This window comes from Melitaea cinxia, chromosome Z (assembly GCF_905220565.1).
Source record: "Melitaea cinxia chromosome Z, ilMelCinx1.1, whole genome shotgun sequence".
Lineage (NCBI taxonomy): Eukaryota > Metazoa > Arthropoda > Insecta > Lepidoptera > Nymphalidae > Melitaea > Melitaea cinxia.
Window position 1 is genome coordinate 7,183,472 of NC_059424.1, and position 144,179 is coordinate 7,327,650.

Sequence of the window (144,179 nt, forward strand, 5' to 3'; positions counted from 1 at the left end):
GCAAAGAAAAATTTGCACAAAATCGATTTTACACTCTGAAGATTATCTACGCGTTTTACTGGTTTTATTAAGTGTAGCGTAGCAAAAACTTTTAATTTTATCAATTGTGTTTGTTATCAAACAAATAAATAACGTACTTCAATTTAAATTGACAAGTAATAAAATGATTACATTATCAACGTATTCGAAGGCACGCATTATTGGCGATAACTAATCTAAGGTTTAAGGTTTAAATTCACTCATACAAGACTCAATTATAGCCAAATACAACAGCTACTGACATTAAATTATAGTATATATTATCCATTCAACATAATCCTTTAGAAAAACGAGTCTGATTAGCAAATAGAAATCATAAACATACCTAAATATGTTATAATCTAAGATCCCAAGTAAACCTACACTCATGTGTTGTCAAATGAAAATCCTATTTTATCAAAAAAATATGTTTCTGAAGGTACACCAATAGGGTTTCCATTAAAAAATATGGTATGGTATGTAAAAAAAATGTATGGTAAATAAAAATTATTAAAAATTATGTTTTTAAAAATTTCACCTACTTGCTTACCAGTTGAACGAAATTTTAATGGGAAGCATACAACATACAAAATTAGTCACACCTAGGCTGCCTACCTTTTCTTGTTCCTGGTTGCTGTAAGCAAACAGGTAGGTTGAAATAAGTAACTTCACTCGTATTATTACCACTTGAAAAATACATCAAAATTAAGGCAATTTTATAACAAATGCAGGATTATAGGGTTGCTTTTCAAAATCCGTTCATAAATAACAGTTACCAGGCTTTTAAAGTAAAAAATTGAAGCAAGCAACGATATATGCCAGAGAAGCATTACAATACCTACATAGTCTAGTCGTATTACTGGTAAAAAATGCGCTTTACAGTCTGCGGGATTCTTTGCTATTGCTTGGGAGGAAACGTAAAAGTTTGTTGGCGAACAAAGATTCTGTAGAAAAAGAGGGACAGCGCGCGTCCTCTGGATCCTTTACAGGAGGTTCGTGAATGGGTAAATCGAGATACTTTTGGATTTATTGGGGCAAAATTGTTGTTACTATTCTCGACTTAAACAATTTGTCGGTAAGTAAACAAATGAAAAAAACAGACAGGTAAATATGTTACGATTAAGTAATTAGTTAGTAGTAGAAAATTAGTTTTCAAATTAGTTAAAATTATATTGTTCAGTATAAGATGGAAGAATATTTAATCATGTGTAATATAATTGATAACGAAACAATTGTATTTTATTAAATAAGTCGTAGCAATGGCAAAACCTAGGTTTTTATGTTTTAATTTAGGTGAAGATATTAAATATCATCAGAAACCAGAATGGATAAGTAGTATGTGAATGAAAATCTAAGTAGCAAACAATTTTAATAGGAATTGCACAATTATTTTTTTTTTTTTTTTGGTTAATCAACTTCAAATAATTCGGGAATTCACCCTGAGTGCCAATCAATGGTGACGAATAAAAGAAAAATATGCTATGTGGCATGAAAGTACCAGTAGATAGATTGCGAGAACTGGAATGAAAGAGTATTAGTAGCTACCCTTTTTCCTATACGCTTAAACCTCCTTAGCTTAGTTAAAAAAAAAATAAGAACAATAGGTGCGTATAATATATTTTTATATGCAGTGTATAAAAATGCAACTTTATATATTTTGCCGATATTTTTATGTAATTATACACACCTACGGTCTAATTTACCGTGCACGATATCGAAATAGTAAATAAGTATATAAATACAAATACAATATTTTTCTATACTATGTAGAGTTTATTGACGTCAGTTTCCTAAAACTCGTCTATTTATCTATAATATAAAAATGAGTCGCTGAATGTGTTGCTAAGCGCAAAACTCGAGAACGGTTGGACCGATTTCGCTAATTCTTTTTTTAAAATATTCCTTGAAGTACGAGGATGGTTCTTACGGAGAGAAAAATTCTAAAAAAAAAAAAAGAAATTTTTAAATTTCCTGAAAAAGTCTAAAAACAACACTTTTCTATACTCCCATACAAAAGATTTGTGATAATATTTAAAAGTCAATTTGAACTTTAATACCATACGATAAAGTTTGTGTTAGGCGATACGAAGTTCGCCGGGTCAGCTAGTTTAACAATAAATTTCAAATAACATAATAACATTAACTGTATATTTATTTAATTAGATTTTTACCCTGAATTTTGAACAAAACACGGAATATAATTAGTTTTATAAAATATTTCTCCACTCTATTTAATGGCGTGTTAAACCTATTAGTATTATTGTTTAACCTATTAGTAATTAATATTAATAATAATAATCATTTTTGATTTATTTTAAATTTTAATAGGGATATTTGCTTTTAGAATTTGTATTAATAAAGGAAAGAATCGCGAAACAAATAGATTAATGTTACTATGATATTATGTAAGTGGGGCTAAAAAATGCTTTATTTTGAATGTTTATACATCACTGTCGAGACAATCTATTCTACATAAATTAAAATGAATGTTGCTAAGCACATAACTCGAGAATGGCTCGACCAATTCGGCTAATTTTTTTTTCTATGTTCCTTTAGGCCCACGAAAGGGTTTAATACAAAAAATAATTTATACTATTAACTTTTGACAGAACAAAATCTGTCCGGGCAGCTAGTAATTAAATAAAATGTTAAAAAGCTGTAACGAATCACTTTTGTTACGGGCAGTATAACGATTTTATTTTTAAAACTGTGGAAACATATTTTTAATCTGTAACGCGGATTGGAAAATGGCAGGTTTGAAAATATTGTATATAGACATTCCCCAACAAACATTTACGACGTTGAGTAGACGTTTTGGTGACAACTTAATGTTATTTAGTATAATCGCATAAACGACATTAGAACGTTTACTCGACGGCATTAGGGCCCATTTTATTCAACTTAAGGCGCTAAGAGTTTCGTGTAACAGTCATATAAATACCTATATAGTCGCATAGGAGTCATATACACGTTGGCGATTTGACTACATGTCATGTAATGATAGCTGTCGCGGCGTGTATTCGACTTCGTGTCGAGTAATGGCACACAATATGACGTTTATCTAACGTATTCGTTGTATTATTGTCATTTAAAGATGATACTTTTATATTGAACGAATGAAAAATTGTAACAGATTATAAACATAACACACACTAATTGAATTTGGCAGTTTTTTTGACAGCTGAGTAAAATATTGTATTTTTTACTTTGTTGACGTGATAAAACCATTTCATCAGTTACAAACCATTGTGCAATCAAATTTACTGATTAATGTGAGGTAACTTTGTAACAAATTTTTCATGCGCTTTTAAAATTTTAATGTTTTCGTATATTTTTATTAATAATTTATTAAGTGACTGCGTTATATGACAACTATATAACTTCCCGACGTATATACTGCGTACATATTGTAAATGTGTACGCCATGACAGTTGATTTAGGGATCAATAATAAAATAATAAAACGCCTAGCTAACTTATTTCAAATAATTTATATTTTCTGAACAGAAGAATTTACGAGACATATAACTTAGTTAAGTCTGAATAATACTTTTTTTTAGATATACCCCACAATTATGATCCATATTTATGTGGATGTTGATAAGTTTTTATCGAAGATGGACTTCATCGAAATGATATGCGCACATTTGAAATGGCCGTGGTCATTATCATTTTTGTAATACTTTAGGATGTATACAAGTTACACTAGTACACTTATTCGACTTATATATAATGGTTACAAGTACTACGTGTAAACAATTACTATTCGTTTAGCAGATGTTTAAAAGGTAATTATATGACAAAATTAATAGTATTATGACGTTTACACTACGAAAACGTTTACACGACGAAAAGTTGTATATGTAAGTTTTATAGATGTCTTCATAGACGCTATTATATGACGATTGTAAAGAAATGTCGAAATAACGTCTATACGACAATGTTATACGACAAAAAATCTATACGTCTATTTGGACACATAATGCACCATAACATGACGTAGAGTTAAAAAAATACTGTAATATAACTTTAATAAGACTCAAAGTCATATAATTGTTTGATTATATGACAAAAATGTTTGTTGGGGATCATTAGATAAGGTTTTTTTTTATATAAAAGTACATAACTGTAAAAAGTTTAATATGAAGTTTTCTTAATAAATATATATATTTTTTGTGATTTTTAAAAATTTATAATATAGATGTATATTTTTTCATTTTCTTTAGCATTTAGCATTACAACACAATATCATTCACGTGTAAAAAGCGTGAAAATAAAATTTGCTTTGTTTTAAAAATAGATAAAGCCGTTAATACAATTACATGCGTTCCTAAGGTTTCTATTAGTTGAAAAGTCAGTACCATATCACATCTAGCAGAGTTTTAGACGTGCATTACGATAATGGCGCAAGGTAAGTAAGTACAAGATAAGATAAATAATTGTGCGAAAATAATGATAGCTAAGCGTAAGATCATAGTTCATATACATATTAAATTTTTCCTGTATGTAACTCGAATCGAAATCTTCAATTTTCTGTCTTATTATCATGTATTCAAATCCTATAACGAATAAATTGAAACAATATATTTGACTTTGCGAATTTAGATTACGATTTGAACTTATTTAACCGACTTGAGCGCCTGGTTGAGGAGTATAGTCATCACAAAATAATAGGCCCGTTTGGAATATGTCATCGGGACGTAAATAGCGAAGTAACCATACAACTCGGTATTCGATACTCACGATAAATCGATTCAAGTTTGTATGAGTATTTAAGAGATTTGATTATGTAACGTAAAGTACATTTGATTAAAATTTTGATCAGAAATTTAACTTAAACTTTAATATTGTAATTCGAAATAATACAATGGTACAAAAGGTCGATTTGTCTTTATTTTATATTTTTATATTGTATTCTATTGTTTATGTGAATTTTCATCATTATAATGAAACATTTTTTTCGGATTTTATCGCCTTTTATTAGCCAAATCAAAATTTTATTTACGACTGAGCGCCAAGCTCCTTTTTTCAGTAAAGATTACGACGACACAACATTTAATCACGATTAAAATCGAATGAAGCTGGTAAAATTCAGTAAGTAATTAGTTAGTTACAGCACTGGTGTTAAAAAAAAGATTTAGAACGTAACTGTTTTTGAGACGTTTCGTAATAATAAGAAATTGTATGCTACTAAAAAGTAAGTGCGAAAAGAATACTCCCAATATATTCTATCATATTATTTAGCGCGCCAAAAATGTACGCATGATTTAAAAACACTTTACGTTATTAATAATTATTTTATGATTTCTTACAGTTTCGTACCAAGTTACGTTCTAGGGTATTTGTCAAATTTCCAAACGGGCTTCTTATTTTGTGACGACTATAAATGCAGTATAATGCTCAGAGACCTTATGAAATAATAACTTTAATGATAATTTTTCATAGTTACCGCAATTCATACTTATGATTACATAATTTAATTTATATTTTACGAAACGTGGTTATAGTATGGGTTAACTGCTTTGTTAAAATAGTAACATGTGATATTAATTAACTAACTTAACATTTGATTTATAACACATAAAAAATTATAACTTTCATCTATTACAAATACTAACATGCTTACTTATATTAAAATAATCTATTGGAAAACAAACTGATGCAATCTAGCAATTAACTGTTTCGCTTGCTTTCTCCGTATGTGGCAAATAATATTTATTTAGACATACATATAGACCTCTTACCGGGCCTTTGTTCTCCATACTGGTTGAGAAAAAGTAAACATTACATTTGATTGCCATAACTGCCAGATTGTATATTGTCGATTCGATTTCATATAAAATGGTAATTTATCGAAAGCAATTAATTTAATTTTGTTATTTTTTCATCTTCACATTTCACAATATCATGAAACGTATAAAGGACAATTAACAAAGTTTTGTAAATTTTCCGCAGTCGTTTTGCGTAACATTTTTCCGTAATTCAAAGAAAACATTATTATAGGTCATAACAAATTATGTTAAACTCATAGATAATGACAAAATTGCTCTATTAAATTTATAACGAATGTTTAAAAACATATACAATTTTTTATGATTTCAAAAACAATTTATACAGGTCTAAATATCATTGCAAATCTTATTTCTATACTAATATTATAAAAACAAATCTTTTCTAGATTTGGGTTTTTGAATTTTTGTAATAAATAAACTCAAAAGGACTGCGAGGATTTCTAAAATTCTTTCACCGGGAGAATGCTAAGTTATCACTTCTCTCCGTGTAAACTGTGTGGCGAAGCCACGAGCGCAAAGATAATGAAAATTCTGTGATTTCAGACTTTTTTTGTAAAAAGTTGTACAGTAAGGATTACGTCTCAAGTTTTTGACTTTTTCATCAAGAAAGGCTCAATCGCCATCATCGAATCAAATCACTACACTACATAAGAAGTTTCGTAAAAAAAATATTGTGTAATTTTCGAGATGCGATTTGCATTTTTTATGCCATTTAACATTCAAAATATGTACATGTGTAACCAAATCAATATGTAATAAATATAGTATTGTTTACTTTAAATATCGTCCAGTTTTGTCGAATTTAATAATTATCTATTCTGATAGAATTTATTATCTACAGCTTGGGTTACAAGTTTTTTTTTTTAACTAGACTAGACCCAGTAAAGTTAATTGTTAGGAATAAAATGCGAGTGGGAACTAATGTAAATAGTTTAAAAAATCAAATTAAACGACAAATGAGAAAAATATTAATGAAGAGCTCTCGATTAAATTTTTAGTCATATAAATTATTTCTAAAAAATAGAATAAGAAATAAAATGTGACCTTCGGTGGATATTGTAAAGTTAAATTAGAACGTTCGTAACAACTAAAAGGCTAACTGGTAAATCTTAGTTGAGAATATCACATCAAAGAAATAATAAAATCGGGATTCGTACCGAGATGAAATAGTACTTGTCCTTCCTTTTTTCTAGAATTTTCCTTTTAAATAAAAATCAATCATTAACATGTATGTGGTATAAACTTTCGAACGAGCTCACCAAGAAGAAGATTCGTATAATATACATACACAGACACCACAACTCTTAAATTAACTTTTTTATTTAATTGATTGTAAACGTTTGACAGCGTGCAGCTTCGAAGCGATAGGTAGTTATTTTATATTTAAACATTTGTTTTTCTTTTAACCTGGGATCGGTGATGTAAAAGACTGAGAATTAAACAAGTCTTAAAGATTTTATATGGTATGAATCATCTATAACAATGTAACTATTAAGTAACTTGTAGTTTTACCATGTCAAGACTATAATAATAATTTATTTGCGTATGTAAGCAAAGAATAATTAATTTTTTTATGACGACGCGTTGGCACATATATCACAAGTACTGGCTGTTGCTTTTGTGGTCGCGGGTTCGATTTACGCTAATGAATATTTTGTATAAGCTATACAAGTGCTTGCCGTCTGGACGTTTATGCTTGTGTAATGTAAGTTTTCCTGACCACCGACACAGGAGAAAATCCTACTTGTTGCTTTTGAGTGTGCTGCGTTTAAATTACGCTCGAAAATTTTAAGAATATTTTAATAAGTTTCTTATAAAAACTTTTTATTTTTCATCACTATCTAAGGGCTACGATTCATAGACATGTTTTTACTTTGGTGATCAAAAATTCCACAAATAGGTCTCAGTTTTCCTTTTAAGTTACATGGCCGTTTTTACGGTAACATTGGTACATGGAGATAAATATTTTGTAAAATTCGAGAATATTCGCTAGGCTAAACAAATTAGGAAAATCTACAAGATATACTTCATGTATTGAAATATTTTAACTTTCAATTACTTAAAATAATTATTACAATTTATAATAGACATTTTTTGAATATCATATCGGGGATGGAACCTGCGTCTCCGACTGACCGTGTCGGCGCTCTAGCTAATTAAGCTATGGAACGATGTACGTTAGATCGAAATTTTTGATATGATGATTTTATTTTTCATCGTTCATCGTTCCATCCAGAGACCGTCAAGGGCGATAAAAATCTGAAAATTTTACTCGACATCCAGAAGGAGTTATATACTGTTTCCGAACATCTGGCACAGGTTCTGGATCAGGATTTATTGGGTCAGACAGTATAAATGCCAGCTTAATGCGGTGTATTGATACCGTGACCTCTTTGCCCTTTACCTTACAAAAGATCACAGCTAAATAATACTGCCTTCAAGCAGTGTTGTGTTCCTGTTGGTGAGTAAGATGACTAGAGCTCCTGGGGGAATTGGGGATAGGGTCGGCAACGCGCATGCGATGCTTCTGGTGTTGCAAACGCACGTTGTTGCAACAAACTATAAGCTACAGTGATCGCTTACCATCAGGTGAGCCATACTCTTATTGACGACGCGTTGGCGCAACGGTCACAGCACTGGTTTGTGGCTGTAGCGTTGGCGGTTGCGGGTTCGATCCCTGCACATGGCAAACATTTGTATTGGCCATACAGATGATTGCCGTGGTCTGAGCGCTTGCGCTTGTGTACTGTGTGTGTTTCCGGATCCCCGAAACAGGAGACAATCCTACGGGGGGCGGTTGAGTGTAAAGCATTTATTTAAGTATTTATTATTTGTTTGCCGACCTGGTTACATATATATATACTCGTTAGATCCCATAAAAATGATTAGGTGATTGAAAACCTACTCCTTTTTTGAAGTCGGTTAAAAGCAATAATAAAACTCGTTAAAGTAGTCTGTAGTAGTTCTTGCGTGAAGCTGCAACAAAAAACAATACACAAAAGGATATCAAATTTCTTTGTGTTACATAGATGTAAAAAATCCTAAGTGTTAATTCTTCGAAATCTAGTTAATTAATATAATGACATTAACGAGCTACAAATCTTGATTCAAAGTATTATCTACACTATATTTTTATTAAGTTGAAGAGTTTATTTAATTTTGTTTGTTTGAACGCCATAATCACAGGTAAGAATGGGAAAATTATTATAGGCTCTACAATGGCGTAGCGAGCTTAACTCGTGCCCGGGGTACAATAGTTACATAGCATTTTAAATACTTTATCATCCCTCGACAAAACCTTATGGGGGAATTAATGTGGAGGATTGAGAAAATCTCGCGATGAATCTTCGTGGAGAAAAATGCGATCGGGCGAGGCGAACGAAAGTTGAGAGGGAAATAGAAGTTAGTAAAGATAGAAAGAGAGAGAGTTACATTTCATATTAGTAGTTCGTTTGATTTTCGTTTAGACTAAATCACACTCGTTTTTTTTTTAATACTAGACTAGAATAGAGATGTTGCTATAATATAAATAACCAAAAGCTTTTTTATAGTTTCTTAATTTTAAAGTATTATGCATATATATGTTACAAACTAATTTGACTGAGATTATTGATAGGTATTATTAAGAAGAAGCTTGATATAACCATTTTGACCACATTATTTTATTTGATGAAAAAATGTATGTAAGGTCAAAAGAACAATAAAAAGTACCAGCCATGCTAGAATAATTAGATAGGTATACCTTTTTTATAATTACAATATACATTTTGTACAATATTATTTCATCAATAATACCCATAATATTTCTTATTAAAATATAACACTATCGATATATTATAATATCAGTAGGTACATCCCTCTAAGCAGAAATGTATCTAATATAAAACGTAATAAGCAAAACAAGACAAACGATGACTATTAAAAATCATTGACTGATTGTATTTTGTTAGGCTAACGATAAGTGGAAACGACCCAGAGATTGGAGAACGATGGGTTTACATATAAGAGTTGTGACTAAAACTTATAATAACTATTAATTGATGTATTAACAATCTTTACATAGGTAATTGTTAAGCTTCTTGCAGCTTCTTTTCAGCAAAGTTTTAATATTAAATTCATTAGATACACATTAATTCTATTATATATTCTACTACGTGAACATTGTTTTTATCCTATTATATTCTTTAATAAAAAAATCGGTTGAGATATAGACTATTTTATCATTATCTCCTCCGTTAAATAGCTCATTCGCTAAATTGGTGACCCCGGCGTGATATGAACACGCAAATTTATTGGGTACTAGCTGTACAATGCGCGCGTTGCTACGCTTTTTACCACGTTTTTATTAGTTTGGGTTGTATGTATGTAATGAAATCTTGATCTTTGAGCATGATTTTTACCAATTTTAAGAAGTTTGATTTATTTGCAACTTAGTAACAACAGTTTTCCAATATCCTTATTAGGCCCGCCAGGATTAATACATTCTTTTGTGGATCCTCTGTAAGGAAGTAAGAGAGATAAAGCTAGCGCGCGATCTGCCCATGCCTGCAGTTTCGGCCTCACTCTTTCGTTGGGGCACTCTGCACAGCACAACGGAGGCAGATACTTTTTCAGGCTACTTGCATTTTTACCGTGTTTATTCCTTGCTAGCTGTTTCCCGCCCGCTTCGCGTGGCGTAAGTTCGTGGCTTTTAATAGTTATTTTCTTTACCACGCTTTTATTAGCTTGGGTTATATGTATGTATTTATGTATGTATGAATATATATAATGGAATGTTTGAGCATAATTTTCACTAAAAAAAATAATAATTTTTACTCTTTTTACTCTGAATTGAATTATTCTCTTAATAACTTAAATTTTACTGTAATTTTATTTTGAAATAATTTATTATGATTGATTGTTTGATCTTCTACTATTGTAATATAACTATACTAACTTTTAGCCGCTACTTCGTTCGCATCGATTTTTTTTTAATAAGAAGTATCCCATGTTACTATAATATTTCCAAGAATATGTGTACAAAGCTTCATGATGATCGGTTAAGAGTTTTCACGTGAAAGCATAACAAGCAAACTTACATTCACATTTATAATATTTGTTATTTAGTTTTTTTATAGTAGGACCCACTCAGAAACCTTTGTGGACTCATGTACAACACTTTGCTGAAAATCATGACATGGTGACAAATGCATAGTTTACGATTCTATAAAGAACATAGAGACAAACATTAATTTATATATATATGATTATATATTATATATTATTATTATATATTATGCCTATATTATATTCTTACATCTCCACCACACTGGTGACCCCGTGGTCAAATTTCAAACAACCTTGCCGAGCTACCATCATAACTGAAGAGTTAATCTTCTTTTCGGCTAGTAAAGACGAAGACAACTGGCCGTGACGCTGAAATGTACTGCGACGTCACTACACCGACGCCCAGACCTTCACAGCGAAAAACTAGTGAACATTTGGGAATCCTTTAGCAGAAAAAGGGTGCTATATAAAATATTATATAGTTTATAAAATGAAATGAAATGAAAACATTTCTTTCGTCATAAGGTGATATATACACTTAATGAAAGTCAAAATAATGTAATTTACAAAAATACTCGTACTTCGTAATGTTTTAATGTTTAATCCGAAGATAATGACGTATTTTATTTACATTGATAGTTGTAAATTTTAACGATTGTATTTTATTAATATTGTATATTCCAATTTCGACATTTATAATTATTTTCTGTTGATGGAATTTTTGATCAGTGAATAAACTAAAACGAATGCAATAAGTTTAATTTTTTATTTAAGAATTTATCTTAAGTTTTACACATACATACTTATTACATACCTACATATCGTATTTATTTCGTTTGTTTTTTCATTTAATAATACTTACCGTCTTAACTCAGCGTAAATTATCACAACAGGTTTTATAAAGTTTTTGTTAAGGTATCTTCATTAATTCATAACATATTTAAAAACAATTTAATTTATTACCTATATTACTTAAAAGCGAAGAATGACGTATAATACGGTAACAATTTAGTATTTAAGTAAGCTGATACGTATAAGAAGCTAATGATTTGAACAGGTTTTAGAGGTGACTTTGAAATTTCCAAAATATAATGTGTGTCATGGACCGAAGCAAGATATGAAGTAAACACCTACTTAAATTTTCAAAGTTAAATAATAGGTTATTAGCATAATGTCGTACAAAGTTTTTGCGTTTTTAAGTAGAAAGCTTTAATTATTTTCAAACGACATTATGTATTTACAAATAACAATAATAATAATGATAAACTTATATAATATAAAAAATATAATAAATAATAAGAATGATAAAAATAATAGCCCTATCCTAATATTTATCAACGGTTTGATCCCGGTTAGCCACGCTCACCATCTGAGCCAACAAGGGATCCGGGACAGTTCGATAGCAGCTAAGATGCAAAAGGCGGTACTACTCGACTCAGCTAGGATTATTCGCCGGTGTCTCACCCTACATCCCTAACCCTGGCCATTTGATCTCCAGGTGGAGTGACATTTAGCACAATAATTATATTTATTTATTTAAGATACTTCACACAGTCTTCTTCACTTATTAATTTCATGGGCCACCAACAAAATCCTGAAACCATTATTATAGTGCACTCTCAGTGTGTTCTATGTTGTTTTTTTTTTTACTGTAACTAGCACACTTATAAAATGTGTGGCGTGCTTAAAGAGAGATTTGTCAGAAATAGTTCTGGTTTTATTCTTAATCAAAGAGATCACCGCTGTTTTCATTATTTCAACTGGTAGGTAAAAATGGGTTAAATATAAAGAATAAAACATTGCTAGCACACCATGAAAATAAATGTTTTATTCCACCCAAGAACCGGTTTTCTACTAGTATTTGGAGCCTCGATCGCAGCAGAATCGTCTAGTGTGCCCCTATGATCCCATACACAGATTCCTATGATCGACATTGCAACACATTCTATCCGCACAAGAGGTTATAGTTTTTCCATTTTATTAATAGTTTTTTGACAGCTTATGCCCATATAGTTTCGTATAACTTAAGTTAAAATTTCATACAAATAATATGTACTTCATGGACGGGTACTTAGTGATGTGCCATACATAATAATTACTACGCCAATTCTTGTGCCACAGATTACAAATAATTCATCATCATCATTTCAGCCTATCGCAGTCCACTGCTGGACATAGGCCTCCACATGTTCGCGCCAAAAATGACGTGAACTCATGTGTCTTGTCAGTGTAGTGTAACACGTTATTTAATCAGGAAGACAACAACATTTTGAGGTTGAAACCAATAAATTAAAATATTAACATTGTATAAAGTTTTACTTTCTTCTTAGTATAAAGCATACAAATAAAACAACTAAAATAGTATATTTCATTTTATTAACATGAGTCGTCAGTTCATCATTTATACTAGAATCGTAAAATTAAAAATATGAAAATAAAAAATAATTATTTTTTTAATAAAAAAAAAATTAACGATATCGATTATTACGTCCTTTAGAACATCACTATAAATTTCAATCGTCGAGCTGTCAAAAAACTATTAATAAAATGAACAAACTATAATGTATCCAAAAAATCTATATGTCTAAGCTGTTCAAGTCATATGATATTGACCAATCTGCGTATAAGACCTTGATTGCCACAAAATATTCTTACATTTACAGTTTTCCGGTTGTAATTTTGAAACCACTTTATCTAGACTACACTGTATTGTAAACGGGAAATGGTCAGATCAGTGTATATCACTATCAATAATAAGATTTCACAGATTTCCCCACTGTCTGCTCCACAATACTGTAATCTAGCCATCTCATACTACCATAAATATCAATAATAAATTTAATTTTGTTTGACGTAATTCCTAATTTTTCTGTATCAGCATACAACCACTTTTTATCAGAACAATATCTCTCCAGCTCTAACCAAAACTATTGGCCCGGGTGCGCGTTATAATCACCTAACATGCATATTGCTATGATAGAATGCAGAATGTAGATATCACTACTTTCTATAATGGCATCGATTTCCCCCAAACAGTTTACAAACTTGACACTATTACTAGGAGCACCTGTGGGCATATATACAGAGAATATAATAAATGAATTCGCGCGTATCGTTACCTTGATTGCAGCTAGACTAACACCACAATAGGTTATAACAGAGACTGTATCAAATACGCCATAACAGTGCCAACTCCCCGTATAGTCTCCCTTACACACGGTAGTGTCAATAGCTTTTTTAGATGTATATAGTTATCCTAAGTTGCTTTTAAAAATAATTATGATAACATTGTTACGTGTAACCACACAATTTTTCAAAGATATATTTTACATTTTTTCTTTAAATATGAAACATTATGATAGTATAAAATTGAAGAAAAAAGATTATAACGGAACTAAATTTATATAATATCGCTAATTGAACGAAACTGAGACATTTGTGCCAAATGGTGTGAGATGATAAGAATTAAAAAAACTGGTTAATTGCGGGAAAAAATCACGCATCAAAAATTCTCCGCTCCAAATATGATAACGTTATAAAGTTATTTATAAAGTGATTTGAGCTGTTACTAAAACATAATTGAAGTTTTGATTGGAAAATATGTTATGCGTGTTATACTGAGCAAATAATTATTGTTTTTGTACCCATTGGGTTTTTTTTTCTAATATTTACCTTTAGTATTTTAGAAGGTACCTACGAGTATATGATTTTATTTAAATTAATACTATATATATTATGTATGTTCAGGGATAACTTCAACTTAACAGAACTGATTTTTATAATTCTTTTTTTGTTGAAAAGTAGATATTCTAAGTGTGGTACTATGAGAAGAAAAGCAGGATTTAATAATGGAATCCCAGAAAAATCGAGGGAAACCCTCGAAAATCGTAGTGCTACTATTAGTGCGTTTGTTAATTTTTTCGTCTACTTACGTTGTATAATTACTTTTCGATGTAATTGTAGTCGGTTTTTTTTTTTACGAGCAAACACAATTGTGTAAAAAAATATAATTGAATCGACGTACCTCTTAGTAAATTAAAATTTAATGCGTAGTATTGTTGGTGTTACTTTACAAAAAATGAAATTACAAAATTCATTAGAAATGACATTTTATTAATTAATATTTAATTAAACTGATAAATTTAGTAACTGTACTAACATTAACATTGGTATTATTATTAGTGCTTTGTGTTACTATAATTAATTATCTTGAATAATGGTATTTTAATGTATTTGTTCGGGTTTAGATAAAGAAATGTTTTTTTGCATATTAATTGATTTTACGGTATGAAAGCTATAATGGAAATTTATCAAATTATTTCAATCGTAATCTTCTGTCAACTTAAATGTGTTACTTTATTTTTTTTTTTAAACTAGTCTTTATTTTTTTTTCTTAAATTATAAAACATAAACGACTTAAATTAAACAGTAATAAAAAAAACACCTTTTTTAAACCAAACTACAACGAAATCGCAGGATACGTTTAATTTTATTATTCTCGTATTTAAACAAGTTTTCAAAAAACGTGTTTGTTTTATGGGTATAATCGTAATAATTATTATTAATATGAATAAAGTGTTGGCCGAAATCGGTATTGATATTTGCAAAGTAAACTTTTAAGCACATACAATCAGCGTGTATACGTTAGTTGATGGATTTTTTTTATATAAATCGATATAAATGTGTCTAAAACACTCCACAATAATCTATAAATTATTTAATTAATTTATTAATATCTACAGATTATTTTATTTAAATAGGCTTTTTGTTTACCGTGTCCACGTAGCACCACAACAAGTAGTACAACGCCGAAGCAATTTGCATTATATCTATATTTTACAGTGATCTATTTTTATAAGTATACTAGCTGACCCCAGAAACGTTGTTTTGTCATAATTATATGTTATTAACCCCCTTACCCCCCCACCCCCTTATAACTTAGGGGTATAAAAATTGATGTTGTTCGATTCTCAGATCTACCCAATATGCACAAAAAATTTCATGAGAATCGGTCAAGCCGTTTCGGAGGAGTTTAACTACAAACACCGCGACACGAGAATTTTATATATTAAATACAATTAACACCAGGTTATTTCATCAATGCTTTCATATAGCTTCTTAGCGAAATCAGTCACGTATGAAAAACAGTATTCTAAAAACTAGTTTTATAGGTTTTTTTTTTGTTCGTAATTGTTTATGCTGATGAAATAAATATGACTGCGTTAATAGCAAATCGTTCTTATTATAGATGTATTTACACATTTATCTGTATCACACATAATAAAAATTGTTTGTTCGTCCGAGCGTTTTATTTTTTGATTCCAAACTTTATACACTAATTACTATCGACAATATTTACAGGAAAGTTTCTATGACAAAATTACGGCTTGACGCATAAAAATTTAGTTTTATCGAGGAATAATAACGTGTACAGCCGTGTAGGTCATCTATAAAGAATTAGTTACATTGACCGATATTCTCTTATCACAAAACCCTCTTATTTGTAACTGACTACAAACGTTGCGTTGTCATTAACGTCGATAAGAATTGTAGGTCGTATCTGAAATCTTCCTATTATGCGATCGGGACCGGTATAACTCGTATTTGATTGTGATAGTACATATATGAGCGAATTTTTAAAAGCATAATTTAATTATTGTTTTAATAAAATTAAATATAAATTATATTAATAACGAAATATCATATTGATACTTAAGTATGGCATTAGCTTAACTTAATGGTGACCATACTCATAAAATAATTTCATATTCTATTTTCATTTCCTAATTTATATTCTTTATTCAGACTGTATTCGCTTGAATGAGAAAAGGCATCAAATATTAACATTTTAGAATACAACTGCATACAGCACATATTCAAGACAAAACGTGGGTAATCTAAGAAAAAAATAGTTATACACTAGGCCGTTATAAAGTAATATCATTTTACAAACACGTGGACGTGAGATTCTTGTACACATACATATTAACGTGCTTGGTAGTCTCATACAATGTACGCTGTAAAACAGCATTTTTTACGGACGATTTCCGCGGCTCGCATCTTTCTTATATAGTAGTTGCTCCTTGCTTAGAGCACATAAGTGTTGTTCCAACAAACGTTTTCATACTGAATGGTTAAATAGCTTAGTGAAAATATGAGTGTTATAACGTTTACCACATTTTTATTAATATTTTCGGGTAAGAATTTGAACGAATTATTGCAAAAATAATTTATAAATTTTATGAAAAATTAAACGATTGAAAAATTATATGTGTTAATTAAAATGAAAAATATTAATTATGTCCACATAATTAATATTTTTATTGTTCTTTAATTTCAATTGTGTTTAAATATATATATGTATTTTTTTAATAATTAATATTCAGAACTATTATGTAATAATAAAACACTTGAAATAATAGGCAGGTTGATGCAAATTGGCATCTCTGACTTTTTAATTTTTTGCCTTTTAAATTCTTCTCATGTTTGATCGTAAAATAAAATCGTGAGGCAACTTGTATTTGAGAAAAGGTCTGGAACTTGTTTCGTGGCGTAGCGAAGTAGCATATACAAGTTTTTCAAATATAAAAAGTTGAATACCAAATCGAGTTCTGTTTTATTTACGTTTAGTTCTAGACTAATAGAACGATAGTATAATAAAAATAGAAATGATGTATACATAAAAATTACCACCTTTTTGCGAATTCTTTAATTAGATGTTTAAAAGGTGCGAATATCTTTATACTTGATAATATTACACATACAAAGTAATCAGTATGTTACATTTTTGGAAGGATTCAATAGGAAGGTAATGTGTAACGAGACACATTACCTAGGGTTTAGTGTTCCTTTTATATATATTATACAAAAATATCCATTATCGCAACCGTAAAAATACATGCTATATAATTATTATATTTTTGTAACTTAACCGATGTTTTAATACATATTTTTAAATTTTAAATTAATTTTCGCAACAAACCTCGATAAATCGATCGCATAAAATTGCCCCAAACAATACACGCACATTGTTCAGTCTAATTCAGAGAAATTATACATTCGTATTCTAATATAAATCACCTTTGTTAAATCGTATTATTCACTGAAGACATTTAGTAAGTATCTAACCGTGTAACTTTTGATAATGAACCTTAATAACTAAGTATTTTAATTTTTATGGTCTAGTCGAATGAGTACTCTTTGACGCAAAAGTACACAAGTGACAAAACACATCTTCGCAGTTACGTTAACTAACGATATATTTAATATATACTGAGAGAAGTTCAAAATTATTTGGGACAGCAGATGGTTATGAATTCGTACGACACAAAATACATTTATTGAAACTCGCGTACAATCCCGTTTTTCTTTAATTCATTTGATATTTTTTGAGAAACCTATCGTTAAATTGAGTCATTGATTTAATCACATAATTTTGCTTTTATAATATCGCTATGAATGACTATGAAGTTTTATAACTCGACCTTTAATCTCACTTACATTATCAAAGGCTATTAGGAACGTACAAACGTTTAAAGCATTCATCTATACTAAGTAGAATACAATAAATGATTAGTCATTATAACAAAATTAAGAGTTCATTTAATTACATGTTTCAGAGTGCAAATTTTAGGATTCACTGGTGCGGTTTGCCTTTTTTTGTTGTTGTCTGTGTGTATTTTTTTCGAGGGAAATCTATCCACTTTTAGCAATAAATATGCAAACTAAAAAGAATAAAAACAGAGTGGATGGTATTCAATAAAAGCTGCGTCTTTGAAAATATAAATCGTATTATAGCTACGAATAATGGAGTAACAAATCAAAAATGCTCTACAATTTTAGCTTATTTTACCACCTAATCGATATATAATATATTATTGTTATATTGATATTATATAACTATAAAGTTGTTGTAACAAGAAATAATGAATATATTACAAAGATATAAATTAAAGGAGAGATCTAACATGAAAGTAGGTACTTTTAAGAAACTAACTGGTCCCTGCGGTTTTGCCTGCGTTGATTTGAGAGAAAAAATTGCCTGAAATTGAAGAAACAATTTACCGACCGCTTATCATGTTGACGTTGTTTGAAAATTAAAGCCGTCATGTATATACTTTTAATAATTCATTAATTTACAAAAACAAAAGCAACAATTTTTTTTAATTTGTTTATGCCGGTAAAGCAAGCAATTATCTATAAAGTGATATATAATTAATGTGGAATAATTGTGAGGTTTTTTCTAAAAAGGAAGGCAAACATCTTAACCTTAGTGTATTAATATATACTAGTGGTCGCCCACTTGTCGAAATTCGACCATAATAAAAAATTTTAATTAAAAAAATATATATTAAGTATCTTTTTTAAAAAATTTCAATTTGACTCATCATTTCAGCCTATTGCAGTCCACTGCCACTTATAGGCATCCATAAGTTTACGCCAAAAGTAGCGCGAACTCATGTGTGTTGTCCATAATCACCACGCTGGGCAGGCGGGTTGGTGACCGCAGGGCTGGCTTTGTCACACCAAAGACGTTGCTGCCCGTCTTCGGCCTGTGTATTTCAAAGCCAGCAGTAGCTTGTGTATTTCAATTTGACTACAGACTGACAATCAACAAAATGACATGCGTGTGTGTGTCAAATATGTGGTAGTGTGTGTGATTTTTTTAATTATTTTAATATATTTTTTATGCATAATTTAAAAAAAAAGTATTAACCTTCTACACTCCTTCTCTATATAAACTATAAGTGTACGAAATTTCATACTCCTCCGTCCGCGCAATTTACGTAAAAAGGGGTACCTACAAAGTTTTTGCTTCACGTATTAATAATAGTACCCGGGTGACCGAGCTAAGCTCGGTATTTTTACGAATTACATATTGATAAAATATGAATAATATTTTTCGATTTTACCGACATAATAATAAAAAATAAGAACAGTCTATTTAAATAAAAAATAACGAGTGCAATTAGAAAAAGAAAAAGAAAAAATAATTGATCAGGGACATGAGGATTTGAACCATGATCCTCTCGGTTGATCCCGAGCGGCCGATTTCCCACCGAGCTAAAAACAGGGATAAAACAACATTTCCTGAAAATGAATCCTAGCTAGATAGATTTATCTCCCCCGAAACCCCCTAAATACTCAATTTTATGAAAATCGTTGGAGCCGTTTCCGAGATTCAGATTCTATATATATATACAAGAATTGCTCGTTTAAGATAATAAGTATCCGGGTGACCGAGCTAAGCTCGGTATTTTTAGTAAATCGTGTTTTTTGGAAATCATAAAGTATAAATACGAATTACATATTGATAAAATATGAATAATATTTTTCGATTTTACCGACATAGTAATAAAAAATAAGAACAGTCTATTTAAATAAAAAATAACGAGTGCAATTAGAAAAAGAAAAAGAAAAAATAATTGATCAGGGACATGTGGATTTGAACCATGATCTTCTCGGTTGATCCCGAGCGGCCGATTTCCCACCGAGCTATTTCAACTACATTGACTTATGCGAAATTTATCTTCGTATTCTAACGATATTTTTTTCAATTCCTAAAAACAGGGATAAAACGACATTTCCTGAAAATGAATCCTAGCTAGATAGATTTATCTCCCCCGAAACCCCCTAAATACTAAATTTTATGAAAATCGTTGGAGCCGTTTCCTAGATTCAGATTCTATATATATATACAAGAATTGCTCGTTTAATAGTATAAGATATATGGTATATCAGATCACATTATTAAACAGCTGTCATATTGTTTGTCAATCATCCAATGTTAAAGTTTTGTTAAATATAATATCATATTAATTTTAATCGTACATACGTAACAATAGACACCACAATTTCGTGGTTTTAAATCTGTTTTCAATTCCTATTGAAATTGTTGAGTGTTGTTCACGAGTCGAACGTGACCAACAAGTCTTTTGAACTTTCGACTTATCACTTTTCAATGATAAGTATATAAAATAGAAAAAGATAGTATATAAGAAGAACAAAATTTTGGTTTGAGAACTTCTTAAACAATTTATTACATATTCGAGGCTAGAGTGTCTACTTGCAGTTTATATTTAAAATAATTGCGCATAAAAATAAATAATTACATAAATTTAGTTAATTTACGCTGTTGTATTGTATATTTAATTTTGAATGCAGATAATATTTTTATCTTATTTCTTCCGCACAAAAATTCTACAAAATATACATGACAATATATTATCATGTATATTTAACTTTGTACACGCTTTTTATTAGCTTTATCTGTATGTTTGTATGTTTGTAACTGGCTCCTTTGGACTTCATTTTGACCCACTCACAACAACCACACTTACAACTTTTGGAGTAATCATTGATAATGCGTATTTACTTAACTATTTTTTCGTCTACCTACGTTGTATTACTTGTCGATATAATTGAGGTCGGTTTTTCTTCGTTTGCCTGCAAACACAATTATTTTATTTATTTAATGTTCAAACTTATAATTTAAAATAATAATGGTCGAATTTCGACCACTGGGCGACCACTAGTAAAATTAACGAAATCTTAACTTTGTATATGTTGCAGTCAGAACTCATAACCAGTCATTTTGTACTATTGACTAGCGAAATCAGTCAAAAGTACATTTGACTGGACAAGTTGGTTAAAAATGGTTTTGACTGAAAATTATTGGTTATTAGTACTTTTGACTGCAAATTCGCGGTTAAAAATACTTTTGACTGATGCTCTCCGTCAAAAGTATTTTTAACTGCAAAAAAGCGTCAGTCAAAAGCACTATTAACTCGTTAGATGTGAATAAATTTAGTCAAATGATCCTGATAAACCATAATAAATTTTTGCCCACGATCTTCTTGCGACTGCATGCCAATCAGATCGACTTGGCAGTGGCTGTTCATTTCAGTGTGCAGGATCGGTTTCTAAACCTGACCCATCCTTTTCTTGCTTTTCTTCCTTTGGCATACTTCGCACATTGATAAATATATAATAATCATTTCTTTTGTAACATTAGCGTACTTTTTTGCCGTTTCATTCTTAAGTCTATCGCGACCACCATGCCCTATTGAAATATGAGCAGCATCAATAATGTCGTAGATTTCCTCAGCCGGCAAAAATATTTGATAGGTTCTGTGTTTGTAATTAATTTTTTTATACCACAAACTTCAATGTGTTAAAGCGTAGTCTACTGTACTGTAAAAGTGTTTCCTTTTCATTAAATTTCGCGTCTTCCACATCCATTGCAAACTTTTTAAATTTTTCTTTTGTCATCACATTGAAATGACTATCTTTCATATCTTCCATCGCTAAAATTCTTTGCAAAAAGCCTTCTTTCTTTTCGTAGTCACTCATTTTTGTTCTAATATCAGCACGTTCTCCACTAATAATGAGTAATATAAAAGTTTATATTTGCGTTTGTCGTTATTTTTATCGACCACCTTAACTTTTTAAGAGTTTTGACTGATACAACCAGTCAAAACCACTTTTGACGGAATCATTTAGTCAAAAGTACTTTTAACCAGCTCCATTGGGCAAAAGTACTTTTAACTGTTATTTTAGTCAAAAGTATTATTGACTAAAGCAACTTTTGACTGGTTAAGAGTTTTGATTGCAACATATATATTATTCATAATAATACTTTAAGTGTTTTTATTTTTAACCGACGAAAAAACGGGGGAGGTTCTCAAGTCGACGCGTATATTTTTTTTATGTATGACTACGCATAACTTTTTACAGAGTAGTCCAATTTTGATAATTCTTTTTTTTTTTGGAAAAAGTATACCGCGAAATTGATCCCATATAAATTTGAAAATAACGATTCAACCCTAAGGGTAGGAAAAAGGGTAGGGATGATTGATGGTTCACTCACTGATTGTAAGGTATGGCCACGCATAACTTTTTACAGAATAGTCCGATTTTGATGATTTTCGTCTACTTACGTTGTAATACTTGTCGATGTAATTGAAGTCGGTTTTTTTCGAACAAACACAATTATGTGTTTTATGTTCCTATAAAGGTACCTCAATCGGTTCTATTGCTATTGCAGTTAATTTTTTAGAATTTTTCGATCATTTTATTGATTTAAATACGAACATTGAACGAAAATAAGTGTGATATGTGCATGATATGTATGTTAAAATTTTTATTCGAAAGAAATTTTACTGAATATATGAACTTCCGAGCTGTTAAAGAAATATATATATATATATATATATATATATATAAGCTGTATATTGTCACGGTTATTCGTAAAGTTACACTATGATTTTATATATTATCAAGGAAAACTTTAACGTATCGAGTTCATGACTTTTTTCAGTGGTTCTTAGGAAATAGTTATTACACTTTAAGGCAAGGTTTTATTGAAAATATATTTTATCGATGATATCATTGAAGTTTCTATTAGCGTTTAACGGCTGTTTAATAAAATAAATAGATAAATAAATTTCTGTGAAACAAATGATGAGACCTCAATAAAAATCTATGTGGTCTATATAAATATTTATCATGAGTATAAAACTGTTGATTGCCAGCGCTGCAGCTAGTTCTATTACCACTGCACCAAAGCGATATCTATGTATTTGAGTTGACTCATCGTTCAGTAATTGACTCATCACAAAATCTCAAAAACCGCTGGACACATAAATATAAAGTAGAGAGGTAGTTTATAATTAGTAGACGTCCGCTAAAAACAGATTCTGAGACAGGGCCGCACTAAAGTAGTAAGTAAAGGGCTTTAACTTAAAATTTGACAAAGTAGTAGTTGTTTATTAAAAACGAACAAATTTGATACCGGGCCGTACTAAAAAGGTCTAAAGGTCTAACGGTTTTCTAAAGATGATATAAATAAAAGTCCTTAGTTTTAAAACTAAAAATTTGAAAATCGTTATAACTAGTTAATGACCGCAAAGAAAGGATGTCGTAATAGGACCAATTTAAGGTGGTCTAAGGGCTCAATCAATTTTGTGTGAAAGTATTTAATTTTTTGTGGTACAAGCTCAGGATTTTTTTTTTAATTTAGTGTATTTTATTTGTACAAGTGACAACTACGAAATTTGGCTGTCACATATTTTTAGTCCGATTGTTAAAAATGATGCGCTTTGCAAAAGAACAACGCGCTATAATTGTGAAAATATATTACAAAAATTTGGAAAGTTATGACGAGACCACTCGCAAACTTCGAAAAATTTTCAGTCAAGAAAATGCACCTAATGTGTCAACCATTCGAAAAGTAGTCAAAAAATTTGAAGAAACTGGGTCAGTATGAACATATGGTTTTTTGAAAACATTGCTGTATTTGCAATTTACTCAGAAAATGCTAATGTAATCATGTAGTCACTGCCACACCGCGCATGAAACAATAAATTTATTGCAGCAACGATTTTCAGAAGATATAATTTAAAAAAAAAAACTAATGTCAACTGGCCACCAAAATCATGCGATTTAATGCCGCATTGTTTTTTGGGTTTTGTGAATTCCGGTTTTTTGCAAATAAATAAAAAAACAGTTCCTTACCTCAAACCCGAGATCTAACGCGCCATCGGTGAGATGAAGCCACATTTCTGTGAAAAAGTCATGGAAAATATGATGAAATTTGATATATATTTTATTCTATACCAAATCGGAACATTTTTAACTTTAGAATCCAATAAAAAAAAAACTAACTTAAAACATGTTTTTAATTTAAAATGTAAAATTTCATTCCTACTAGACACCCGTGTGCTACTAGATTGTAATTTGACAGAATGATACCTAATAGTTAGTAGACATACTTTAAGAACGACTTTTGTGAATAGCTTATTTTTTTACAAATGACTGTTTTGTACTACTCAGCTTGCGGTGGAGAGATAGTTGATGGTTAGTAGACGCACAGAGGTAGTTTATATTTAGTTAATATCCTTTACGAATGGATTTTGTGACAGAACTGGATAAACGTGTTCTAGAAGCTCTCACAAATGTTTATAAAAGCTTTTCATACCTCGTGGTACAAAGCCTATAATTTTGTATAGCCCTTTACCTTAGCCACCTTATTTATAGGTGTTAAAAATCCACTTTAACAAATTTTTTAAAAATTGTACTTCTAAGGAAGTGATATATGGTTGAAATTTATATGACAAGTCCACACTTTTTTAAATAAGTAGCACGAAACCTAATTTTGGAACTACTGATTTAAAATAATAAATACTTGGGTGAGCTGTTGTGAACATTCTAAGTTTAATTGGGTAAATAGCGGATGAAATTTGTATGGAAGTTCGTCATTTCTGGAGTTAGAAGCCTTAAACTTTTCCCTTAGGCTTTTGATAAACATAATAAAACAAATATATAAATATTGGAATTTATTTGGAATTTAACTGAGGTAGGGCACAGCAGGAATTTCCTGCTCAAAATATGGAGCAGCCCGACTGGGGTAGTACCTCGACCTTACAGAAGATCACAGCAAAATAATACTGTTTTCAAGCGGTATTGTGTTCCTGTTGGTGAGTAAGGTGACCAGAGCTCCTGGGGGGGTTGGGGATTGGGTCGGCAACGCGCTTGCGATGCTTCTGGTGTTGCAGGCGTCTATAAGCTACGGTAATCGCTTACCATCAGGTGAGCCGTAGGCTTGTTTGCCGACCTAGTAACATAAAAAAAAAAAAATTGGAACAAAGTTCCTTACGGCAGGCTTGACATTTGACTGGGCGCCCGAACTGAAAAAATTAAAAAAAAAACAACAAAATTAAAAAAAATAAGAATATATATAAAATTCAACATTTTTTTTCAAATCGTGTTGCTTCTATACTATCCGAAGGAACTTCGTTCCTACCTGGTGTCCCATTTATTTATTTATTTAATTGCATGTTTAAAAAGTTTACAATTAGATATATGCAAAGGTATTAAGTATATACATATAATTCCTCTTAAAGGTAGTTACAGCATGCGCTTTAGATAATTGAGTCATCAGCATCAAAAGATTTTAAACATATATGATTTAAATTTAAAAAAAATACATACAAAATAAAGAACTAAATATATAACTATTACTATTGTAAATTAAGATAACTTTATTTTAGTTAATATTAGTGCTACATAACTTTTGGTTTGAGGAATCAAATGACTTGTAGTTTATTTTAAAATATAGCTAAGTTATCTGCAAAGATGTCTAATGACTTGTTTTTAACTGTAAATTCTCTGTAGAGCCTACTCAGTCTAGGGATGAGGGAATATTAACCGAGGTTTGTTCTCTGGGTTTTATAAGCAAATAGTGAAAAGGGATATCGTGGTATGCGAGAGGGAATGTTAATTAAAATTTTGCTTAGGAGTTCTGAATTATCCACAGTTCCATTCACTAGTTTGTGTAAGAATACCATATCAAGTAGCTTGCGCCGGTTAGAGAGTGAGTTTAATCGAAACTTATTTAGCCGTGAGTAGTAGAGCATTCTTTTGTCCTGTCCAGTAGAATAAAATTGCGTAAACCGTCTCTGTATACTTTCCAATCTATCTTTATGGGTCTGGTAGTTAGGGTTCCAAATGAGCGTTCCATATTCTAGCTTGCTCCTTACTAATGTAGTGAATAAAATTTTTTTGTTTTTAAGTTTTTTAAATTGTTTAGAATTTCTAAAAATAAGCCCCAACATCTCGCGTGCCGACCTGCATATGTTATCAATGTGTACATTATAACGTAACTTACCATCAATAGTGATACCTTAATCGCGAACATACTCCAATTTCTGTAATTGGTGCGTACCAATAAAATATTTTCCCTCAACAAAAAATCGTTTACGTGTGAAAGTAATATATGAACATTTGGAAGGGTTAAGCTCCATTCCATTTAACTTACACCATTCGAAAACTCTATTGATATCTTCTTGTAAAAACTTAACGTCATGCTTATTTGTAATTTCTTTAGCAAGCTTTAAATCATCAGCATAAATTAAACATTTGGAATTATTGATGCAATTAGTAATGTCGTTAATGAAAATATTAAATAGTAATGGTCCTAAAATTGATCCTTGAGGAACACCAGACACTTTTATTTATAAAAATATTTATATATAATCAATATTATTTATTAAAAATTAAATATTACATTTTATTGAATTTTAGTGGCGTTATTAAGATCAGAATTGAGATTATCCGCGAGAGAACGAAAGTAATAAACAACCTTGGTTATTATTCCTTTGTACTAGTATCTAGACTGTGTAGGCTCTAGGTACAGAGATTTACTGCTAAAAACGAATCAATATACGTATTTGCAGATAACATAGCTATATTTAATGATAGCTTTCTAGTATTAGTATGAATTTATCTATTACGTGTTGTTTGTATTGTATTTTTTCTCACACTCTTTAATTTGAAACATTTTACAGTAATCGCACGACTCGCTTGTCTAAGGCGCATGCGGTAACTGTCCTTAGGAGGAATTGTATGTATGCTTAATACCTAAGTATATGAATTATTGTAATTTTATTAACATGTAAATCTGTTGGTAGTCCTAATCTATACAAATAAATAAAATTGGAGTGTCTGTTTGTAATATTAAAATTACCGTACCAAAATAACATTTTTTACAATTCTGTCTATCTGTCTGTCTGTTGTTCCGGCTAATCTCTCTATCGGCTGGATCGATTTTGACGGGACTTTCACTGGCAGATAGTTGATCTAATAAGGAGTAACTTAGCTATTTTTATTTTAGATTTTTTATTATTATTTTCTAACTGAACATTTTTTTTTTTAATTCCACGCAGATGAAGTCGCAGGCACAGCTAGTTAAATAAATAAAATAATACTTTTTTACTCTAAGTAGCAATAATGGCTACGTTCTTGAACTAGATGGCATAAACTAAATGTAAATCTATACTCTATACATAAAAGTAAAATTGAAGTGCCTGTCTGTGATTTCAAAATAACTGTGTTTTTGCAAGTGCGTATAGTTAACACTTCTAATAGGAAGACAATATATTACAACCAATGGCGTGGCTATGATATCGTATAATATCGATATATTGCATAGAACTAAATTAATATTCCGACATATCATATTGTCTTGGGCCTCCTTATAAATTATCTAGCAGTTGACGTGGCTTCGTTCGTGTAGAAATTGATAATATTTACAAAGAGGGGAAAAATTAGTGAACACACTAAGAATTCAATATAATAATGGTTTCAGCATTTTGTTGGTTTCCCATTGAATTATTAGGCGAAGAAGACAATTAGTGTCTTAAATAAATACAAATAAATAAAATTTGAATATCTGTTTATAATATTAAACTAACCTCTTTTTACTAAATGCACATGGATGTATGTGTACACATACAGTACATATGGTATATGTATACATACAAGTACATATACCAAAATATCATTTTATAAAATAAACCTTGATCGTGGGGAAAAATTAAAGCGCAACTGATTGCAACCGTTAACACAGAGCAGCTACCAAGTGCACAAGAGCTCGGGTGTAATGGTGAATCATTATTTAAATACTTTTTACTGTAAATTTCCTATTGCGAACAAACTAAGAAACTTCCTTTTCTAAAATAAAAATAAAAAACTTCACCGACAAAATAATCAAGATCTACATAGGTGCTAGTTACTGTATTCACTGTACGTACCTGAATCAAACTCAAGATTTGACTATCTTTCACGCACAGACTATATCATATTTACAAGTCAATGTACTTTCTGTACTTGCACTATTAGATTAATAAATTAGTTAGCGTGAAATTTCGATTTTTTCACAAGCTATGAGTTCTACAAATGTGCCAAATTTCATATAATTATGTAGATCAAATGGTTTACGATTTGTGAAGTAGTCAAAAGTAGTTCGAAATGGTACGTGTAGTAATAAACAGTTTCTTTTTTTTCTAAACTAGGCTGGAGATACTGCCAAGTATCTAGATTCAAAATGTATGTCATACCTCTGTGATTCGAAAGCAAAACTACCTCAAGATTCTGACGACGCATCAGTTTTCAGTTGCTTATTAAAAGAGTATATTTCATTATTATTAAATATTTGTATATTAATTGTAAACTCTCATAGGTTTAGTGCATTATTAGTAATTAGTATAAAAGCGACAAAGCGTATACTATAAAAAAATGTACATTGCACCATCCGTCCAAGTCGCTGTAGACAGTAAAAACTAATAAAATGCGCATAAACGTACCAAATGAGATGAAGAAATCCTTGACAATAACCGAACTGCTAGAGATTTTTAATGTGATTTTCGTAACAGCGTGTCTTTTCACATCAACTGCGTAACTTTAAAATAGTAAAAATTATATGTTTCCTTTTAAAAATACTATGATAAATTTATATGTCCCGGTATATTTTAGATATAATTTGGATGAATACAAGCGTTAGAAAATTTTACTATTGCATTAGCGCTAACGATGACATCTTATTAATGTTTATTTAAAATCAATTATGAATGTTATAAGTAAAAATAAATCATGATTTATATTATCTGTAAAAAAAAATCTATGTCTATCTGCATGATTGCGTACGTTTGTATTTGCTTGTGTGTGCATTGTTGTGTCTTTATGTGCCAATAGATCGAATGTATACTTCTATACCTTTACAAAATCTATCTAGCTACGGCGCTTATTCAACCATCCAAATATTCAGTATTGATTAACATATTCTAATCCTAAAATATGTAGGTCTACTTAATAAAATAATAAATAAGTGCGTGCGTACAAAGTACACATGTCAGAAGTGAAACTTCTTTGGCAAACTAATTTTTAAGTCTCGTTTATATTTATACAAATCTAGCTTTAGATTTCCGTTCTAGCGCCATCTAGTTAGTTTGCAATGTAATATTATCGATATTAATGTAACAACCTTTGTAGTTTCTATAATACACGCTAGGTGGGTTACATGGTATACACGCTGTTGTTCGACAAAAACGTTGCACATCTTCATGACGCTTATATTATTATTATTACGTTTCATCCGTAAAAAATTTACCCTCATGCGCCTAAAAAAGTTTCACTTCAAAAAATCCATACTCTATTATTACTCGGTTAAACTGATGTCATAAGATAGTAACGAAACGTCATCAAAAATTATTGGAAAATTTTAAAACAGTCAATGTGAAACAGGGGCTCGTGAGACCTTGACTAACGTGTCACGAGACGTAGATGGTCTGAACGTGATTTCAGGGTTAAAAATAACCAATTCAAAATAATATTTGTTTGCATATTAGAGTAATATTCAAATCTGAATTATATTTATTGTAGAAAGTGTTATAATTTGTAATTTTTTCTTCTAAAGTCACAACTAATATTTCGTAATTTATCTCGACCAAAACTGTTGGTAACGCTAGTCTAGTATTTTATAAATTCACCGTGCAATTTTCTTAAGTATTTTCATTTGTAACCATAAATAGTATCATGAAAAAAAATTATAAATATTATTACACATTTGACCTTTTTAGTTATTTTATAAAAAAAAATCAGTTCCTCAAAATGTGCATTTAAGGTGTTAAAAAGTAATTGTTTCAACAGTTAGCTATTACTAAACTACTTTCAAATTTGTTTGCGTTAACCGCACAAAGTATGACCTAGACCGAGAGCAATGTCGCGACTCAATGATTGCGGTGTGCCGCAAGTAACGAGTGGGAGCGTAGTTTTAACGATATATATTTAGTAGTTTACACTGGCTTAAGTTACTCGTATTGATATAATCCTCTATTGGCCATGTTTAGGCTTACATAATGTTATATCAGAACGCTGTTGGATTGCCTGATAAGAAATTAATTAAAATTTTAATTATAAATATAATTTTATAGTAAGAATATAAAATAAACAAATTATACATCGTATATATGTTGATTTTTTTATAGTTTAGGGGGCGTTCATAAAATTCGTGAGATTTTTAAGGGACCCCCTGGTCGAGTCAAATCTCATCTAATCTTACGTTGGAGAGAGGGGATTGAAACATAATTGTGTTTGCTTGCAAACGAAAAAAAATAGCGACTTCAATTACATCGACGAATAATACAACGTAGATCGACGAAAAAATAGTCAAGTAACTACGCGTTATCAAAGATTACTCAAAAAGTAGAAGAAGAAGAAGAAGAAGAAGAAATATACTTTATTGTTCATATTACAAGCTAACATAACATACATCTTTTAAAAATAAAATTTTTAAAACAATATTATGCACAAAGGCGGTCTTATCGCTAGGTAAGCAATTTCTTCCAGACAACCTTGGGGTAGAGGAGATTTTAAAATAAAAAGAGTAGGGTTATCAAAAGGCAAAACAGAAAATTAAGAACAAAGTAGATCCTACAATCTCATAATACAATCATATACACATACATATACATATATATATATATATATATATATATATATATATATATAAATAGATAGTATATATTAAAACATATAAAGAATTAAATACACAAATAAATACATACCCATTACATTATATATAATATATAAATAAATAGTATAGTAGTTATCAGATCTCAATAAAATTTAAATGTGACCACATGATAAACATCCGCTTTCGATTAAATTAAAAATTATCAAAATCGGTACACCCAGTAAACGGTTATTGCGGATTTTCGAGAGCTTCCCTCGATTTCTCTAGGATCCCATCATCAGATCCTGGTTTCCTTATCATGGTACCAAACTAGGGATATTTCCTTTCCAACAAAAAAAGAAATATCAAAATCGGTACATCCAGTAGAAAGTTATGCGGTATAATACAACGTAGGTCGACGAAAAAAACTCGAAAACTAGTTGTTAGATCTCAAATAAATTTAAATGGGACCAATTGGCACACACCACCTTTCGATTTAAAAAAAATTGTCGAAATCGGTCCACCCGGTCAAAAGTTCTGATGTAACATACATAAAAAAAATACAGTCGAATTGAGAACCTCCTCCTTTTTTGGAAGTCGGTTAAAAAGAAAATTATTCTATTTTGGTCCATTTAATTCAGATTGTACATGCTTAAGATTTAATCTTAAGCGTAATCGTAATACGATTAAGATCATTCACAAATTCGTTCGAAAGAAAATTATTTCATTCATACTTCGACGTTATACATCTACTGTCTGATTTGTTGATTGTGTTTGAATAGTCTTCACTAGTCGTAAATAAAAGCACGAAGCATTTTTTTTTCTCTTTACAATAACACTCCAACACGTTTACATAAGAAACCCACATTTTAAAAAATCTCACGTGAGATTGGGGGTTGGGGGAGAGGGGTTAAATAAAATTTCGCGACATCTCACCAGGGGCGGAGAGAGGGACAGAAAATTGCAAAAAAACACATCACGTAATTTATGGACGCCCAGTTATGAACATAAAATAACCGAAAAGGACATAGAGTACATTTTATCCTAGAAAAACCACATAGCCCCCTAGGGATTGTGAATAAACATTGCACTGATACCTTTTTTGCAAATGACGAGATTTCACTGAAAATGAACGAATGAACCAGCGAAATTCAAAACGAATAATTTTTTTACTTCAATGTACTTTACATGGAAATAATAACTCCTCATTTATTCTTAACAATTCTAAGAATTTAAATTAAATTTCGTAAAGCACTTTTTTATCTTATCTTGTATATAAAATTCTCGTGTCACAATGTTAGTTAAAATACTCCTCCGAAATGGTTGGACCGATTTTTATGAAATTTTGTGTGCACATCGGGTAGGTCTGAGAATCGGCCAACATCTATTTTTCATACCCCTAAGTTATAGTGGGGGGGAGCGGATTGAAGAGGTTAATAACATATATAGTGAAACAACGTTTTCGGGGTCAGCTAGTAATAACATATACATAAATGACATCTACATAATATATCAAATTAAGAAGATTTTAAAGAATAGGTTGATCCATTATTTGAAAAGTAAGTGACTATCGGATGCAAACCAGTATGGTTCTAGAAGAAGAACGTCAACTGAAGACGCTCTTGTTGATCTAACTGACTATTGTAAAAACTTTAAACCAACAAGTGAAACTTTATTTATTTTATTTTTTGGATCTTTCCAAGGCCTTTAATTCTGTTTCCTTCAATGCCGTGTGGTGTCGGCCGAATAGAATAGCACCACCCCCTTTTTTCCCGTGGGGGTCGTAAAAGGCGACCGAAGGATAAATCTGGCCCAAAATCATCAGGGCCCTGGAAAAGGAAAACTTCATTTGAAACCCGGAATGGGGTCTCTGTCAAGCATTCGTGGCATAGCTCTAAAATGCGAAAGACTCCTGCAGCTGAACTGGCTCCACACGTATCGACTCGTCGTTTCTGTGAGCCTAGCCAGTGAAGTCAAGAGGGTGGCGCAGAGCTTAGGTAACTTTGCGTTTTCCTGAAGAGTGACCTAGGCGACACAGTGTCTGTCTGACACTGTCTGAGTCGTCTGCAATAGACGGACTAAGGCCAATACTGTTTCCATTCCCATACTTCTCTCTAAGGTCAAGGTTTAGGTGTCAGAGGCCGGGCATTGGACGTTTTTAGAGACTATTTATCGGACCGCTATCAGCAATTAAAAATTGATAAGAATATCAGTGAAGAGGCTAAACTTACGTAACGTTGTCTGCTGTCTTATTAAGAAACGGAAATGTTTCTTATGGCAGATATAAATAAATTTTAGGTATATCATTATTACAGAGACCCTCATACACAATCTCTCTCGATAATCGATTTAAAAAAAAATCACATAAATATATTATAACATAATACCTCATAACTTTTGACTGGGACCGATTTTGATGACTTTGTTTAATCGACAGGCGGTGCGTATCATGTGTTCCCATTTAAATTTAATTGAGATATGACAAGTACTTATCTCGACGCCATCTATTAAATATAAAAAGTACTTTTTGAGTAATCTTTGATGACGCGTATTTATGAGACGTTGCATACTTTGTTGTAACGCCATCTATCAGATATCTAGTAAAACTACTTCGGTGAATATCGATCAAATAATGTTACTTGGCCACATCTACTAATACATAGTGAGCTGTATTATCAACCAGTGTAGCAGTTTATCCTTTATAAATAATTTTAATGATTCTTGTTTTAATCGAAACCTGATGCTTTTCTTGGTGTCCCATTTAAATTTGATCGAAATCTGATAACTACTTTTTGAGTAAACTTTAATAACGCGTATTTACTTGACTATTTTTTCGTCTACCTACGTTGTGTTACTTGACGATGCAATTGAAATCGATTTTTGTTCGTTTGCGAGCATACAAAATTATTCAATATTAAAGATGTGAATGATTTTCTTTTTTATCTACTGATCAAAAATGAGTAACTACTTGTTTCCACGTTTGTGGAAATTTTACCCTAAATGGGTTTAATAGAGGTTAACAATTCAATTCCCGAACGCCAACACCGTGGTGCTCGGTGACGACGAGTCCTGGAAGGCAATAGTCTCCTTCTGAGAGACAGTAATGTCCCAGAAGGAGAATGACGAGCGGATGAGAGAGGAGGCCGCCGACGAGGTCTCTGTACGCAGGCGACGAACGGGGTTGCGTACGAGGCGCTACTTCATGCACCTCAAATAACGCCCTTGTGCCCGTGTCGGACAGGGATCCTGCTAGACACGGCGTCGTCAGGATTGTTCAGAGGTGAGCCGAACAGTCCCCATGAAAGAGAAGTCTGGCCTTTTCGCCGAGGCCAGCCGGTCGCTGGAGGGGTCCTGTTGCCTACAGATCCGGGACCCTCCAATTAAAGCGGCTGAAGTCTCACGCAGGGGTTTAGGCGGTATTGCACCCCTAACTGCTGAAGCCGACATACGGTCTAGGAATGCCTACCTGGGCGTCCTGGAGATCACCCGTAAATGGGTTCCCCTGCGATACCAAAAAACAAAAGGTGAACAATTCAGTTAGTTAAATAAGTAACCTGTAGTTTGAAATTGCGTCATTTTTAGAGTAAGAAGCGTTAAAATTATAAATATATACTCGTATTTCAGTCTTTTTGACATTGAGGTTCACCTCCAGTAGTGATTAACATTTTGTAAATGAGTGCGTATTATTCTATATGAAACTTTATTTTTACAATTAAAAATGATTTGAAATTATAAATTTTAACCTTAACTCTTAGACACAGTTAAGTCTGTATAGATTAAGAGATTAAAATAAGTATATAAGTATTCCAGTCTTAATTGAATTTTTACTGATACTAGCTGCGCGGACTTCGTTCTGCTAAAATTTAATAGTAATTTTTTTTTAGTATCAAAACCTTCCGTTGGCCTTAAGGAACATACAAAAAATAAATAAGGGGAATTCGTTGATCCACTTTCGAGTTATGCGCTTAGCAACGTTCATTTTTATTTATATATATTTTATAAGTTCATCTGTAATATCAAAATTTATAAGCTGGCATTCTATTTTTAGTATTCAGCTTACATACTAAACAAACGAAAGTCGAACCATAAAGTTTTATACAAAGAGATAATAAATTATAATATAATAATGAGGTACTAGGTACTTTAGCACCTCTTCGTAAATATAATCAATTTCTACGCGAGCGAAGCAGCAGGCACAGCTGGTGTATTAATAGACTAATAGTTTAAAAAGTCATAAAATTATTTGACCTTTACCTCATACAAGGCCACGCAGCTATTACGTTACAACTTGGTATAAATTTACATAATGATAGAATAGCAATGTAAAATTTATATACGCATTACATATGTGAAGAAGTGACCGTGATGACTCGGTTTTGAGGCACTTATTAAGCGCTAGTAGGAATGCTACTTTTTTTTGACGAATTGAGTGAGTCTGTCTTACTTTGAGAAATAAAAAATAACGTATAACTAATTATGTACGTGTTTTGCTATGCTTTTACGATTATGATTTACAGTACACGCGGCAACGGCTTCGTTGATGTTAGTTACCGTGAAAATATAACCCTTACTTTTTTTTAACTTATAACTCAAACTACTTCTAATAACTAAGTTTATGTAAAAAAATAAAAATATTAATTACTTGACTTGCATATCAAACGTTTTTGCAGTTTGAAGGACGATGTCAACTTACTTAATGTATTCCGTAAACCTCGGTAAGTCGCAGAATTTAAATGTAAAATTAAACAAATACAAATAAAAAAAATATTTATTGTTAAAAAGGCTTGTTGGAGTGTAAATTTTCACTGACTGACTGACTGACTTACTTACTGAGAAGAGACGATAAGACACTAAATAGTTAATGTTTTAAAATGTCGTTTAGTGCATAAAAATTTATGTATTATATTATGATCATACTGAATCATAAACGTTATCATTTTTTTATTTTGACACAAACATGTTTTATTACATTTTCCGTTTCCTTTAAAAATAAGTTATAATAATGATTTTCGTATTAAGTTGTAAATGTATATTAATCGTTTGAAGTTCTTTGTGTTTTGAACAATTAGTCTGTTTATTTTTCTTTACTGTTTCATTGTTAGGTAAATAAAAAAAGTGAAAAATTAACTGGTAATTCATATGATTTGTGGCTAACATAAATATTGCTTCTTTATTGTGACTAATTACGAGTAAACTTTGAATATTTGATTTTTGTATCTCATATTGTTCTAACAATTTGTTAAGGCACTGTTGTCTTTTTCATCTATATTAATTCGAAATAAAGTATGTAAATCAGCCAATATGTTGTAGTAATATATACAGAAACGTTAAACGGGGCTAAACTTCATATTGCAAATCGTACTCAAGTTTAGTGCAAAGTTCGGTTCAAACTACCTGTGGCGGTCGGTGAAAGTCTGTCAAAGCTTTAAAATAGAATCTGATATAATATGGAGAGTTTACACTTTACAAAGGCTAAAGTTTCTATAATCTAAGAAAAGTGTTGTCGACTACAGTTTATAACTGACACCTGAGTTAAAGTTCACTAACAGTTTGGCGTAACGTTTGAGTTGAACGTCAAACATTAAAGGCTTGTGTAAGTTTCAAACGTGTACTGTGTACGTCACTGCTAAACCTGTTTTGTTTGTACATAAAAGTTGAAAAACGTTTTAATTGAAACCTGTTATATGTAGGTACATAGATCGTCAATTTCGTTTTAATATATTCTATAACAAGCACTGTTAACATTTTTGGATTTTGTAAAATTTGCACTATTAATGTTTTATTTCATTCTTATCGCAATAGACCCACGATATTTCAGTATGAAATTTTACATTAAATAAATTATATAATTCATTTTTATTTTACTGTATGTTTTTCGTTATTACCTAGTTCGTTCTAATAACTAGCTAGATTTTCTAATAAATTTTCATATAGAGTAATACAACCCCCCCCCCCTCCCCCTTGGAAAAAATCATGAAATATTACAACGGGAGGTGGGGTCTTTTGTGAGATATCACGTGTATTTACTTTTCGTTGAACACGCGATTTCTAGACAGTAAAAATTACCAACAAACTTGTATCACGATGCTCAATTTGATCTAAATCGTACCTTCCAATATGACTGATAAACTTTTAAGGCGTACAAATTCCATCAAAACAAGACTCTACTTACTTCCTTATTTATTTTTAATCATTACCTAACCGGGTCTAAGGTCTAATGTAGTAATTTCCAAAGAAGTCAAAAATAACGGCTTATACAAAAATAAGACGCATTTTCAAAGACATTGTCAATCATCAATGGAAGTGAACCCCATGCTTATTTTAATATTACAAACAGACACTCCAATTTTATTTATTTGTATAGGTGAAAATCTCATTTAATAGTCTAAGATCCGAACTAGACGTGATCACCTATCTGGCGAAGATTCTCTCTAGTTTGGATCTCCTAATTATCTAACTCGAGGAACGTGTGCACCGTTACACTCTCGGAAACATAGATTTTTCCCGTTGACAGCACATATTTTTAAAATGTAAGAGTTGATAGAGGAATTATTTTCTGAAACGAATATGAGTATTAACTTTAAGAAAACTTTTTTATAAATTCTACCAAAATCGTAGTTATGATAATTATAGCTGCGTTAATGGATAAATATTACAGTAGGTTTACTTTTTGAAGTGAAACTTCTTAAGTCGCATGAGGGTAAAATTTTACGAATGAAACGGCAACGTTTTGATGAAACGGCAACATTTTTGTCAGACATAAAAATTTGTTTGCCAAGGAAGTTTCACTTCTGACATGTGTATTTTGTACGCACGCACTTTTTGTATAAAAAAAAGCAACACAATATCTAAAAATATTTCTGAAAAAATATCCATGTAAAATAATATCAGCATGCAATTACAAGCTAACTCACAGTGGGAATGGTGTTTAATATTTCATTAGAAAATGACTATGTAAAAAATTATATTCAATATAGAATGAGATTTTATTAAATAAAAAAAATACATATCCAAAAATAATAATCATATACATATCTCCTCCTCAAGGATTGGTCTTAGCGTGATGATATATAGGCTATATATCATCACGCTCGGCATCAAAATCCTTTTTTTTTTCCTTTTGAGCTCCTCCTGCTTTCGCTGCGTGCGCTGCAGTTTCGCAAAAATCATGTATGACAGAATTGTTCTTATTCGACGTGGACGAAATTGCGGGCAGAAACTAGTTAATATCTAAAGTTTACGAAATTCCATACAACCTTTCATCCTCGATATTCTAAGTGTGGTACCATGATAAGGAAACCAGGATTTGATGATGTGATCCCAGAGTGATCGAGGGAAACCCTCGAAAAATCGCATAACTTTTTACTGGTTGTACCGATTTTGATGGTTTTTAACTTAATCAAAAGTCGATGTTTATCATGTAGTCACATTTAAATTGCATCGAGATCTGATTACAACTTTTGGAGTAATCTTTATTAATGCGTATTTACTTGACTATTTTTTCGTCTACCTACGTTGTATTACTTGTCGACGTAATTGAAGTCGGTTTTTTTCGTTTGCAAGCAAACACAATTATATATTATGAGTTGTTTATAGATATATTATATCCCATGATAGATTATAGATTATAGCCCACGTAATCGATTCGTAACAACATTACGGGATAGAATTTTCTTATTATCGACTAATCCGAACTACTTAAAATGGTCCGCACAGTTAAATACTCTATAAACTAATTGTTTTAAATATTATTTTAAACAATTATTGAAACCCGATGGGAACGCTACCAACCTGTTATAATTTTTAGCTTTATATACATACGTATTTATTATTAAATAGCTCTATCCCGAGTTTGCTCGTCATTACCACCCCTCTTATTGAAATCATAAAAGTATGTAAACCAGATTAAAATGTAAATACCAGAATTTAAAAAACTTAAATCTTAATTTTAACTACTTTTATAAACTGAATGTGTGACCTCGTTAAATTAAAAAAAAAATGAATTTTTATGTCTCCTTTCATTTTCAGTTTTGTTATATTTGAAATTTTTTAACTTTTCTGTCTGCATATTTTATTATCTTTAGCCTTCATCTATACTTATATTATAAAGAGGTAAAGTTTATAACTTTGTTTGTATGTAGGGGGTAATCTTCGCAAATACTGATCCGATCATGAAAATTCTTTCACTAACAGAAAGCTACACTATTCAGGACTTACATAGGCTATATTTTATTGTAATTGAACAATTAAAGTGAATATCAAAATGGTAAATAAACTACCACCATTTTATTAGTCTTTCGACGTTATTAATTAGTCTTATTCTATATTTTATTGTAATTGAACAATTAAAGTAGAATATCAAAATGGTAAATAAACTACCACCATTTTATTAGTCTTTCGACGTTATTAATTAGTCTTAATTTAGTCTATCAACCACGTTTTCTCGATTTTTGATAGATGGCGTTGGAGCAAGATATTATTTATTTAAGTGCAATAAAATTTGTTCTTTAAAGTATGTTTTTTGGTTCTGTAATTTAAAATAATACACGGGAGCAACATATTATTTATTTAAGTGCTATAAAATTTGTTCTTTAAAGTATGTTATTTGGTTAATATAATAATAATTAACGCCTAACGAAGTGGGCACGGGTCGGCTAGTGTCTATATAAATCAAAATAAATCTCCGAAATGTATGTATGATGTGGTAACTTCCGAGCAACTACCCCAAATTGGATGATTTTTTATTCTATTTTTTTTAATGTTCGTTATTACCAGGAAAAGGGCTGTAAGATAAACATTGTATGATGTTCGCTGGGTCAGCTAGTTTGTATATAATTAATTTACACATTTTTCTTCCTCCCACTAACTTATAGGAATTCTAGAGTATATCTACTTTTTTTTTCAATAAAGGCATGACGTTTCTGTCATTTTAGCCTTCAATCCCTAAAATAAACATTTAGAAAACAATAGACATGCAGATTTTACACATAATTTATAAGTTCTGCACGAAAACGAAACGTACATTTCAATGTTGAATAATAACAGGTAAAAAAATATCTACATATTACATTACACAGCATTATCACAATAACAAATATCGATTGCTAAATATGATATAACAAAAAACAAGTTGGAAGATTTTTTTTACTTATGGCTTAGCTAAGTTATGTTGATCTCATTTATTTACTGGACATACCATACGTGGATGTAAGATTAGTGTAACTCTTATTATATATATCTATGGTTTTCATATAAATGTGTTTACATTTTGGTCATGGTCACTGGGTTCATCATAGTTCACGCACTGGCTTAAAAGAAATTACTCATAAAAGGAATTAATGATTAAAATTATCTTTTAATTATATTACGATAATGTTTATAAAATTTGATTTTTGGAACGAAGTTTCTTATGGCAGGCTTGACATTTGGCTGGGTGTGCGAACTGAAAAAAATGTGATACTAAAACTGTAAGAAAAATATATAACGGAAATGACGTAATATCAGTCACACGACTGTATAAATATGACGTTTGTAAAACTAAAATATTACTAGTAAACTTTTTTTTAAATTATTTACATAATTTTATTCTGTCGACAAAAATAAATAAAACCATATGTTTTTTTATTTCACTTCATAGTTTGAATTATTATTATTATTATTATTTGGTTTGATTTATCTGGGGGCACGGTAGTGCCCCCGCCAAGACGAGCCAAAAAAAAAAAAAAAAAAAACGAAAAGCACTACCTATCTTTTCTCGAAGCGCTTCGTCGTTTTTTTGAACCCTCATAACTTGGGTTTGTATTATACCAGATAAACAAAATTCTGGGGATATGATGTCAATAGCGGACTTATTAAACATATAAAGTTTCAATTGCATAGCTCTTATACTTTAGATTTTATTGATATCTAAAAAACCCCGATTTCGTCACTCACTGATGATCATCAAAATTCATAGAGTACTTCCTGAAGTCCCAGAAAGCTGAAATTTGGTATGTAAGCTAGTATTAGTACACAAACAACAAAAAAATTCTAAAACTTGGAACTTTTACACCCCAACCCCTTAAACTAGGGGATGGAAGTTTGTATGAGACTTCCGCAAATTTTGATGCTAGAGGTCTGAAAATTGATATAGGGACTCCTTGTTATTAATAATAATAATAAAATACATAAAAAATAAAAATCGGTTATTAGTTTATGTCGAAAATTTACATTTTGTAATTTTGGTATTTAAGTTTTGGCGGAGATCACCGTTTGCATATCAGTTCAACATAAAATCAAAAACAGCGTGCTTAAACCGAATATGGTGAAGATTGGATAATATTTATGGTATAAAATGTGTCGGAGGTAAAATGCAACTATAATATTGTCTTATGCAACTTACAAAAAGAAGTGAAATCCCACCAAAAACATTTTCATGTAAAATGTTGCCAAGACGAGATCATATGGCTCGCACTGTCAAAAAGTTATCAGATCTCATGTAGAGCCAAGCTTCTAACTCTACACGCCCTAACTCTACAAGCCCTAACTTCACAAACCCTACACCTTAGTCAAAATATGTGGCTTGGCCGTTTCGTTACTACCGGCTGCCGATGTTGTAGATGACGACTTTCCTGTCTCATTTATATATATATATTCTCTTTATTTTTATTTGTATTATATGTATATCAATTATTCTTCTTCTTTTTATTTTTTCTTTAATAGAACTATTGTATAACAGAAAAGTAATAAACAGTGAATAAATTTTTCACCTTACGCCCACGTGACGGTAGACGGTAGCGTATAGGTAGCTTTGTTAGGTGGCTCAAAACAGATTGCGAAAGTTAATATTAATAGGTTGCCTTTAATTAAAATTAATAATACTGGCTTAGTGGTGGGAACCTCAATCTTGGTATTATTATTTACAGTACTATGTCATAGGTTCCACAGGTAAATGACATGAGCAGAAATTTTTTTTCGACTATTGGCTTAAGTTTGCGACGGTGGAAGCGTGTACTTCCTGTCAAGACCAAATTATCATTAGCAGATTAACTTCTTCTACCGCTTTTAGATTATGCAGACTCTTTTTATCCTGATCATTCAGAGGAATTGCTGAACAAACTTGAATGACTTTAAAACCTCTGCATACGTTTCATATATGGATTGCGTTAGTTGATCACATATCCGAATACCGAGCTAGACTCAAGTGGCTACCTATCAGACTGCGCCGCAATCTCCACATGCTCTCCCTTCTTTACTCCATTCTTTATAATCCCTTATCTCCTTCTTTTTTAAAAGAACGTTTTGTATTTCTTGGCTCAAATTCTGACCTTCACCTAAACCTTCGATCACGTAGAGACAATCGGCTGAAAATGTTTGTTTCGCAATCGCAAGTGTACAACTCTTTTACGATTAAGGCTGCGAAACTATGGAATAGCCTACCATTTATGTTCGTCATTCTGATTCGTTATTAATTTTTAAGAATCGCTTATACAAACATTATCTATCGCTTTAAATGTTTTTTTTAATATTATTTTGTGATATGCATTTGTGTACTTTACGTTGTATATGTATGTATGTATGCATGTATGTATGTGTGTGTATATGTATGTATTTTGTGTATGTTGTAAGTATTTAATATGTGTACCTATGTTCTTACTTATGGTTTACGTAAATTTATTTATTCTTATGATTTTATATGTTATTATGTGTTATATCTTATTCTTCTATACGTGTTTTATATATTATATGCTTTTATGTATTTATAAGTCTATGTATATTTATCTACTTTTGCACAATCCCGCACTTTGTTACTAATAATCTCCTTTTACCTGGGGTTGTCTGGAAGAGATTGCTTAAAGCAAAAGATCGCCTTTGCATGCTGGCATTGTAACAACTTTTTCTTTTTTTTATTTTTATTTCTGTACTGCTGTTTTTTTTTCCTTTTTTTACTACGTAAAAGTGTTTGATTATATTTATGCAAGAAGTAATAGTTGTCATAACTCAGGTGAGATTTCGGCTGGTCGGGATCGACCGAGAAGACAACGATTCAAATCCCATGTCTCCTTATTTTTTAATTTATCCTTTTTTTTCTAATTGCACTCATGATTTTTTATTTAAATAAACAGTTCATATTTTTTATTATAATGTCGGTAAAATTGAAAAATATTTTTCATATTTTATCAATATGTAATTCGTATTTAAATATGATTTTCAAAAAACACGATCTACTAAAAATACCGAGCTAAGCTCGGTCACCCAGGTACTAAATACTATATCATATATGTCAATCGACATACATACGCGGTCGTCAGTTTCTATGGTAAGCAAGTTAATGCTTATGTTATAGATTATAATAGCCTTCTGTTATAGCTTTTTATGATAAATATACTTATAAATAATACACGTATAAATAATACACGTATAAATAATACACATATAAATATATAAATTTGTGTTTACATTGTATACATATATTACATGATATTTTTTATTTTTCCCACTGAAACCCGCTCGTTGTTGCATGATCTTGAGTATTGTAAAGTGGCATCCGGTGCAATGCCGGATGTAGAAATTAGTTCTTTGGAGAAACTGTGGTGGTCAAACTGGTCGTCTCATCCTTCCAGTTCGAAGGAGACCGAGTACGGATAGTCTAACCCTGGTGGTTCCTGAGATATATCCCGCGAGAACGAGGTAACCCAAATAAGGGTGGGGGAAAGGTAACTTTAGTCTGGGAAGAGAGGGGTTTCACATTTGTATATCACACCCAAACTTGGGAGGAAATCGAACCCATAACCCGCGGAGCAGCAAGCAGGACCACTTCAAACTGCCAACGGACTAGTCAAAATGTTTTTTGATAGTGATATAGTAGAGATTTGATAGATAGATAGAAAACTTCAAGGTTTTTTTAATCTTTTAACGAGACCTTTTAAATCATTTTGCAGTTACTTAACATTTTTAATACTATGTATATTTTATAAACACAAAAAATACTTGATTTAACATATTATTCAAAATAATAAAAAATGAGTACAAGAAATAAAACAAAAAGATTAAATTTGGCACGCAAGATTAAAATTATTCACTTCGATACAGGTATTACTAAAAAGTAACAACTTTTTAAGTCAACTAGCATTTATAAATACAACAAAAATATGGACCGTAAACATAAAAAATGACATGTAATACTTTTCATATTGTCAAACTATAAACTACAACCTCCTTGTCCTCGTGTCTGCCTTTTACCGTAACATTCTCGAAGTTTAAAGGAACCTTTCGTTCAATAATCCATATTTTGGATTTTTATATCATATATATATAAGGATAATTTTGCAACAGGAATCCAATGTAACTAAACTATGTTAATTTGCTAGATATTATGTTATGAACTGCCAAACGCATGAAGATTTAATATTTTATTCATTTCATTTTCTGAAATTATCCACAAAAGATTAGAAAACTTTAGAAATATCTTTTTTATTTAAAACTAGCCGTGCCCTGCGAGAAGGGTACAGAGGTTGTAAATTATAACTTTCGTTATGTGAATCATACGAAGACCGACTCGTCGGGAGGACTCGTTTAGGGCGCCCAGTATTTTGCCTAGCTCTTTCAACGTCTCCGCAAAGATGAATATACTGTCGGTGAAACGAATGTGAGAGATGTATTCGCCGTTGACGTAGATGCCTAGTCCCCCGAATCCAAGGGCTTAAAGAAATCCTCCAATGCAGTGGTAAGCAGTATCGGTGATACTACATCCCACGCAACGAACATTCTTTCGACGAAATACTAAGCAAAGGAAAATATATGTAAGAAAGAGGTTTCATACATTTGATCAAACACGTATTATCTATACGTATATATTTGTATATTTAATTTATATATTTTTTTTTTGTGACAAACTCATATATCTACACGATAAATTCAATAAAGCTTTTACAACTTTTTACCCCTGCTGAAAGTTCCAGATATATCCAAATAAAAAATGATGATTGAGGGGAAATCTAACTGATTTAGTCTAGAAAAAGTAACTTAATAAAGATTAAATTTGAAAAACGTCTTCCTATGCAAACCTATACTACGTTTTTAAAATTATAGTCGCCCAGTGGGCGAAATTGGACCATAATTCATTTCAATTATAAATTGAACATATTATACTAGTTATTAGTTATTATGTTCCACATTCAGTAAAGACAAACAATGTTAATCTATAATCTATTCTCAATATGATTGACGCGTGTGTGTCAAATACATGGTAGTGTGTGTAATGTTTTTTATACCACGCTTTTATTAGCCAGGGTTGTATGTATGTAATGGAATCTTTGAGCATAATTTTCACCAATTTACAGAAGTTTGATTAATTTGAAACTTTGCCCACGTATTAAGAACCAATGACAATGCAACAATATTCTATTCGGATGAAAAACTTGATTGCTCTAAGTTAACAGGAAAACCCCAATGCAACAGTGAAGCTTTAGTCAAAATGACTAGATTAAGAAATAGTTCGTAAGGCATTTCAATACTATCACATGTCCGCAAATAATTAATTGAATAAATTATTTGAGGACATGTGATAGTATTGAAATGCTATACGATATTAAATATAACAATTATTCTACTTGCAAACTATCTATGTGCGGAGTGTTATAAAAACATACTAAAAAATTATGAAAATATAGTAAAATGCACCCCACGTTTTTTACTCTGAATTGAATTATTCTCTTAATAACTTAAATTTTATTATAATTTTATTTTGAAGTTATTGATTATGATTGATTATTCGGTCTTCTACTCTTGTAATATAAACTCTTTGTAATAAAAAATTATTTTCTGCTTTTTAGTTCGATTAGTTATAAAAGCGTGGTTTTTTAGTTTTTTTAAACTATAATTTTTTTATTGAAATAATGTATTTTGCATAGTTTTTAAAAAAGTGCGTACATAAAAAGTACACATGTCAGAAGTGAAACTTCTTTGGCATAAGGAATTTTTAAGTCTCGTTTATATTTATATAAATTTAAAGCTTTAGATTTCCGTTCTAGCGCCATCGTGTTAGTTTGCAATGTAATACTATCAATATTAATGTAACAAACTTTGTAGTTTCTATAGTACACGCTAGGCGGCTCTGTTGTTCAACAAAAACGTTGCACTTCTTCATGGCGCTAATATTACTACTATTCCCTCATACGCGTAAAGAAGTTTCACTTCCAAATATTAACATTCTTCACTCCTTTATATAGGTAAACTATAACTGTGCAAATTTTCATACACCTCTGTCTGCGAAATTTTTCGAAGTCATAGAATACTATTATTTGTAAGTGCTACTATTGATATAGATAGGTTTTAAGGCCTTCTAGAAATCATAGAAAAACACGAAATATTTGTCTTTATTTTAAATTTTCTATTCCACTGATTTAACTTTGATTTTTTTTTCATTAAGAAACATATTACAATGACACATGACACCATACTGGTATAGTGGTATACCTGAACACTGGTGGTTGTGAGTTCGATTATCGCTCGAAATAAATAATTTTAGTATCTTTCTGGTGTTGGCATCTGTCTTTATGGGTACACCTTATCAGGTGATCGTTATAGTAGGGAATATAGCCATCAACCAACCAAATGATGTTACTTTGTATTATATTAATGCGAAATTATATTAAATTAAAACAAAAAATTAAAAACGACTTTATAATTAGCGTTTTAATTATTTTTTTATATTCTTTTAAAACGAAAAAAGTGTTGGTTTGTTTATTAAGTAGTATAAATTTACTTTTAATTGAGAAGACTCATTATGATAATTAAATGCGATGTCTACCGCTCAGTGATATTGAATTAAATCACTATGCATATTTATTTAATTTTTTAATTATTATGAAACTAAAGTACTTGAAGAGTGAGCTTCGATTGGCCTCTATAGTTATAACAATAAATTAATGAATCTATAAGTTTAATAATCTAAATATACTAAAGTTTGTACATAAAATTAATATTTAGAATTTACTTTTAATTCTAAAGTTATGCAATTTTGTGCACGGAATTAAAAATTGATAAGGTTATTCTACCGTTATTAAAAAAAATACAGAAATCAGCATTTGAGTATAATGAATGAGCTAATTATGTAAAATACTTAAAATTATAATTATAATAAATAACACGAATTTCTGTTTTTTGTTTTATAATACAACAAACTAGTTTTGGTTTCAACTATAGCTATAGCTAAGCAACTTTAAATAAAAATCAAAATTCAAAAAATAAACATATTTACAATATGGCAAAGGACAAGCGCTATCAAGGAAAAATTACTTATACCGCAAAACACGACTATTATTACCACAGAGATTCCAAGCACGATATTTCAGCTTATCATCGGCTTAGTCAAAGCATACGGTATCGACTATATTATAGTCAGAGTATTATCAATAAGACGCAGTATTATCGTGCCTCTGTCTAGAGACGGTCTGTAGTGCGGATAAATAAAAAAATAAATAATTAAAAAGTCGTAATTCGACCGCGAACGTCAAATGAAGGAACTCAATGGTGAGTTATAAATTAATTATCCTAATTTTAATACATTTATCGATAAAAGACCTACTTCATATTTTTGTTTACTTACTTACACCCTAATTAAAGTAAATGCAACTGTCCATATATAATCTAAAATATATATAGTCAAATGATTTATTTCAAAGTTAGAATCATAAGATAATAATATAATATATATAATTCACATTAGTATTTTGTACTAATTGGCTTTATTTGTTTAGTCTAATTAAATTAGCCAGTATTATTTGGTATATTATTATTTATTTTAGCTTTACAATTACATAGACCACATACCATGTATAATCAAATATATCCAATGTATCATATAGGTAATTAAATGACTTATTAGAACGTTAAATTTTTTAGTTAAATGTGTATAATTTATATTATTATATATTATTTATATTATTGTATATTTTGACTAAAAGCATTATTAGGTATATTATTATTATTATTCTAATTCGCTATTAAGTAGTCCCTTTGAGTCACAAACCTTCACAATAACTTTTATTTAATGAAACAGTATACAACTTTAGTAAATTTGTATGTGCTCAATATCATTACTTGGAATGTTGTACGTGTGTCATGTTTTATTGTTTATCCATACCCTCATTGTAGATCAAATTTTATTTCGGATATAATTATGAATAACCTACAGCGTATTGAGAATTCTTTGACACGGTAATATAAAGAAAGAAAAAAACAAAAATTAAGAGTCTCGAGGAAACAAAAGTCATACTCTTTTATAACTTAATATTTAACTTTATTTTTATTTTTTGTGTTGTTATTATTACTCATCCTACAATTTTAAGACTGCACATAATTATTTTGAGACAAAAAAAATGGCCGTGATAAACGGATGAGCGAATGCATAGACAGCAAAACCTTTGTAATAATAGTTCATTGATACCGTTTAAAATTCCAGTCACGAAGGACAGGAATCACGAATAATCTACACAAACGTGTTATAAACAAACTGACTAATTCACCTACAAACATAATGGTCAAGTTTTAATATTTATGTTATATTAGCTTCCGCGGCTTTACTCGCGTGAGTTACACTACTTTGGCTGTCTCGTTTTCCCCCGTTAAATTAAGTCACTCAGTAATAACATAGCATTCTCAAAACTACTAGTTTTTGAGTTTATTCATTACAAATATTTTACTCTCTTTAATATTAGTAAAGATAATTATAATACAGAAATACTAGCTGATCCCGCAAACGCTGTTTTACCATACATGTTATTAACCCCCCTTAATCTCCCTCCCCCCTTATAACTTAGGGGTATGAAAAATAGATGTTGGCCGATTCTCAGACCTACCCGATATGCACACAAAATTTCATAAACATCGGTGCAGCCGTATCGGAGGAGTCTTGCAACTAACACTGTGACACGAAAATTGTATATGTAAGATAACAATTCTGCATTAAAACAAAGTGTACAATATTATGTTTGTTTCTGAACAGAGTTCACAATCTGTTTATCTAACAGTTTCTAATCTGTTTGACTTTATTACTCGAACATTTACTCGAATGGATCTAGCGTGACGTGCAGACCAAAACCATTAAACTCACAATAACATTTTAAACGTGTGTATTCGACGGCTCGTAAGGATGAAATGTGTATCTTCATTTTTCATTATTTGCGTTTAAAAAGAAACTGATATAACCACGAAACTTACTGTGTCAGATCATTATATTGATAGATGTTAACATGTTTGAGTGGCTCTGATAGCATTATTTCTGATATGTACCTAAGAACAAGACTTGGATACAGCAAAGGAACACTGAGACCTAAATAATTAATATATTTATAGAAGAAATAGATAAGCAAATTATAGACAATATTAATATAGGTCGGTGCATATAATATGTTGTGGGCTTAGATCAGGGATAGCACTGCTCCTGTCTTTTAAATTCATCTCATGCCTGATAATAAAAAATAAGTATGCATTAGACCAAACGACTGAAGTAAAATTTCTTTAGCTCCTACAGTAATATACGAAACGTAACTCTCTCTTTTTCTATCTTCACAATTTGTGTATCTCCCTCTCGATTTCCATTCGCCTCACCCGATCACACTTTTTGTAACGCTCTCGTCACGCATTCACCAGCTTACTCCGCAAGTCAAGCGTGCGTAAAGAAGTTTTACTACAAAAAGAAACTAATTTGGAGAAAATAAAAGTTATTACGTAACAATTGTAATTTAGTCACTATGTTTATAATTAACACAACGGAAGCTGGCTGACTACAAAGCTATTTCATTACGGTCCAATATGTTTATATAATATGAAATCTAATTCCCAAACAGCGCACTGAGATAAAATATGCACCACATTGAACATTGGGCTTACCTTATTGCAACTGCTTCTTACAATCGATTTTATTAGGTAGAGTTTGCTCGATGATAAAACAAACATCGTGTCTATCTGATGTTTGTTTTGTGATCAGATAAACACACATATAAAGTTCAAAATTTACTGTTTCAAACAGACACATCGACCGGTATTTTTTGCATATATTTTTAATAATCAGAAAAATTTACATAACCGGAAAAGTGAGATCTTGTTGCGTGTACAAATCACTAGTTTTAGTTTAAAATATAATAAAAAAAATATTTGAGATCAATTAAATGTACTTACATAAGCTTCTTGCTTCATGGTACATAGCTACAATAAATTATTTTTATTCATTTCCCTAGTTGTATTTTGAAATAATTAACGATAAAATATCACTAGATATTCGTGACTTTTTAAAAATTAAAAAACTATTTGAAGTAATTTTAAGAATAGTTACGAAAATAATAACGGAAAGGATAAATTTGTTCTATTTCAAGTTTCTTTATAATATATGGCATAATATTATATCAATATAATTGTAAATATTCAATTATATAAGAACTAGATTCCTAGGGAAAGGACACTTAATGCAAAATATTCTGAATTACTTTATCAACTACATTGAGGAAAATTTTATCCTGGTTACGACGATGACAATAATCAGAAGCAGAAAAAATAGATTGACTTGAAAAAATAAATTTTACGCTAGTCATTATATGTTAATAGTTAAGAAATAATCCAAATATATTTATTTTATCTATAATATAAAAATGAGTCGCTGAATGTGTTGCTAAGCGCAAAACTCGAGAACGGTTGGACCGATTTCGCTAATTCTTTTTTTTAAATATTCCTTGAAGTACGAGGATGGTTCTTACGGAGAGAAAAATTCTAAAAAAAAAAAATTTAAATTTCCTGAAAAAGTCTAGAAACAACACTTTTCTATACTCCCATACAAAAGATTTGTGATAATACTTAAAAGTCAATTTGAACTTTAATACCATACGATAAAGTTTGTGTTAGGCGATACGAAGTTGGCCGGGTCAGCTAGTTTAAGTATAAATAAGGTTATAAAACTGGCAAAAATCCCCCGCTATATGACACTCTCTCTCACGACCACTGGTTGATTGGAAGAGATCTCTTCTAGGGATAAGTCCACCTTTGCCATCAATTTTCCATCTGTATTTCTGTTTTTAAGTGCAATAAAGTATATATATAAATTATATTATTTTATAACAATATTCATTATTAATGACTTACGTGCCCGAGTTTGCATCTTCAAACATCTGCCTATGTCGTCCCAAAAGTTACTTTTATAATGAGTTTTTAATGTTTACTCCTTAAGAAAGGATGTAAGGCCAAAGGTGTGAAAAAATATGGAAAGTGAAATCTTATGAAGCAGTAACCTTAACATGTAACGCTGAGACCTGCCCTGAGAGTGGCTGAAAGTCCCTTGTGAGAAACAGTTAAATAGTAGTCTGGAGTCAATTCCAGTCTCGTGTCGAGCTGAGACATACATTTTTTTTCTTATTAGGTTTTTTTTTAAATTAGTAATAATGATAAATGTTTAATGTATCATTATTTATGCCGCTTTTAAGTAACGATTAAGTTAGAAATAATTATTTTATTATAACTTGTCCATAAGTAAAAGCCTCATAAAAATCCGTTCAGTGGTTTTTGTTTTAATCTCTAGCAGATAGATTTATCGAGATCGAGATAATTTTTTCTTCGGGAGTATCGATATATACAGTTTTATTATATGTATCGATACCAAAACAACATACAATTAAAATTACATTACCAACGAGTCAATAATAACAGACAGCCTAGATCACTTTGTATTCCAAGAGACGTTAGCACACTACACATTTTTCAAGGCAAGTAGCGCATTAGAAAATCGTATTAAATATTATGTTTATGCAAATGGTGACCACTGACTATCTAACTATCCGACTTTTTTGTTATAAACTTTTAATTTAGGTTGTGTAACGTCATCGGGTAATTGGCATTCCGAAAATTTTTACTGAGGAGGGTATGTCCTGCTCAAAATCTGGAGAAGCTCAACAGAAGAAGAAGCTCAGTAGGATTACCAACGCGCTTGCGATGCTTCTAGTATTGCAGGCGTTCCATAAGCTACGGTAATCGCTTACCATCGGTGAACCGTACGCTTGTTTGCCGACCTAGTTGTATAAAGAAAATTGTAAAGTAAAGAATAAATTTTATATCTATTATATAAAATGCTTACTTTACAAACAAAGTAAATAATAAAAATAGTAAAATATATAACAATATTACTTCAGACGTAGTTACGTTCTATACTACAATTATTTTATTATTGATAAAATAACTGACCCAACGAACGTTGTCCTATCTTGCGACGTGCGAAACGCTTAAAGTTGAAAAATAATATTTGCGTCTTCTGAAATAACGCAACGTTCGACGCAAATTTCTTTATTTTTTCATTCCGTTACAACCTTTGACAAACAATAAAAAAATATGTATTAAAAATAATTGAACTGATCCAGCCGTTTCGAATAATGCATTTTATTTACGACACATTAATATTTATAGACAGACAAGACCTACTGTATCTTGTGATATAATAGACTGTCAAAAATATTTAATAAAAGACCTTTCAATTGTAAACAGATGATACGGTGCAAGTGTTACGTCGGTATCTCATTATACTAACAATTACGTTTCTTTTCTTACAGGAACAGTGTTAGGTGAGGAGAAAATAGGCAGGCGACGTGCTGTTCCCGTGCTGTACCTTCAAGGTTCCCATTATGACGTTGGTTTTGACATCGTAAGTTTTATATATTAATTTCCTATTTAATATATAAGCCACGGCCAGGCACTGTGTGAAAATTAAGTACTTAACGAATTCTATGTGGAACCAAATTGTATTTTGCACTGTGTATAAAAAAGAAATGTAAATGTATGTGATGAACAGTTTCTAGAAAACAAACAATTTAGTTTTAATAATCGTAACGAAAAATTGTTTTAGATATATAGGCAACTTTAAAAGTGTCACTTGTTACTTAGTATTAGGTGCATAGAATTTGAAAAAGTGTATAATGGTGCATTTTGTAGATTTATAATAATCAAATACTTTTTATATTTACGTTAATTCAGATTATTTTTTTATAATTCTTAAAGTAATTTAGTAAACAACTTATAAAATACCTACGTTTATAATTACTGCTATTGCGAATGCTGGCTCAAGATATTAGCGAATATTATCGATATTTTCACTTAAAACTAGCTATCAAATCATCTATTAAAATTACCTCGAGAAGAGAGGCCACAAAAAAAATTTATATATCTGCAATTGAAAAAAATAATTTTGTACAATTAATAATTATCTGTTAAAGCGGCATTGCATACCAAAAATAAAAATCTGCTTTTGCGAACAGTAATGTCATATCGTTATCTCAACATTTTGATTTCTTTGAGATTTCTTTACTAATATTTATAACAGTTCTTCTAATTTGTTTTAAAAATGTTACATTTGGTGTGTATGAAATGCAACAATATGTTAATCTTTTTTGCACGACTAGGTCGGCCAACAAGCGTACGGCTCACCTGATTGTAAGCGATTACCATAGCTTAGTGACGCCTGCAACACTACATGAATTGCTAGCGCTTTGCCGATGCTACCCCCAATCCCCACCAGGAGCCCTGGTCACTGTACTCACCACAGGAACAATTTCAAGATGGAAGTCAGTAGGAGGATTCGATTGGGCTGGGTGGCATTTGATAGACTACTTCGAGTCTTCACTTCGAAAATTCCGCTATGATTGAAGCTAAAAATCTTCAAGCAACGCGTCCTGGCTGTTCCAACATACGGTGCTAAGACGTGGACACTGATGGAGGGACTATACCACAAGTTTAAAGTCTCTCAAAGTTCAACGGAACGGGCATGCTTGAGGTCTCTCTCAAAGATAGGATTAGAAATGAACTATCACGAGAAAACGAAACGTAACCGACATAACCCACAGAATAAGCAAATTGAAGTGGCAGTAGGCTGGTCACCTGTGTCGCAGAACTAATGGGCGTTGGAGCAGACAAATCCTGAAGTTGGGACCGCGTTTTTCTAAACGTAGGGTGAGACGTCCTCAATCTCGCTAGACCGACGATCTACGTAAGATTGCTGGTGGAGGCTAGATGAAAATTGCGGAAACTTGGGGAAGCGTATGTTCAGCAGTGGACTGCGATAGGCTGAACTGACTAAATTTATCTTTTAGGCTGTTAAAATGTCATAAACACCATTGTTTACACAAACGAAATAATAGAGTGCCATATCATTATTTAAAAATAATCAACTTATTATAATTAATTGACATTTAAGTAAATATAAATTATAAAGCAAAAACCAACAGGTCTAAGGCTGAGTTAAGGTGAATTCGATAACAATATTTCAAAGACATGTGTATCTACTGTCATTTTATACTAAGACCGGCGGTTAATTTGAGGTAAAACGTACTAAAATCTTATAAACCCTATAGCATTTCTCGGTTAATGGACTATCCAATATAAAAGATGTTTTCAATTAGTACCAGTAGCTACTAAGTTTAGCGCGATCAGACAATGAAACAAAAAACTCTTCGCTTTACAATATTAGTATAGATTTTTAATCCTTAACATTTTTTCTCAGGGACGTAACTTTGCATCCATCATCAAGAGTTTCCTGGCAACATACCAGAACCTTAGAGACTTCGAAAGAGAATACAAAACGGATATCGGCAGGGAAGCATACGATAAGACACTTGAAAACATGAAGAAACGGTTCCCATATTACGTAAAGGAAATGCAAGGTGTCGCAGACGGAGCTAATGTGCCGTTCCATCAGGTTTATAATCTTATTAATAATCTAACTTTAGTTTTAACTATAACTAAAATAATGTTTCACGATTCACGATCACGAAATAATATTTAGTATAAACTAAAACAGTCTGTACATCCCACAGTCGAGCAAAGTCTAAATGCTCGCGCTGCTGTACAGCAGGTTTGCATATAATAGCCATATAATGAGTAATGGTAGTAATCACGTGGTTTTTGATAACGAGCAGAAACGACGGCTTTACCTCCATAAAGACAAACATATATTTCAGCTGTATCAAAAGCATAAATATATGTATCACATTTAAAAACTTTCATTTGCCACATTCGATACTGTTAACACGATTTGATACTCTTCTCAGGAAGCAAAAAATATAGTAAAACATTGATGTAAAATATTTTTATTTTAATCACAATTGTAAAAATTTCTCAATCTTCATGTATTATTTTCAGCTTTTCCTATTGCAAATGGATGACATAATTGGAACAATTAACGACAACCACTTACCTCGCAACGACACAGGGGGTTGCAGCTCTTTGGCAATTAAAACTCCTAAAAGCGTTAGTAATTTGTTATATTTAATTACAATGGATTCGTACTATTAACTAATAATATTTAAATTAAATAATCTTTAATATTGCATGTTAAGCGTTACATATATTACACATCCGGACCTAAGCGGGTACATTACTACAAAGAAGAGCTTAACACAAATAGTTACAAAATATTTCATTTTTGTCTTATTAAAATAAACTATTCTAATTCTTACTATAAGATTTATAAATAAGATGTAACCATCCGGATTTCAGCGGTCATATTCAATTTATTTCTAATATAGTATATATTCATTCATTCTGTAAGTTACTCGCTAATATTTAAAATTTAAAAACAAAACACAATAAAATAATGGTGTTATTATCGCTGAACCAATTTTAAAAAAAATGTTTATATAATTCCTGTTTATGTTTTATTATTACTTATGACAGCGGTAGGTAAGGGTGGAGAAAATATATTGTTGGGTGATAAAGCCCAGTTTATATTCAAGCGAACACAAACATCGAACAATGAACGTTAAATGTTTAGTTTGTGTATATGGACGTAACTATACTAGTAACTAAATATTGTGAATACGCTTCGACTCGAGTTTGCAAACTGAAGTACAACAAGCTAATAACACTCTTATTCGCCGTCACTCGCTCCATCCTCTGGTCTCTTCACGAACATCGTTGCTACGCAACTCTTAACTAATTTTGCTTAACACGTTCACACAGAACACAAATTAGATCAGCAAGAACATCAATAAACAGAATGTTCGATAATCTTCAGCAATAATAAACATGCAGACAAAGTTGGCGAACACATGTAGCCATATAAATTTGTTCACAGGTGGTTACCGAAGTTTAAAAAATATTTGAGACAGGTTCCTATAACAGAAAAACGATTAGTGGAAACCTGGCTTTAATCATTATGTTTAGCTAATTTTAATAAGTAATATTCGAGCTAGTATTATAATTTGAATGGAACTGAAGAATAAGGTAAATTACCTACATTTTTAAATAATCAACATTTCTCTTATCGCAATTTTATTTCAGGCTGTTCTTGGACACACTGAAGACGCATTTGGAGAGACTCTCAATCATTTCTATATAATGTCAGCTCACATTATTCCTACTCAAGAAGATAAAGAACATGGAGTAAGACTATAGATAAATATTATATGTTTAAATTTGCTTGTACTAAGTTTACAAATATTTGCAAAATAGTCCAATAAAATGCTTAAAATTTTAATACGGTATTAAGAACGCGCCAATTTGTAATGGAACAGGTTTTTGGGTAAATGTCAGAAAATCTACATTAATGTCTGTCATTAAAAAAGTTTTAATTACATATTTATAATAACTAGTTGTCGATTTATTCTATTTTTTGCATAATTTAAAAAAAATAGCATTCTGCACAACTTCTCTATATAAATTATAAGTTTGCGAAATTTCATACACCTCCGTCCGTGCAATTTTCGTAAAAAGAGGTACAATGTTTTTCCTTCACGTATATATAGAAGACTAGCTGACCTGGCTGTGCTAACCTACTTAATCCCCCCCCCCCCTATAACTTAGGGGTATGAAAAATATATAGTTGTTCGCCAATTCTCAAACCTACCCGACATACACACAAAATTTCATAAAAATCAGTCCAGCCTTTTCGCAGGAGTATGGTAACTAACATTGTGACACGAGCATTTTTGTATATAATAATATAGATTTTCACTATTGCGAACATGACAATAAAAGTTTTAAATATGACTATAATTTTAGGCAATTGAAGAAAGGTTCGCATCGCTGTGCTATGCAGGCCACTTACCTGGTTACACAATGGGCTATAATGAAAACGGTCTAGTGTTCTCTATTAACACCCTAAGTCCCTTAATGCTTAAACCTGGCAACACACGTGAGTATCTTCTCCTTATCTATTTCTCTAAACCCTATTGCGAAATACTCGCAAGGCAAATGAAAAATATATACGTAACAGATATATAAATTTTCTTACTCACAGTTCTTATCTAGCATTACTTATTGAGATTTTAAATTTCAGCACGTACATTCATCACGCGAGCTCTTTTAGCGTCAAAGAATTACGCAGAATCTGAAAGAATCCTTCGTGACGAGGGATTGGGAATTGCAAATGGTTTCTCCGTGAACATGATATGGACGAACAAGAACGGTGAACACCAGATATACAACGCTGAAGTTGCGCCCGACCTCAAAGCAGATAGATCAATCGTAAACGTCCACAAGTATACAGATGAGCCCTTGATACATACTAATATGTAAGTAGCATATAATATATTTTTTGTCTGTAATTTATCTATACTAATATTATAAAGCTGAAGAGTTTGTTTGTTTGTTTAATTATGTAATTTGCGCTAATCTAATTCGAATTCAAAATTTTTTTTTTGTGTTGGATAGTCCATTTACCGAGAAAGGCTATAGAGTATCTAACATCACGCTACGGCCATTAGCAGCTGAACATTAACAAGATATGTTACAAATTTATTGGTTAAAGGTATCCAAAAATTATGAATGATGGAATTGATCGCCCTTTAAAGCTCTAAAAAAAGTTCCTCACCAGCATATGTCTATCTTTTAAGGTTAACTCATTAGTTTTTATGGTAATAAAGTTTGTTTATTTATTTATTTATTTAATTAGAACCACCAACAGAATTGTATGTTTAAAAAATTTACAATTAGATATATGCAAAGGTATTAAGTATATACATATAATTCCTCTTAAAGGTAGTTACAGCATGCGCTTTAGACAATTGAGTCATCAGCATCAAAAGATTTTAAACATATAGGATTTAAATAAAAAAAAAAATACAAACAAAATAAAGAACTAAATACATAACTATTACTATTATAAATTAAGATAAGTTAATATTAGTGCTACATAACTTTTGATTTGAGGAATCAAATGACTTTAATAGTTTCTTTTTAAATACAGCTAAGTTATCTGCAAAGATGTCTAATGACTTGTTTTTAACTGTAAATTCTCTGTAGAGCCTACTCAGTCTAGGGATGAGGGAATAATAACCGAGGTTTGTTCTCTGGGTTTTATAAGCAAATAGTGAAAGGGGATATCGTGGTATGCGAGAGGGAACGTTAATTGAAATTTTGCTTAGGAGTTCTGAATTATCCACAGTTCCATTCACTAGTTTGTGTAAGAATACCATATCGAGTAGCTTGCGCCGGTTAGAGAGTGAGTTTAATCGAAACTTATTTAGCCGTGAGTAGTAGGGCATTCTTTTGTCCTGTCCAATAGAATAAAATTGCGTAAACCGTCTCTGTATACTTTCCAATCTATCTTTATGGGTCTGGTAGTTAGGGTTCCAAATGTGCGTTCCATATTCTAGCTTACTCCTTACTAATGTAGTGAATAAAATTTTTTTGGTTTTCAGTTTTTTAAATTGTTTAGAATTTCTAAAAATAAACCCCAACATCTTGCGTGCAGACCTGCATATGTTATCAATATGTACATTATAACGTAACTTACCATCAATAGTGATACCTAAATCGCGAACATACTCCAATTTCTGTAATTGGTGCGTACCAATAAAATATTTTCCCTCAACAAAAAATCGTTTACGTGTGAAAGTAATATATGAACATTTGGAAGGGTTAAGCTCCATTCCATTTAACTTACACCATTCGAAAACTCTATTGATATCTTCTTGTAAAGACTTAACGTCATGCTTATTTGTAATTTCTTTAGCAAGCTTTAAATCGTCAGCATAAATTAAACATTTGGAATTCTTGATGCAATTAGTAATGTCGTTAATGAAAATATTAAATAGTAATGGTCCTAAAATTGATCCTTGAGGAACACCAGACACAGCGAGATAAAATAGAGAATTGTGACCTTTGATAACAACGTATGAGCGTCTGTTGGCTAAATATGAAGAAATCCAAGACAAAAGAGGCCCTCCTATGCCAAAAGTTGAGAGTTTTGCCACCAGCAGTTTGTGGTTTACCCTGTCAAATGCTTTTGAGAAATCTGTGTAAACTGCATCGACTTGTCTACACGCATCTATAGATGTTGTAACGAAGTTCATGAAATTAGCTAGATTTGTTATGGTAGATCTACAGTCAATAAATCCGTGTTGAGATTCTGAGAGAGCATGGTGAACGTGGCGTGACAAGATTGGATGTAGCAAAGATTCGAAGACTTTCGATAGTGTCGAGAGTATTGATATAGGCCTGTAGTTGGTTATAGATTCACGATCGCCATTCTTATAAACAGGGACTATTCTTGCTAACTTCCATATCTCAGGATAAACACCTGTGCATAAAGATTTGTTATATATTAAGTGAAGTGGTAATGATAATGGAACAGCGCATTCCTTAATGAATAAAGGAGGCAAATTGTCCGGACCTGATCCTTTTCTTACATCAAGTCCTTTCAGCTTTCTGATTATATCCTCAATGGTAATTTTAATATTGCAAATGCTACCTGAGATAACATTCAAGACATGTGAGTAATTTTGTGAATATTCACTCGAGTCATAGACTGATGCGAAGAAATCCGCAAAGAGATTGCACAAGCTAGAGCCATCAGTGGCAATTTTATCACCAAGCTTCATCTTTGCGGGATATGTATTTGTTGAATGCTTCATATTTTTTAGATGAGTCCAGAAACTTTTAGGATTTTTCGTCAAATTATCTTCAATTGATGCAATATATCTATCATAACATTCCTTCATTAACTTGTTACTGTCGTTTCTTAGAGATTCAAAATGAATTTTATCAAGTTTGTTTTTGAATATTTTAAATTTTAACCTGTATTTATTTTTTTGTTTCAACATGGAAATTAGTTTATAGTTATACCATATAGGGAATTTACTGTTTTTACGTTTAGTCTTAGGAACATGTTTTTCAATGATTTCCCTCACTTTATTATAAAATATTGTGAGCATAGAATTGACATTAAAACAATTTGAAAATAAATTAAGCCAGGGTGTATTATTTAAATCATTGATAATATTACCATAGTTTGCCTTATAGAAGTTTAATCTTTCAGTAGTCTTTTCATCTATGTTAGCTAAGTCGCTTTGTTCAAGACTAACTAATAAGGGTGGATGGTGATTGTCAACTATGCTGATAGGGTTTGGGTATTTGATGACATTGACATGCGTATTACAAGTCAGGACTAAATCAAGTAATCTTTCATTTGAATTGAAAATGTTATTAAATTGTTTCAAATTATTTTCTTCAATAAAATCAATAAGAGAATTACCAAGACAATTACCATATTCTGGGTACATATAATTTACTTCTGGTGATACAGACCATGATATACTACTTAAATTAAGATCACCTATAATGAGCACATGTTCATTTGCGTTAATTATTCTAGAGGTGTTAATTAAAAATGTATTCAGTGCTTCACTTTTGACTGGTGGTGGTATATACACAGCACAAATAGCTATTTGACTAAGTTTATTTTGTATTACTGCATCAACTGTCACCCATAGATCCTCGCAAGTACTATCCCACTGTGATAAACGACTAGAACTAATACTACTTTTTACTGCGATCATTATTCCCCCTCCATTACTAACCTTTTTAGTATTACTCTGTTTTCTGTCTCTACGATAAACTATATAGCGATTATCAATAAATTCACCATCAAATACTCCGTCATTAAGCCAAGTTTCTGTTAGTATAATAATATCAAAGTCATTAGATAAAATATTAAGTTTTACCTCGTGTGTTTTGCTTTTGATCCCTCTAACATTTTGGTAATATATTTTCAAATTATAGAATTTTATATATAATAAATACAAGACTAAATTATTCGAAATTACAGTTCTAAGATTTAAGTTGTTCCAGCAAATGTTCTAAAATGATGAATTTTTTGCGAAGGTGGTTTTATAGAAACCATATAAATCCTTATTCAAATAAATACGTTATTCATTACATGTATTTTTTTTAACAAATCTGTTCTTAACATTATTCGATTTGAATTCATACCTTAGAAGATATTATAGTTTAAAAATAGCTTTGCAGCGAATTAACGGTTAGAAAATTAATAATAAGTGATTTTGTTGTATTTTTATCTAGCTGCATATGAATTCTTACGATTCTGCCTGTAATCCTCTCTCCATATAGGAAAAGGATTGAGCTTAATCCATTCCGCTGCTCCACTGCGGGTTGACAGAATATTTCAATCCTTACGAATGAAAACTTTGTCTTTTGTAATATTTATTTTGAACTCATATCTTAGAAGATAATGTAAAACCAAATGAATTGACATCACGCCGCGCGCCTGTGTAAGTCGCCCAACTTGCACGGCTTAGTACGTTTTTTCCTCAAATTAATGCAGATGAAACCACGCGGCAAAGCTAGTTTGCGTTGTAAAAGTGAGTCATCACTGTCACTTAGCCCGATTAGAACATCTATCTGAATTACGTACTTCAACTGGTAAATTTTAACACAGCTTGTACTAGAGTAGAAAAATTTAATTGAGATAGATTTTTTTTTTTTTTTAATTTATTGGGAGCTGGATTCGAGTCCTTCGCTCTAAACTGTACAAATTTTTACTATTTTATTATGTATATAATTATAAACAAATCTTCTACACTTCAGATTTTTTTTTCCTTATTATATCTTCTCTATGCACTGCAGGAAATACCTTGTTAAAATTTTGGATACAATCTTACAAAAGATCACAGCTAAATAACATTGGTCTAATAGTGTTTTATTCCTGTGGCGAGTAAGGTGACCCGAGCTACTGGGGAGGGTCGGTTCCTACTGGGTTGGCTACGCGCTTGCGTTGCTTTTGATATTGCAAACTATCTATAAGCTACGGTAACTACTAGCCATCATGTTGGGCGACTCAAAGTCACCTCTCTCAACTCAAGGGCTCATGGTCACCTTTAAGAAACCGCTTTAGGTGATCAGGCCGTCATTACACATTGTTTTAAATCTTGTTAAATTTTGTATTTCTTTAAAGTTTTAAATAAACAGTATAATGGGAGGTGGATGGTTGAAAAAATATAATTTATCTACACTAATGTTGTAACATTCTACTTATGTTTCCAATACTTGACTTATAATTACTACTGTTATAGCGCAGACAACAAAACACTCAATTTAAGCAATTTCACATGATGGTATAATATCCACATCGATATCGTAAAATCTCATTATAACATCGCGCGCATGCGCGCAGCTGCGCTCTCATTGGTTAGATTTTAATGGCAGCAAAATCACTGTGACAATACACGTACGCGTGAATTTAATTTAATAAATTAAAAGTTTAAAAAATGGATAGCGACGATGATATTTGTACGCCTCCGGATATTCTAGAATTGGCAACAAAATTAACTCACAATCTTTTGCCAGAAAAATCTAGAAAATTATATGAAAAAGAATATAATAACTTATTCCGACTCCGCCTACGAGCTCTACTGCTTGCCCCGCGACCGCTACAGCTGCTGGATCAATAATTAACATTAACTTTCAAAATTGTACCATCCAAAATTTGAACAATTATTATAAATAAACTATTGTCAGCTTATACTCTTGTTGTTTGATTAATTGCATTAGTGAAGATAAAGTAGTGTATGCAACTGCATATAAGACGGGTATTAAAACACTCGTTACTATTATGAAACTCGCTGCGCTCGTTTCATAAACTCACACTCGTGTTTTAATACCCTTCATTATATGACAGTTGCATAAACTACTATTAATATCTTTACAAAACGTCGAGACGAATGAAGAGCATTTATGTTCTAAAATAATACCCACAGATATCAACGTGTATCTGTAAAAGAAGTTATCGGTCCAATAATAGACAGCAGCGAATACCGTATGAAGATCATTCACTCTCATACTCCTCCACACGACCAGAAGGATATCAAGAATATACTGTCTGACACCACCGGTACTGACTTCCAAGTGTTCCAAGAGAAGAAGGATTCCATTATCAAAACTATCGCTGCTGGTAAGGGTTTTTTTAAAGTCAATAGACGAAACATCACAAGAAATTTGTTTTTGTTTTAGAAATCACGATTGTTTACATTTTTTTTTATTAGCGGACATAGCAGGAAATGTTTAGCTTACAAATTTGGAGCGGTTCTATTGGGGAAGTGCCTCGAGCTTACAGAAGATCACAGTTAGAAAATGCTATTCTCAAGTATCGTCTTTTTCTTGTCGTAAGGTAGCAAGAGCTCATGGAAAAGATCGGGGCTAGGGTCGACAATGTGCTCTCCTGATATTACAAGTATCTATTTGCTACGGTAATTGCTTACAATCAGGTGGACTGCCAATACACTACCAATACTGTTTTACCAACCTTGTGGTATAAAAAAACCACAACTCCCTTAAGACAGACCCTTAAAGAAATTTTAATACATTTTCGATAATCGAAGAACGAATGTTTACCTTCATAAAAAATGAGTTGCTGAAATTTACCTAATTGGAAAATTCTTCTTTTTTGTGTTCGTATAAAAGAAACATGAAAAAATACGTATTCACGAAAAAAGCAATATGGCGACACAAAGTTCGCCACGGCAGCTACTATATTTATAAGCTTGTAACTTTAGCGTTGATGTATAATTTATTAAAAAAAATTTCAGGGCTGTTCGAGTTGGACAAAATGACTTGGAGCATCTTCATCAATAAACCAAATATTTCAGAGCCCGTTGCTATATTACCAATAAGGTTCTCGATGTTAGATAAATCAGTTCAGTAAATATTCGAGAGCGTAAATAAAGCGATTTTAAAATAATTTAATCATAACTATAGATCGAATTATATTCGAATTTTTAGTTTGAAGTGTCATTTTTAAGTAATTGCTAGCTTGTGTTTTACTTTAGTAATAATCCTACATAAAAATTTATATCTGTATTGTGTACCTATAATTTATTTAATTATGCTCCAATATAGAAAAAATATTAAATGCTGCATGTAAATCAGCACTATCTACAATAAGTTTAGCATTACAATGTGTGTTTAAGGTATATCATTAAAATTACGATACTATAATATATTAGTCACCATAATTTAAATGTTAGCGTATTGTTTAAGAACATACGTAATGTTGGGTCTTCAATAAGTAACGATGCAAGTAATGGACAACAATATACTGATATTGATGTTGTCATTACTTAGCACATCTCTACAAGACACTGCACAGTTACTTCCTGAATATCCAGAAGAATAATATTAGCAATGTGGTGTGAAAAATAAATCAAATTATTACATCAAATTTGTGTTTTATTTTTACTTGACTTAAAATAGAATTCCTAAAAAATTCAACGCTCAAATGTAGTTTCAGCACTATATCCTTACACTGTTAGGTTAAAGTACTTCCCCAGAAGAGATACTCCAGACTTTTAGAAGGATTTGTCCTGCTGTGCCCAACCTCTTTTTTGTTGGGGTGAAGAACACAGCTAAATAATACTGCATTCAAGTAGTGTTGTGTTCTTAGAGTGAGTAAGGTGGCCTGAGCTCCTGGGGAAGGTCAAGGGTAGGGTCAGCAACGCGCTTGTGATGCTTCTGGCGTTGCAGGCATACACAGGCAGGCAGGCAGGAAATACACAGGCCGAAGACGGGTAGCAGCGTCTTCGGTGCGACAAAGCCAGACCTGCAGTCACCAACCCGCCTACCCAGCGTGGTGACTATGGGCAACACACATTTCATGCCATTTTGTGGCACTATGTCCAGCAGTGGACTGCGATAGACTGAAGTGATGATGATGATGATAAAATGTAGATAAAATATAATAATAATCATTAAAAAAATATTTATTTTTGTAATAATTACAAGAAATAGCACTTAAATATGGAATCCGTCTTAGTATTACTATTATTATATATTGCTTCATTTAAATTATATTTTGAACATAATATACAGATTTCTGTCATTTTTATTCGTGAACGTAAATAACTCCAGAAGTATTTCCTTTCACGCTAGCTACAAAAGAAGATACGCGACATCCGTAGAATGCAGTCATGTATGTAAAATTGAGTAGAATATTTCACGTTTTACGCCCATAGCACCTAACTAACAATCTCATCGTTCGCATACAATCGCACGATAGGGTATGTTAAAAATCTCTCACTGAGTGTAGAAATCCAAAAGTAAATTTTTATATGAAAAGTTTTTGAGCCAATAATGAAAACTTCATATTATCTCGGTGTGTATTAAAACTGCCAGATTTCATACGAATGGCGCACTTTTATTTTGACTTGAATACATCTTTAAAATTGCCTCCATGAAGGCAAATCAGAAATAATGATAATAACAAAATCGGGCGATACCGTTTCGTGTTCCAGCTACATATCTACCACCTTCATCCAAAATTTTATCACAATACTACGTATAGATAGCCAAAGGACCAAAGAATTGATTACGCTAAAAAGGGAAGGCACGTGGTGGGAAACGGACTGAGGTGAGACTTTGTATATGTAGTTCTCCATTAGAATGTTTACACCTTAAAATAAAATCTCACGTTGGTGTTTTCTTTTTGAAGTTAATTTTCTTTACGCACGCTTGACTTGAGGAGTAAGCTGGTGAATGCCTGACGAGAGCGTTACAAAAAGTGTGATCGATCGAGGCGAACGGAAGCTGAGAGGGAGATATAAATTAAATGGAAATAACGAAGTTTTACTTCAGTCGTATGGTCTAAAGTACACTTGTTTTTTTTTAGATGAGAGGGCAAGACCAATCGAATGGAACCAATAAGAAAACATCATAATAATACGACCGAGTCAAGGAACTATATAGAAAATATTACCTGTTACGAGAGTATTCACGTAAAACACACGACTGTATCCATGACATATCTACACCCAATTTGTTTTCATTGCTTTGCATTTTCGTATAAATAAAATTAAAATATCATCGACATATTCAGAAAAATATACCTAATAATTAAAACTAATAATAATTATTTACTTACGCATAGTTACTACGAGTACTCGTATTTTAATTCTCAGACATTGATTCTGTTAAATTATTTATTTCAAAGATACTCTATGTTTTAACGTTTATTTTATTAACTAGCTGACCCGGCGAACTTCGTATCGCCTAACACAAACTTTATCGTATGGTATTAAAGTTCAAATTGACTTTTAAGTATTATCACAAATCTTTTGTATGGGAGTATAGAAAAGTGTTGTTTATAGACTTTTTCAGGAAATTTAAATTTTTTTTTTTTTAGAATTTTTCTCTCCGTAAGAACCATCCTCGTACTTCAAGGAACATTTTAAAAAAAGAATTAGCGAAATCGGTCCAACCGTTCTCGAGTTTTGCGCTTAGCAACACATTTTGCGATTCATTTTTATATATAAGATTAGATGTTTTTTTCAAATTTTTATAACCTTTAATTAACAAATTACGGGAAATTTACCGAATTATTTTTCTACAGTATTTGTTATTTGCTTATCCATTAAGAGACTGACAACGTAAACTCATTTCTTTAAAAATGTTCGATATAAAGCAAAATAAGAGTCGAAAAATGTTAATTAATTACAAATTAACTAATTCTTTACTTTTCCTAATTAATTAGATTCGAAAGGAATGAAAGCTAATAAACAACAATAACAAGAAAATATAAAAACAAGTTTAATGTTTGTAGAGTACTTAGCAGAAAGGGTAGCGCTTAGTAACACGGTCTATTGCTACGTCATTTTATAAGTTCACATTTGAGCTAATAAAAAAATGGTGACGAGAAATTACTTGTTGCAAATCGTCACAATCGCATGTAGTTATTTTTGTCCATAAAAGGAGCAATAGACAACGTTTTCTCTAAAGCCTGAAACAATGATTTTATGGTTGTATTCATTTATGTAAAAGAACTATACTCCGTCCAATCGTATATTATCTTTATGACAGATCACGCCTATAAATTACAGTTTTTATTTCGGAATAACGTACAAAAAAATTCTACAGTAGGTAATGTCACACTTTATTGACGATTTATGGATTGAGTGAAGTGCCCTTTGCATCAGAAACAACCACATACTATGAAACGGTTCTTGAAATACGATAAATCGATCATATGATAAACATAATTTTAAGTCATTTAATCATTGTTTCTATAAATTTGATAAAAAAAAGGAAATAAAAATTGTATCTATGACTCAAATATTGATTATTTGCAAGAAATAAGGTCAAAATTTTGGAATTTGATTTCAAACCAAGAGTAGAGAGCAATAACTCTGTTCATTCATTTATTTATTTTATAACGGCGACCTTAAAATGTAACTATGCACGCGTTAGTGAAATTTAACTTTAAAATGCACGGTTAATAAAGTCTAAATCAAGTTTAAATCAATAGTTATGAGCTTAATAGCAAAAACTTAGAAAATCACATCATAAAGATAAACGATTGGGTGGAGTTATAATCAGGTAACTTCTTCATGATCACGTTCACAATTCAGCCTGTAACATCTCACTGCTGGACATAGCCCTCTTTCTCCGTGTAGGAGAAAGGTCAAGACTCAATCCATCACCCTGCTCCTCTGAGGGTGTGGTGAATATATTCCCTATTACCCAAATACCCATCCCGAACGGGAAGACATATTTGTACAAATACAAATTTGTACAAATGTTTCTTCCCCGTTTGAATGTCTGTCCATGTCTCATCTACACTGTACCTCAGAGAGTACGTTAAGCGATCGGTACCAGTTGTTATCATGTACACCTGATAGCGATCGTTACTCAAAGTAGGGAATATATCCGCCAACCCGCATTGGAGCAGCGTGGTGGATTAAGCTCTGATCCTTCTCCTACATGGGGAAAGAGGCCTATGCCCAGTAGTGGGATATTACAGGCTGAAGTGAATAGAAAACTTTTGGGGACAGTCCCGCAATAATACCATTACCACTATATCTGCCTGCCCATTTATTGGCTTTAGTAACAACTGCAGCAGCTGAGTCATGTCGCCTTTTCATGTAGCTAAAGGAAATTTACGTTTTTTTATAAGCTCGAAGTAACGCTGACAAAGATTAATGATTGAAATTGGGAAATGAAATACCTTAAAACAATGAATATGAAACGTTTATCAGCTACAGAAGACGTGAATAAGGGTTTGAAAGATTCTTGGCACAAAGTTTTTGAGACTTTGTAACCAAATTCATATATTATGTAAAAGTAATCAAGGCTAATTGTACTGAAAAGCTTGTGCGGCGAGAAGCGGTGGGAACACTTAAGAGTTTGGAAAAACTGGAGACGGCGGTGATGGTTGTTGTTTGGAATGTCTTTTGAAACAAAACAAAACAAACGTTCCGATTCAGGTTCTGAACTACTTATTAAGAATGAGTAATTACGTGTTTCAGTTTTCAAATTCGTGTCAAAGTGTGCATATTCTAATCTTAAATAGGCGATAAAATTTGTATGGAAATCCGTTATTTCAGGAGTTAGAAGCTTCAGACTTTTCCATAGACGTTTGAGTAGCATTTTTAAAATTAAGAGAAAACCACTCGCATCAAAAACATTGCCGTTTCGTATAAAAGTACGTCTTATTTTTGCATAAATCTTTATTTCTGGACTGCTTTTGAACTTATAAGGACTTTTAAACATTTTTGAATATCATATCAAAAAATTGACCGCTCCAGCGGGGATCAAACCTAGGTCTCCGACTGACCGTGTCGGCGCCCTAGCCAATTAAGCTGTGGAACGATGTACCTGCTAGATCGAAATTTTTGATATGATGATTTTTATAACTTTTTTAATTGGTGACCGCAGGGCTGGCTTTGTCGCACCGAAGACGCTGCTGCCCGCCTTCGATCTGTGTATTTTAAAGCCAACAGTTGGATGGTTATCCTGCCATCGGTCGGCTTTTTAAGTTCCAAGGTGGTGGTGGAACTGTTTTATCCCTTAGTCGCCTCTTACGACACCCACGGGAAGAGAGAGGGTGGCTATATTCTTTGCTACCGTAACCCATAGATGCCGTAACCATGATTACCGATGTTTTTTTTAAAGTATATCCAAAAATTATTTCTTTAGAAATATTCAACTAATCGTGAGTTATATCAACTAGTAATTGACAAAACAATTCCCTACACTGTAAAAAATTTTTGTAAAATTATCATTTTTTTACTCAACATGAGATGGCTAAATTACTAATCAGTGTGTATGAATTCAAATTATAACACATTTTGAGTAATTTTCCAAGACATATGAGAAAATTTGCTAAGATGCGCTTTAATTTTACAATCTTAGAGTATAAATCTTACTTGTATTGTAATTTCACGGAACAGTTTATTAAATTTTAATAACAACTTTGAAGATTTACCAAAATTTTTAGTAATTTGAGATACTATATTTTTTTGTAAAATTACCAAATATTTTATAATTCGAATTACTGTGAAGTGTTTAGAAATTTACAAATTTTGTTATTATTTTTACAATTTGAACTGTAAAATTACACAATACATTGTAAAATTACTAAAAAATACTATTTGTCTGTTGCCATGTATAATTTTACTAAACAGGTTATCAATTTTCGATACCAAGCTCCTTAAATTTACTAACATTGTTTGTGTTTTGAATTACTAATTTTGTTGTAAATTTACAAAACAATATTGTAATTGAAACTACAATGGAATTATTGAAAATTCAAAAAAATTTTTTGGTATTTTTACTATTCTTATTGTAAAATTACACAATGTATTGTAAAATTACTAAAAAATACTATTTTTCTTTAGCCTTGTTTAATTTTACTAAACACGCTGTCGACTTTCGTTTCCAAGCTTCGTAAATTTACAAACATTGTGCGTATTTTAATTTAATCTGTGGTCTAGTAAGATTGTGAAACAATAGTTAAATTCGAATTCTAATGAATTCATTGGAAATTCAATAATCTTCTCATTAATTTTATTATTTTGACTGTAAAATTATACAATGTTTTGTATAATTAACAGTATAATAGGGTAACTACTTTTTTAGATGAACCAAAATTGTTAGTATTTCGGTTTACCATAGTTTCTTGAAAGATTACAAAAAAAAATGTTTATTTACATATTATTGAAATTATTAAAAATTTATCAATATTTTTATATCATATTTATATGTAAAATTTTGATTTGAAAATTATATATAGTAAAGTTATGATTAATAAAGCATTTTTAACTTCCCTCTAAAAAAATTAAAAAATTTTTTAAAAATCGGGAAGTTATTGGTTTTACCCCGTTTTTCGAAAGTCGAGTTTTCATCATATCTCGACGTTTAAAGGCCCTAGAAAGCTTCCCTGACTATTTTTACGAGGGTCTGTATGTCTGTGTGGATGTGTGTGTGTACGCATGTAAGCCTCTTATAACTTTTGAACGGCTTGACCGATCGAAACGAGACTCGTGGCATTCGAAAGGGTTCCACTCAACTTAGACTTCCTGAAAATTTGAAGTGAATCGATTCGGTAGATTTTGAGAAATTTAAAAAAAAACCGCGAAAAAAATTTTTCGAAAATGATGTTTTTTTAGAATAACTTTTTGGCTATTGCACTGATCAATTCCATAACCTAATCAGCTCTTAAGCTCAAAAAACGACGTCGAATGCCGTTTTGCAAATCAAAATCGGTTCATTCGTTCGTGAGATATCGAAAACCAAAAAAATCGAAAAAATTAAAAAACAAGCGTTTCTTAGAATAACTTAGTGACTTTACGTCTCATCGGTTTCGCTCTCATTGTAACATTTTTACGCCTCAAAAAACTGCGTCGATTGCCGTCTTGAACATCGAAATCAAACCACGCGTTTTGCAGTTATGGCATTTCAAAAATTCCAAAAAAAACGTTTTTTCAAGATAACTTTGAAATTTTGAGACTTATCGATTTTGTTCTCTTCACAACATTTTTAGTACTCGAGAAACTGCGTCGAATAGCATTCAGAAAGTTAAAATCGGTCAATTGATGCGTAAGATATCGTTGTTGCAAAAGTTCTAAAAAAAATTTTTGAGCTCGAAGAGCTCAAAAATCATTAATGTTGAAGTGTTGATGAGCTCGCAGAGCTCAACAAAGCAGTCCTGAACTTACTTCGGCGCGCTTCGAGTGTAGATAGCGGGAAGTTGCAAGGATGGCCTTCAGGGTCATCCTCTTTTCGAATTTTTTTTTTAACAAGTTATAAAGTTAGAAAATGTTGGTGAATTAGCTGGTTAGAAAATGAATTATCGAATACTTAATTTTTTTCCATTCAATCTTAATATATGTATTTAATTTTTTTCTTGCAGTTAAAAGTAATGATTTTTTTTCTCAGTTAAAGTTCTAATATAAGGAGAATAATTGTGTATAAACTATCATTTAAAATATTAAATATTCCCTGACGGTTTTATGGGCTAAAAGTTCTTAGTATGCATAAAAAAAAATCATCGGTAAAATCATTTGATCTGTTATTTCTTTCTTAAACACTCACTTTTTTCATTTAACTAAAAAAATATGTAATCCATGATTTTTTTATGTTTACAAATAATTTTAATTATTTCGAATAAATCAGTTAAATTATTAAACTCAACATGATCGTGGAAATATTATTATTTTTTTTTGTACGAATTCAAGTCTCAAGCAAGGTTTTTATTGAAACCGTGATCATTGATGTTCAATATAAGTCGGTAGCATGAGTTGCACTTTTTTGCCTAGCGTCAGGGAAAGCCAGGTTCGAATCCTAATCAAAAGCAAAGATTTTTTTTATTTTATTTTATTTCGAATTATTATTTAAAATTTTTATTAAATTGATGATTTTAATTTTCTGTAAATTTTTATTTTATTTATAAATTATTTTATGTTTTAAACTGAAAAATTGTGTATGTGTATACTATAGAGTAAATAATCATTTAATCTACTAAGAAACATAAACTCGTTTAATCGGTCTTGAAAAATGCTCTTGATTTGAGTGTCGTTATTGTTAGTATATAGAAATTTGACACTACACCGTCTTCCTCGAAAAAAAAATAAATTTAAGTGTTTGTAAGTATACGAAGGTTACACCAGATAGTTTATCAATCTTCAACGTAACCAGCGTCTATAGTACAACAATAATAAGTTGGTAAAATAACATCAGATGTCTCTAGTTTTAAAAATCTCAATTGAAATCAATTGTACAGTACAATAAGAAAGCTACATAGTAAATTTACTAAACATTTTTATGATCAATTATTGATTAAAATTACAAAACTGTATAGTAAAATTACCAATCAAATTTTCTGTAACTGCTTGGTAAATTTCCGAAAATATTTTGTAATTTTATCAAACCCAATTCAAATGAATTGGTTGGTGTAGTTACGAAACTGCGTAGTAAATTTACTAAACATTTTTATGATCAATTATTGAATAAAATTACAAAACTGTATAGTAAAATTACTAATCAAATTTTCTGTAACCGCTTGGTAAATCTCCAAAAATATTTTGCAATTTTATCAAACTCAATTCAAGTGAATTAAGTAGTATAGTTACAAAACAGCATAGTAAATTTACTAATCATTTTCATGATACATTCTTGAGTAAAATTACAAAACTGTATGATAAAATTACTATTTAAATCTTCTGGAACTGCTTGGTAAATTTCCAAAAACATTTTGTAATTTTCTCAAATTGAGTTGAAGCATTCTGTTTAGTAAATTTACTGAATTGTTTTGCGTTAAAACTTCCCACACATTTTTAGTAAGTTTACCAAAGAAATTTTTAACAGTGTAGTTAATAATGAGTAACCGGAAAAGATGATAGCACAAACTATACAATTTCAATTCCGTTGATAAAAATGATTGTTTTGAATATGATTGCAAAATAGTACCTATACTTTAGCTATTGAATATTTTTTTCAGCATTTACTACGTCAAAAATTAGTACTGAAATACGTTCTATTATTATTATTCGGTTCAAATCCAAACGTGAGATTGCTTGCCAAATTAAAGACGTCTGTTTGCTACCTAACGGTAATTCGATACAAGGAAACAGGAAATCATTAAGATCTCACACTATTTGGGAAGATCGAGAACTACTACTTATCTTAACTTTGGCGAATAAGAGACTATTATTTTTACTAACGAATATAGTAGACGGTTAATAACTACAAAAATGTGTATCAAACTCGATAAACCTCGGCCGAAATCCGTTTAGTGACTGCAGCCCACAGATAGTTGTATTTGGTCTCATTACTATTAAAAAATCCTTTTTTAAGCCCTCAAAGTAAGAAGAAATGAAAAACAATCCTTTCGTCTCATAAATCAAATTTGAATGGTTTAATAGTAAGAAATATATCTGTTCTTTGTATACTAACCAGGGGCGTAGCTACCACCGTATCAATAATATGGCAAAAATCAGTAAAATGTTATCCACGATGTCACTTAATTTCGTGCGTCCAAGTTAGCAATATCCTACATCGGTTATTACGGGATTCAGTTAATCTTTATGAATAATTAATTGCTTTGAAAACATACTTAAAATCTGAAATTCAAAAAATTCATTGCATTAAGGAATTCATAAGGATATCATTAGTGCTGATAAAATTCAATAGCCTTGCATCCAGTTTTCTGTTTGAAAATTACAGCATACCTTATATTCTTGACCCTTCCAGTTACAACCGCAACAGCTGAAAGAAGTTTTTCAAAACTAGGAGGAACTAGGAGGAGGACTCCAAGGAACGCTACGCCACTGATACTAATTGTTAGTTGTATTTCTATTGTAACTTTGTATACTCTGTTGTAAATTTTGTATATAAGTAATAATAAATAATTTATATTATTCATCAAAATAAAACGAAGGTTAAGTTTAAAAAATTGCTCTTCAGCGATAAAATCGCTTTTGTACCTGTTTTTTAACCGACTTCCAAAAAAAGGAGGAGGTTCTCAATTCGACTGTATTTTTTTTTTTTTTTATGTATGTTACATCAGAACTTTTGACCGGGTAGACCGATTTCGACAAATTTTGTTTTAATTGAAAGGTGGTGTGTGCCAATTGGTCCCATTTAAATTTATTTGAGATCTAACTACTACTTTTTGAGTTATATCCAATAATGCGTTTTTACTTGACGCTTTTTTCGTCGACCTACGTTGTATTATACCACATAACTTTCTACTGGATGTACCGATTTTAATAATTCTTTTTTTGTTGGAAAGGGGATATCCTTAGTTTGGTACCGTCATAAGGAAACTAGGATCTGATGATGGGATCCCAGAGAAATAGAGGGAAACTCTCGAAAATCCGCAATAACTTTTTACTGGGTGTACCGATTTTGATAATTTTTAATTTAATCGAAAGCTGATGTTTATCATGTGGTCACATATAAATTTTATCGAGATCTGATAACTACTTTTTGAGTAATCTTTGATAACGCGTAGTTGCTTGACTATTTTTTCGTCGATCTGCGTTGTATTACTTGTCGATGTAATTGAAGTCGGTTTTTTTTTTCGTTTGCGCGCAAACACAATTATAGTTACTAGTCTGTTTTGTATTTTGGTGTACAATAAAAATATTATTATTATTGAAACAAATATATATAACGTTATTTTGCCATATATGTTATTAACGCCCTTAATCCCCCCCCCCCCTTATAACTTAGGGGTATGAAAAATAGATGTTAGCCGATTCTCAGACCTACCCGATATGCACACAAAATTTCATAAAAATCGATTCAGCCGTTTCGCAGTAGTATTTATTGTAAATAACATCATGACACAAAAATCTTATATATAAGACTAACTGACCCAGCCACGCGTTGCTGTAGCTTAGTCATTATAATTTATTAAAATATATGTAAATTCTATAATCAAACACGCCATCTATAATCTAGAAATAGAAATACTGCGCTTCCTACCGGGTATCTGTGCAACTTAGATGCCAAACCGTCATTTATTATATAAGATTTTATAGAACTAGCCGATAAATAAAATCGTATAATAAACATTTAATTTGCAATAAAAAATATTGAGATCAATAATTGAGATAAAACTACCCTATCTCCCAAGTTGGACCAAATTACTAAATACTTACTAATTGATAAAAATTGGTTCAGTAGTTTCGGAGTTTATCGCTAACATACATCGTGGCACGAAATTTTTATTTATATAGAAAATTACAAAACAAATTGTATAATTGACGTATAAACATACCTACTCGAATTAGTATTTTAGCGGCTCTCAAAACTTAGTAAATATCTACAAGTCTTAATATTCACTAAACAAAGTTAGTTTTCAACAACAAGTAATTTATTATAGTAGGTATACACTCACCAAAAGTGAAGTATAATGTATATTAACAAACTGACCCCGCTAACGTCGTTTTGGCGTATACGTTATTAACCCCCTTAACCCCCTCCCCTCTCCCCCATAACTTAGGGGGCAAGAAAAATAGATGTCGGCCGACTCTCAGACGGCAAACCCTATATGCACACTATCATTAAAATCTGTCCAGCCGTTTCGGAGGAGCATGGTAACATTGTGACACGATAATTCTATATATAAGATATATATTATTAATATTCACAAATAAAACTAAGAAAAAAGTATTGTAGTTGTTTTAATATATATTTATCTGGATCATATTACAAAAGAAAAATTATAAACAGATTATCACTCATATATATATATATATATATATATATAGTATTGATGTATATATATATATATATATATATATATATATATATATATATATATATATATATATAGTATTGATGTACCAAATAGCATTATTAATCTTTAAAAATAATCTACACATTTTGACATAATAATAAAAAATAAGTTAACAAGTTCTAAAGTTAGATCTGTTGTATATGATTCTGAGAAAACATTTAAAAGACTTTATTTTGTTATTAAGATTTATATTGCAAATTAATACTAACTGACATTTAAATACATTTTCTCTTGCAACTTTGGTAAACCCTAATAGGATACTACTACTACCTTACCTTAGGTACTTATTATAAATTCTAACTAATCTACAATATGCAAACGACTAAATATCTTATTTTTTCGAGATTTAAATTTCCTTTAATAATAGCGCCATTACTGGTATAGTTTAGTAATAACATTAAAAATTACAATACAAACATTCATAATATCAAAATCTATTTCAAATCCTAGATATAGATAATTAGAAATTATGAACAGATAAATAAAGGTTAAACTTTAATAATGTTTTTTAATGATATTTTTGTTATAATATGTCATACATTGTTGTACATGTTTTACACAAATCAAATAAAAATTTAGCATTATGCAATGTTTCTTGCTATCCACAGCCACAGCCACCACCCCCCATGGGCGGGGGAGCAGGACCAGAGCTTGATGGTCCAAAACCACCAAACTTTTTCGACGGAGGTTTAGGAGGTCTAAAAAGAAAGTAAAATTGCAATATTAAAATCATAATACACTTTTCAAGCATTCTGTGGAAAACATTAATTTATTATATACACTAGCAACCCGCCCTGGCTTCGTAAGGTTGCAAAAACTATCATTGTTCCTCTGCTATTTTATGTATTATACATATTTATCAACCTTTTTCTAACCACTCTATTTACTAAACAAAACCGCATCAAAATCCGTTGGGTAGTTTAAAAGATCTAAGCATACAGACAGCAGGAAGAGACTTTGTTTTATACTATGTCATGTTATATATTTTTTTATACATTAGGTCGGCAAACATGCATACTGTCCATGTGATGGTAAGCATACCATAACCTATAGACACCTAAAACACAAGAAACATCGCAAGAGCGTTGCCGATCTTACCCCTGATCCTTCACGTGAGCTCTGGCCAACTTCCTCACCATAGGAACACAACACTACTTAAGAAAAATATTATTTCGTTTTTATTTTCTGTAACTGGAGGTACTTGCCCAGATAGGCTGGGCTAGATTTCGAGCAGGATAAGTCCTGCGGCCTACCTCAATAAATTTATAATTAAAACAGTAGTTTGATATTATACCATTGAAGAATGCTTTTTTGATTAAAGATTAGAAAATTGAAAATTAAATATCTGACATATTTATAATGAATACTGCATTAACAAAACAATCCGTACATCATCATATTCTCTCTGAACTTACAAGATGTGAAGAGCACTAACCCAATGATCATGGGTAGCACTGAAGCATTCAAGTCAACTCTCTGTTTTCTTTTCATATAGAATTTTAGATGATAATTATTACTGTCATATTAAATTACAAAATTAAAAGAATAACTCACCCACTGCCAGGTGGACGAAAGTCTCTTACATACTTGTCTCCATGTTTACTGTAGTTAGGATTGATGAGTGTCTGGAAACTACAAATATAATTTTTTTTTAATTCTATTCACTAAGCATGTTTTTATTGTCTATATATTCCAAAATCCATAAATTCAATTAATAAATTAATAATCCATAAATTTCAATTTTAGAAAGTATTTAAAAACTTTAACTGCTCTTTTTTCATTATACAAACTTTCTTTTAACTATTTTTTAAATATTAAAAGTGTGTATTTTGTACCTATTAGTCATATTAGCACATTTTAAAGATTCCTTTTAGTAAATTTAGATTCACATTGTAATTAAACTAGTAAATAATAAAATAAAGAGTCTCTATGGGACAGTCTAGCTTAAGGTATATTCAACCCATTAATGCAGTCACCATGTTAAACGTAAATTAATGATTAATTCACAAAATACTACTTAAAAATTCTACACAAGGCAGTAATAGGACAAGAATAAGTATCCTAACTACTTACAGCAAGTAAAAGAAGTTGAGAATACTCCAAAACCAGTCAAAAATACTAAATGGATTTTGCTGCACCATAGATCCATCTGGAAACAACAAAAAACAAAAAATGTCATAACTTAAAATTTGTTATTTAATTAAATAAATTAATTGTACTATTATAAAGTGCAGACCGCTTATATTAACATAAAAATTACAAATGAGTGGGTGCATGGACTTGTATTTTTACAGTACTACTAGTGACTACAATACATTTACAAAACAATTGCCACTGCTAAACCTTGAAATCTTTATGGTATTAAAGCATTCTTCATTAAAGCGTCAAATATCCAGACAATTTAAAGAAAAAAAACCTCAAAATAGAACTAACTTGTCAGCTATAGCTTTTTAAGCAGCGAAATGGTATCATTAATTGCTTTCGGGTTACTTTTGCAAGTATATAAATGAAAAAAACAATTTAACAAGTCGTAAATATGTCACTCTAGTGAGATGAAATGCAAATTTCATGTTCAATGATAACCTTTTATGTTTATCATTCTACAAACTAGGCCAATACCAAACATAATTTATATTCATTATTCTGTTGTACTAATATATGCAAACTACGCACATTCCTGCCAGGCTAAGGATGTTTTTATGCGGGAATTCTTATCGTAAGGTGAACAAACCAAAATTTTATTTTGGTTTCAGAAATGCTCAACTTTAATGTTTGAACACGTTATAATTAAAAACCAAACCTATATATATTTTATAAAAATATTGTTTTCAATAAAATTACAATTATATAACCAGTAGACACAACTTCATTGTTATGATTTGTTTTAATTCATTATTGTGAAATCTATGCATATTGAACAATATATTATCCGAATCAATTGAATACAAATCAGTTTGGTATATTTTAGATTTGTTCGGAGAGCACGTCAAGCCATCGGTCCTGGTTGTTATCATGTACACCTGATGGCGATAAATGCTCATAGTAGGGAATATATCAGCCAACCTGCATTGAAGCAGCATGGCAGATTAAGCTCTGATTTTTTCCTATATGGGGAAAAAGGCCTACGCCCAGCAGTAGGATATTACCGGCTTAAGCAAGTATATGGTGGTATTGGAAGAACATCATTAATCAAGAGCTTCTACCACCCTAAACCATTGATGAGTAATTCTAATGTCAACAGCTGAGAAGACTTAAGCAAGAAATTAAGAATAAGCAGCCAGAATTGACCAATAAAAAATGTGTGATCTTTATCTCGACAATGCCCAACCACATACCTCTTTAGCAACTGAACAAAAATTTGAGAGTGATAGGGAAGTCTTAATACATCCACCATATACCCTGATCTTAAAACCCCAGATTTCTATCTATTTCAATCTCTTCAGAATTATTTAGGTAGTGTAAATTAACATCAAGAGGACTAAGAACTACTTATCGTGCTTTATTAATGAAAAGTCCCAAAATTTCCACAGCAACGGAATCCTTTCACTGCCTACGAGATAGCTCCAAGTTAACAAGATAGTATAATTAAGATTTTATAATTAATGTATATAAATTCTGTAAAATGTTACCTTGAATTTCTATAAAAAACACGAAGAAACTTTTTCCCCGACCTAATATATATGATTTAGTGCTATTTTTTGTTGGCCTCCACCTCGTAATTTAATATATCAATCATAAAAAAATCTAATAAGGAAAATGTTAGAAGTAATTATGTGTTTACTAAGGCTATGCCCTTATATGTAGATTAACTGTTAGTTAATTTCAAGTCTTAATGTACTACGAATGTGTAATACGAATCAAACCGCTTTAATAATTTAAGCAATAATCAGATAAAAATATGCGTACAAAAAACATTAACAAAGCCATTACAAATATGTAAAGTAATGAAATATGTCATTTTAGCAATTATGTATTACTAAAAAACGATTAAAAACGAAAAATTTTATATCTGAGTCATGTAAGCAAAACCTAGTTTTATAAGCCTGACGTGGCTTTGCAATATTGTGTAATAATAACAATAATAAAATTACCTTTATTTACGTAAACCATCTTCTGTAAAATATACTGCCCTTATTAAAGCTAAAAAAAATTTTCAAACCACTTAAAGCTTGATAGATAAACAATCAATATAAAGGTAAAAAAAACTGAATTCTGAATTTTTATTAATTCTCACTCTTCATGAAATTAACATTAACTTTGACCACAGATTAAGTATTAGTTTTTTTTATACGTAAACTTTGACAGTGGCGCTGTCACAGTGCTTTGACATTAACATCAAGAACTATGTGACCAGATTTAATTTAACGAATCTCCTGCTTGTGGATGTTAACAACTACTAAATTCTACCAAAAGGGAACGAGAAAATACTAAAAATCTGATTACATGTTTTTGCTGTTGTGTTACAACGAAAAAGTATAATATTAATCTCTTGATTATAACGATAAAACAATAAGATAAACAAAGAAAACACCGTAAATTAGATAAATCAATGTTTATTCCTTAAAATTAAAATCTACAGAAATATAGGTATTTTTAACCTTCAGTTACCGACCCTCATTTTTAGTACTCATTCGCAGAAGTTAGTTCATGGTGACACCCTATTTGAAATGACGTTTTTAATAAAATCTATATTAAAAGTTTATTAAAATTATATATATCCTGAATTATTACTTAAAAGACATTGGGATGAAATCATGAAATTGAAAAAAAATACATTTTATAAATTTTTTAATAGCTAAAAGCAAGTGAAAATCTGGTTCAGCCAAACTCATCATCACAATCACTAAAATCTTGTAACTTTTCGTCTAACCAGCTCACTAGAATAATTTCATCACTAGGTTTATTCAAATTCAGTTGTATTTTTCTCTTACGACCGATTCCTGATGCACTTGCTTGCGTCATTTAAAAAATTGAGACAAAATAAGCATTTCACAAAAAATATAAAACCATAAAATAGTAACATTAACAGCGACCTTACGTCACGTTAACAACAGAGATCTGGTTGTGGGCACACCTGTGTATGTGCCGCGTGTGCACGGCCGACTAACGAAAGATCAAGTCAAAAAAAGCAGCTACTGAAAGAACCAGATTTATAACCCTATTGGTTGTTTAAATATTCCTGTTTGAACTTGCGCTGTGTCACAGTGACACCGCCTCGGCAATTAAAGATTAAATTGTGATCGAGTTATGTTCGGTTCATTATGTTGGGTAACATTGTCATAAAGCTGTTTTGAGTCCATTAATTTGATTTGAAAGCCCTATTTCTTAGTATCTGTAACCTATTCTACTTTTTATTGTAATTTTGTGTTTCACTCGAAATTGATAACTCTGGGAAGCCCTTGTATTCCAAGAACAATAATATTTAATCCTTAGTTCCTATAAGATTCAGCTTAAACTCGCTTGTTTAATAAGAGGCTCATATAAAATGCCTCTGGGAAATATATGAGTACCATTTATGTAAAGTTAAATTTAGGTACAAACAGTGTTACAAACCTCAAAACTCGTATAATTTAAGTTTCATAAGCTAAAATAGAGTTAATCGGGAGAATATACCCTAAAATTATTTTATGGGTTTTTAATCACCAAAATCGCGAGTTGCACTGATAAATCGATAACTTTTACATTACAAGCTCACAAAAAAACAAAAGTTAAAGATATACCTACCTAATCAATTTTTTTCAATACATGTGGTATTCCCCCAACAACTGTTCCTCTCGAATAATAATTAAAAAAAGAGATAGTTACAATCCATTTGATGAAAAGGGGAATATCCCGCATTTTTTCGATAGGTTTGCCTATGAAGGAAAAAAATGTACCAGAATAGTTGAAAAGCGTGAATCCTACCAAAATATTTCAAATATTTTTTACCTACGAGATACTGTTACCGATACCTCGAAATCTATCAAAAAAGTAGAAATCTACTAAATCTGGTCACGCTGATCAAGAAGCTTAGTGCTCCCTCACACAAACAATTGTAAGTCGGCCCACTAAATCGCAGAGTATACTAATAGGTATAGTGACATATGGTAGCCCGCACATCTTCTCCCACTAAATTGTCCAATTAATTAATTGAATACCGATCGCATCAGAATCGAAATTCACTTCCGATCGGCGTACAATTAAATTATTGTCCAACTGTTCATTAGCACGGTTACCTTATACAAGCTCGCTGACTATCCACCTTAGTTGGTCAGTCGCGCGGCAAGATGGAATACGACTACACGCGTGCGCGTGATTTCCCTACGCCCGGATCTTCGTCGACGGGTACGACGTCTGCGTCCCGATCAGTTGTTGCAAACGAAAAAGTAGAAGAACTTATAGATGAACCTTAATTTAAAAAAATAGGATGTTTTAGAAATAAAAAAGGACATGGGTTTCAAAAGCCCGTAGATATATATTAATTATATTAAAAAAAAAATTCTTTCTTCAACGGCTGTAGCGAGTGGGAAGGGTGTCCTGTTTGATTATTGCTGGCCCAATTAGATATACGAGCTCATCAAAAGACGAAATACTCATTCTGTAGTATGAAAAAATTTTAGCTCGATAACATCTGAGTTTAGAATGCAATGTAGGATGCTTCCTATATTCTAATCTATTACTTAATATAGCGTGCACACAAAATTTTCTCTTTTGTTTACGTCTTCTTTTTATTATTAAAGCAATTAAAGCGTTTTTTTCCGCACTTTCACGCACACGCACCGCGCTAGCAACACTGTCACTGATTAAATCGAATAGTCTGCGGCTCACCAACCAACAAAATAAAGTTGATCAACTAAATTATAAACGTACGCAATTTAGTTGTTCGGTAGTCGGCCAACTTAATTGTATGTGTGTATGGTGTGGGAGCACTTATACAATTTAGTTTTGACATTAAATTTTTACTTTTGTTAGCGAATAAGCTAAGGCCCAAGGCTTTACGGCCTTTACGCCGTAAAGCCTTGATAATTGACTATATTAATTTTGATAAAAAAAATCGTACCTTATACGTACTAAACATATTTGCCACAGAAATGCCACAACTATTGTTAAAAGTAGAATTTCAAAAACTCGCTAAAAATTACAATATTATTCAAATAAAGCTTATTTGCCTTAAAGTAAAGGTTCCTATTAAAGAATATTTTATCAAAATAGACATCGAACGTGAGGATAATAATTGTGTTTGCTCGCAAACGAAAAAAAGCCGACTTCAATTACATCGACGAGTAATACAACGTAGATCGACGAAAAAATAGTCAAGTAACTACGCGTTATCAAAGATTACTCAAAAAGTAGTTATCAGATCTCAATAAAATTTATATGTGACCATATGACAAATATCAGCTTTCGATTAAATTAAAAATTATTAAAATTGGTACACCCAGTAAAAAGTTAGTGCGGATTTTCAAGAGTTTCCCTCGATTTCTCTGAGATCCCATCATCAGATCCTGGTTTCCTTATCATGTTACTAAACTTGGGATATTTTCTTTCCAACAAAAAAAGAATTATCAAAATCGGTACACCCAGTAAAAAGTTATTGCGGATTTTCGAGAGTTTCCCTTGATTTCTCTGGGATCCCATCATCAGATCCTGGTTTCCTTATCATGGTACTAAACTACTCTTTTCTAACAAAAAAGAATTATCAAAATCGGTACATCCAGTAGAAAGTTATGCGGTATAATAAAACGTAGGTCGACGAAAAAAGCGTTAAGTAAAAACGCATTATTAGATATAACTCAAAAAGTAGTTGTTAGATCTCAAATAAATTTAAATGGGACCAATTGACACACACCACCTTTCGATTAAAAAAAAATTGTCGAAATCGATCCACACGGGCAAAAGTTCTGATGTAACATACATAAAAAAAGTCGAATTGAGAACCTCCTCCTTTTTTGGTAGTCGGTTAAAAAGATAAAAACGATCGAACAAATATCATCAAAATATTTCTGAATAATATTTCTTCATTTCCGATTTATCTAATCTAATCTTAACTGAGGTAGGGCACAGCAGGAATTTCCTGCTCAAAATATGGAGCAGCCCGCCTGGGGTACCTCGACCTTACAGAAGACCACAGCTAAATAATACTGTTTTCAAGCAGTATTGTGTTCCTGTTGGTGAGTAAGGTGGCCAGAGCTCCTGGGGGGATTGGGGATTGGATCGGCAACGCGCTTGCGATGCTTCTGGTGTTGCAGGCGTCTTTATGCTACGGTAATCGCTTACCATCAGGTGAGCAGTACGCTTGTTTGCCGACCTAGTGACATTTAAAAAAAAAAGAAACTAATAATAATCTGACAACGGCAATTTCAGCGCTCGTGCTCGATGGCGTTGTCTGCCTTCGGTGAAGCGCGCCCATAGTATCAAATAGCAAGATTGTCATTTGTCAAATTAGAAATAAGTCAACAACAACTTCACCTTATATATTATATTCCACCTTTGGTCAACTTTACTTAACTTAAACCCAAGAATTAACTAATTATTTACTTTATTTATGTTTACGATACGTTAAAAAGTATACATATTTTTCTAACTAATATTTTATCATAAGCTAATCATGCCACTAACTGGTATAAAATTAGTAACATTTGATGTGACAAATACATTGTTAAAGTTTCGCAAACCTCCATGGGAACACTATGCTAATGTAGCTAAAAAGTATGGTTTTAACGGTGAAGGTATAAGCATTAAAAATAAATTATTGAATAACTATAACCTTATGTCAAGACAGTATCCTAATTTCGGAAAAGACTCCATTTCGTGGCAGCAGTGGTGGGGCAAAATCATTGAGATGACCTTTCAAGGCGAACTCCCTCCTGGTGCAAATATTGATATGATTTCTGAAAAACTTATTAATGACTATAAAACACCAAATTGCTGGCAAATAGCAGAAGGAAGTGAAGATTTAATTAGATTATTTAAACAATTTAATGTTACAATTGGAGTAATTTCAAACTTTGATCCTCGTCTACATGAAATTCTATTAAATTTAAATATTAATAAGTATTTCGAATTTATATTAACATCTTATGAAATAGGAATTTGTAAACCTGATAAAAAAATTTTTGAAATTGCTCAAGCTAAATGTAACAACTGTACCAAACCATCGGAATGCCTACACATTGGGGATGATATCAGTAAAGATTATGAAGGTGCTAAAGGAGCAGGGTGGCACGCTTTACTAATTACGAATGAACTGAATTCCGTAAAGCCACAAATGTTAACTAAATCAGTTTTTAATTTAAAAGATCTATGTACATCAATAGAAAATAATAAATTAAATTTATCATCTTAAATATTATTTTAGATGCTTTTAATCTAGTATTACTTTACCTTATTTTAACTATTTCTTTCATACTATTGTTACTGATGTAGTAATTTTTAAGATAAGACCTGGAAACAGAAAACATAAAAAAAAATTTTAGAAACCCTTTTATTGATTGCCGTCAAACAGTAATAGTAGTTATTTAAAAAATATTACAAAAGAAAACTAAGAAAATTTAAACCCTTTTAAAATACACGAAAGCTTTTTACTGTTTGTCATCTTCTTAGTGTTTGTATAAACACCTAAAATAAGATTTATTCATAATAATAAGAATTTGAATTTGTTTTTACAATCAATAAATATTTATTAGAAAAAAAAGATGAATATTATTTACAAAATATAGTTAAATTTAAACTAAATAATAGAACCAGGATCATGACCTTTTATATCCTGTTGAAGTATTATAGGTTTCTAGTAAATTGTAGGTACTAAAAAATGTGTATTTGTTGAATTTAGAATATTTCTATATTACCTACCTAAAATTTCCTAATTTATCTCAACTAATGTTTTTATGTAAATAAAAGACATGATATGATAATAACAGTTTTAATTTATTACCAATTAGTTAGTCTGTTGTACAACAGACAAATTTTAACCCCATTCTTGATGTAACCATGCAAGTCATATTCATTTTGTAATTCTTGGAAGAAACACTACATGTAAGATAGCATTTTACTTGTAACCATATACTGCAGTATACACATATAACTATTAGGGCCTCTTTCACTAGTCATGGCTAACCATGGTCTTAAAGACCATGTGGATAAGGCTATTTGACGGGTGACGATATTGATAAAAGTTTTTAATGTGTTATTCTATTTTACCATCTAATTCTGCTGTATTTATGAGATATTTCTATTGGCAAAAATTAATCTAAAAATTGTAGTTTATTAACTGACGTGAAAAAGGTCCTAATAGCCTGTTCTACTTTCTGCTTTTAAAGTCTAATCGTAACTTATTTGAAGGATACACTTTATGTACAGCTGGCGAAATAAGTACTTACACACATACAGTATTGTTTGAATTTAAAAATAATAATAATAATAATAATAATTTATTTTCCATCACAGCCATGTTGAAATAATGAAACCTTATCTTATTAATAGCTCTAACACAAAGTTTGACAACACGATTAGCAAAGGACTGGTGCTCAAAAAGGTATAAAATACCTGTACTCTAAGTCACCAGGTTCCCCCCCTAAATTTAGGAATACAGGATCATGTACACAACTAGTTCAACTGGAGACAGACCTCGTAGATACCTTTTGTCTCCTGGCTGCGAGCGAACCGTCCCGAATCCCCAGTTGCCTCAGATGGTGAGCGAGGCTAACCGGGATCAAACCGTTGGCAGATATTACGATAGGGATTATTTCAGCAGACCCCACACCCCACATGTCGACAATCTCCATCCAGATATTTACGTTTTTTCTCAGTCTCGGCTTTCACGAGGTTCTCGTCATGCGGGAAGGTTATGTCCACTACAAATACCCTCGACCGTGCCCTGTCCATCACCACGATATCAGGCTTGTTCGCCAGTATCGTCCTGTCTGTGGCGATAGGCAGGTCCCAGTAGAGCCGGACTCCGTCGCGTTCGAGTACTGGCACCGGTGAGTATTGGTAATACGGCATCCTCTGTTCCAGGAGTTCGTACATAAGAGCAAGCTCTTGGTGGAGAATCTTGGCCACTTGGTTGTGTCTGTGCAAGTACTCAGTATTAGCAAGCGCGGAACAACCCAAAAGCACATGCCTGAGTGACTCACCGGGATGACGACAGGCTCGACAGAAGTCGGGAGTACCATCCTTGAGGACGTGCTTTCGGTAGTTGTTCGTCTTGACCACCTAATCTTGTATTGCACAGACAAAACCTTCGGTTTCCCCAAAGAGGTCGCCGAATCGCAGCCACTGCACGGAGGGCTTTCTGTCCACGTGTGGTGCGTGAGGCGCCTTGTAAGACCGTCCATGCAGTTCCTTCTCCATCTATACGGTCTCCCGGTCAGAGGTGCTCAGTACGACCGGTTTCTTCCAGTTCTCTTTGGCCAAGGCCAGGGGGGGGTTAGTCCTTTGTCACACACTGAAACGTCATCATGCAAAGCGCTATCTCGTCTCGTTTCAAAGTAGGCCCTGAGGCTGCACACCTCGCAGTTATGCATGGTCTTAGCGCTTAACCACACCACTTACACCACACTTCCGCGGGATGTACAGTCTCATGACCGACGACTTAGGGTGATGCACGCGATGGTGCGTCATAGTTGTGCGGACTCTTCTGTACAGGGCGTATTCTTATTATTATTATTATTAATCGACAGGTTTTTTACAGTTTTCTGATATTTGCTGGTCTCGAAACCATGTATGGATTACAGCCTCAATAAGTTTTGTTTTTGTTGTGCAATCCCTTTTACGAGTCTAGCTTTCACAATAGGCCACAGATTTTCAAAGGGGTTAAGGTCCGGTGCGTTCCCAGGCCATTCAAGTCAAGGAGTATAATAATAAAATACGCTAGTTGTATTTCACTATGTCAGACATGTATTAGTATTAGTTAGTCGCGTGTAAACTAAATCTTACTTATCTTATGATTTGTTTGTATTATTGCTTTGACAAAACTGACCTAAAGATGCCGTAAGCCGTGAATAAGTCCTTACTGGAGATGTATCCTTGATAGCCTGTCGTCGACGGCGGCTCATCTGAGGTGGGTCCCCAAATAGATCTGGGTGATCTCTTTAAGGATGATCCAAGGGATCTAGACGAGGCCATTTTGTGCAGTGATGATGGCGCTGCCAGCTCCATCACCCAAATTAACCTCCAGCATAGCCAGACTGCAACGGCTAACCTACGCAGATTGCTGGAGGGAAAAACAAAGACCGTAGCCCGTAGACCTAATCCAGGAGCTGTGGATCAGGAAGGGAAGGATCTGCGGTCTAAGCAACATTGGAGATAAGTTACTTTTAAATAATAACATACACAACCCACGCACTTGTGTCTATGCACACAAGGATGTGAACATCACCTTAATAACCGAGTTCTGTAACAGAGATCTTACAACCGTCAGACTCTAAAAAGAACCTTCCTCAGGCCTACCTGATGTGGTAATAGCATCCGCCTACTTGCCGGGCGATGCTAACATGCCCATTCCTGAACTGGCCGCACTTGTGGAGCACTGCGACCGTCAGGGTTTGGAGCTCATCATCTCCGTAGACTCCAACGCGCATCATGCGCTGTGGGGTAGCAAGGACAACAACCAGCGAGGTGAGGACTTTATTTCGTTTTTACTCGCAACTAACCTAAATGTTATATATAAGGGATCTGAACCTACTTTTGTAACTTCGAGATCCCAAACTATCATAGATCTAACTCTGGCGACCGAGCATACGTCCGTATATATTTCAGATTGGCACGTGTCTGACGATGTGTCATGCTCTGATCACCGGTGGATCAAATACAACTTGGAAGTTGCGCTTACGCCACCTGAACCTCGCCGTAACCCACGGAAGATGGACCGCGGCAGGCACGAGCTTCTGAAAGCGCCGAAACTCAAACGGCTCCTTGACAAAAAATGGGGCATATCACCTAAAATTACTTTATGGCTTTACAAAACCATCGTCAGGCCTATAATCATCTACGGTGCGGTAATCTGGTGGCAGAATACATTATTATCTATTATTTTAAAGAAAGTCATTAAATAACATGTAACCTTCATGCTTAACAAGGAGATCACGTTACTGGCCATGCTATATTAAATTTCGGAACCTTTTCAGTTGGTTTGGCTGTCAGATTTTTAGGGTAAAATGATACAATATATTCATAAAACTATGTTATACTTATAACATTTGTACATCTTACGTCTGTAAATAGTTAAATACCGATAGATTTTTATCCAATCATTTTATAAGACAAAAACATATAAAATAAAAACATATAAAATAAAAAATTTATGTACAATTGAATACTACTAGGGCGGATTTACTATCCATCAAAACATTCAAAGTAAAGATACCAAAATCATAGGATAATTGAAGCAACTTAAGAGAAAAGGGTACTTAAGAGACTTTTGAAAAATAGGTATTTGAATAAAATGTTTCTGTCTCGCTGTATACCGCTGCCGCACCCCGCGCTATCTCCGCTCCGTTTTGTCTATATGTGACTACCGTGGTGTTAGTGTGCGTGATCGATACAATTATCGACTATGAGGCATCACTCCACTGGCGTATATATGTATTGCTTTGAGTGAGTGATTTTGAATGAGTGTCTGAAAACGTACAAAAAATTAGGCAATTTATAGAAGGCAAGAATATGAAAAAAAATTATGTGGTGTAATGGGACATCAGGTAGGAACGAAGTTCCTTCAGATAGTATAGAAGCAACACAATTTGAAAAAAAAATGTTGAATTTTATATATATTTTCTAGTTCTTGATTTTTTTTTAAATTTGGTTGTTTGGTTTTTAATTAAGTACATAAAAGTATTTAGGAAATTTAGTATTTTAGAAAATAACAAATACCGTAAAATAAAATAAATCAAACAAAATAATAACAATAATAATAATAACCGAAGGTTTTGTCTGTGCAATTATGGACGAAGTTATTAAGACGAATAACTACCGGAAACATATCATGAAAGACGGAACTCCAGACATATGCCGAGCTTGCCATAAGCCTGGAGAATCCATTAGACATGTTGTTTCCGGTTGTAGTCATCTTGCTAACGGTGAGTACTTGCACAGACATAACCAAGTAGCCAGGATTATACACCAACAACTTGCTATTCGATACGGCCTCGTTGAAAATGAGTTGCCTTATTATAGATATAGCCCAACGCCATTTCTTGAGAATGGTCGTGCATTGCTCTACTGGGATCGATCTATTGTCACTGACAGGTTTATTGCAGCCAATAAGCCTGATATAGTGCTAGTAGACCGATCAGCGCGCCGAGCAATTATTGTTGACATTACAGTTCCACATGACGATAATCTCGTAAAGGCCGAAAAAGAAAAATTAAGTAAATATTTAGACCTTGCCCACGAGAGTACCGGCATGTGGAATGTAGACTCAACAATAATTGTTCCTATTGTTGTATCGGTTAATGGTCTATTAGCGAAGAGTTTCGACCAACACCTTAAGAAACTCTCACTTGACTGTTGGATCAAGGGTCGGATACAAAAGGCAGTGTTGCTTAAAACGGCCCGCATTGTGAGGAGGTTCCTCAGCCTGGAACCTTAACTACCGGTGGCCTGGGCCTCAACCTGCCATCGGAGGACTACTATTTTTATATTTTTAAATATTTTTATTTGTCTTTTTTATAAATATATTTAAAAATGTAATCATACGAAAATATACTGAATAAAAAAAAATAAAAATAATAATAATAATAATAATATTTTAGTTTTACAAACGTCATATTATACAGTCGTGCGACTGATATTACGTCACTTCCGTTATATATTTTTCTTACGGTTTTACTATCACATTTTTTTCAGTTCAGTCGCCCAGCCAAATATTAAGCCTGCCGTAAGGAACTTCGTCCAAAAAACAAGACATAGGGGCTTTGTCATGGCAGTAAAAGGTTTTATGTTACAAAAATATTTGATCTAGTTTCATTATCCAGGGAGAAAGCAGTCGACTACGTTTGTATGGAGAAAGAGCCGGTATCCTTTCCTCTTAAACACGAGGATAGGTTAAAGATCTAGGGTTAGCTAGCCTAAAAGATCGAACACAGAGTGGACATGATCAAAACATGATAAAATGTTGACTGGCCATATGATTTACGGGACTTGAACCAAACGCTCGCTCATAATATGAATCCACATTATGAGGGCACTGCCTTAGTTAGCAAGAACACTATCTAATAAAAACTCGCAAAAGCATCTCTTCAGTAATAGAGTGATGGAAAATGTAGATGGTGATGTAAAACATAAATCAATTTAAGAATAGATTATCCAATTTCGCAAATTCGTACTATCTAAAAAATAGCTACAAATGAAATGCACTAACGAAAGAGCAGAACTATTACTCCTTGAAGTTAAAGTTGATAGATAATTATGTACCTAGCTGTTTACAACACTGACAGATCTTTGTTTTTGACCATATGACGTCATACCATGGTGGCTCGTGTTTTAGGTCACGTGATATACAGATTAAAATATACGACTTTTAATTTCAATATAATAAAACAATAATTTATTTTGCACTACCGAAAGTACCCTATTATGTATACAAAAAAAGCGCGGGAAACGTCTAAAGAACGGGAGTGTTTTTTTTTGCAATTTAAAATTTGAAAATATCTTTTATGGTTCCGATAGGTGTAAAGTAGTGTAAATATTTGTTATTTTAGTTATTTTTAGTTTATATTTCGTAATCAGTGTAAATATTTTTAGTTTTCTCCATGGGAGACGAACCTCCCGATCCTGGGGGCACAGTCCCACAGGTATCTCATTATGTTACTATTGAGCAATGTGAATCTTCTATGGATACGGATGTTAGTTCTGTGAATAATGCAAAGCTAAAGAGAAAGCGCACAAATGCTCTAAGAATATGTAAACATTGCAATAAAAAAAGAAAGCGTCATGGCAAGGCAAATAAAGAGAACGACTGTTCTTGTTTAAATGATGATAATAATTGTGATCTTTCCAAACTTATCACAATGACCACTAGTGGTCAAGGTGATATGTCTGCTACTAAAGTCCCAACTACTACAGTTCGTCTTTACCAAACCTCAGATATTGGACCGTATGTACTTCATATACAAAAAGAAAAATTATCTCCGGATGAAAATGTCACACTTCATCCTGTCTCTTTTGGTCGATTTCTTAAAAATAATTCATTAAAAAATATTCTAAATGGAAGTTTGAAGAGACATTACATTTACAAATTTTTCAGATACTAATAACTTTACCAGCGATATTAAACTTTTGAGTCGGTAACAGATTCAAAGCCTTTATTCCATCATTTAATGTTTCTAGAACGGGTATTATAAGAGGGATTCCCAAAGAATGGTCTACAGAAGAAGTGATCCAGAATGTTTCTATTCCTCCAGGTTATGGTAGTATTTTTAAAGCAAGGCGATTAAGAAAGAAAACATTTATTGATAATAAAGCCAGTTTTATTGATACGGTAACAGTTGTCCGAACTTTCGATAGCCAAATTCTTTTAAAATCAAGCTGGATCGAAAATGAAAATTTGAATTATCTTGGACTATATTTTAGTCTTGCAGTAATCATTCATTTTATAAATATTATTTTAAAGTCATCTGTGTGATAATTTTGTTTCGAAGAAATTAATAAAAATACATTAAAGTTATACACTTTTGAATTTATCCTTATATAGTATTTAGATTCATTAACAGTTCTACTTACAACTAAATATTGTACTTAACACCATCGATAGGAAAACTATTAATATTTTTATTTATTAGCAAAAAAAAAGTTTCTATTACTGGTAATGTACGAACTTACGAAGTGTACGATACTACGATGCGATTTTATTTTTATCGATAATATTAAGAATGGCAACACATTAAAGTGCTGCGCGTCCATGTCAAGTAAAGTAAGCGAGTTTTCGACTCAGTAATAAAAGATCAATATAAATTAAAAATGTGGATTTTCACTTAAGTTACTAAAATAGTGCTTTTAAACTATCATGGACTCGAACAAACTATGTTAATGTGATAACACATGTCAAACAGGGTTAAGCTATAATCTTTTACAAGGTGAACACTTGAAGTAGGTACATTGCCGTAGAGAAATGACGGGACAGTCCTTTATCTTGAACAAAGTGAAGTGTTAGCCCTTAATTGTGAGAACTCGTTTTTGTCATTATGTAGTAAAGACGTTGTGTTTTTATTACGTTTATTAAAAAAAAAAACTGTATTTAGGAGTTTGCTTAGTTATTGTTATGTCGTCGAGATGATGTGGTTTTGCGCAGCGGTGGCGGCCGCGGTGATAACCGCTTTGAATGTACGAGGCGAACAAGTTCTGCTTCTTGACACTACGACCGAAGATACTCTCGGATGGACACGTTATCCGTATGGCCCTCAAGCCAACACTCCTGGATGGCTTGAAGAATCTTACACAAATTTTGAGAAACAAATAAACTGGCGATCGTACGTGGTGTGTGATGTAGCACATCATAATGTTAATAATTGGTTATGGACTCCATTCATAGAGAGAAGAAATGCAAACCGAATTTATATTGAAATTAAATTTACTATTCGAGACTGTTCACTCTTTCCAGGTAATGCTCTAAGTTGCAAGGAAACATTTAGCTTACTATACTATGAGTTTGATGTTGCGACACGTGAACAACCGCCATGGGAGCCTGAAAGCTACAAATTAGTGGGTCGAATTGCAGCTGGTGAAGGTAGATTTAACACTAACTCCGAGGTAGATATTAATACTGAAGTAAAGAGTATAGCTGTAACAAAGCGTGGTGTTTATATTGCATTTAGAGATCAAGGGGCTTGTATATCTATTTTAGCTGTAAAAGTTTATTATATAACTTGCCCTGAAGTGACAATCAACTTTGCTAAGTTTCCTGCCACACCAACTGGCCGTGAGGTAACCGTTATAGAACAAGCAAATGGTACTTGTGTTGAAAATGCTGAAACAGCTCCTGGTGAAGCATCTCCTGTATATTTGTGTAAAGGTGATGGTAAATGGACTCTTCCAAGTGGCTCATGTAAATGTCGAGCTGGTTATGAACCTGATTACAACAACCAAATATGTAATGAGTGCTCACCTGGTAAATTCAAATCTCATACTGGAGATGAGCCTTGCATACCATGTCCAGACTATTCAGAAACTACAGCTTATGCATCGGCAGAATGTAAATGTGTTCCGGGTTTTTTCAGAGCTAAAAAAGATCCAAAAAATAACCCTTGTACTCAACCACCCACAGCACCTGATAATTTAACTGTGACATTTGCTGATCAATTTTCTATATCACTTGCATGGCAGCCTCCTCATAAAACTGGAGGTCGAGCTGATGTGACATACAAAGTACATTGTTTAAATTGTGGCCCTAATGTAGAATATCGACCGGCTGCTTCTGGTCTCAATTCAACGAGAGTAACTATAATGGGCTTAGATCCAGTAACAGAATATAAATTCCAAGTTTTTGCTTTAAATGGTGTATCAGATTTGACTGGTGAACCTGCAAAAAAGGTAGAAATAACTGCTGTCACTGAAGCCTCTGTTGTCAGTGTGATTACTAAATTGAGAGTTGTCAGTGTTGAAAGTGACAAATTAGCACTTGCTTGGAACCCTCCACCAATAGATTTAACAGATCCAGATGATGCTATTGAAAGTTATGAAGTCAAATGTTTTCCAAAAGACAATCTGGAAAAAACAGCTAATGCAACAGTTAAAATAACAAAAGAACCGCACATTATTATTACCGGCTTAAAGAGAGATACTGAGTATGGAATAAGAGTAAGAGCAAAAATGAAAAGAGGTTGGGGAGAATTGAGTGGAATTGTTTATGCAAGAACTGGATCTGTACTTGAGACATCATTTGTTGGAGAAGAAGAAGGTGCACAGGTACGATTAGTTGCAGGTGTAATGGTAGCAGTAGTTGTTCTCTCAGTAGTGGCAATTATTGCCACTGTTTTATTTTTACGGTCTCGTGCTGACGATGAGTGTGATAAAAAACAGCCAAGCGATTGTAATGCTTTGAACTATCGCAATGGGGAAGTATACACTGGTCCTGATAGACCCGCAAAAACAAGCAGTAACGCTACAACACCTTTATTTGCTGGAACTGGGTCTAGAACATACATAGATCCTCACACATACGAAGATCCTAATCAAGCAGTTAGAGAGTTTGCTCGTGAAATTGATGCATCCTGCATAACAATAGAAGCAATTATTGGTGGTGGAGAATTTGGAGATGTTTGTAGGGGCAAACTTAAATTACCTGCTAGTTGTGGTCAAGAGATTGATGTTGCTATTAAAACGCTCAAACCTGGGTCTACTGAGAGAGCCAGGAGAGATTTCCTTGCAGAAGCCTCTATTATGGGTCAATTTGAACATCCTAATGTCATATTTTTGCAAGGGGTTGTTACAAAATGTAATCCAATTATGATTATAACTGAATTTATGGAAAATGGTTCTTTGGATACTTTTTTACGTGCAAATGATGGAAAATTTCGCGTATTGCAATTAGTTGGAATGTTGCGCGGTATAGCTACAGGAATGCAATATTTGTCAGAAATGAATTACATTCACCGTGATCTAGCTGCACGAAATGTTCTTGTAAATTCTCAACTTGTATGTAAAATTGCCGATTTTGGTTTATCGCGGGAAATCGAGTCAACCGCTGATGGTGCGTACACAACACGTGGTGGAAAAATACCCGTACGCTGGACTGCACCTGAAGCTATTGCCTTTAGAAAGTTCACATCAGCGAGTGACGTTTGGTCTATGGGAATTGTTTGTTGGGAAGTTATGAGTTTTGGTGAGCGTCCTTATTGGAACTGGAGTAATCAGGATGTTATAAAATCTATAGAAAAAGGTTACCGACTCCCTGCACCAATGGACTGCCCGGAAGCAGTTTATCAGTTGATGCTTGATTGCTGGCAGAAAGAACGTACTCATCGACCCACATTTGCAAGTATTGTTAAAACTCTAGATAAGCTTATTCGTTGTCCTGACACATTGAGAAAAATAGCCCAAAACCGTTCAGCAGATCCCCTTGCAGGTGATACTCCTGACTTAATTCAATTTTCTTCTGTTGAAGAATGGTTGGAGTGCATTAAAATGTCTCGATATATTGAGAAATTTAGAGCTGCAGGAATCACAGACATGAATGCAGTTGTTGATCTTACTGTGCACCAACTAGCTTCTTTAGGAGTGACTCTGGTTGGACATCAGAAGAAAATAATGAACAGTGTTCAAAGTATGCGTGCTCAAATACGCGTCAGTGGCCCATATGGTTTTCTTGTTTAATAAAGTGTCAAAGCATTGCTAGTTAATGTGAGAAGAAGACCACTAGATGGCGATCTCCCTTTACTCGTGATTCGAATACAGTGATTAATATTTAAAAAATGATGCATTTGTATATTTTTCTAAAAAGAACTCATAAGAATAGACAATTTTGGTAAACATAGATGTCTTTCAATAGATTAGGTATAATTATAATTTTTTATATGTTATTAGAATTTGATTGTTTTGTACACATATATTTTTTGGTACTGTCAGAATGTACTCATAGCATGACAGTCTGTCAAATACATACAAAAATCTCAAGTTAAGTATGTAACATCTCGCTGCTACATTGAAATAATTGCCATTATTAATTTCTTTAATAGGTTGTATGTTTTCATAACAATAAATTGTAAATATTTTGAATGTCTAAAATTAAATAAAAAAATAAGAGCTCAATTCAAGATAATTTATAAAAAGGAAAGAAGTAATGATTATGTAATTGATTTTTTTTTTTACATTTGCTATTTATACCAGTTATTTTATACTTTAGACAGATCGTATTTATGTGCATGATTGTGACTATGGGCAGCTAAATATTGTAATTGAAGGCCTAAAATTATACAAATATCAGTATAAAAACATAGCTTTATAAACCGTCTTGCTGGTACAGTACATCGAATTAATTGCCAATTTCTTTCTTTTAATGTAAGCATATATGTATATGTTTATTGCAAATTATCAAGAATACTTTTGAAAGTAAAGAACTCAATAGATAAAGAGCTAAATGAATGTAATTTAAATTCACAAAGAAACATAACTCTGTTCTTTTCCTTTTACAATAGATATATTGTAATTATACTAAAATATATAAAGAAAATATTATAAATTACATCTAGACTAAATTTTCAAAGATAGTAATGTGCTTTAAAATCATTGAAAATAAAAAATAATCGGAAAAGAAAAATATAGTTTATGAGTAACACTTTTTTATAGAAACATTCCGACTAACAATTTAATTTTTTTTTAAGAATATATATTGTAGGTAGCTAAATTTGCTGTAATAATTTTTATATAATTGTGTTGATTAAAGTTTAAATTTTCTATATAAGGATAATGTTTTAGCATAAGAATGTAAAAGAAATACTCAAAAATCTATGCCAGTCTAAGATTTTATTTATCCGAAATTCGATTTTTATATAAGTATACTGCCATTGTGATCAGAAATATGTACTTAATTAACATATAAACTTGCCACAATTTTATTGCATTTACTTAATTTTTACTTTTAACTTTTTCTAACTGCATGTAAATAAGGCTGAATTTATTAATATGTGGTATGTTTTAAGTTCGTGTAAACTTTGCTTTAATATATTAGATTTTTCATCAAAATTTTATATGTAATTTAGTTTTTGAGTGGCTCGAGTGTTTGATTATGGCTGTGTAGTACAGATCATGTTAAAAATATTGTTTGTAGTATTATATTGAATCTTCATTTTTATATCTTTAGCATAAATTAATCGTCAATTGTAACTTTTGTTGATCTGCATAAGTTGCTTTTGAGTCATAATTATGTATGTTACGATGCGTGTGGAGACATTTAAATTAATTTTTTTAAAACTAGAGTAGCCTAGGTTAAATAAATAATACTGCCAACCTAGCTTATAAGTGCTTTATATTTCCAGCTTGTGAGAATTATCGGTGCGATTGCTTAACTTTGACGTGAATGCTATGCGATTTAAATATAATTGTGTTAAAATTTTAATGCTGAGCGATATATATTCTATAAAGAGCAAGTGGCGAATTACTTTTATATGTATTGTTAGCACCGTTTTTATGTCCAACGATTATTTTAAGATTAGTCTCAAATAACATCATCACTAATTAACCCTTTAACCGCCATGTCATAATTCTCGAGAAGTGCCTGTAGCGCCAGCAACCTTTAGGTACAATTTTGCATAGTGTTGTAAAGTATAGTTATCGATAAAGAAAGTAATGAAATAAATAAAAATTATAAAATTTTAATCAAAGGTTTAACTTCTTTATTAAGTATAGTGCCGCACATAAATTAATCTTCAAACATACGTTTATCAGTCTTTAAACATACTTAATCAGTCTTAATTGTTATTTCTTCATTAAAAAAAAAAAATTATTACTCTGGAGATGAACACGGGCTGAAAATCTCTTGATTTTGTGTTAATTTGTGGTAAGTCTTATGCACGAGCGTTACGTATTAAAATGATGTTCGTTTCTCACTGCAAAATAAATTTAAATAAAACAATTTAATAAAAGATATAATTACCTCTTCATCAATATCGAATTCTTCGTCTGACACAAATTCGTGACGTCATCACCTAGAATTTGTATTAATTCTTCAGCAGTCGTCATGGTAAATTTCTATTTTAAAATCACGAACGTAAAACTTACTAACTCACTACTATATCACAAAAACACGCGCAACACTAATGGAAAATTCCATACGGTTGTGACGTCATGAACGGTCGTGTTTATCCGACGCAGGCGCTGGCTGTGTGCTGGCTATACTGGCGAAAAGTACTCAGTTCAGGGATGGGAATTAGCATTTATAGTTGTCCGTACAAAAATAACTAAATCGCTAATTTCTTACAAAATATAGATTTACACAGAGCAAAAACAACACGTTATTAAATAACAATTACATAATGTACTTTTTTTTTATTCAATAACTTGCAATTTAATATAATAATTTTGTTTATAAATATTCCATATCTTATAAATTCTAACATTATTTCTCATCACTACTGTCGGATAAATACGACATAGGCGTTGGAAGCGAATACACTTTCTCCGGGATAATATTAGTAAATTTACCTTAATTGAAATAGTATTTTATTTTGTTTCTTGATATAGTAAATCTGAATTGTAACACTAATTAAAAGGTTGAATAGATAAACTTTCGAAAAAGAAAAAATTTTAGGCTAAAACATCATAATATGTTTATACATTGAATATATAATACACAGGGTTTTTTGTTGGATAAATCCGACTCAGGCGGTGAAAGGGTTAAACATCAATGCGAAAATGGTCTTATTTCTAATTACTCTTATTCGAAGAGTTCAAAGTTAGTATTTTGTTAATTACAGTTTATTTAACCTATTTAAAAAAATGTTTTATGTTAATTTTAAATGCGTTATATAAGCATATTAAACACAACGAAAGAAAGCTACTAAATAATTTTTACATAAATAATTTGATTTCAGCTCATATGATAAGGTCATAATTTATTTAAAAGCAAGACGGCACTAATAACGTGACAAATTCACTTAATATGAAGCATTGTTCTAGGAATCGAAAAACAATGGAAACGTAATACTAATAAGAAGTACTTTTCGAATAATTTATAATACTTATGGCTTAGTATAATTTGCCACATAGTTTGAGCCTTTCGATGAAAATAATTTATTTAAAAAAATACAGAAATTTTTGGATTCTTTCACTCCATTCACCGTATAAGGAATATCTAGCTAGAAAAAATTTTCATTCAAAGACACGAGACTTACGTACGAAATAATTTTCTATAGTACTTAGGTTTGATAATAACGGTTTACAGCACGGATCTAATGCCAGGAAAACAAGTTAAAATGAATATATAACAAAAATAGAGTTTTCTACAAAAGGTATTAAAAGTAATTTTAGCAAGCCAAGTTGATCAGTTTACGGTGAAGTTATTCTTGTATATATACATTATATACGTGTGTGGCTTTAATATCCGATACGTATTTTATTCTTTCAGTAGAATGTGTAAGCATGCGACTCTTGTAGAATACGGAAGTATCCATTCTTCCAAAGAAAACTTCCTCTTCAAAAAACTTGAAGCCATTGTTTTCCTTTATAGTTGCTTCTTGTTCTTATCAAAGTTTGCATGTGTTTTTTATACCCTGTTTTCAATGTATGTGTAATGTTGCAAAAAAGTGGTGGTTCTAGTAATAAAGATTTATATATCATATACAAATACAATCTAATAAACTATCATTTCTTAATACGTTCAATTCGTGCTTAATATTAGCACTTATTCAAGTATTATGACTGGTGATATTAATACAGCCAAAATATTCCGAAAATTTAAAAAGATTAATCATTGCAAGAATACTTAGTTTTTAGCTAATATTGGAATTAAAGTACTGTTACTGTTACAAAATAAGAAATATGACCCGAGTAGTCACTTAACATAAACTAGAAGTGATTACAAAATGTTTTGAAAATCTCCAGTTTAACAGTGATTTTAGAAAAGTGATTAAATTTTTTTTTTTTTTTTCGTTTTTTATCTACCACCTTTCTGCAACGATAAAATAATGTTTTCGAGTTTACGTCAACGAATTATTACTATAATTTATATGTTTTAATTTTGTTTTGTATTATATATCCATATGTTAATAAATAGATATCTGTCTAATTCAAATGACAATTGCTTAAACCTTTTCACAAAACGAAAGTTTAAAGTCTTGCTCTTAAAACATATTTGTTGTATTTAAAAAAAAAATGCAAATGAGATAAATCAGAATAATGAATTAAAGCTAAAGAAATTGTGTATTTTGTCAAATATATATTTTGTTAAAAAAACACCTTGTAAGTGTCTTCCATGGTCCACTTCTCAATCGAGGTATCTAAATTGAAAATATCTAAAATTATAATAAATAATAAGTATATGAGTTTTAGGCGTCTTATTAAAAATACACTTTAAAGACAAAATACAATAAATTGTTTGGTTTGAATCTTACTTGAGAGCAAATAGATTTTCCTATACTGAATTTTTATTTTCATTTTCGCATGTATAAAATTTTAAAGCTATCTTGTAACAAATTAAAAATCGGTCTTATAACACCAATTATCATATCCAGTAATCAAAGTAGATATAATATTTATATTGATAGTGATATTAATAGGTCGAAAGCATATTATTTATGACCTCGATTATTTTAAAAGTTATGAAGATGATACGATTTTTGATACTGTGGACAAGAAGGTTAGATATTTATAAAAATCGCCTGTCCAGTATTGTAATTGGTTCTTAGTGTAATGTTAAAATATTTATTTTTTATTAATATAGTGATATAGAAAAATTAATTTTCTTCATTTAAGTGAATGTGTTTACTATTTGTTTATATTGATAAAGTTTTGATATTAATCTAAAATGCAGACAGACGTTTTTTGACAGTGTTACTTTTACATTATACGAGATTCTTTAATCATTGATGTCGTTATGAATGTATGTGATTGTACATTGTGTCTCCGATAATAATCTGTACGCCTAAAGCAATAAATTCGCCTCTTTTAGAAGGATTAAGACACATTTGTATAAGGATAAATTTAAAATAACTAGTTTGTATATTTGTAGCGTCTTTCCTCGTCATTTTTTTAATTTACATTTTTCATAAAATTTTCATGAAGTTTTCTTTAAAAATGATTTCGTGATTAACATTTTTAAAAGTTTTCAAATAGGCTATTGATATGTCGATGAGGAAAGTACGCATTCTTTATATGTGATACTGTAAGAATAAAAGCCATACTCAGAACTAAATGAATATTAGTACGTAAAATTGCTTACGCGAGCGTTGTCGTAGAGCTAATCATTATTGTCATTTATTAAATTGAATAGTTGAACTGTAGTAACACCAATCATAGCCTAATTACTTGTAATTCATAGAGTGATCTTAGTTTCATAATAATAATTTTAAGATTTTTATATATAGAGCTATTGCGGGGGCACTGAAGATGCCATTGTGATGTTTTAATTTATTTGAAATATCTGTTATACTTGCATATAATATCTCAAGATGATTTATAATGGCAATGATGTAAAGTGAAAGAATTTGTTAGACGATTCTAAGCCGGTTGTGGTTATCGCAATGTCCCCGAGTAGTTACAGATCGTTAAAATATAACTTAGGCAGTCTAAATCGGTTTAGATACAATCAATGAAAGTGTAAGCTTGGCTATAATTTATGTAATAAATATTGATACTTAAATAAGTTGTTGTTATTTATAGACCTGTCGTTTATCTCTAGGAATTAAACAATTTCGTTACAGAAGTACTTTTGAAAAAGAATTGTTTTCTCGTCTCGATTCGTAAAATATACATATCGTAAGAACATTTAGAATCTAGATGCATTGCCATCCTAAAATATCGTTTACTACACACACACACACACACAAACCTACACTATATTTTGACTAGCCCCTTGGCGCAGTTTGTAGTGACCCTGCTTTCTGCTTCCGGCGTTGCGGGTCGATTCCCGCCTCCGAGGGTGGATGAGATATATTTATATGTGATGCATTTTATGGAAAAAAATATGTAAATAGCTATACGAGCTAGCATAATTCACAATCAAACCATGTGCTTATGAAATTTTACTTATTTCATTCAAATCACACAAAATTACAGCGTGTGTTTTTTTATGATTTTAGTGAAAGTAATTTTAAAGAACATTAAGCAATAACAAAATGCATCCATGACCTTGTCACTCGGCACTCTATCGCCATCTATAAATAATCGTCAAGCGGAGTTATGGCGTAGGTTTAATTATCTGTTGCAATAAATAGGTGTCGCTACTAGCTTCTAAGTTTTTATCTATAGGTTATCCTGCCCGATGAGCGTGAATAATTTTATATTAGTAACTGGCTGATACCAATGACTTCGTCTCCGTTGAATATTACATAATTATATATTAATTTATCTCGAGCGCAGAAAAAAAAAACATTGAAAGCAAAAATATACTTTGAATGCCATATATTATACCTATCAGACAAGGTAGAATCGTTATTTCTTAAAACTTGAGTAACTGTGCTAAATGAAGATAATATAGCAACATATCTTTTTTTTTCAGTTAAGATTCAAAAGTGTATAGCCATCTAGCCACCACCACCAGTTTTTCGTGGCACGTGCGCACAACGGTGGTGTTACTTTTATTTAAATAGTAATTAGATTAATTACTTTAATGTCAATATATATTAAGTTTGTTCTACTTTTTAAGAATAAAAGAGATATCCCATTTACTGGTTTTATTTTTAATTTCTGCGTAAAAATATATTTAATTGAAGCTGACCCAACTTTGTACCACTGTTTTTTTTTGTGATCGAAATTTTTTACACAGATATCCTGACAACGACGAACATAAAAAAAAAAAAAAAAAAAAAAACAACTGTCCAATTAGGTGCAGTTGTTTGGAATGGATTTCTTGGATAATTCATTCGAATGGATAAATTAAGTTTTACTCAGGTATAATTATGTAAATCGTCAATTCTATCTAATAAAATTAATAATACTATGTGTTTGCAAAATCGACTCTCCGAGAACAGTAAAGTATAAATACTTGATATTTTTGTTTGTGTGCATGCAAGTAGTAAGTAGTTAGTTTGTCGAACCAGATGAACAAAGCCTTTGAAGCCTTAATAAGCCCGTAAAATATATACAGTATGTTCGACTTCTAACTACGTTGCTTCAAATGGGGGGTTCTCTAGGTGTAACAGATTACGTTCCGCATGAATAAAAATTATAACAGATTTTATAGACTTTGTATAAATAAACGAGCTACTTTGATATACTTTTTCCGCATGATACCTTTCGTGAGTGCTTAAGCATGGCTATAATATAATTTACAATTAAAAAGATTTTACGAGACAAATAATTCGTTTCCATATGCGGTTCTTTAGTTGTATGCGGCAGTTAGTATTAATATTTCATTTTATAGAAGTTTTTTAAGGATAAGAAAAGTAGTATTGGTCGATTATGCAAAAGTGCGTTGCCACAGTAGCTCGCTTATTATTTAACCAAGTAAAATTTAATAAAGGACTAAGATTTTTTTTCGTAAGTAACGTGATCTATAACACCGATAGAATTCCCCAGTTGAAGGAACGTAATTAGGGGACATCCATTAATTACGTGAGATATTTTTCGATCAGTTTAGACCCCTCCCTCCCTTAGTTGAGATTAAGTGAGATTTGCCTGGACCCCGCCCCTACGTGGGATTGACGCTCAAAATATTTTAAACTAAATTTATTTTTATTATTCGGGAAAATAGTAAACCGTTCAGGTATACTATAGTTAAATTAAATTAAATAATATTCAAAGCAGCAAACAACACTCTTTTTATAATTTTTACTTAATCCACGGAGACTTGTGTACGAAAACGTGTAATATTTTAGATTTCTTGCAGTTGAGATAAGATTTTCGATGACTCCCCTCGGTTTAAATGAGATTTGGTGAGATTCCATTGGACCCCTAACCCCATTCTGAGCTCACGTAATTAATGGATGTCCCCAGGACTCGAACAGCTTATATAATATAGGTAGGTATATCTAGTCTTCACTCTGTTATTTAATAAATAGAACTAAATATATTAAATAGCAGAGTGTTGAGAGAGTGTGTGCAGTATTTTTGTAAAACTAAATGCTATCAGCAGCAATCTCATACCATATACTAATTATATATTGGTTTACTAACAACCATTGATGTCTGAATACACATTTTTTTTGAGGAATTTGGTAAATATAGAACCTATATTTATTTTTATAGCTAGAGTAAGCCCCATTAATTAAAAAAATAAATTTTACGAAATCGGTTCACAATTAACGAAGTCAGTAAAAATTAGGTCCTTTACAACATATTTGATACTGGAATGCGATAACGTTCATGTACATTTTAAAATTTACTGATAAATTCATTTTTATATACTAAAATAAAAATTATCAAGTATTGTTTTATTGCAGATAACGATCGGTAACATTCGGACAATTGTATTTGTTAAGATTAAAAGATTCTACTAGGTATATTATGATAAATTCCTTACTAAATAGGTAATAAGTATATAGTTGCACGTAGTATTATGATAATTGTGTTTGCTCGCAAATGAAAAAAAAACCGAATTCAATTACATCGACTATATATATAATAGGTCTTTACCTATGACAGTACCGTTTTTGATGAAATAAGTTAACGCACTTTTTTTTTTTATATTTTTTACTTTTTTAATCAAAGTAATTACCCATGGAAGCAATGTATTTTTGCCAACGTAATAGTAACTTATTGATGCCTTTCCTGAAAAACTCTGCTGGACGGGAGGTATCAAACTCTGCAAAGGCATTTTGTACTGCCTCTCGGCTATTGAATTTTTTCCCGCCAAAAAGTTATCCAAATTCTGGAAAAAGTGGAAGTCTGTAGGGGCAAGATCTGGTGAGTACGGTGGATAACGGAAAACTTCCAACCCCAGCTCTTGTAACTTGGAGACTGTTTGCTGTGCAGTATGAGGTCGCGCGTTGTCGTGCCGGAGCAGCAGAGCCGAGGGATTGACCAAAGCTGGTTGGAGACGTGCGAGCTTCCTCATTATTGTGTTTAGTTCTTCACAGTACTCATCTGCAGTAATGCTCGTGCCGTTTGGTAAGAAGCTGTGATGAATTACACCGGCACTAGACCACCAAACAGTTACCATTACTTTCTTAGGGGTCATTTTTCGTTTACGGTATTGTTTAGGTACTGAACCAGGATCTAACCAACTAGCTGAGCGCTTGCGATTGTCGAATAGAATCCATTTTTCGACACAAGTAACATTGCGATTCAATATGCCTTCGTTTGTGTGTCTGTTCATTTAATTCGTGAGGCATCCATTTGTTGAGCTTTTTACCTTGCCAATTTGACGCAAATGGACCAATATTGTTTTAGTGCTAACTTCGAAAGCTGCTGCTAATTCAGCTGTAGTCTGAGAATCATCAGCCTCCACAATCGCCTTTAATTCGTCATTGTCGACCAACATTTTCGGCCGACCACGTGTTTCATTTCTTAGGTCAAAATTATCGGAACGAAAGCGAGCAAACTAATATCGGGTGGTACGATCGTTAGTAGTGTTCGCACAGTAAACGTGGTAGATGTTGCGTGCCGCTTCTGCTGCTTTAACCACGACGGAACTCATACTCCATAATCACTCGAATTTTTAACATATCTATGATGACAAAAAGCGTACAAATGCGATGTAAACAGAACGCTAACCATTAAACAAATGACTAATTATAAAAAAGGAATTTTATATTTTTAAAATGAAAATAATTTGAAATTCGAGTTCTTAGCGATTTTTTTTATGTTTGAAATAGCCAGTACTACGAAACGGCAATTTCACAGGTAAAGTCCTAATATATACGCGCATCATCAGCTTTCGATTGAAACAAGAATCATCAAAATCGGCACACCCAGTGAAAAGTTATGCGTTATAAATTTATAATACAACATAGGTCGACGTAAAAATATTCAAGTAAATACGCATTATTAGATATAATTCGAAAAGTACCTACTTTTCAGATCTCAATTAAATATAAATGGGACCACATGAGACGCAACAACTTTCAATTTAAAAATCGTCGAAATCGGTCCAACCACTCAAAGTTCTGAGGTACATAAAAAAAATACAATCGAATCTTCTACTTTTTTGAAGTCGGTAAAAAAAATTAGATCGAATCAAAGTATGTACTCCTAGAAAATTTCAATTGCTCACTTAAGTATTAATATGATTGTTTTGGTAAACAGTATTAAAATAAAAAACATTTAATTTCACGATAGATTTATTACATATTAATTTAATTTTACAATAGTATGGCTTCAATATAAATGCGTTTTTAATAAACAAATAATAATTAATTCGAAAGTTAAAGAATTGTTACAAAATAAAACAAATGGCCACGGAGACTTGTTTGTTCTAAGAATCAATTTTTTCTTAATACATAAAGTGACGAATACCTATAGTATTTCAGATATGTAAAAAATAGGAACTAAGCAAACTTATTAGGTAAAGTTCCCGAAGCTTAGATAGGGTACAAACAACCGTAACTTAAAAAATATAATTTCCTCATCAAATTTTCATAGGTATGTGCTATAAGTGTCGAAATAATACTTTAAAGTGCAAATATTACAAATAGTAAATTTTGTATTTTATTTTAAGTATTTTATAATAAAAAATATTCGTGTAAAATACGATAAGACTAAGTACCTACCTAGACGACTGTATATCTATCTACCTGCTTAGTAATGCTATCCACGAAGGTACGCCACACTTATGAATAGCAAAAAAGACAAAAAATGTTGATGTGTTGGAAGTGGCGGCGTGTTATACCTTGCATCATAGTATACATTTTAGCGTTGACATAACGTTGGTATGTATAGGTATATACAAAATCGCGCAGGCGTGGTATCCTCGGACAAGTTGTTATCTTTGTAGCCCGCGCCACGTTTCTATGTAGGTACATCTATCTTTTTCTAAACATCAAAAAAAGCTAGGTATATGAAAAAAATATATTTGAGAATCATTTAGATTATTTAGCATAAAGTAGTTTTATTATAGACATTACACACAGCCTTATTTGATCAAATGTGACCTTAAGGTGAAACGTGGACAAAGGACGACGAACTAGCCAACTAATTTCGAACATCTTTTTTTATGACTCCATAATAAGAATATGCCAAACTAGTTTAAATTATTATTATAATGTTGACTTAAATTTATAATAATTTATGTCTAATTACTATAATCAAATCCTATATTTTTCAAAATAGTCAATGGGACATGTAGGTACTAAAAGGTACCTTTACACACGGTTTTAAGTGCTCTCTGAAAGTAATAGTTCACTCGCTCTACGATTACCTTGTCTGGTAATAAAGTAATTAAAAAATAACAACAAGTTTTACCACCAATGTATTACGAAAACATAAGTAACATTATCAAAAGATGTTATTTGTCCGTAACTAATTTTATTTTTAATCTAATGTATTATCGAAATAAGTTCACTTGACAGGAAACTTAAGCAATTAAATACGATTAAAGTTAATTAAAAACATTACAAATTTTATAATTTAATTAATCTAAATAAACGAGAAACATATTCTCATTTAGTTTGTTTTTGTTTTTTTAATGGAGAGAGGAAGGAAGGCTATTTATAAATACAATGTAGCGGGACGATTGAAGTTACAAATTTATTATAAGTAGGTACGTAAATTATAAATATATTAAAATTTTATTTATTTCAAAGTTCTTTATCGACATTGTCTTGTAATGTATTAATGTACTGTTTTTTAATGTTTAGACGAATTTTACTCATTATAATGAAACAACACTTCGGATTTTATCGCAGTTTATAAGGTTTTTTAATTAAACGTTTCGGATACTTTACAGCAACCTTGGTCGTGGTAGGATTTTTTCTATTAATGTACTTATATTGTAATTAAAGATATAGTTACAAACACCATTTTTATTTTTAACATAAAAGACTTTGCCGCTGAGTTGTGTTAGTATTGATTAGATGTATGATATAGTTATATCATATTTATCATAGTTATGTTAAGTTTAATATCAGATACCTATGTATCTTATTTCTCATTAAGAGATTTTAGGTACTATATTATTATTAACTTTAATAAAACTTTCTATAGTCAAGAGACATAAATAGTTTGATATATAAATTAAAAGAAATAACCTATTAAATATTATTGAATATTTTTGTTTACTAATATTTTATTCGTAAATTTATTATCTATACTACACATTCGTTTTAGTGATCTCTTTACTGAAAGTAAAGTTGGTAAAACAAAAAAAATATAGAGACGTGAAGTCGAGATTAATCAAATTCGGTCACGTATGTTCGTGTGTGTCACGTAGGTAGAAAATTAATTAACGTAACCAAACTATTTATTATTGATTAAATTAAATGAATAGACATTTAAGAACAATCCTTACTAACATTGGGTGTAGGAATTCGACCAGATCTTTTAAACAACGTATGTTTTTTAAAGGCCTATGGAGATAATAAAGGCGATAACTATTAAGTTCTTTATAACATTGTTATTGAGAAACACATTTTGAAGATTAGAAGATACGCTCATGACGACGATATTATTAGACGTTCTTTAGGGGGTTTCGAATATTTTTCGAGCTGTAAAAAACATTGTTGCCTGATTTTCTTCTCATTAATATTATAAAGCAGAGAATTCGAAATTTAATCGTAGTACTTGAGGATCATTTCCGATGAAACCTTTAAAATTTCAAATAATTAGAATACCTCATAGCAATAAGCAAATAATTAAATTTTAACAAGTTTTAGGCACAAGGGAAAAAATTAATATGCTACTTTGAAAAAGATATAGTCAGTCGGTCAGAGTCGCTAAGTAATATTTATGGGAGTTGAAGTTAAAAGCTTAAAACTTATCACAAGCAACGGTCTGAAAATATTTTTAGAAAATCGTACTCGCATTTACATGGAAATATTTTTTTCCCTCAAAAGTCAAGTGCAGTCGAATTATGAGCGTTAGACGACGTGCCCAATACAAAATTCGTCGGGCACGTAATTTCACCATTTCATAATCATCCACCAAAAGACGCGATTAAAACTTTGTAATAGTTTTTAGATCATGCACTAGCATTTCTTGTAACATATGAAAGAAGGATTATAAGTTAGCTTGAGGAAATTTTCATATATGATATGATTTTTTTTATTTCTACTAAATTCAATATAATATACAAATATAGGTTATTTGACTTAAAGAGAAATTAAATCTATAATTTATAGTCAACTATAATAGTATAAGAATAAGAAATATTTAATATTTTTTTTTTTAATTTTAAAAATAACTATATGTATATAAGTTACAATAGAATACTTAATCTGAAATAATTTTTTAAATAGTAATTTTGTGCTTTCAGTTATAAGTGATAAAAGTTAAGTTATAGCCTTTTTGTGATTTTAAGAAAAGGGAAAAACCGCCAACCCACAGTGGAGCAGCGAATCGTTCTCCCACATGGAGAAAGAGGCCTATCCCCAGCAGTGAGATGTTACAAGCTGAATGCGAATGCGATTATCAGAAAAAAAAATAACGATATTTTCTGTTATAGTTACGGAATACGGTAATATTTTTTTTAAAGAAGTGATAATAGTGATTAATAACTGTGTTAATAAATTCGTGAATATCGATATTTATCAAGTTGTACCCCCATGTGAGTAATCAATAACCATAAGTATTAGACATCATTTTTCGTTCTTTATGATTTAAGTGCGATTGTATTAAATTTACATTCAATTTTTAGTACATTTTTTGTGAATACTGTTGTATCTAGAGTTTATATTTTAACTGAGGTGAGGTATGGCGTAGTAGTAAATTAAAAATATGGAGCATGGGGTAGTACCTCGACCTTACAAAAGATCACAGCTAAATAATACTGTTTTTAAGCTGTTTTGTGTTCCTGTTGGTGAGTAAGGACCAGATCTCCTGGACGAAATTGGGCATTACGGTCGTCGACGCGCTTGTGATGCTTCTGGTGTTACAGACGTCTATAAGCTACGGTAATCGCTTACTATCAGGTGAGCCAAATTTTTTGTTCGCCGATATAGTTACATAATAAATGTATATATCCCATAGAACGTAAAACTTGGTAAAATTCAGGTAAAGTAATTTAACTGTTCAAATCATTTATCACAAATTTAAGCACTTAATAACTGTAAAAATTAAAATATTTTTTGTAAATAAGGTACTTTAAAAATTAAATATTAACCAAAATACTAAAATGTAAATTAAAAGAGAATATTTCACTTTACAAAAGAAGAGATCAGTAAAACCTAGCCCACTTCGTTCACGACGAGAATTTTTGAAATCTTCTTTTTGCAATACTCTACAATGATGATTTTCAACTTGTAACACCTGTCACAGGAAAGCACAGAATTATAACCAAGTCAGTAATAATTTTATGATGATATGAAACAATTTTTAATTCAAACTTTCAAAGTAAGTTAAAAATATTGTTTTCACCTCGGTAGCATAATTACGCCTTGTTAAAAAAAATATATTTATGTACAGTATTCTTACTACAATTTTATTACATTTTGTAAGTTATTTTATTTCTGGAATTAAGAAATTTTTAGCAATAAAACAATTATGGCCAGATCAAGTCAAGAAAAATTATGTAATATTTATTGCTTTTTATAATTTAGTATAATACTATTAATAATTAATTTCATATTAAGATAAAAAGTTTTGAAAATACTACTATAACTGTGACTTCTGCACATAATTCCCGATATAAAATAATAAATAAGTACCAAGTACCAAGATGCAAGTTACAGAATCTTACAATAATTTTACAACACATTGTATTTATGCAGAAAATTAGATTTTACCATACAAAAAATATCTATATCTAAAGATAAATATGAAATGAGAAAGTACAATTTTATTGATTAAAAATACAAAATCATTTGTACCTGAATTTCTGTGTTCATAAAAATTTTTCTTATAGTAAAATTCAAAATACTTAAGCCTAAGTCACATTACATTAAGTGAACACTTTTACATATTTTTTTTACTTATCCAATAAATTAGTTACAAGATAAAAATGATAAACATAGATCAGATTTTTCAAGTTATTAGCCTTCTATTATGTTAGGCCTCAACTATAAAAAAAAAAAAAAAAAAAAAAAAAACTATGAATAACTGTTTAGTAAAGAATAGGAATATAGTAAACAAGTTTTATAAGGAATTACCTATATAGAAAATTTAAATTAATAGGTTAAATGACGTCTACAATACTAATAGGCACATAAATCTGTATCCATAACAATATCATTATTATACATAAACAACTATATTTTAGAATTATTTTTACAATATTAAAAAAAAAAAAAATTCTAAACATATACGAGTATAGCTGTTCACATAAGCTATTTTGCTAGTGTATTACAGTTTAAAAATTGCTTTTTATTATCGTTTTTTGTTTAACTCTTGTAAACATTTGTTTGTAAAATGATTTCTAGTACTTTTTAAAATAAAAAGAATGTCTTAAATATTATTTCTATTTTTATTTAATCTAAAGTATATTGCCCACTATTTTTACCTTCTTATCTGATACATTTCCTGGAGCTAATCTTATTGCTCATCTTCAATACACAATTGCTTTAAATATTATAATCAAAATCACTTAGTATAGTGTTATTTCAATAGAAACTTGTTTAAATGTTTCAATATCACTGTTTTATGAACATAATTTTATTACGTTATCCTATTAAATGCTATGCCAAATATTTATACAGTACGCTCATTATTTCTATTGAGCTATTATTTGTTCGGATATTACGACAATAACTTGTATTATTAAACATCTTTGGCAGCAACCTTTAATACTATACAATATATGTAGAGTAACAGGTTGTTTCTCTTTTAACACATCACTATACAGTATCAATTTTATTGCTTTGTTCATTCAGTAAGATATAATTGGCTGGTTTACGCTTAAATGTGACATAGGTATAACCCAAGCTGGCCAGTACACTTATATTCAAGCCGACAAAGTTTAGCCATGAATATACATAATCTCCACCTATTATCATACCTAAATAAGTTACCAATATATTTTTTAAGCAACCAATAATGGTCGTAGTTAAGGCACTATTGTATTGAGTACACAACATTACACTGTAAGATAACACAAAACCCATAACACATGACATTAGGAATTGAGCTAAGAACAACATATCTGACCAATGAGGATAAGCTGCTGAACTTTCTAGATCACCTGTACACCAAGCAACTATGGTAGCTGGTACAATCATAAACAGAGCATTATAAAACATCAGTCCATACTTGCCAAGCTCCTTCGAATCTAATTTCTTTTTCATGTAAACACCATTTGCGGCTGTAAATCCATCATTTAGTAGCACTAAAGTGTAGCCAGTCCAGGAGAACGTGACATCATCAGCAGCTGCAAGGAGTGCTCCTCCAACCATTGCTAGTACACTAGCCTGAACAGGCCAAGATGCTCTAATTCCAAGAACAAATCTTTCACCAATCATTGTCATAAGAATACTAAAACGTCTCAATGCTGTGAACATAGGAAGGCTGAGTTCCTTCGTGCCCCCTAATCCTGTAGCCATATTTCCCATATAGATTAGTGGTAGTGGCCAAATACGTCGTGCAACACTACTATCTAATGGTGGAAACTGAAGCATTTTCATGTACCGGCTGAACCATAACACCAATATCGTTGCCAACATTTGACCTAAGCCTAACACTTGGTAGGAAGGAAATGCATAAGATGTTAATACTGTCTTATTCACTACCGTTATCATAAACGAAGCTAATGCATAAAATGCAGCACTCAATATCTTTTTCACCATTAGAACTCTATCGGCTTCTGCTTCTTCCTGTGCATTATATCCCGACATTGTTTCAGTAATTTTACTTCAATAGTATATTTTATTTTTATTTAAACGACATGGCTAGTTTCCAACTATACACGAATGACGTGACTAGTAGAAGAGGGGTCGTTTTACTCACGAACACTTCGTTTTCATGGTCAATTAAATTTTTTCGTCATTAAACATAAATAATAAAAAAAACCTTGATCAATCGGCATACACGACAGCATTCATCACTTAATACTTAATCACATATTGACATTGACATATGACAACGTTTGAAAGATGTGGTTGACTTATCATTAAATGTTTACAGCAACAAAAATTATTACGCCAGATAATCATTTGTTTATGCTATACATAATATTTATAATAAGAAATTGGTTCAACTTTAATTTTAAATCAATATAAAATTACATAATTAAATTTTAAATTATTATACATTAAAATAAGTTACTTAGAACAAAGGGTTTACAAGTCAAAAAAGGTATCATTGTATCATTGTTCAACGTTCTGTTAGAGTGTTAGAGCAAGCGAGACGCGACATTTTGATACGGAACTTTTCCGAGTATTGATTGCCATGCCAGTTAGGAATACATATTTATTTCGTACGAAAGAAGAATAATACTTCAAATACTAATAGTTAACATGTATTTTCGTTTGAAGGAGAGTACCTATGTTTAGTTAGATGCATACGTAGGCAGTTATATTCGTGATTGATTTTCAGTAAGTGCCCAGTTTCATTGTGCAGACGCGTAGTGCGACTGAAAGTTGTGTGTACAGTTAGGTCGCAGAATACGGGCGTCGTCAGTTCTGATTTGAGGGTGACATTTTTCAGGCGGCCATGGCGATGCCTGAGCAGTTTTCACTACGGTGGAATGACTTCCACTCGAACTTATCCCAGTCATTTCAAGCATTGCTGGAAGGCGAAGATCTAGTAGATGTGACGTTGGCGGCTGGTGGTCAGTATGTTCATGCTCACAAGCTCATTTTATCCGTCTGCAGTCCATACTTCAAGGAGTTGTTTAAGGTATGAGTCATAGTAAATTGCCTTTGTCAGCACAAATATTTTCCTCAATATCTGCATAGATATACATATAGTTGTATATTAAAAAGGCAGACATTTTCCATATAAATATATACTTGTTTTGTAATCTATAACTAAATGTATATCTGTAGGAAGATTTGTTTATATGTATAATTTTGTTTTCTCTTGTAAGCACATAATATAATTAGCTGATGTGTGTGCTAAGTTACATTGTTAACTTAGGCAGTAAATGGTGATAAACAGTATATAAACAATACAATACTTGAACTGTTTGTCTTTTGCAGTATCAAATGAACATCATATTTTTAATTGATTTCATTTAATGCTTCATGCTTAAACATTTGATTGGTATTATAAATATGTTCTATTGAGCTAGTAATAATTATAGCTTTTTAAAATTATCTTTAATTTGAAATATCATTATTTTTGATCGTAGGACAATATTTATGAGTGATTTTTTTTTAAATTTCTAATAGCTTTTCATATTTGAGCATATCTTGCTGACAATTTCATGTTTCACATTTGTAATAATGATAATATAAGAGAACATTGAAATTGTAAACAATTTATTGTTTTTGTGATATCATGTTTGATTATACAAACAATTATACAAATATATTTTACATATTAGGCATCAAAACAATAAATCTAATACAATAATAATAATGTTTATTTTGTACTGTTAATTCTTTTGTATTAAAAATTTATTACTTTCCATTGTATAGTCAATTTTATATTATTTACCAATAAAAAATAGTTGAAATTATGTACTTAGCACTATTTTTCTTATTAGTTTATTGTTTTTGTAGATGAATCCTTGTGAACATCCCATAGTGATCCTTAAAGATGTAGCACATCATGAGTTAAGGCAGCTTCTGCAATTTATGTATAGAGGAGAGGTTCATGTAAGGCAACAGGAGCTTTCTGGCTTCTTGCACACTGCTGAACTGTTGCAAGTCAAAGGTCTTACTGGTGGTAGAGAGGTCAGTAGAGCTGAATAATCACCCCCATCACTTGTCATGGTTCTACTTTACTTGAATTCATACGTTTATTTTTTTCTGTTTTCTTCTATCATTTAAAACATATAAGCTAGTTCTTTTGGCTGAAGTATAACTTGGTATTCCTTTCATTCATCAAGTCATGATACTATTCTTAGTTTGTTAAGTCTCTGTTTAATATCAATGTCAATTTTTTGAATAGAAAAGCGAATCACCTCCTCCAGTAATAGAAGAAGATTCCACCAGTACTCAGCCAAGTGTGCCTGAACCAGTGAGTGACAGCTTGCCTGAGTGGGTCCCACCTGGTGAGGAAATCACTGCTGAAACTGCTCATGAAACAATCTCTGCTACTGTACCGAAAGAGGAGGCTGCCAGAAGTCCTCTGAAACGGTATTGTTTTGTACTATTGACATAAGAATTATATTTTCAAATACTAGTTGTTTTGTAAAATGAACTATTTGCCTTTCAACAGACTACTAAAAAATACATCAAACAAAAATAGTTACAGTAGTAACAAAAAGAAACCTCGGCCAGTAACTGACATTCCATCTCATGCCGAAAATACTGAATATGCTTCAGATGGGTAAGTTGAAGTAATTTATTGTGAAAACGTATGTAATAGCCATAGCTTAACCATTTTTTTTTCTGCACTTTTTCACGACTATTTTTTTAATTAGTTAATATTTTGTTAATTTTTATTTTTACAATATTCCCTGTTAGAAGTATTTATTTATTTTGTTTTATTTTGTTCTCTATGCAAATTTACAGTGAACCTATCATCGACTTCGACAATGACTTTTTACATACTATGGTGCTGCCAGATTCAGGCAAAGAGGCTGGTAAGTGATCATTTTTTTCTTCTATGTACGATTCGCGAAAGAGCATCAAATACTACTTCATTTAATTCTTTATTATATTTTTGATATGAAACTTAAATTTTGTATATGAAGGATGGAACTGCAAAACGGGTGGGGTTAAATGTCCATCTTGCCACCGATTTTTCGCGAATCGCTACAACCTAAAGGTGCATATACGAGACAAACATGACACGAGGGAGGGTACACTACAATGTGACATATGTCAGAAGCGTATGAGAAATCCATCCTGTCTTCGGGTTCACATGTATCATCACCGCAAACAAGCAGCCTATCTGGCCCAGCTAAGTGCCCAAGGAGATCAGATGAGACACGTGTAAGTACCTAGATGTTTAGTATTTAAATAGTTTAATGCACATTTTATATTTCGTTTTCAAGTTTATTTTAATTTTTCTTTTAAAATGTATTGTTTAATTTTTGGTTCGGCACTGTAATAATCACAAGAGGTCTGACTTTCTATGTTTCACAGCTCGTAACTATTAAAGAGTACTTATTGAGAGGATAATTCCAAAACGTGTATTGATAATAGTGGCACAGGATTGTGTATTATAACTTTACTTATTGTTATTTATTATACCCGAGGCTGTACTAATATTATATTGGTTTCAGGGTTAAAAACATGGTTGAGAACAAATGGCGTAATGAAACAAAGGGGGAGTTAAAGGAGGGAGAAAAGTAAGTACTTGATATATTATAATACATAACTTTTTTTCTTTATAAACAAACACAACTACAGTAAATGATTAAGTTGCGATGCGAATAATTTTGTCTGCTACAAAAATATTACGATCAAAAGGCAGGTCTATAAGAACTAGGAATCCCTAGGTCTTAAAGGTATTTTTCGATACTTAGAAGATTTTACGATTATTTATTTGAACACCATCGTTTAAAGTAGTTATATTAATATATTTAATGTCAGTGTAAGTTTTCTAATTTTATATAATACAGTACAGTACTGCGAACATTTATAATATAGTATTCTTAATTTGTCTTATCTGCGAATGTAATAATATATTAAAATGTTTTTTCTGTGTATCCTAAAATATAAGTGGGCAGAATACTTCAGTCAATTTTGTACATAACTAATAATCAGTAAAAGATCCTGCTCATTATTTATGTAAAAAAAATGATAACCTATCCAAGCTGATGCGCAGTTATATTTTAAACTTGATTAACTTGTTGATTGTAAAATTATTGTATTAAAAAAAGCCCAGCAAACCATTCATGCCTTTACTATTTTTTTGAACGATTTGAACTATTTTAGTCGTAAGTGCCGTAAAAACGAGGGTGCCAGTACATCTAAAAATCCGCCCATTAAGATCTCGGTGCCTAAGATTTACGTGTCACAGCCAAGCTCTGTAAAAAAGGGCGTTGTTCGAACAAAGAATCGGTATGTCGTGTATTTTACTGCATTAATTATGCAACATACAAAGGCTTAGCGATGTGATTTTTTTTAAGCATTTTTTATTTCGGCTTTTTTGTCTTATGTCGTATATTATATAATATACAATTTTTATTTTATTTTTTATTGCATTCGGATTCTCGATGTATTCGGTTACATTTTTTTTTACTGTTGTTTTAATTTATTCTGGAAAATATATCTCTTTACGTGCTTACTACAATTTAAAAATAGATGTATTGTAGTTGTACATGTTTCATATTATGCATTTATTGATCCGCGCGGGAATATTGCGCCGATTTGTTCCCATACCCAGGCAGCCTGACTCGTTGCTAGGGGCTGCTTCGTCTGGACCCTAACTGTACTGTGACACTGGACAATCGACCTTAGTGCGATATCATAAGGCCGAATGTCCATTGTTATTGTTTATATCACCTTTTTCTGGCGCGCCGCATCTTAGCTATCATGTTTCAGTTGCAATTATTGATCCGCGCAGATGAAATGCGCCGATCAGTTTATCTCTGTACTACCTGACTGACATTCGGTGTAGATTAAATTCATAATAGTTCTATCGTTTTATAAATTCCGTACCCGCGTTGTGTGGTGCGAGAAGCTCGTTTTTGTAAACATCGGAGGGAAGTTCGTTGAGTTTTATTAAAAAATGGGTGTAATGGTCTGGGATGATCTCGATGCGAAAATTCTCTGCGCGTAAGATTTTTTTTTTTATGTATCAATTTTTAGTTGCAAATATGCTTGTGCGATTTACATTTAAAAATTAATATTAAATTTATTGGAAATTCATTACTTATTTGTAAGAGTGTATTGTGATTGTCTGTGTGTATATATATTTGTTTATATGTAAATAGATATAGTATGGTGTTTGTTGTATATTCCAGTTATCCAGCATCGGCACCTACTGGGGAGGCGAATAGCTACCAGCCGGCCCAACAGGATGTCAAGCTGGCTCCCGAAGCAATCCTGCCGAAGTCGGAGGCGAACCAGGAGTCAGTATGATTAGCAATGAATTCTACGGACGACCAAGACTTCGTAGACCCCATAACTCTGGTTGCTATATTCACTCAACAGTATAGCTGGAATTCGCTTATTTTCGGACGTGTTGATAATCCTCCACCAAGGAAGTAAATTTTCTACCTTCTATAACTATTCCTTTTCTGTTTCATATATCGAACAATGGTTGTTCTCTCCATATCCGATCATTTATTATTATTGTATTATTATCCTCTCGCTACATGGAGAAAGAGGCATATGTCAAGCAGTGGGGCATAAAAGGCTGATTTGGTTCTGTTAATTTTAGATTTTTCGAGACTTTTTTTTATATGTCACATTTATATTTTTATATATGTTGAAATGGTGAATTCAATCAAAATTTCAAGTTATTTCATCATTGTTTTCAGTTATCTAAGTGTAACTTGAATTTCTACATTAGCTATTAGTAGTGGCTACGTAACATACATAATCTTAATAATATTTAATCGTTTAGTATAAGATTTCTCTATATTTAGACGTATGTATTCATGCTTCGTACCAGTGTGTACTGTTGAGCTGAGTATTGTATATTTTCTACATTCCACCACATAAGTTCCAAAGACTGAAACATAAAATTGCACATAGCGAACCTTGCAACGGTTATATTGTAATGTATTTACAGGGTGTGTGTTTCGTGACGTACTTAGTTTTTAGATCGTCATAAGACACTCATGGTATAAAATTTTTGGATAAATATACCAATGAATTATATATATATGTATATATATATGCATATATATATGTATATATATATATATATATATATATATATATATATATGTATATATATATATATATATTATAAAAATTTTAATATGTGCACATCCTGTAAAATGTAATAGTTTTTAAGTTACGGTTTATATGCCGCCTCGATCGATATAGTTGTCTCAATCAGCTTTACAATGAATAGTTTAGTTAGAATCTCGACACATCCGTGATCTGAATAGAATTTTCAATTTTTTTTTAATAAACGTTGATCAAATCATACTATTTTTATACGCTTTCGGTCACATCACAGGATTACATGGTTTGTTTGAAAAATAAAAGTTGCTTATTTAGTCACAGATAAGGATTTACATTGTGTTTTTTATCTCTGTTGTAATGTGATACAGCTGAGATGTTAGTACAAGTTCGGTTAAATAGGCAGTTTGGTCGGTCAGGACTAGCTCTATAAACAATGTTGCCATTCCAATTGAAATGTACAAAAATATTTTTATTATATCATTTTTATTTTATTATCATTTTGTTTATTTAGTAACCATTTGTCATGATTCACGACAAGATTTTAAATAACCTTACAGTACAAAATACCCTATTATTGTATATTATTCATTTATAAAATATATGCTTTACTTAGTAATTGTAAGATTTTATTTTAGGATCACATAGTTTTTTTTTTTTTTTTTGGAAGAGAATAACATTTTTTTAATGAACAATAATTATTTTTAGTTTGATAACACTGTATATATATTTTTTTATTTTATAATGCAAGGGTTCTAGGTATGTTTAAGTGAAATTTTTATGTACCTCATGTTTAAAATGACTGTTTAGTTATGTAATTTTTTACACGATAATGTTGTACTACAGATGTGGCGAGATTTTCAAGACATGACCATGATATTATATTCCGATTTATTATAAATAATCTCTTGCTGTAATGGTACAAAAGAGTAATATTTTTTTTCGTAAAAATAATAATCCAGGCGTGTATTTACCAGCGTAAAATGAAGCTTTAATTTTAGCGATTCATCCCATCGTTTTGAAAAGTCGGAAATCGGAACTTATTGTAGTAATGATAAGCTCTCTTTGTTTATTTGGTATTTTTAAATACGAAAATTCTATTAGGTAACTGTATTGCGGCGTAAGAAGTTGTGTGGGTATAATTTGATTAGTTTAACATTAATAACAATAATATATATAAAAAAAACTTGTGTTATGCCGTCCCTATGTAATCTCGTTTTCGAATAAACTAAATATCAATCGTTTAGCTCGAACCTTTCATATTTTATGACGTGCCGCCTTTCACGATTATTCGACTATATTTCCATTTATATTAACGATAAATTTTCTCTGAGAGCTCAATGTTAACGTTGTGACTGTGTGTGTAGTACCTCTTTTTAGAATAGGATATATTTACGTGCGTACACATGAATTAATAATGAAACAATACGTATATCGTTCCCGCGTTGTATTTAAGCGGATGATAAATATAGATTATAAGAAATTAATTAGATAGATGTAGTAGTCATCTTTAATTTAATTTTTCAAAAAAAAAATTTTGAAATTATATTATCGTGGTTTGGGTATTTCTAACCATTAATATTAAGGGGTTATAAAACTAACATGTCTTTTCAATCGTAGGAATCGTTTCTCTTTACATTCCATTAGCTGTAAGTCTACATAATCGACCCTAACGAGGTGTAAGTATTTTATAAAATATTAATATTCTATTTAAATAAGTACTCTTAGAGTAAGTTATTTTAATTTTTTATATTCTTTATCCAAGGAGATTATTTTTGATTATTACGAATCTTAATTAAGACACATTCCATATTTTGGTAGCTGTATTATTATTTTAGAGTGTATAGGGATATTTTTTACCAAATTTTTTTTATACCAATGCTCTTATGTTATGTGACCAAGGGTGCAGCTATCGACCCCCTCCATATATAATTCAGACGAGATTCAACGTTAAGTCTTCAGGGTTAGGAGTAGAGACAATCTCGTCTATTATTTAGTTTGTTGTAAGTTCTCGTTTCGGTTAAACAAATACTCAAATTGTAAGGCCAAGTCGATATCTTTTTTAGTATTGAAAAGGTAATAGTAATGATCAATGTCAGTTTATTTCTCACAGAAGCATTTATGCAACGTTCAGTTTTCATTCTCAATATGAATTATTTATTGGGAGATAATTTTTGAAATTAAGTTACGTTTTGAGTTTATACTTAACATTATTGTTCACCCTTACTAGTCATATCATCGCTCAAATTAAAATGAAACTTTGAATACACGACGAATGACACTAACAGTGTTTAATTAATAATATGAAGTTACATTTTGTTATTATTTTCAATGTTATTTTCGGATATGATTTGTAAAATAGTAAATAGTGATAAGTGCTCAAAATATGTGTCAATCAATATACTATATATCCATGACAAACTAATTGTATGTTTTAGTATATAAGTAATGAGGTATATTTGTAATGCTTATAACATGAATTAATAATTCATATTCGAGAATTAATACTTATTGATGATAAACAATCCGATAGCGTTTTACTACATCGGATATACTTTGAACGAGTTTCAATTACAAATGTACGTCATAATGTATGGAATACATTATAACAGTTCTAGGTTTCTGTCAATTTGTCGTCTCTCGCCATATAATTTTTTAATAAGTATGTATGTCGTAGGTTCTATATTTACATCTTATTGGTAACATTATCAAATAGTATTAAGATATAACAAACCACATCGTTTTTAGTCCCTTTACTGTATCTATATCAGGGTAATAATTAAAAAGGAGCTTTTTATCGGAATTATAATAACGAATCTTGTTATAATATAAAAATTAAAATTGTCATTTTAGAATCTAATTTTGATAAGGCAAGACCTAATAACATAATAACGAAATAATGTTGGAAAACACGAAATTGTAAAAGATCTGCAATATTCCATTTTTATTCTTAGTTAACAAAAAGTACAAGATCTGAATAAGCTATAAGTACTCAAAAGTACTTAATTTTTTTAAATTTATTTTGTGTCAAGATTTAAATGACCATAACTACCATATTAATAATATAATTTTACAATTTATAGTTCAAAAATAAATATATTTTTACGTAAATTTATTTAGTTATATATAAATTAAAATGGAGTATTGCTTCTTACTTTAACATAATTAATCAATTTGTAATTGGCCAGTATTTGCCGAGGTCGTGGCTTTAACGTGGTGTATGGGCAGTGATAAATTTCGTCCCTTTAAGAGATGGAATCTCGTAATGTAAAGGCTGCTTCTGTGTCAAATGTGATAGCGTTGGCGTATATTAATGGAGAGTGAAAAGTTTTTGAGGTTTTATAAATTTTATATTATATGATAAAAAAAACATCATTCGGTGCGGTTTAAAATTACCCTGCCATTTATTTCACGACTGAGAGTGTACATCATTTATATATAAATAATGTAAAACAAGATTACGCAACTAAACGGGTTTAATAGCTCGTTCATATTGATATAATGCATAAAAATTTGACAATATCTTTAAAATTACGCTGAATTAGCATAAAAAAATCAGAGGCCATAGGCCGGGGAAAAATAAGGCTACGTATGTATTTTAAAATAAAGGCCGACAGAGATTTACAATGTCATGTAATGCATTGTTATCGAAATGAAAATGAAATTTTTGTAGGTTGTGGTAATTTGTGAAGTTTAAGGATACTTAAAGCGGATTTTTGTCGTAAATTAAAAACATCGATATAATTTCAAGCTGTAAGCTGATAAAATGAAAATTGCCCAAGTAGGGTCAGTAAAAATACGCCTAATTTTTTTTTTTCTGAATGAATCTTTTGTATATAAATGACCCAGGGCCTCAAAATATTGCATTTATCATTTAAGTGTCAATTTTTTTGTAATAACAAGCCGTTTTTTAAAATTATTTGGAAGATATCTAAAGTTAATCTTTTTGTTTAAAATAATTAAAGGACAAGATGAATTTTTGTTATTTTTAAGACAATTATATTTTTATGAACTAATGCTATGCTCTCTACTGTTGTGATTGTGTATTTTTTTTTTTAATTATACTAAGATTATTGTAACTCTGTGATTTTTGCCGACCTGTATATCTGTGGTATTTTTTAGTTTTCTATTTAAAAATGATGATAATTTAAAGCATCAATGGCGATTATTTTACAAATTATGATGATTGAGTGAAATCATTTTTGCTTAATAAATGTGTGGTCAATTTTTCGTTATCAATATAATAAATACTTTTTTAATTATTATAAAAGCAATAATAGTTTGTCTTGTCAAAGATTTGGTAATGTTGACATCGCAGGACGTAAATCATTGAATATAACTAAAAAATATCATTAGGTAATTTCTTTGTGTACAGAATCGGCAGTCACTACACATTCCAATGTTTCGATTTGTCTGTATATCTTGTTTTATCGAAACTTTTATACTCATTTATACTCATTATCAATTTTTAATATTTTTACTTTAGCTCTAATCGAAATAATAAATTATAATTTTCTACAAATGTTATTTTATTTAAAAAAAAATCTTTTGTTCTGCGTGTTTCAATAGATAGATAGTAGAAGTAATATTTCTCTTAGGTAATCGAGGTTATGTTTTTTTTGTCCTTTATTTCCGTAATATTTGAAACATTTCGGATTGTAAAAAAAAAAAAAACTTGTAAACCATATAACTGTCAATCTCCTTTAATCGGTACCATTTTGATAGTTTGCAATAGGCGCGATAGATCTATACTAATATTATAAAAACTGTTTGTTTGTTTAAACGCGTTAATCTCAGGATTTACTGGTTCGAATTGAAAAATTCTTTTTGTGTTTGCCCTTTTACTGAGGAAGGCTATAGTCTTTTTATCGCAAGTTAACGTGTGTGAAACCGCGGGGCACAGTTAGTAATTTTTACAACAACTGTTGTAATGAAATAGTATACAAAAATAAGATTGTTAGCTAGTGCAGGTATTGTTATATTATTTTATGATGTAACGTTACTGCAAACGCGTTGTCATACCTTGATGTAACTTATTAATTTATTTTTGTTATGGCAACACGAATACGAGTTTATTTAAATATTCTTTATCAAGGCACTACAGCTCTGCATACATTTTCAATAAATCTAATTTTGATTAAATTGCAATCATATCTCCGTATAACAATAGTTTCGCAAGTTGTGGATAAAGTTGATCCTGTAAATGAGCTACGGTTAGACTAACATCACGAGGTAGAATACGGCATGATGACATGTGTTACTTCAATTAATAAACTACAAGTTTTAGTTTTATATTTGCGAATTGAAATGTCTTATAAATACAGTGAAATTTGATGGAAAAGAATAATACTTTAAAAACCTCATATCTTCATCCGTTAAATAGCGTTATTCACAACTGGTGAAACAGGCCCTTCGTAAATTAATTTTTTTGCAATCTGTTTAATACAACACATTCGACAACGCCATCTAGTGTGAAAATTTAGTTTAGCAAGTTTTAAAAATGGTTTCAGGCTAAAGTTGGCTAAAGCTGGTATTTATTCCTATGGGTTAAAGAATATTCTATTTCGTTAAAGTAAGACAACTGCTTACGCATTAATAATTACTTTATACAGTCGTACATCTGACACGCCTAGTGGGGGTAGTTAATTTATTCGTTTAAAGCAGCGGTTCTTCCCGATTAACTTAGGCCTTGGCGATTAGTAGGCTAAAATTATTAATTTGTCAAAGCTTTTAGTAGAGTGATGGTGAAAGAAAATATCTTTTATCTGTTTGACACAGCTATACTTATATTAATAACTTAATAGCTAATTTAATTGTTTCATGTGCTCGAATATATTTCACACATCAATTTAATGATTATCTAATATCTAGATACCTATAATTGCAGTTATTTTCTTATTTTAATTAAATATGTTGGATGATTTAACATTATTTTCACTTTTAGTTTATAGATTTTTTTTTATCAAAATAATAATTTTATCCTCCGACGATCCTTTTAATATTTAAATAAGTAGTTTTAACTCTTTCAATTAACAATATGGACAACTTTACCGTCGACAAATGATTAATGAAACAGTAGGGCCTCGAGCATTCTATTTCCAATAAAATAATCAATTTTTCATAAATTTTGTAACAAAGCCATTAAAGCAGATTACTTTAAAAATTAATTATTAGTGTCCGATAGTTTATATTATTTCATTAAAATTAGCAAATATTTACAGAAAGAAAATTTACTTTATATGCCAACATCTATTATAAGTTTTAGAGTTTGTATCAAAGTAGTAAATAAACAATTTCAAAATGCCCCATTGAATTGCGATTAAAATAATAGAGTTTACCTACACTAATGTTGTAACATTTTACTTATGTTTCCAATACTTGACTTATAATTACTACTGTTATAGCGCAGACAACAAAACACTCAATTTAAGCAATTTCACATGATGATATAATATCCACATCGATATCGTAAAATCTCATTATAACATCGCGCGCATGCGCGCAGCTGCGCTCTCATTGGTTAGATTTTAATGGCGGCAAAATCACTGTGACAATACACGTACGCGTGAATTTAATTTAATAAATTAAAATCCCGACCACGCCTCGTAGAACGCGTTAAGTTCGACAGCTTCACGTTCTCTTCTGGATCGACGTCCCAGTTATTATCATAGACACCTGATAGCGATCTACTCATGTTAGGGAATTTATACCAACCCGCAGTGGAGCAACGAGACGGAAGGAGCCTGACCATTCTCCTCCATGGAGAAGGAGGCTTAAGTCCAGGTGAATAATCAATTCCGGTCGGTGGACTCACAACGACGGTGGAAAAAAGGACATGGGTTTCAAAAGCTCGTAGATGCATATTAATTATATATATACAAAAAAATCTATTTAAGTACACATTTTGATATATATATTTATAAATCCTCCCTTATATCTTATAGGGCTATGAAAAATAGATGTTGGCCGATTCTCAGACCTACTCGATATGCATACAAAATTTCATAAAAATCGGTCTAGCCGTTTCGTAGGAGTATTTCAACTAACATTGTGACAATAGAATTTTATATATAAGATATTATTTTAATATATTTATTGTATGTACATCATACTCGTAACCAATACATATAACTCCTAATTCTAGAGTAGGAGAGTAGATTTTCGGTCGATCCTATTCCTGCAACAACTGGACATCGATCATATATGTATTTTCCGCAAACGTTTTTCAAATCATTTGCTGTTATTTTGTCAATTATACTTATTATTTCATGAAGGTCAGAATAGTGCCCATTACGGAGAATATTATAACCAATATCATGACAAGTATAAACCGTGCTTTGGTAATTCATAATGATTTTGCTTTTCATCTCATTCTTTGCTCTTATTAACTCGTCGTCGGTTATCAAATAACATAGTCGCATCCATTCATTTTGTACTGCCAAAAGCATATCATCTACTTCATCCCTTGATGAAATATATTCGACTCCCCAAAGTCCAACGTCTTGATAATAATATTGAAATGTTTTGTAAGATTTACATAACCCGCCTGCTGAAGCAACACAAGCGAGGTGCACTCCATGAGTTGTTCCACTTGGTTGCGATTTGTCCCAGCCCCCTAAAACTAAGGCAGCAAGTTCCATTACGATCTTGTCTTTGTCACCAAAAGATGGACCTTCTACGGCAATGGCAATATGACCTACGTCCATTGAATCATCTCTGTAAACGATTTGAGAGCCTGTGTATCTAAGAGAACCTAAAGAAACACACTTTGGACATTCTGTTGCGATACAGTACTGTTGTCCTAAATTCATCATTAAGTCATGTTTTATATTCCCGACAGCCGCAAATACAATTCTCTCGGGTATAAACAATTTAGTTATATAATCGGAAATCACAGAGGATTTTAAATTATGAAGATTACTACTTGGACCCATCACTGTTTGACCTAACTGTGTACCCTGAAAAGCGGACGAATGTAAATAATCATGTAAAATATTAACAGAAAATCTGTCGTGCATTAACATTTCATCACGCACAGTGTTTTTTTGAATTTCAATTTCTGTATCTGAAAACGAATTGTTGAAGATGCAATCAAATAATATGTCAGCGACACATTTTGCTTCTGATGAAAGGCATTCTGCGTAATAAACTGATGTGTCACGAGTTGTGAAACATTGAAATTTTGCTCCAGTTTTTCCTATTTCACTTTCTAGATCCGTTTTTGAAGTATTTGTCGTTCCTTTAAAAGCGATGTGTTCAAAAAAATGTGTAATGCCATTTTCAGATTCGTTTTCATGTCGAGATCCAGCATCTATATAAAATCCAATACACACATTGTTACACTGTCTTTCTTCTGTTGCAACTGTTAGTCCGTTAGACAAAACAGAACATTGCGTTTTAGGAAAATCCCTTAATAATCGCGGATATACGGCTGAGTGGTTATTATTGCGTAAGAATCGAACATTCGGCTTTTGAATTCTTTTTAATGTTGTATACAATCGCAACATTTTTCGCTCTGTTTTAACAGTAAATAGAACTCACACGTTGATCAAGGTCAGTTCTACAAGGAAAAGTATATTTGAACAGGTACAACGTAGATAGATTGAGAATTAGTAAATTGATATAAGTAACAATCTAAGGTATGCAATTTAAATATTACCTAACCATGAAAATAAAATCTCCATTAAAACTGCCTTACAAGCAAAGACAAAATTACTTTTTTAGCTTATGATATGACATTATCAATCTTAAAATAAAAGTCGGAAAATTAATAAATTTTCAATAAAACAAAAAAGTTTGTATATAACGAATATTGTAATATAGCCAAGTAATTAATTCTCTTCAGTGTACATTATTTATTCATTAAGAACAAAAAAATCACATTTCGTTATTTTCACATCTTGCGGTAGTTTCTAAATTTTATTTCAAACTTTCACCGTTGAGTCTATCTTCACTTCAGGCTTGATTACTGTGATTGGTATACGGTTTCATTAGTATATAATATGATAATTTTGATTTATTAGCTATTGATCTTAATAAATGTAGTATAAAAATAGTCCAGTTGATCCCGTGCTTTGATTTAAGCATGCCAACATGAAAGCTCAAGTAAAAAATAGTATTTATTATTATGTGTAGTTTCAGCGTAAAATTTTTCACTTCTGTTATATTCACCCACCTATCCATATATATACCAAAACTGTATGTATGTAAATGGTTTGTACCTGTACATAGGATATATTTGAGAAAAAAAGCCGATAGAAGCCAAAAATATGATATACAGAATTTTTGGGTCTCTATCAATCTGTAGTTATTCAATTAAATTTGATGCAGTATTATTGCTGTGGGTCTAACTTGAAAAGAGGTTCATGTTTTATTCTCATACTTTGCTTAGAAACTGAAAACGTTTATACGGGTATTTTTTTTTACCGTACCCACCTAGAAGCAACAATAGGCTATATTTTAACAGGAGACAACGGAATAGTAAAAAATTCTGTAATTATGTATATTGTAATATACTCGTAAATCTAAATATTCTTAGTTCTAAATCTCTCGTCTATCTATTATCATCTAATCGTTATTTAGTAAAAGTACAAAACCAAATAGTATACCAAAAAGTTTGTATATAACTAATTGACGTTATTAAATATTTTATTATGAGTGTAAATTGTTCTTAGATAATTGACTTGTATATTTTCTGATATATATAGCTACTGAAGTTTTATTAATTTCAAATTCCTATTCCTAGATCTAAAGTGAAATTTCTTGATAATGATTCCATTTTATTTAATGAAGTGTCAAACAAGATTATTCAACAACATTGTACGACATTTTTCAATATCTGAAAGTTCATTGTCACAAATTAATATTGACGAATTAGCTAACGGTGTAAGAGTAATCACTGAAGAGTTGTGCTCTCCTTTGACCTGTACATCGATCATCATTCAAACGGGTTCAAGGTTTGAGAATAGCTGTAATAATGGTATCTCTAACCTTATTGAACACATGTCTTTGTCAAAAAAAGACATGCAAGAGTCTTTTCACAATAAAGGTATAAAAGTAAATTCAGTAACGACAAGAGATTTCCAAAGATATACGGCAATATCTCAAACCGAATATGCTAGTGACTGTTTGGAGGTTTTATCTAATATTATTACTGAATCTGAATGGGATGATAGTGACATAGAACTGCAAAAAAATATAATAAAGTCGGACGCTATCGATCTTGATAATAACCCAAAGTCTCTGGTTTTTGATTACTTGCATCAAACGGCATTTCAAGGAACGTCTTTAGGGCAAAGTGTAATTGGACCATCAACAAATCTAATGAATTTTAATAAACTTCATATATGTAACTTTTTAAAAGAAACTTATAAACCCCATCGAATTATTATAGTTTCATCTGGTGGGGAGTCGCATTCATCGATTATGTCCAAAGCGAGTTCGACTGTTGGTTATTTATCGGTCAGCGAATGTAAAACGGTAGATTTTGGATGCCAAAGGTATACTGGTTCACAAATAACTTACCGTGATGACTCTATGCCATATGCTCATATAGCTTTAGCTGTTGAAGTTCCGGGAGTTACTAGTCCAGAGTATTTGAAACTTTTAGTTGCAAATTGTTTGTTACAATCGTGGGATCGAACGCAAGGAGGAACTGATAGACATGGATCACCTTTAGCACGCGCTGCATCTACGTCTAGACTTTGTGAGCACTTCCAGACATTTTATATAGCCTACAGTGATGTCGGATTATGGGGAGTTTATTTTATAGGCGATCCAAAATGCTTAGACGATATGGTATCTAACATACAAGACCAATGGATGCATATGTGTACAACAATAGTACGATCTGACGTTGAACGAGCAGTTAATATCACAAAACTTAAACTAGCCAAACGAATGGATGGTTTATTAAATTCTTGCTACGATATAGGCTTGCAGGTATTGTACACATCTAAACGAAGATCTTTATCCGATCTTTATAATGAATTATCAAAAATATCGGAAAGAACGATTAAGGACGTGTGCTTTAACTATATATACGATAAGTGTCCTGTAGTAGCAGCTGTTGGTCCCACAGAGACTTTGCCTCATTATAACAGGATTAGATCTGGTATGTATTGGTTGAGGCTTTAAGGATAATTGTTATTTTATTATTATTTTTTTTCATTATTCTACTATCGCTACAAATTTTAAAATATTGTCAAAATAATAAAATAAATGTTATTCATGAAGAAAATCACCTTTTTACTTAAATTTGAAATCAATATTTGAACTCGGAGAATTTATTCTGTACCTAGAATTCTAGTTTTAGATAATTGACTTAACAGTTTTTTTTCCGTTTTAATAATTTTTTTATTAGATAAAATAAAACAGTTAATTTAAAAGGTAAAACAATAATTAAGAAACAAAAAACTATTTAATGGCCTATAGATCCTATAGATACATTCATAATTTTCATTTTCATTTTACTATTTGTACCAACTCGGACCGCAATATCTGATATTGGATTCATAATATTCAAACGTACTTACAAATAAGTCCATAAACTATTAAATGACTGCTATAAATGCAAAATTAAATTTTGTTTATTATTACTATACAAACTAAACTACATATTATAATGTTGCTGTCTTATGGTACCCCCATGGTACAGAGGGCCCTCGTGAGACGTCTCCATCCTCTCCTGTCATGTGCCTCTCGCTCCGCGTCCCTCCAACAAAGCCCGGTCGCTCGCAGCTCGGCGTCGATAGTCCGCTGCCAAGTGTGCGCCGGCCGGCCCCGCCTCCTGCTCCCGCGTGGCCTCCACGTGTACGCGACCCTGGCAGCGCTCTCCTCTGGTCTTCGGAGGGTGTGCCCTATCCACTTCTACTGCTACGTGCTCAGTTTTAAATTCCCAATTAAAGGAAATAAAAGGAATAAAGTGAAAAATTGTGAATACTGCATATCTGAAAAAAAATTGAGACACCTACGACTGACACTGACACGTACACATTCACCAAGTCGTGATAGAGCAGCGTGGTGGTTTATATCCAAGCCCTTGTTTTTAATAGAATTAGAACCCTTTGACTGAGAGTAAGCATTTTTTTACACTTAAATACAGTAGGTATAAGTAATGTATAATTTTAGTAATGTTTAAATAGAATCTATGAGCCTACGCTGTAATTTTAGTAGGTCACGGCTAAGTAAGGATATCTAATTTTAATTTCACGGAATTTCACTTCAACAAGATCTGTAATGTCTCCTGCTATAGTTTTGGACTCAGGATCGTTAACTACCAAAGCTGGATTTGCTGGGGAATCTTTTCCTAGAACAATAATTCCTACAACAGTTGGACGGTAAGTAAAAGAAATATTTCATTAATTTTGACAATATATTGTAAAAATTCATAATATCACATTTTAATATAATATTAGATTTTGTCAATATGGTCTCAGCGAAGGCATCTCCGACGTATACTTTGGTAAAGAAGCGATGATAAAGAGAGGAATTTCGAAGTTAATATGGCCAATTAAAGACGGAGTGATAAATGACTGGGAGGACATGGAGAAACTATGGCATCACATATTTTACACAGAACTTCATGTTGCGCCAGAAGAGTCACAGTTCATGATCGCTATACATCCTATGACTTCAGAAAATGATAAGTGAATATATATTTTTTATATGTATATTATCTTAACTTATTAATCTTTGTATTTTAATTATGTCAATTAAATGTACTTTTATTTTTGTTTGTCGAATTCATAAGTACCCACTTAAATTATTTAATATCTATTTTTCATTTCACAAAAATATTTTCAGATGGAATGAAATTAGTATCAAATTTGTTTCGTCATACAAGTATTAGTTTTATCATATAACTAATTTCAGAGAAAGAATGGCTGAAATATTATTTGAGTCTTTTACAATTCAAGAATTGTATTTGGCTACATCAAGCCCTTTAGTGTTACACGCTAGCGGCAGAACTTCAGGAGTTGTCTGGGAAAATGGTTACTCATGCTCGTATGCTTCGCCGGTATTTGAAGGATTTCCTCTAAAACATGCAACAGTTAGCTCTGAAATAAATGGAAATGTTTTGACAGACCGACTACAATATCTACTGAGTCAAACAGGATTTTTCTTTACGACTGCGATAGAACGAGACATTTTGGAAAGAATTAAGGTAACGTTATTCATGTTAAATTGTAAGATAGAAGTATACGATAAATATTTAAAATATTTAATTTTAAATCATAACTATAACAAGACATTTTTGTGATATCAATAAGCCGTAAATATGTAGTCTTAATTTTTCAACTCCATATAGTTATGTTGAATGACTAGTAGAATCACATACCTCATTTTATAATAATTGTCAAATTTCCGTCATTATAATAGCTTAATATTATTTTATTTCAGAGAGAATTGTGTTATGTATCACCAGACTATAATAAAGATTTAACAACTTCGAAACTTTCAAACGATAGCATTTCTTTTAAGCTTCCAGACGGTCAGAATATATTTCTAGGTTCAGAAAGATTTGAAGTCCCAGAAATACTCTTTCAGCCAAGTTTACAAGGGTTCGATTGTCTTAATATTGTCGATGTAATCTGTTCAAGTATTTACAAATGCGACTTGGAGTATAAAAGACTCTTCTTTGATAATATAGTAATATCAGGTGGAACGAGTATGTTCAAAGGTCTACCGGAACGCTTAAGTGTCGAGTTATCTAGAAGAATAATAGATCAGCCAGGAATAAAAGCGAATATCGATGCAATGTCTTCAAGAAGTGTAGCAGCTTGGACCGGGGGATCTATTCTGGCCTCACTCAAAAGTGTTAAAGGCTTTTGGATGACAAAACAAGAATATGAAGATGGTGGGGCAGAAAGAGTTCACTATAAATTTTATTAAATGAGGTTTGATAAAGGTTTTTTTTTAAATTTTTCCTCTATCGTCATTATTTGAATTTTAGAGTAATGAGTTAACGCTGTCTGTGTTCCAACACAATCTTCTTAATAGCGCCATCTTTTATTGGTTCTGTGAATTATGTTAGACTGGACACTAAGCTTGTCTACTAAATTAAAGTACTAGAGGATAGATGGGGCATACAATTTATAAATTAACCGAGGGATGTTACATGAGTTTCTTGTAAAAACCGACCGAACCGTTAAGAAAACGGAACTTAAATGCCGTGATATATCTATTATAAAATAATTCTGTTAAGAAGAAGAAAATATGAATTATGTGCACATTCAAAGTACATGAATCTTATATTTTTTAGGGTTCTGTACTCAAATTGTAAAACGGGACCCCCTATTACTAAGACTCAGCTGGCCGTCCATCTGTCACTTGGCTGTATCTCATGAACCGCTAGATAGTTGAAATTTCATAGATTATGTATTTTTGTTGCCGCTATAACAACAAATACTAATAATTGTGTTTGCAGGCAAACGAAGAAAAACCGACTTCAATTATATCGACAAGTAATACAACGTAGGTAGACGAAAAAATAGTCAAGTATATACGCATTATCAAAGATTACTCCAAAAGTTTTAATCGGATCTCGATGAAATTTAAATGTGACCACATGATTAACATCGACCTTAGATTAAATAAAAAATCATCAAAATCGGTACACCCAGTAAAAAGTTATGCGTATTTTCGCGAGTTTCCCCCGATTTCTCTAAGATCCCTTAATCAGAACCTGGTTTCCTTATCATGGTATTAAACTAAGGATATCCTTTCCAACAAAAAAAGAATTATCAAAATCGGTTCATAAACGACGGAGTTATCCCCGAACATACATACGGTCGAATTGAGTAACCTCCTCCTTTTTTTGAAGTCGGGTAAAAAATACAATAAAAGTAAATATTTAAGGGGCTCCCATACAACAAACGTGATTTTTTTTGCAGGTTTTGATCGATATTGATAACGGCGACTACTACTAAGTGAAACTTTAAAAATAAATAATTAAATTAAAATAAAACAAATCTTTAAGGGAAAATAACAACAATAATAACAATTTTATTTTAGATCGCAATAGGGTATTCCACTATGTTCGAAAAATTATTTCAAAATGTTGATTTTACACGCTTTCATGCCATAAAATTAAATTACTTTTTAAACCTGTTTTATTTCCGCGAAAACGCTATCAACCATTTGGTGACGTAATATTGTTAGCAACAAAAGTCGTGTATGACGTATGTAAGACCGAACTAGTCAATACGTCAAAAGTTCAATACCTTATACACATACTCTTTGTCGTTCAACGTTAACAGCTACAAATATTTTGTGTTTTTGTGTAAAATAATGAATTACAATAGCTTTCGTTGGCGTGTAGTGTTTAGCTGTACAAATACTAGAATTGGAAAAAAAAATTATATATATATATACTAGCTGACCTGGCGAACTTTGTACCGCCTTCTTTATTTTTTTCTTAAATATAATAATTAATATATCAAAATAAAATATAGCCTATCTTTCAAGTTGGATCGAACTGCACATGGTGTGCGAATTTTATTATAATCGGTTAAGTGGTTTAGGAGTCCATTGAGGACAAACATTGTGACACGAGATTTATATATATATATATATATATATATATATATATATATATATATATATATTCAATAAGGTACATAATTAAAAGTCGTTTTGTTATGGCAATATTGATACATAAAAATTAAAAACGAGTGAGTTTTAGACAACACGGCTTAAGTAAAACTTCTTTAGCTCCATCTAACTTATATCTCCATCTCATCTTCCGTTTGCCTCGCCAAATCACACTTTTTGTAATGCTCTCGTCGCACGTTCACTAGCTTATTTCTTTGAATTAGGTCAAGACTTCGTAAAAACGTTTCACTTCAAAAATCCTCTTTGACCCTCGTGGTATAATCTGCATTGACGTAAGCGCTTATCCCTTATCATCAGTCAAAGTGAAGTATTTTGCTTGTAAAATCTATCTATATAAATAAAAATGAATGTTGCTAAGCGCATAACTCGAGAATAGCTCGACCAATTCTGCTAATTTATTTTTTTGTATTTTCCTAAAGGCCCACGAAAGGTTTTATATTAAAAAAAAATCTGTGGTCACAAAAGTCACTGGGCAGCTAGTTAAAATAATATAAATGAATATACCAACCTATTTGATTACTATACTAAGAACAATATTAATGTTATGTATATATTCAGAAATGTCAATGTATTCGTTTCATGTATTGTGTTTAAATATAATATTAACGGCGTTGAAATTGGCAGAGGAGAGATCGTCCGTGATTAAGGTCTTTTCATATTAATATAATTTAGATGCAAAGCACTAAGAAATTTTGGTTTTATCATACGAATCTGTAGTAATTTTAGAGATCCTCTAACCCTTAAAATATATTATTACACATATCTTAGAATACGCTGCTCCTGTGTGGTCCTCGCGGTACGATATTTATATAAAACGCATCTAAAGTGTAGAAAAGAAACTTGTTTATCACTTAAATTTAAATATATAGAAAAGGTTAAAGATCCTTATTTTCTCATTTAAGACCATACAGTCCTTTGCATGAGAGACAACAACACTTATATGACAGACTAGCTGTACCCGCGACTTCGTCCGCGTGGTTATAAAATTAATAAATTTCTAATATAAAAGTAGCCTAAGTTACTCCTTATTACATCAGCTATCTGCCAGTGAAAATCCCGTCAAAATCGGTCCAGCCGTTTAAGAACTAAGCCGGAACAAACAGACAGGTAGACAGACAAAAATGTTATTTCGATATGTGTACCGTGTATACATTCATATGCATTTAGTAAAAAACGGTTATTTCAATATTACAAACAGACACTCCAACTTTATTTATTTGTATAGATTTAGTTTCATTGCAGTATGTAGGTTGCAGACCTGGTCTGTAATTTTTGTAAATCGTATAACTAACGTGTGAGAGACGGTAAAAGGAGGAAAGAGAAAAAAAACGATGATAAAAGAAATTCGTAGTAGACAAGCTGTCAGAAGCGATGAATACATAGATATCTGCCGAACTTATAACCTTCTGACGTTAATGGAACGCAGAGAGACATGGGGCTATTTATTGATATAATTCGTGGTCGCCTAGACTGTACGGAGCGCGCTGAACGCATTTTGCTGAACAACCCTTCGAGGCGCACAAGGGGACATCCATTAATTACGTGAGATATTTTTCGATTAGTTTAGCTGAATATAATAGAGATTGAGGGGAAATAATAAACTGTTCAAGTGTTCTCTAGTTAATTTATTTTAAATTAAATAAAATACAAAACAAAACCTAAATGATATATATGCCATGAGATTTATTTTAGCGGGCAGTATTGATATCTGCAATATTTGATATTTTTTGAAGTTGATGTGGGATTTTTGATTATTCCCTCCTCGGTTTAAATGAGATTTGGTGAGATTTCATTGGACACTTCCCCCCATTCTGAGCTCACGTAATTAATCGATGTCCCCCAAGACACACTCCTTATATTTATGTCCCGATCTGCTACACCATTTATGTACAGAATTCTGTACTTACAAGATTACCTAAATATATTTCAAAATAAAATCAAACGACAGTTCTTTAACAAACATCATCAAAATAATAACTAAAATATAGTTTATTTGTAAATACGTCATCACTATATATGTAATTTTTACTATTATTATCATTTTTATGTATCATTGTTTATATGTCATTGTTATATTACCTTCCAGATTAGTTTAATGTAAAAATAAGTGTTTATTGATGTTTGGTTTTATCGGCTTGTTTGTTTTGTTATTTTTCCTTTTTTTATTTGCACGTTTGTTAATTTTAAACGGATGGAATGTCGTAATTGGCTTTAATGATTGTATTTCTTGTTTCTTTTACAAATTTTTCTGTGCTGTGTCTTACCCTAATTGTAAATAAATAAATAAATAACAATTTGCTTGTAAAATAAATCAATATTGGGTACTAAAAAGCAATTATAATTTTTTTTTTGTGTCCTTTATCATTAGAGCTTAAAACCAACTGAGCACTTTTTAATTATTTTAACCCCTGAAGCTCTTTGGATTCTCTTTGAATACTAAGTAATCAAGCACCTTTATTAAGATGAAAGCATTATTTACATTTTATGACTTTTGCTGCGAACCAATACAAACATTGTTCTATTGTAAACAATGGGATTTCGTAATAACTTAACGAATATAGTTAGTCTATTTACGTTAAGAGAAAAACCATATACGATTGAAATATAATATCAACGTAGATATTTGATTTCAAAACCAGTTGGGATGCACAGGATTGCATAAGCTCGTTCATGTTTGCATGACTTGAATACTAGAACGATTTGAAATCTTATTGGATTTACATAGAGTCAAAATATAAGTTAGAGCCTCATTTTTGTCACTCAGTTTAGCCACAGCCCATGACCAGTGATATCAAAATAAAGCCGTGTTCCCATTGACAAGCTGAAATAATCCTCTTTCCACAATTTTCAAAATGAACGCCTCACCTATTCGTAAAAATAAAAGTACAATAGTGAAGGTGGTTAGTGAAGAAAGTATACAAGAGAGTTAAAGTAAGTTATAGAACATGTATCATTAGTAGGGTAGATGTCTATTATGAGACGCCTATAATTTTCAAATATGTCAGTTTGGTTTTGAGGAAACTAATCATCGAAGCAATTTGGTACCTCCGTCATTAGAAGCTAATAAAATTAAGTTATTTAAATTTATTGTCATTATATCAATTATATTGTTAATTTTACAATTCCTTTTCAATTTCATCGTATTTTCTGTGTAAAAAATAATACGAAGCTATTTTTTTGAATGTCTGCATTGTATATTTTCCTGATATGAGACACGTCGGGATCCCTAAAATAAAAAAAATAGCGTATTAGGATGGATGATATATAAAAATGCCATACATCAGAACTACAAAAATACTGCAAAGAAACAAACCAATGATTTTACGCTTTACGTTTAAAATCAGTCAAGCAAATGTCGCTTCAGTTGACAATCGTAAATATTCTCAAGCACCCCTTTAATTTGATTAAAGCAATTGCTGTGGTTTGTGGATTTATGACGAGACGTCCTGAATTATCAGTTTTTGTAACAGTAGCAAACTTCTATCAAAATATACTAAAAAGTGAGATACTATGTCTATATTAGGAAGTCATTTGCAAGAGAAGTAATTGCCGACTTTTATGATATTATACGATCTAATAAAAAATGCTAACAGTTACAGTTTTATGCTGTCAACAGACTTTCATAGTTAGATTACACTAGGTACAGTATATCGAATATTGCAATTTTCATAGTCATTAGTAACATCAGACTTTTTTATGGCAAAAAACAAAATGATATCTCATATTCGGCAAACTTAGTCTAATAGTTGCATCTATATTATGTCCTGATTAACACAATAATTAGTGCCACTGAGTCATTCAGATTATTACGATTAGGTGAAATATACTGTTAAATTAACATTGAAGTTATGGTTATGCTTATCGTAGGCAACACAAAAAGTTATTTCTAAGATAAGATATAGGTACTTTGTCAAAATAATTCTATATATTAATACATGAAGCAAAATCTTTGTACCCCTTTTTAAGAAAATTGCGAGGACAGAAGAGTATGAAATTTTGCACACTTATAGTTTATAAAAGAGAAGGAGTGCAAAATGCTAATATATTTCTTTTAAATTATGCATAAAAAAAGCATTAAATCAGATACATGGTAATATTACACATATTACCATGTATCTGACACACGGATATATATACTCTTTTTTTAATGTACAAACTTAAAATTTAAATAAATTAAATATGGTCGAATTTCGACCACTGGGCGACCACAAGTATATGCATAGATGTTCGATTTTATACGTTCTGGCTGATAAATTATAATATTTAATGTCTCAGGTTGAGACTGACATAAGTAAAGTTCATACTTGACATTGACTGATTTATTATTATTCAGCATTAGGCGTCAAGGGTCTGAAACAAAAAAAAAAATAGTAGAATTAACAATAATATTTTCATTTTATAACTTCTGTCACAATATCATGTATCATGTCTTTCGAGAAGCCTGCAGTAGTCATTGACAATGGTAGTTACAGCATCAAAGCCGGATTTGCTTGTGACAATCATCCTGTTTCAATTTTTAGAACATTAATAGGTAGACCAAGTAGTTTAAATGGCAGCTACGGAAACAAATATTACGAAGTTTATATAGGAGATGATGCACTTAGCCAAGATAACTTAGAATTAAGCCAACCAATAGAAAAAGGCACTATAGTGCATTGGGATAACATGGAAAGGATTTGGCATCAGGTTTACTACAAAGAATTGAAGGTTGCGCCAGAAGACCGCAGCGTTATTTTGGCTTGTGGATCAAACTCGAATATGGAAGAGAAGTATTTTCTTTTTAACTTAATGAAAAATATAGATACCAATTGTATATCAATAATAATTATGTCAAAATTATTCCAGAATAAAATGTTGTGAAGTATTTTTTGAAACATTTAACGCTCCAAGTGTGTGCATTCAATCACAAAGCGTTTTGGCAATGTATGGATCTGGAACTACAACAGGTTTATGCGTAGATGTTGGGCATGATACTACCGACGTGGCACCAATATATGAAGGGAAAATGATTGCATACGCTTATATTAATACTGGCTTAGCTGGTTCTCAGATTTCAGACTACTTAGAGAAATGCTTGTCAGGACGATATATCTTAAGTGATTTTAAATCACCATTAGACTATGAAAGTATAAAGAAATCTTGCTTATACATTACGGAGAATTGTGCTGTGACAAGAAACAATTACATACGAAAGTATAAATTACCAAGTGGTGAGGAAATAGATACAAGTAATGAGGCATTTATGGCTTCAGAGCTAATTTTCCAACCCGACTTGGTTAAAGGGGAAAAAACGGGTTTTGTACCATTACATGAGGCAATTGTCAATGCATCCTTGAAATGTGATCCGGAGATTAGAAAAGAAATGTTCGAAGCTATTGTTCCCTGTGGAGGACTGACTATGATACCAGGTTTTAATAATAGGTTACAAGTTGAATTGGAGTATTGCCTTTCTAGCCCTTTTAATATTCTATCATCCTCTGAGCAGTATGCTGTATCATGGCTGGGTGGAGCTACTTTTGCTGGTCTTTCAGAGACAATGAAAATTTGGGTGCAGAAAAAACAATTTGAAGATTACGGTGGAAGAATTGTTAGAAATAAGTTTTTTTAATGGTTTCAGTTTTAGTCTATTTTTTATTTTAAATTGTATCACAATTTTAAAATGTGAAAATATATATCATCACATAGTATAAAACAAAGTCGCTTGCCGCTGTCTGTATGCTTAGATCTTTAAAACTACGTAACGGATTTTGATGTGGTTTTCTTTAGTAAATACAGTGATTTCAGAAAAAGGTTTATATGTAAAATACATGCATAATATAGTTGAAGAATACTGATAGTTTTTGCAACTGTACGAAGCCGGGGCGGTTCGCTAGTATACTATAAAATGTGTCTTTCCTACAGTATTTTTTGTTGTCGTTTCAGAATTTTGCTAGGCAATAACCAAAACTGAACCGCGAACCATGCGTGTCATCTTTTTTTGACCGACTTCAAAATAAGGATGAGGTTCTCAATTTGACTGTATGTATTATATATGTATACTAGCTTTTAACCGCGATTTCGCTCGCATTGAATTTCTTTAAATAAAAAGTATCCTATGTTACTTCTAATGCCTCCAAGAATAGGTGTACAAAGTTTCATGAATATCGGTTTTCGCGTGAAAGCGTGGCAAACAAATAATTTTAATATTATATATATAATGACAGAAAAAAATAACAATAAATATAGAAAAATCCCAAACTGTTGAAACTATAGTCAATTGGATTGGATATTGACGTGACCGTCGATAATACAGTGCAACGACTGCTAGATGGCGTTGATGTACCTAAATTTTGAGATTTTTTTGACAAACAATTTTCTTATTTTCCGTAAAAATATTTTTTTTTTTCATAAAATGTTTCCTATATTACTTCTCATACCTCCAAGAATGTGTGTATAGTTTCATGATGATTTGTTTAGTAGTTTTCGTGTGAAAGCGTAAGAAACAAACTTAAATTCACATTTATAATATTAGTAGGGATTCGTATCTATGCTACGTTTTACTAGGTGTACCGATTTTGATGACGCGTTTTAAATAGAAAGCTGATGTTTGTCGTGTCGTCCCATTTAAATTTGACGAATACTTCTTGAGTTATCGCTAATCATATGTATTTAATTTAAAATTTTTTCGATTACACACGTTGTATGTGTCGATGTAAATTGAAGTAATTTTCTTTTCATTTGAGAGGAAACACAACTCAAAAGTAACAAAATTTAAATCCTTGGTTGTATGTAGTTGAGTGCGTGCCTGCGTGCATGCGTGCGTGCGTGTGTGCGTGCGCGTGCGTGCGTGTGTGCGTGTGTGTTTGTGTGGTGAGTGTGGAGAGAGTATGAGTGTATTTTAATATCTGCGCAATGGTAATTCGTAACATGCGCATGTATTTATAACTTTAGTAATTTAAAACTATTAAAGCTATCTATGACTGAAAAGAGATTTCATGTCTTAAATTTAAGTATAAAACTTTAATAAAATTCTTATTTGCTATTTTAAGATAGAAACTGTAAGGATTGTTTCTTAGAAGAAGCGTATAGATGAGTTTGAATTGAAGTTCGATTGTTTGATCTCGGCGTAGCTTCAATTAGGACCTACTTTAGTTCGCTTTGTAGTGAGAAAATATAATCGAATGTAAAACAGAAACAAAGAAGGAGAATAATAACAAGGTTCGGATTAAAAATTAATTTCAACAAACATGACATTGTTTCAATTTATGTATGTTAACAGTTTTAAATATTAACAGAAGTTTTTTATAGATTATAAAAAGTATCCTCATAAAAATTATTCATCGCATGTTTAAAATATGATCACTTCAGATTGCTTCGACTCGGAAAATAATATTATTAATAAATAACTGTCGTGTTCAGCACTTTGTGAATGCAAAGATTGAATAGGAAAACAAAAATATACCAAAAGTTTCTAATTTAGGTGATATTTTAGTGGAATACAGCTGAGGACAGCACAGCTAAATTTTTCGGTAAACAAAAAATAAAAAAAGACACATTGGTTTTTTCTTTTTTTTTATATTTTTAAAAATTTCCTATCACAATTTAATATTCGTTAAAGCTGCAAAAATACAAGCATTTTAGGTTAACGTTTAATTCCATTCAACGTGGGAAAGAAACATTTTTTTTCTAATAATCTTAATGTTTAAGTATAGTATTGACTGGTACTTATTATTTTACTGATATTTTTTGTGTTATAGTTTTATTAGTAGAGAACAGAATGTTAAATGTGGATTTTCTCAAACGTCACGGGGACTTATTCAAATGTGATAATTAGATACTAAAATAAAAGATTATATGATGAATGCTCTTGTATCGGTGTAGAGAGCTTTCAGTCAGTCACAAAGAAATAGTTATTCGAGTTTGTTACATATTAATATTATATGCGTCCCACGTGTTTTTGATAATGTTATAATATTAATGTTAAAATAAATTGATTAGCCGGTTTGTGTGGTGGGTGTGACAATACGAAGGGGTAAATTTTTTCATACCGTCAGATTGAAGAATTTCCTTCACATAATTGTCAGATTTTGACTATATTTGTGTGTATAATAATCTGACACGTTCGAGTTTTTCTAACCACCGATTTTTTTACTAATCTGATTGGACATTGAGCAAATAAATTATTCAGTTCAAGTTCAAGTTATTCTGACGCGCTAAAGTAAGTCCCAAAATCTCCGGTAGGGCTCCTCTAACATAAAAATATAATATTAGTAACATATATATGTTTATTGAAAAATTATGTAAGCAATCACAATGTTTCAGTTTAACAAATTTTTCACTCTCTAACTTACGTGAAAATCATGAAAAATGAAAGCAGAGAAAAGATAAAGAGATAAATATTTACGTCTTATTGTTAAAACGGTTATTGTAAGAAAACTATATCTTACAATGAGAAAACAATAAAACAAGCATGAGTATCATCAAAGCTTTGTATCATAACAACGACTTCTGTATTGCTTATGATGTCACAAAGATAACAAAAGAAAATGCTACTCTAAAGATGGTGACACCGCTCCCTCGAAGGTTGAATGGGATGGGGGTCGTTTTGATGGTTGAATGGGAGGCTAAAATTGCTTCGGAGGATATTATGTAGCCTCGACCGTTATAAACTAAACAATATAAACAGGACGTAAAACCGTAAACAGATTATACGCGGTACAATCTATATCTACACTGAATTAATTAGGTAAGTTTCGTAATAATCAATAATATCTAATAGTCTCGAAATGGTGAAGAAACATTATTAAAAGATAACATCTATACTAATATTGTAAAGGGAAAGTTTGTTTCTTTTAACACGCTTATTTCAGGAAGTACTAGTTTGAATTCGTATATATATATACATATATACGTTTTTTTTTATAAATTGGATTAAAAAAAATTCTTCAATCATTATTCAATCATTTATTTTAAAACTGAAATAAAACAGTATTACTTAAATATTTTGGGTTAAAATTATATAAGACTTTATAAGCATTAAAAATGGTTTTTTTTTTA

General features: G+C 31.4%; 11 protein-coding genes across 11 annotated transcripts; 7 read left to right on the forward strand and 4 right to left on the reverse strand.

Moving 5' to 3' along the window:
* The first annotated feature begins 4,373 nt into the window (after positions 1 to 4,373).
* LOC123668519 lies at positions 4,374 to 64,611 on the forward strand. Its single transcript, XM_045602253.1, has 9 exons — positions 4,374 to 4,428; positions 52,715 to 52,806; positions 54,658 to 54,852; positions 55,296 to 55,403; positions 56,436 to 56,537; positions 57,156 to 57,288; positions 57,433 to 57,667; positions 63,152 to 63,345; positions 63,980 to 64,611. Exons 1-9 carry the CDS (start codon positions 4,419 to 4,421, stop codon positions 64,093 to 64,095), a joined length of 1,185 nt encoding a protein of 394 aa, XP_045458209.1. The 5' UTR covers positions 4,374 to 4,418; the 3' UTR covers positions 64,096 to 64,611.
* An 11,526-nt stretch (positions 64,612 to 76,137) lies between these two features.
* LOC123669062 (selenoprotein K-like) lies at positions 76,138 to 80,253 on the reverse strand. Its single transcript, XM_045602724.1, has 4 exons — positions 80,058 to 80,253; positions 78,040 to 78,115; positions 77,521 to 77,598; positions 76,138 to 76,664 (listed from the first exon to the last, which is right to left on the reverse strand). The coding sequence occupies exons 1-4, from the start codon at positions 80,074 to 80,076 to the stop codon at positions 76,565 to 76,567; spliced, it is 273 nt and encodes a 90-aa protein (XP_045458680.1). The 5' UTR covers positions 80,077 to 80,253; the 3' UTR covers positions 76,138 to 76,564.
* Positions 80,254 to 84,384: 4,131 nt separating this feature from the next.
* LOC123669061 (rhythmically expressed gene 2 protein-like) lies at positions 84,385 to 85,859 on the forward strand. Its single transcript, XM_045602723.1, has one exon. It carries the CDS (start codon positions 84,554 to 84,556, stop codon positions 85,289 to 85,291), a length of 738 nt encoding a protein of 245 aa, XP_045458679.1. The 5' UTR covers positions 84,385 to 84,553; the 3' UTR covers positions 85,292 to 85,859.
* Positions 85,860 to 93,213: 7,354 nt separating this feature from the next.
* Positions 93,214 to 96,657, forward strand: LOC123668545 (ephrin type-B receptor 1-B). Its single transcript, XM_045602277.1, has one exon. The coding sequence runs from the start codon at positions 93,214 to 93,216 to the stop codon at positions 96,250 to 96,252; it is 3,039 nt and encodes a 1,012-aa protein (XP_045458233.1). The 3' UTR covers positions 96,253 to 96,657.
* Positions 96,658 to 104,840: 8,183 nt separating this feature from the next.
* Positions 104,841 to 106,012, reverse strand: LOC123668546 (histone-lysine N-methyltransferase SETMAR-like). The gene is made up of 3 exons (XM_045602279.1): positions 105,884 to 106,012; positions 105,248 to 105,766; positions 104,841 to 104,876 (listed from the first exon to the last, which is right to left on the reverse strand). The coding sequence occupies exons 1-3, from the start codon at positions 106,010 to 106,012 to the stop codon at positions 104,841 to 104,843; spliced, it is 684 nt and encodes a 227-aa protein (XP_045458235.1).
* Positions 106,013 to 112,454: 6,442 nt separating this feature from the next.
* On the reverse strand, positions 112,455 to 113,668 carry LOC123669030 (UDP-sugar transporter UST74c). The gene has a single exon (XM_045602698.1). It carries the CDS (start codon positions 113,445 to 113,447, stop codon positions 112,455 to 112,457), a length of 993 nt encoding a protein of 330 aa, XP_045458654.1. The 5' UTR covers positions 113,448 to 113,668.
* Positions 113,669 to 113,927: 259 nt separating this feature from the next.
* LOC123668547 (protein abrupt-like) lies at positions 113,928 to 118,754 on the forward strand. The gene is made up of 10 exons (XM_045602280.1): positions 113,928 to 114,146; positions 114,259 to 114,450; positions 115,278 to 115,451; positions 115,669 to 115,856; positions 115,939 to 116,049; positions 116,235 to 116,305; positions 116,417 to 116,657; positions 116,951 to 117,016; positions 117,606 to 117,731; positions 118,637 to 118,754. The coding sequence occupies exons 2-10, from the start codon at positions 114,265 to 114,267 to the stop codon at positions 118,752 to 118,754; spliced, it is 1,281 nt and encodes a 426-aa protein (XP_045458236.1). The 5' UTR covers positions 113,928 to 114,146; positions 114,259 to 114,264.
* A 7,880-nt stretch (positions 118,755 to 126,634) lies between these two features.
* Positions 126,635 to 128,035, reverse strand: LOC123668548 (cytochrome b-c1 complex subunit 1, mitochondrial-like). Its single transcript, XM_045602281.1, has one exon. The coding sequence runs from the start codon at positions 128,033 to 128,035 to the stop codon at positions 126,635 to 126,637; it is 1,401 nt and encodes a 466-aa protein (XP_045458237.1).
* A 1,261-nt stretch (positions 128,036 to 129,296) lies between these two features.
* LOC123668549 (cytochrome b-c1 complex subunit 1, mitochondrial-like) lies at positions 129,297 to 130,664 on the forward strand. The gene has a single exon (XM_045602282.1). The coding sequence runs from the start codon at positions 129,297 to 129,299 to the stop codon at positions 130,662 to 130,664; it is 1,368 nt and encodes a 455-aa protein (XP_045458238.1).
* A 1,101-nt stretch (positions 130,665 to 131,765) lies between these two features.
* Positions 131,766 to 133,438, forward strand: LOC123668550 (actin-66-like). Its single transcript, XM_045602283.1, has 4 exons — positions 131,766 to 131,866; positions 131,945 to 132,175; positions 132,402 to 132,693; positions 132,930 to 133,438. Exons 1-4 carry the CDS (start codon positions 131,766 to 131,768, stop codon positions 133,419 to 133,421), a joined length of 1,116 nt encoding a protein of 371 aa, XP_045458239.1. The 3' UTR covers positions 133,422 to 133,438.
* Positions 133,439 to 139,568: 6,130 nt separating this feature from the next.
* LOC123668552 (actin-like) lies at positions 139,569 to 140,751 on the forward strand. Its single transcript, XM_045602285.1, has 2 exons — positions 139,569 to 139,912; positions 139,989 to 140,751. The coding sequence occupies exons 1-2, from the start codon at positions 139,569 to 139,571 to the stop codon at positions 140,749 to 140,751; spliced, it is 1,107 nt and encodes a 368-aa protein (XP_045458241.1).
* The last annotated feature ends 3,428 nt before the right edge of the window (positions 140,752 to 144,179 follow it).

Coding starts and splice junctions, on each gene's coding strand:
- LOC123668552 (XM_045602285.1), top strand. CDS start 139,569: ATGTCTTTCGAGAAGCCTGCAGTAGTCATTGACAATGGTAGTTACAGC. Junction 139,913..139,988: donor AACTCGAATATGGAAGAGAA/GTATTTTCTTTT, acceptor AAATTATTCCAG/AATAAAATGTTGTGAAGTAT.
- LOC123668550 (XM_045602283.1), top strand. CDS start 131,766: ATGTCTCCTGCTATAGTTTTGGACTCAGGATCGTTAACTACCAAAGCT. Junction 131,867..131,944: donor ATTCCTACAACAGTTGGACG/GTAAGTAAAAGA, acceptor ATATAATATTAG/ATTTTGTCAATATGGTCTCA. Junction 132,176..132,401: donor ATGACTTCAGAAAATGATAA/GTGAATATATAT, acceptor AACTAATTTCAG/AGAAAGAATGGCTGAAATAT.
- LOC123668545 (XM_045602277.1), top strand. CDS start 93,214: ATGATGTGGTTTTGCGCAGCGGTGGCGGCCGCGGTGATAACCGCTTTG.
- LOC123668549 (XM_045602282.1), top strand. CDS start 129,297: ATGATTCCATTTTATTTAATGAAGTGTCAAACAAGATTATTCAACAAC.
- LOC123668548 (XM_045602281.1), bottom strand. CDS start 128,035: ATGTTGCGATTGTATACAACATTAAAAAGAATTCAAAAGCCGAATGTT.
- LOC123669061 (XM_045602723.1), top strand. CDS start 84,554: ATGCCACTAACTGGTATAAAATTAGTAACATTTGATGTGACAAATACA.
- LOC123668519 (XM_045602253.1), top strand. Junction 55,404..56,435: donor CAATTAAAACTCCTAAAAGC/GTTAGTAATTTG, acceptor ATTTTATTTCAG/GCTGTTCTTGGACACACTGA. Junction 63,346..63,979: donor TATCAAAACTATCGCTGCTG/GTAAGGGTTTTT, acceptor AAAAAATTTCAG/GGCTGTTCGAGTTGGACAAA.
- LOC123669062 (XM_045602724.1), bottom strand. Junction 77,599..78,039: donor CTCAACTTCTTTTACTTGCT/GTAAGTAGTTAG, acceptor TTATATTTGTAG/TTTCCAGACACTCATCAATC. Junction 76,665..77,520: donor TTTCGTCCACCTGGCAGTGG/GTGAGTTATTCT, acceptor CTTTCTTTTTAG/ACCTCCTAAACCTCCGTCGA.
- LOC123669030 (XM_045602698.1), bottom strand. CDS start 113,447: ATGTCGGGATATAATGCACAGGAAGAAGCAGAAGCCGATAGAGTTCTA.
- LOC123668547 (XM_045602280.1), top strand. CDS start 114,265: ATGGCGATGCCTGAGCAGTTTTCACTACGGTGGAATGACTTCCACTCG. Junction 114,451..115,277: donor ACTTCAAGGAGTTGTTTAAG/GTATGAGTCATA, acceptor TTGTTTTTGTAG/ATGAATCCTTGTGAACATCC. Junction 115,857..115,938: donor GCCAGAAGTCCTCTGAAACG/GTATTGTTTTGT, acceptor GCCTTTCAACAG/ACTACTAAAAAATACATCAA.
- LOC123668546 (XM_045602279.1), bottom strand. CDS start 106,012: ATGTTGGTCGACAATGACGAATTAAAGGCGATTGTGGAGGCTGATGAT. Junction 105,767..105,883: donor ATTTGCGTCAAATTGGCAAG/GTAAAAAGCTCA, acceptor GACAATCGCAAG/CGCTCAGCTAGTTGGTTAGA. Junction 104,877..105,247: donor AAAATACATTGCTTCCATGG/GTAATTACTTTG, acceptor ATCGCATTCCAG/TATCAAATATGTTGTAAAGG.